The 144,179-nt window shown below is 37.2% G+C and overlaps 6 protein-coding genes across 7 annotated transcripts; 1 reads left to right on the forward strand and 5 right to left on the reverse strand.

Moving 5' to 3' along the window:
* Nucleotides 1–4,862: 4,862 nt before the first annotated feature.
* fev (FEV transcription factor, ETS family member) lies at nt 4,863–7,082 on the reverse strand. Its single transcript, XM_081367721.1, has 3 exons — nt 6,983–7,082; nt 6,756–6,827; nt 4,863–6,179 (listed from the first exon to the last, which is right to left on the reverse strand). The coding sequence occupies exons 1-3, from the start codon at nt 6,990–6,992 to the stop codon at nt 5,632–5,634; spliced, it is 630 nt and encodes a 209-aa protein (XP_081223847.1). The 5' UTR covers nt 6,993–7,082; the 3' UTR covers nt 4,863–5,631.
* A 3,935-nt stretch (nt 7,083–11,017) lies between these two features.
* On the reverse strand, nt 11,018–13,688 carry cryba2b (crystallin, beta A2b; the record flags this gene model as incomplete). The annotated part of the gene is made up of 4 exons (XM_081368127.1): nt 11,018–11,165; nt 11,890–12,032; nt 12,191–12,332; nt 13,528–13,688. The coding sequence occupies 4 exons, from the start codon at nt 13,686–13,688 to the stop codon at nt 11,018–11,020; spliced, it is 594 nt and encodes a 197-aa protein (XP_081224253.1).
* Nucleotides 13,689–20,791: 7,103 nt separating this feature from the next.
* umps (uridine monophosphate synthetase) lies at nt 20,792–26,935 on the reverse strand. The gene is made up of 6 exons (XM_081369344.1): nt 26,578–26,935; nt 26,228–26,381; nt 24,330–25,001; nt 23,245–23,420; nt 21,581–21,695; nt 20,792–21,397 (listed from the first exon to the last, which is right to left on the reverse strand). Exons 1-6 carry the CDS (start codon nt 26,743–26,745, stop codon nt 21,222–21,224), a joined length of 1,461 nt encoding a protein of 486 aa, XP_081225470.1. The 5' UTR covers nt 26,746–26,935; the 3' UTR covers nt 20,792–21,221.
* Nucleotides 26,936–27,365: 430 nt separating this feature from the next.
* LOC308692879 (alpha-aspartyl dipeptidase) lies at nt 27,366–31,969 on the forward strand. Its single transcript, XM_081369345.1, has 10 exons — nt 27,366–27,438; nt 27,572–27,651; nt 27,766–27,882; nt 28,202–28,290; nt 28,393–28,467; nt 30,640–30,719; nt 30,797–30,970; nt 31,084–31,143; nt 31,663–31,745; nt 31,849–31,969. The coding sequence occupies exons 3-10, from the start codon at nt 27,788–27,790 to the stop codon at nt 31,913–31,915; spliced, it is 723 nt and encodes a 240-aa protein (XP_081225471.1). The 5' UTR covers nt 27,366–27,438; nt 27,572–27,651; nt 27,766–27,787; the 3' UTR covers nt 31,916–31,969.
* A 261-nt stretch (nt 31,970–32,230) lies between these two features.
* Nucleotides 32,231–62,771, reverse strand: itgav (integrin, alpha V). Of its 2 annotated transcripts, none has more exons than XM_081369346.1 (30): nt 62,322–62,771; nt 61,819–61,955; nt 58,980–59,071; nt 57,284–57,398; nt 56,890–56,951; nt 56,446–56,491; nt 54,327–54,449; nt 54,056–54,100; nt 53,630–53,673; nt 53,477–53,533; nt 53,048–53,100; nt 51,229–51,434; nt 50,771–50,962; nt 50,576–50,621; nt 49,658–49,765; nt 48,024–48,079; nt 43,048–43,202; nt 42,227–42,364; nt 40,964–41,031; nt 40,716–40,863; nt 39,867–39,959; nt 39,657–39,736; nt 39,076–39,156; nt 38,727–38,832; nt 38,456–38,614; nt 37,861–37,986; nt 36,986–37,099; nt 36,744–36,851; nt 35,648–35,767; nt 32,231–33,751 (listed from the first exon to the last, which is right to left on the reverse strand). In XM_081369346.1, exons 1-30 carry the CDS (start codon nt 62,486–62,488, stop codon nt 33,653–33,655), a joined length of 3,144 nt encoding a protein of 1,047 aa, XP_081225472.1. In that variant the 5' UTR covers nt 62,489–62,771; the 3' UTR covers nt 32,231–33,652. The 2 variants fall into 2 exon arrangements, with proteins under 2 accessions (XP_081225472.1, XP_081225473.1); XM_081369347.1 differs by having other exon boundaries at nt 35,648–35,809; nt 36,707–36,851.
* Nucleotides 62,772–80,673: 17,902 nt separating this feature from the next.
* zc3h15 (zinc finger CCCH-type containing 15) lies at nt 80,674–93,560 on the reverse strand. Its single transcript, XM_081368577.1, has 10 exons — nt 93,273–93,560; nt 92,544–92,645; nt 92,338–92,446; nt 86,186–86,338; nt 85,783–85,874; nt 85,466–85,651; nt 85,191–85,337; nt 84,798–84,917; nt 84,468–84,600; nt 80,674–81,759 (listed from the first exon to the last, which is right to left on the reverse strand). The coding sequence occupies exons 1-10, from the start codon at nt 93,516–93,518 to the stop codon at nt 81,563–81,565; spliced, it is 1,485 nt and encodes a 494-aa protein (XP_081224703.1). The 5' UTR covers nt 93,519–93,560; the 3' UTR covers nt 80,674–81,562.
* Between the last annotated feature and the right edge of the window lie 50,619 nt (nt 93,561–144,179).

Genomic DNA, 144,179 nt, shown 5'->3' on the forward strand with positions numbered 1-144,179 from the left:
TATATTACGTCAGACTAAACTGGGAAGGGTTCAGCATAGGCTACATATTGTTGTCCTATTGTTAGTTTAACTGCTTCTATTGCTCTCGTCATTTGTAAGTCGCTTTGAATAAAAGCTTCTGCTAAATTATTAAATGTAAATGTAATAATAATAGGATAAAAAAAATCTTATCGTGGCCTCAAAGAACCATTGGTTTCCTCCAGATGCCTGCTTTAACTTAAGAGATCTTCCAGGAACCCCTTAAATGTTAAAAAGATCTTACAATAACCCTTTTATAGAATTCGAGTTCCTCTAATTTCCCCCAAAGCACTTCGAGGTCTCATGGTAATGAAAAGGTGACTCCAGAACCTCTGAACTGAATATAAGTGCTTAAAGGATCCCATAAGTTCCAGCAAGAACCGCAAAGATTGTCAATGCTCCACCAGTAACCCCACTATAGGAGAAAGAGCTTTGAGGCACTTAAATCAGATATTAAAAAATATCTATCTATCTATCTATCTATCTATCTATCTATCTATCTATCTATCTATCTATCTATCTATCTATCTATCTATCTATCTATCTATCTATCATCTGCTTGTCTTGACAAACTTTCATTTTCTGGTTTAAAATCACATCATTGCATTTGTATAAATTTCAGTTAGTTTTTAGCCTGGTTAAAACCAGACCCTTCTCAGCTGAAACTGAGTGTAGGGTCTGGCGAAGCTATGTAGACAAATCATTTCCAAAGGGGCGTCAGCAATCGACGTAGCTCAAATTCCTCTGGGTGCAATTGGATAGTCTTAAAACCAATCAGATCGATGAAGGAGATGAGTATGCTTCGAGTGTTGTTCTTTGCTCCGGTTTTAACGAAAACGGTAAGTTTAAATCGCTCAAAACAGACGCGATAACTGATTCGTTTATATACTGTCTATGATTCGAATGAGTGATGTTCCACGGCGGCATCCATCTTTGTAATGAAATCTCCTTCAGCGTCGCTGCGCTGTCGTCATCATGTAAATCCCTCCCCAAACGTTTCTGATTGGTGCCGCGATTTCGGCGGCACAGAAATGAGTTTGAATGGCCTCTTCTCCAGACTATCCTGGAGAGAGAATTAAAATTCGCCGGAAGTAGTCTGGATTTTCCGAGGCTTGTTAGTTTTAGTTCTACTTCTTTAAATTTTATTAAATGCTCATTAAAATTATGGAATTCTCCATTCAATTCTGAATGTTGGACAAGTGATACATACAATTATTAATCCAAAGCAATATCACTGGACACTAATATGTTCTGTCTGCTGTATGAATGTTTCTTATTAGTTGCACCTATGAAGACTCCTGAATGCTTATTAAATAAGCGTTTACCCCAAGAAACCCCAACCAAAGTACCAAACATAGAATGATTAGTTCTAATTTGTACTTGTTATGGTTCCTTAATCTGTCAGGAGGCTTTCTCCTGTAGTCACCGTCAATTTGACCGTATGACACTGTGCCCTGGCTATATATACTGTATAAGATATCTTACCTAAGGCTTTCCACCAGCTAATCCCAGATTAGTTGACATAGGTTATATCGGGTTGGAAATCAAAGTGTCAGTAGTAATACTCTGTTGACGTGTCAGTGAATAAACATCTTTCCCAAAAGCTCTCCATTTCAAACAGATGACTTAGTGAACTTAAAGTTATACTACTTTTTTTGTGAAGAATATATTTATTTTGCTTTAAGGAATAGTTCACCAATTTTTTTTTTTTTTTTTTTAAGTGATCATTTACTCACCCTCAGTTCCAAATATGATTCTCTTTTAGAAAACAAAAGGAAAAATTCTAAAGAATGTTCAAGCTGCTCTTCATCATACAATAAAAGAACGTAACCAGTGACTGTTAAGCTCCAAATAAAATAAAGAAACAGTCCATATGATTCATACAGGATTGGGATGACATGAAGGTGAATAAATCATAACAGAAATACATAGTAAAACCTATAACAGATGATTATTTTGACATGAATAATATAGAATGTTGCAAAAAAATGTTTTACTTGTATAATGAGTAACGTGTTCACTTTGTTTCAGTCTCTCCGTGGGAGAGCGAGATGGAGGATGTTGACTATATATAGAGTCAGAGTGGGTGTTCCGTGACTGACTTGAATGGATGATACATTCAGAGCCACCCACTGGCTGGGTGTTAGTCACTAGATCACACAGACAGATTCAAAGCAGTACTGCTCATTAAGCTTTCTCTAGGGGCCACAAGCCAACTCTCCTCTCCTGTCACAGAGGCTTGTGTTTACCAGAAAGACTGCCTCGCAATGATTTCAGCAGCCATTTAGAGGGCTATTAACAAACTTGACTTAGATTGATCGCTTTTCACATTCCTTCAATTATAGCATTTATCCTTGACCCACCCAATGTGACAACAGTGATTTTTTTTTTAGATTGGTACCATGCTTGTAAACACAGGTTAGGCTATAAGAAACTAAAGCATTGGGGATGTTTAAGTGCCTTAAAACATTAACACAAAGTGTGCGATTTCATTGATTTCATACTTGTTTAGGACAAAAGAGATTGGAAATGTTCTCCTCCCATCTGTGTGTTATGCAAAAGCTGCTGCACTGGACTAAGCACACATCATGTCCAGATTAACTCTTGTACATTCACTCAGTCACATCCTGCAGCTGAAAAGAGCTTATTATAAGAGTGATTCAGCTCAGAGTACTGAGGAAGACCTACGCAAATATAGATTAGACACTCTTTGTTGTTATTGGCTTACATTTTTACTTTCACTACTTCTCTTGAATAATTAAAAAAACAAGATTACTATTGTTAAGTAATAAGAATTGTGCATATAGTTACTACTTTAATAGAATTATATCTATAGGGTTACATATAAGCTGATCAATGGTTTTAAAAATCATAGGTCACAAAAAGTTAAAACCATAAGAACATGTGCTATGGTACCTTCATATTATTGACAAATGCACCGATGCATATTGATTATTTTAGAGAACAAAATCATTATGTAGCCTAATTTTAATAAAGGGGAGGCTACGGTTGGTTGTCAAAAAGTGCTTCAAGTGTTTCATAATTGTTGTACTGTTTAAATTAAAGCTTATACGGTAATAGGTTCTATTGTGACAACTTACCCCATAAATCCATTTTATGTGCTGTTAAATAAGCTGTATTCTTATCTGGGCAATAACAACAAGGTCTGTGTCTACACGAAAACTAAAAAAATAAGCAGAGCAAGAGAAATATTGGAGCAAAAAGTGTAACTTCCATCTCCCCTCCAGTGAGAGACTCCTTAAGCTACACTCACATACAGATATAGCTTTGCTTGTCCTTGCACAAACCCTTTCTCTAAGCTGGAATCTTGGCCAGACTAGAGTCTATTTAAAATAAGTCCAGTGTGTCAGTGCAAACAAATCTTGCCATAAATGGCGGACCCCAGAGCTGCTATTGACATGCAGATCACACTGATGGGACTTATGGGTCTCCTCCTTGCTTTTATTTTGTGCTTATTTTCTATGCAAAGCACTTTGAATTGCCATAGTGTGATATTTTAATTCCTTTCTATGTAAAGCATTTTGAATAACTGTTTTAATTTCCCTTGCTTTTATTTTGTGATTATTTTTATTCCTTTCTGTGTAAAGCACTTTGAATTGCCATAGTGTAAATAAACTCGCCTTGCCTCACAATACACAGCAATGCTGGAGAAATTCCTCATCATGACATCAAATAAGCAACTATAGCCTGTTAGCCTATACAAGAAAGCCATTTGTCACAAATTAGCCAACTGAACTGCATTGCCATGCGGATATATCTTAGTTAGTCACGATACATTACAGGAAAAGGTTGGGATTTCTTTCTTATTTCCCCCAGTTTGCCTCTTTTGGTATTTTTGGACATGTGAAGCTGAAAGAATGTCCTTGGGCGCAGTTGTGGTGGAATATAGCTACATGGCGCTCTCTTGTGTCCTGATTGCGTATTGTAGAACGAAGCGTTCTGCAAAATGTAGGCTATAGGGGGCCACCAGGAATGTGGTTAGGAACTAGAGGCTTTACGCACTCGACCGTTTTATAACACTGTGACAATATTTTCCATTCTCTAAACTTTTGTTAACGTTTATTATGCTGTTTTCTTAGTGCGTACCGATGGCTGGCAGCCATAGCCAATTTTTAAGCTTTTGCTTGTGGGGACATTTAGTCAGATAAATAGCGTACGGCTAATTTATTATTATTACATTTTTTAAATGACTGAGTTTTAATAATTTAGTAGGTAAACTAATCATATACACAAAATAGAACTTTGTATTTAAAAAATAAAACACAATTAAAATGATAAAATAGCAGAGTGATAACGCATTTCCCCCTTGGTTCACCCCCAAAAAACGAAAATTCTGTCATTATTTACTCACCCTCAAGTTGTTCCAAACGTATGAATTTCTTTCTTCTGCTGAACACAAAGGAATATATTCTGAAGAATGTCGGTAACCAAGTTGTGAGGCACCATTATGGAAAAGAAAAATGACTATGGACAATGGTGCACCACAATTTGGTTACTAAATTCTTCAAAATAACTTCTTATGTCCAAGTCAAGTCAAGTCAAGTCACCCTTCATTTGTATAGCGCTTTTTACAATTGTGTCAAAGCAGCTTTACAGCGATAATTGTTCCACATAACAAAGAAATCCATACAGGAACAACTCGTGGGTGAGTAAATGACAGAATTAAAATTTTGGGGCTTTATAGCAAAGATTTCTACCCTCATACAAAATCAATTTAATGAAATGTAGCATTTTTCAGAATTAAATCAAATAACTCCTAAATACCGCCCAAAATGTCTTTAGCCAGGTTAGAAACACACACAAAGAATAGCCCTATAACAGATCAGATTTTGTAACAATTTTAATGTTTTATCACACGCAAAATACATTATAACCAAATTATCAACAGAGCAAAAAAGAAGGGAAGTACACAGACTGGTGATCAGTCCTCTCGTGTTTAAGTGGACCATATAGGCTACGAAAAAAATAATCATAGTCATTCTTTACGATTTATAAGGACATATACCAACGCTTTTGAAAATGTATGGCTGATTTTCAGACCCACACCGTCCACCCTATGCCCAATGTCTTAACCAACAACCACAGTCACTATCGTAAATAAATAACGAAATATCAAAGCGCTTTATATGGGCTAAGTGAGAACTATATGCTCGATTGCACAGGTGTATAGCGAACACGTTTTTGCTTCATTTGTTCTCGTAGCCTACCATGTAGTAGGACATTACGTTAATTTCGTCTTCTCTTTTGTTGACCTCAGAGGTTTGGGAGGTAAGGCAAAACCGAGTTTAACTGATCAACAGCTGATATTAATGATGAATTAGCCATGTTATTTGTTATCCATAAGATGGCGCTAAATTGTTTTCTTATCTTAAAGTGGTCAACATTAACAGTCCTCCAAATGTTAAGCCGAAATGATCATTTTCAATCGAGTAAAGAATTTAAGGCCTATTCAATGCCTATTGTAAATTATTAGGCTACGGTCTTATGTGGAGTGATTGCGCTAATTGGCTACTGAAATCAGTTTGCGCTTTTGAATAGGCTATAGCCTATCGGCGCGCACTCCTGAGGCAAAAAATAAAAACAAATAAAAAATCAGTTATAGTGAGTATTGATATTATTCAGGTTGTTTAACGTATTGATATTGTTTACGCAACTTAAATGTGACGCAGACACGGCACCGAAGGGTCCTGGCGGTTGCAGGTTGTGGCTGTGGTAGAGGGTGGGAGGAGATCCGGGCCAGTAGGAGAACCCCGACGGACCAACACCTGGAGCAACCAGATTGAGTTTGGAAATGCCTGAAAACTGGATGGGAGCGAAGTTGCTCTGGAACTTATAAATAGCTTGTTCAGTTGAAGAGGGCTGGCACACTTGCGCCAGGCCGTTAAAGTCAAATTTGTACGCGTAGCGCTTTCCGTGCACCTTGGTCATGATGTTTTTGTCGTAGTAATAGCGCAGAGCGCGGCTCAATTTGTCATAGTTCATGTTCGGTTTACTCTTGCGTTCCCCCCACCGTCGGGCCACCTCGTCCGGGTCTATAAGTTTAAACTCTCCATTGGTCCCCTCCCAGGCGATGCATGTCATATTGGCGCTGTCAGACAGCAGCTCCAGGAGAAACTGCCATAGCTGGATTTGTCCACTTCCTATAAAATGGAAGGAAAGTAGGCTTACATGTAGCCTATGTAGGGCAAACAAGGAGACCGACTTTTTTTTTTTTTAATCAATATTCTGTGAAGACAGAATAGAGAACAGAGAAATAGAAATAGAAAATAAAAGTTCTTTGAAGTTAAAATCACTATTCTTTAACAGTTTTACTGTATAGAGTTCTTGAGTTGGTTTTATGGTCGTTTGGAGATAACATTTTTTTTTTTTTTTTTTTTTATTATTATAGATTATTGATTTCTTGGTTCTTTTTTGGCATGATTTTATGAAGAACCTTTAAACATCCATGGAATCCTTCTATTGGAGGTTCTTTGTAGAATAAAACGGTTCTTTAGAATATTTAAATGTTATTCAGAAAAACTGAAATGTTCTCTGAAAGGTTCTCTTGGCAGCACAAAATTGTTCTTGACAGCCCATATATTATCTTATATAGCCTTCTAATGGGGTACTTTATTTTTATTTAATGATTTATTTTTTAGGTGTAATCAATCTCAATAAAAGTGTGTATACAATTTTGCGTAATGCACACAATAGTCCATTTTCATCGCAGCACTCACCTTTCTGCACGCCTGTGTTGATGGGGGTCCAAGAAGAGCTTTTGCTTTCCTTCAGAAGATTTTCTGTGGGGTCTGGAAGAAAACGTTTAAAAAATACGTCTGACAATTAGAATTTATATTCTATAGGCTATGTACTTTGAAAAGGAGTAAAAAGCAAAATATGCATGTAACATATTTCCCCTTGTTTGTGTATAGGCCTATTTGTAATAATTTTAGAGGAAACACACGTAATGTCATCCATCTATAAATAAGAATTCGCAATAAAAGAGGTTAAATAGTATGAGTATCGTCGTGTTGCTCGATGTATTTTTCCCAGACTTCAGCGCTGAGGTCAGGAAACGCGTCCAGGAAAAAGGATATCCGATTTCCGACAAAAGAGGACATGCGTTCCAAATGGAGAAGTCAGAGACACCGGCGGTGGTGCGCAGCGCGCACCCGCAGACCCCTAGCATCGCCCTATTCTTTTCACTCATTTCAGCAGTTTTTCTCATTTTACGCACAAAAAGACTATGTACCTGAGAGATACATGTTAAACATAAGGCTTCCTCCGCAGTTCTGTCGCATTGTGGTGGTGGTGGTGGACGTGAAAGGGTAGGCTTTCATTGGCGCAAAGATTTTTATTAAACTTTATCTCAAAACTGTGATCTGGAATAAATGTGAGACAGATTGAAGTTTCCAGGCAACTGTCACAAGCCCCATCTCTGAGACAATATTCAGACAGCAATTTCCTTCGGTGCATTGGTTTAATTAAAAGAGCAATTTACCTCTGCCATCCCTCCCCGTCTCCACAATAAAAAGGAACCGATAGAAATTCGGCCTTATCAATCCACCATCAAGGTTTAATAAAGTTTCTGCGTTAAGATCAGAGTTTCTATGGAGAATTGAAGTGTTTGACATGGAAACCGGTTCAGATCCTCTTTCTTTTCCGCCTTTTTACCTCTTTGCAAACAGAAAGGCCTGTTCCATGTTGGTTGAGAATATTTACCTTTTAACCATGCCTCAGCGCATAATGGTAAACAAGAACATTTTATCCCAAACGTATGTTGCTTTAATGCGCAATAGATGGTATTGTAAACCCCGTGCCCTGCCTTATGATCGGTTCACTTATACTTTTACATAGCGCATTGGTTGTCATTAAACAAAACATTTTTTTAAACTGAGTCAAGAACCCAACATAGAACCCAAAATAACCTTTTTTTTTCTTTCTTCTCTTTATAAATAACTCCAGTACATATAGGGTAAACGTTTTATTTTGACACCTTTTTTATTAGTCCTTGAATTTCATGTATCTTTTTACAAAACCAAATCTTGAAAGAAAATACTATGATAAATGTGGACGACAACAAAGCAGTTTAGATTCACCATATATTAATCCCATACGACACTCGTGGACCAATGAAGTGACAAAAAAAACAGACAAAGGTAAATGCTTTATTACTTTATTTTGTGCCGAGCAAACATATTAATGCATCTGTACAGGGGTGTGTGTTTTTGATTCAAATCTGAAAGAGGTAATACATATTTGTGTATAACAAATAAACATTTAATATTTGGATAGAAGTCAATAGTGCTGGTGTGTGATTACACTAGTCAACTTATTCTGTATATTTAACCTTTATTAATTGCACAAAAATAAAGAACCCCCAGCAGCTTCAACTGTGAGAGTAGCATCATTAACACAAACACAAATGAAACAGACGAGTTATCTTGTCGTTGTTTTTGTCGTGTTGTCTCTGGCGTCCCAGACTTGCTTTAGCTGCCTGAGCCATTAAAGAGATCGCAGGCAACTTAAACAAGCCTCGGATGCAAGGCAATACTTGAGTTTGTCCATGCACTCGACATATTTCATGCTGACCTTCTGAAGAATAAATTCAAAACACCTAAATGCAATAGTTAAAGATAAATGCGATATGCTAATCAAAGAAGAGATCTGGAATATAAAAATGCAAAGAGAAAGGGTTAAATCTGGAATAAGTCTTTGTGTTTCTAATGATAGCTGTAATTGGCCTGCACGATTATACACTACATGTAACTAAATCCACAGATTCTCTTGTTTAATTTTAGCTAGATCTAGATCCATACATGTAAAAAAAAAAAAAAAAATGTTTATCATTTTTAGTTAAAATGATTCAAATGAAATGGGGCGGTGATTGGGGGATAAAAGTCAATTTAACAGTAAATTCGATTACCACCATAAAATCAAATGTCCACGTTTCATTTGGCGTTAATTTACAACTCTTCCCGGTAGGGGGAAGGCTACGTTGTAAAAGATCCACTCTTTGTTTTTGACAATAATTTCAGGTCAGGGATCGGTAATAGCAGGCAAACTTGGAATAGTCAATTATAGCAAAGTTTGAGAAAGTACACAGCACGAACATTATTTTACAAAGAACAGAATGTTATACGCGGGTCTCACCTTCTGTTGTTGTTACATACCTTGTAGTTTGGTTGATTCGGTCCTATTAGCCTAAATACGAATTTTACTTGTGTAAATATTTTAGACTACTTAAAATTGTTCAACTAATGTTATCATTTAAGGTAGGCTATACGTTAAGTTTAATTAATAAAACATTTTTACAATGCAGTTTTATAAGGTTGAATTAGTGATTCATATCTGCCATTTCCTTCTAAATACTAACTTATAGTGCTGGTCTCTGTCCTGATTTGCTCCCTTAATAAGTTGACTTACCCCGTCCGGTTATGTCTGTCCCAGATCCAGCTGCTTTCAGCACTCTTGTCTGTCTTATGACCACTGCACTAAGAACCAGTACTACACTTTTAATCAGCTCGTAGGGAAATGTGTATTTGATAAAGGTGTATACAGTTGAACATTTTATTAGGAGATCCTGGACTGGGTGTGGGAGCAAGTTTTCAAACAGCAACTACTCATCTGATTCTGGAAGTGGGTGTGTGCGAAGCCAAATACTGCTAGAGTCCTGAACGGTTACGGTTACACACAGCAAACATAAGAGACGGAATCACACCCGGATCCCAGTGTTACAAACGATTTGATTGGACGAAAAAGAAACCCTATACTTCCTTTACCCCTTCATCAATAAAAGGATCCGTCCATTGCATTATAGACCTCGGCTGTTTTCATAAACGATGAAACGTTATAGGCCTATTCAAACAAGAATATGTACGACAATTATTTGATCCACAAAGGTCAGGACCTCGGACAGCTCCAGACAAAACCCAACTGGTGACAACACGTGAGAACTTGCACCCCTAGTCCATGGGGAATAAAAAAAAAGAGGCGAATTTTGCAAGTATAGCCTATAAACTGAAAAATATATATATATATATATATATATATATATTTTTACTAATACTAATGGGCTATATATAGATGATTTAAATAAATATGTAAAATAAAATAGTTGTTAAAATAGAACGATGTTTTTATTACATTTTTATACACATTAAAGATTAAACATTTATTAACAGCACTTTTTATATTTCTACACTAAAAAAATATTATCATGATTTATCACAACTTTTTTTCATTTGTCAACTCAACTTTGATAATTAATGTGGTTTAGATCATATTTTTGGTTTCTGTTGAGTAAACCAATCTCCTTCATTATATTAACTTAAATTTTTAATTTCAGTGAACTCAAAATTTTAAGGCAACCAGGTAACTTCTTTTTTTTTTAAGTTAAACCAACAATATTTTTTTTTACAGTGTAATTTATAGGAAATTGAATAGGCCTATATACATATATGAATATGTTTATTTTATTTTGTATAAATGTATATGTAAATGTAGCTAAAATCCCCCCAAAACAGGCTCAAAAAAAGAAAAGATAACATGACACTAACATGAATGTACTCATGCTCTTGTTTATTAGAAATATCACAGTCTCACATCCCCCAGATGGTGTAGGACTTGGTGGTGTTCATCTGGTGTAAAACATCCTAATTGTTAAATGTAACGAAGTGGCCTATTCCTCCATTGAAAGTGTGGTCTATCTCAGAAAAAAATCTAGCCAAAATTTCTGCATGATTACATTTCTTTTAAAAAGTGGGAGGCCTGCTCTAATTACATATAGCTTTAAAAAGCATCCGACCTGCTTGTTTTTTACATCAAGAATTACCACTTAGCAGATCCATGATTTGAGCAGAGAAGTTGTTTTATTTAAAAAAAAAAAAAAAAAAAAAAACAAGGCAAAAAGCACTCTTTTACCATAGTTTAAATAATGTCTTTATTGCCTATAGTAATGACATGGCATGACATGATGTGTACATAATGGTGTGGGGTCTTATTGCTGAATTCTGCGCATAGACTGGATCTGATTGGTGTGTGCCTGGGTGCCGAACTCGTTGTAGCATCTGTATTCTCCTTGGCGTCTGTCTCTCTCAAAGATGTACTGATATCCACGGTAACCAGGAAACTGATAGCCTACCCAGCTGCCAGAGAAAAGGGCAAATCTCATTTATTGCACCGCACACTAATAAGACTGTGTGCAGGGAGGTGCTACATTACGTAAGTGATGCACTATTTGTAACAAAGAATAGGAGATCCACAAAGGACACACTCTGTAAGAAATGTGTTTGGAAGACATTTACTGATATATATATATATATATATATATACACTGTTAAAAAGTTGAAGTACAATCAACTTGGATGTTTAAGCCATTTCAACAAAAATTATATTAAACTGACTTTAAATAATGAGTTGAATCTTGTATAACTTATAAAAAAGTTGAAAATTGCTTGTTAAAGCAATGTAAAAACACATGTCAACTTATTTATCATATATATATATATATATATATATACACAGTATGTATGTACATATCTTGTTACAAACATTTAAAAACTAAATTATTAAATATAGTTATATTAATAGGGTTGTTTCGGGTGGGGATCATTTTATGGACTTTTAATTCATTCATTTTGTTTTAATTCATTATTACATTTTTATGAATACTTCATGATTAGAAATAAAATAGAAAAAACCTGTTAAACATGAAAGTATTTGCAATCATGTTGTACATTTCTTCTTATATACTGTATAACCTTTTTGGCTTAAGTGGTTGTTTACAACTGAGTCAAGAACTCATTAAGGTTCTATATAGAATTTGTTTTTGTTTTTTTCCTAAGAGTTATGTTGTTAAGAGTGACTTACGCTCCTGAGTTGACTTTGATTGAGGGAACTTCCTTGCTGCACCAACCCATGGCTTGAAGGGAGGGATAGTCCTCACACATCTCAAATTTACGTCCCATGAATTCTTCACACTCATAGAGGGTAATCTTACTGTCACTGTGGTTCTGTCGGGGGAAAAGGGTGAGTATGGGAAATGAGATTAAGCCAGGATGATTAGGAGGACATTTTGTTAATGTGCCGTTCTGACAAAGAGATTGCTGAGATGATGAAAGAAGCCATATGAGAAAGTCTTTGTAGATTTGGCATAATGGGATCAACTTACAGCACATTTAATAGGTCTGAAAGAGAGCATGTGCTCTGTTCTGTAACTGCTGTTGCCACTCCAGGCCTGGTAACAGGGATAGTCTCCTTTCTCTAAGATAAACTGCTGGCCCTGGAACTCAGGATACTCGTACCCCACCCAGCTGGGAGACAGAATGTCATAGTCAACACAAACCGTGAAGCAACATCATTTTACATGGCAATGATCGCCGCTGATCAGGACACAAAGGCAAAGGCAAACACGATGGTGAGGGCTGAATGGGCGGCTCTGTGTTCTTTTATCAGCTCATCTGTCATCATCACAGACAGCCACAACACAGCCGGCAGCTGCCAGCCGCACACACCATCTCTGCTATCTCTCTATCGTTGTTCCAGTTCGTATAAATATACATATAAATATATTATAAAAAAAACATTCAGACTATAGTTACAGATGGAAATGCTGTTTATGACAATTAAATTGCTGGTGTTGTGGGACATTGTGCAGATGGCATAATGTTTGGCTATCAAGTATGTTGCTAAATGTATGTTATGACATACATATATAAATATATATACATATAATATATATATATATATATATATATATATATATATATATATATATATATATATATATATACATAAACATAGAAAAAGCTTGCAGAAAAAAAATGGTTGATTTATATTTTGTTGGTTCTCTCTTGTTTTTGCTTGTGTTCATGATTTATTTGTATGACAGCTTGGCTAAAAATAATGTTGCACAATTTTACACAAATAAAATTTGTTATCACAAATAAAACAATTCACTCTAAGCACAATTATACAATATGCTTACAAAATCTTTAACAAATATTTAACAATAGTTGAATAAAGGGTAAAGATGTCCATTTTCCTATCGGCTGGACATCACTTTTGGCCACGACTGTATGAATATATATATATATATATATATATATATATATATATATATGCTGATTTGGTCCTCAAGAAACATTTCTTATTATTATCAATGTTGAAAACTGTTGTGCTGTTAAATATTTTTGTGTTTTCAGGATATCAGAATATAGAATAGAAACAGCATTTATTTGGTATATAAATATTTTGTAACATTCTAAATGTCTTTACTACCACTTTTGATCATTTTAATGCATCCTTGCTGAACAAAAGAAAAAAAATCTTTTGAACAGTTGTGTATATGTATATTATATATCTGAGCACATATTACTTCTAATTTTACAAATATCTCATTATATTAATCAGTCAAAATATATCTCCAATATTAAACGTGGCAGTCATATATCCTCCCTGCTTCACCCTTTGCACAATGAACTCTAAACATCCAGAGGTTACACTTACGGGCCGTTCTCCACCTTAATGGAGCGAATCTTTCTGAAGTCTCTGTCCAGAATGTTCTGGCACTCAAACGAGAATTCACAGCTCTTTCCCTGGAAGAACTCCTCCTCGAACACAGTCATCCTAAACTTCCCCCTCTGCTCCAACTGCTCCTGCGGATTCATTGCTGCTGTCGATCACCGCGCTCTCTATACCGGGAAAACAAGGAGAGGAGAGGGTCATAACCGAGACCACAGCGTGAATTCATGCACCATTGTGAAACATTCCTGGGTAGATTAAGTGAAAACTGATTCCTGGATAAAGTTTCGACAGTATTTGTTTCCTGCTAGCAGGATCTTTTTTTTTTTTTTTTGCTCAATAAGATCACTTTCTCTCTGTCTGTGCTCTTTATCATTGTACAGGAATCCGATGTTTCACTTTGAAGGGCTGAGACAGTGGCATACTCACGTACTGAGGTGGGACAGATCCAGTATAATCAATGTGGTGGCCAAGCCCTTGTCCAGTGTTTTTATAGCACAGGGCCCCTCATTTAGTGCAGAATGCGCATCAGGCCTGCACACTCAGCAGCAGCCAACAGAAAAACCGCATTAGCCTTCACTATTGTGGAGCCCTGTGCGGCCTATTGTGGAGGTCTTAGGCCCACTGACTCATCAAAACGCCACTCTCTGCCCCCACGCTGGACCCTTGGCTATTCACAATGGCAATGCTTTGACACGAGACTTTGATTGGATAGGGCAGATAATAGCAGAATTGTTGGAGATTAGGCTGAGCCGTCCGTGGTCACTCTCTTGTGCCTGCTTGTGGATGCTCTCCCTGGGCAGAACTGGCTGTTGTTGACCTATAGTAATGATGCTGAACATTAATCATATCAGAATACATAATACACACAGAACACAAACCTTCTCTTTTTGTTTCTGAGATCATTTGAACAATATGCATGTAATGGGGGAAAATCACTACATTTGAGAGAGTATAATTCCCATTGCCAAATTCACAATAGATAATAATATACATCTTTTTTTTAATCTATAATGATTGCAGCTTTTCAGATAAATAGGGCATACAGATGTTTTAGTACAATACATAACAACTTTAATAATACATCATAAAAGTAACTTTTGAAATGTGATGAGCATAGTCAGATTTATCATATCAATGTAATTTAGAACATGATCATATCAATAGAAAATAGACATTACTTTTATACTTAAACTGATTGTTCATTGGTCAGCCCTTTTGATGACATCTTGTGGTGTGATGCTTTATTGCATGACCAGTAGCTCTGGATTCAAGTACATTTTTATGACCTTTATCACTACAGCATTAGGTTTTATTATTCATGGACAAGACATAGACAATTATGTTGGAATCCAAACCCTATAAAATATTCTAATAAGCCAAGGCATGAATAATATGTGTCGGTGCATGCATATGTGATTGTTCTCACCTGTTAGGTGTTGTTTGTGTGCAGAACAGGTGCTGTAGAGATGCAGGGCGCACTGCTGTTGTCCTGTTATCCTGATTTGGAAGATCTGAGCTCACACTGGTTTTCTCAGGATAGCCAGTTACATCCCACACGCCCTGATACAAAAAAAAAGAGGAATAATATAATTCTATCTCTAGAACCAGAATGTAGTGGTGCTTGCAGTGGCAAAACTTGCCACTCGGTTGCTAGGGTGTTTCTAGTGGGTTGCTATGGTGTTGCTATGCGGTTGCTTGGGTGATGTTAGGCGGTTGCTAGGGTATTCTGGGTGGTTGCTAGGGTGTTGCTAGGCAGTTGCTAGGGTATTCTGGGTGGTTTCTATGATGTTGCTAAGGTGTTCTGGGTGATTGCTATGGTGTTGCTAGGCGGTTACTTGGGTATTCTTGGTGGTTGCTAGGGCGTTGCTAGGTGGTTGCTAGGGTGTTCTGGGTGGTTGCTATGGTGTTGCTAGGCAGTTGCTAGGGTATTCTGGGTGGTTGCTAAGGTGTTGCCGGCAGTTGCTAGGGTGTTCTGGGTGGTTAATATGGTGTTGCCTGGCGGTTGCTAGGGCGTTGCTAGGTGGTTGCTAGGGCGTTGCTAGGCAGCTGCACTAAACCATTCTGGGTGGTTGCTATGGCTATACATCCATACTGTAATTATGACATTAATTCAGGCAACATATATATGGCAACACACTGTATGTATATATATATATATATATATATATATATATATATATTTATATATATATATATACATATTATCTGAATTTGTGATCATTTATCTGTGCTACTAGTATATGCATGTATATATATATATATATATATATATATATATATATACACACATATAGATACATAGATATATATACATTTTTAATATCCCTTTGATCAATTTAATGCATTCTTTAATGCATCATCTCTCCCCCTCTCTTTATATATAAGAGAGAGAGAGAGAGAGAGAGAGAGAGAGAGAGAGAGAGAGAGAGAGAGAGAGAGAGAGAGAGAGAGAGAGAGAGAGAGAGAGAGAGAGAGAGAGAGAGATGATGCATTACAATGATGAAAAGAAAGATATCATTGTTTCCACAAAAACATTAAGCAGCACAGCTGTTCAACATTGATGATAATAAGAAGTTTCTTGAGCACCAAATCAGCATATAACATAATATGTTAGAATGATTTCTGAAGTAAATCATGTGACACTGAAGACTTGAGTAATGATGCTGAAAATTCATCTTTACCACATGAATAAATTACAACCCTATATTAAAAAAGAATATGCATAATTTAATCATCTTTTATAATATTACTGTTTTTACTGTACTTTTGATACTATGTTTAAAATAAAATAAAAAAATAGGCTAAATGCAGCTTTAATGAGCATAAGAGATGAGGAAATGATGACATCATCAGATGATGATGCACTGTAAGTGTGTGTGTTCAAGGTAAAGATCCCACATGCAAAACCCAGTGTAACTGTCAGAGTGATTTGACATGCAAATCAATCCGTTGCAAATCAGAAAGTGTGATGCTTCCTTGTCACTCCAGGAGTACGGTGTCATTGCTCAGAAAAGCAGGATTTGACATATCATATTACATTTCATTAGACCACAAATCGAACTGTAATACGGCCACATTTTATTACGATGCGCAGATAAACTTCATGAAATACATTTTTTAAATGTTCATTATTGTTGTGTGTTGTGCACGGCACCATCAAACCATAGGTGTGCGTATTGTTTTTCCTGATTGTCATTCATTTACTTTACCAGTTTACAAACAGGTGTGAAGGTGCAGTGAAACTGGTCGGTGCTATTTGAATAGTTAGTGCTGGATGATGTTTTCTTTAGGGTGCCATGGAAACTAATCCTTCTAAGGGCAAACGTGGACAGGTCCAGACAGCTAAGTGCAGGTGACATCTGCTCTGATAATGTCCTTTATGTGTTTGAGCACACAAGGACGGGTGCTTCTGCAGAACATGGCCATGATAGACAGAGACAGACGTTTCCATCTAATCTACTGCCAAGGGCAAGAAAAAAAAAAAAAAACCAAAAAAAAAAACATCATTTGCATTTTCAACAGTAACCCTTTTAACTGCCACATAGCCAACAGGCAACTCCTGTCCAGCAGGTAGGCTATCTGTTTGCCAAGTACTTTATGGAATAATGCAATAGCCTATATGCTTAATTCAGAAACAATTGTATTGTCTGTTGCAACGTAAGCAGAGCGGTAAATGTATCAAATAATAATAAAAATACAAATCGAGAAAGCACTTTTTTGTTTTTTATTATTATTATTTCTGTTTTATTAAGATAATGTAACAATTCAGAATAACGTTGCACACCTCCATTGTGAAAAGGAAGACAATAACATATTTAGTTAAGATATTTTCACGTTGCTTCTTCAACAAATAGGCTTCTCTCAAAGATCTGACAAGAAAATAGTTCTGGAAATGTTTTCATTTAATTCATAAACTAGCCCAGCAAGCAATAGCCGTCATTTCACCGTAGGTTAACTAAAGACCCGATATAATCCAGCTATGAGTAACCCACTTCTAACCAAAATAACCCTGAATTTGGTTACATGTCGTTTTTACCAAAATAACTTGCGAGATGTTTGATATTCCATCATGTAAGCAAAGTAAACAAGGTGTTTGGTTTCATTTCTTCACTCATTTCATTTCTTTGTTATCTATTTGATGACTAGTTTATTCTTGGGCTATGGTTTAGAAGTTTTATTTAGTCCAAATTTAGCCTTGTTTTAGCCTAGACGTCTGAGCTGTGTTTGGATGGCTATTAGACGTCTTTTAAACGTAAAATTGCTTGCTGGGAGCCTGAATGATGGCCTCGCAGTATTACAAGAGGTAGAAATAGCTAAAATTTGGGATGTCACGTCAGTGAAAATTTAATAGACGTCTAAACCATAGCCCGAGAATAGACTAAGCCTATTTTTAACAAGCAGAGTTTTCCTTTTGTCTAAATACCAAATCAATAACATGAAAATAAGACATTATATCGACATAGCTATTTAGGCTATGATTCATTATAGTTACTCAGCAAATTGTACGCGTTTTATTCATTGTTTTAACACGGTTAGGTTTCGTTGAACAGACTGTGACAGCAGTGAAGATGGCAGTGTCTGCGTGGATCCCGCTGCTCTGCTCTGGTGTTTTACTGACGCGTGTCTGCATCTGCGTAACGCGAGCCGAACGAACAAAACCATTTCATCTGCAGGTATTGTGCGTGTGGCTCAACGTGATACAAGTACAGAAAGCATATACAACATCCATTCTGACGTCCATTAATTCATTCGGTTTCTGATGATGACTTCTCCTCTTTCCTGAAAATCAGTAGCCTAAAGAAGAACAATAGATCGTGTGAACAATTATTTTCTCAGGTAACTTTCATTAACAATATAAACATTATATATAATGTTCTTGAACATGAAAATATGAATATAGGCTACAGTTCATGACATTTTAAAGTAGTCTACTTCAATGTGCATTAACTAAAATGTTACAAAAAACTTACCGTGTCATTCGGCGTATCAGAAGCGTTATAATAGCGACTGTTAATGCACACAGATCTGCTGAGGCCTTTAGGTTTATATAGTGTGCACGCGAGTAAATGCATTGATCTGCTCTCTGTCTTGAGCGCGCGGAACTCTGTCCTGGACACCTGTCACACGGCACTTTCCTCTCATCCAATATTGACACAGGGAGTCAAATGGGAGGTCCACAGTAGATTACTTCTCTCTATTATGTCAATCATGTCGCTCTATGCAAACCCACTTCACGTTTCGTCGAGATACAACGCTTTGAGACATCTGGAGCGGATGGGCGCGTGAGGTCAGGCGAGGACGTACAAAGATGACCTCTTAAACTTAAAAAAAAAAAAAAAAAAAAAACAACATCTTACGAGCAAAATATGCTATTGAATATTGTTCAGTTCATGTTATTTTTTTGTACATGTTTCCGCTCTTTACGGTAAGCCTTACGGCAAGGCAAGGCAAAAAAAAAAAAAAGAAAAAAAAAGAGCCTTCTAAATAAACTGATGCAATTATTTGTCAAATGAATGGCAAATGAATTTTATAAATACATACAATATTCTACTTAATTTTATTATTATTATAGAAATAAGATAAAAGCTTTTGCAAATTTTAGAATGGGTAGCATGTCTCACTGCTGTTAATGTCATTAAACCCTAACTACACAATTATCAATGAAAATAGGGCAACATTTCTTTTTTTTACAGTCTGTGGGCAATAGCCTACGGCTAATCTAAATAAAAATGAAAGGCCATATTTTCAGTGATGCGGGCGATTCATTGTCATCCAATTATAATATTATTGTCCAATAATTTTTCTTATTTAGGCTATCAAAACACTTGACTGGTATAAAACAGCTGGTGTGCTTCCGCCCCCTACTGGATTTGACGAGAGATGACAAGATTAGAGATCCTTTCAAAATGGGTAATTTTTAGCTTTACACCCCTTCTGAAAATGCTTAAATCATCTTACTGTGTATGCATTAAGCGTAAAAGCTCACTGAGATGATACCGAGAGACCAAATGTTATAAATTCCTCAAGCTATTCTTCTGCCACGATTATTTTATTTGCAAAATATCTCACCATTGAATGCGTCCAGATCACACTCGATCGCCATTCCATGTTTGGTCTCATGTTTTTACCACAATCGCAAGTACATTTTCTGTCATATCTGCAGGAATGTAATATGAAGATTGTACAAAGTAGCATTTATTTTTAACAACATTATGGAAGTAAATAGCAGGCGCAATAAACACGGTACAACCATAGATAATGTATAATTATTACATGGCTTGGTTGAATTCCAATGTAGAATGCGGTGTGTTATTTCTTGATAACCGCTGCTAAGTATAAACACACCGTTGCCATGGAAAACAGAGCGTTGCTATGGACGCGGAACGGACTATTTTCTTTAGCGGAATCAATACAATCGTTTTTAGATCAATAAACTTCTTTTTAAATCAATATTTTGTGACAAATTATTGATTTATTTGGTAGGTAGCTTTGTAGTAAGCGGGATAATGTAGAGCGAGGCGGCTATTATAGCGAAAACAACCTCTTCAGGCTGACTCAAGATCCCTCCGCTTCGCGTCGTATGATCATGACTAAACATCATAGACAGTATGCTAAACATGCATCATCGTTTTCAAATACGTCCGTGTTCAAATGTATGCACTTAGTAGAGCGTCTTTAGAAAAGCTCAGTTTTAGCAAGACAAAATCACGTTTCAGTGAAAGGACTAAACTTGGAGAAAACACTGCACACGTCCGTTTCCACTCGATTTTTGTTAACAAATAATATGTGTGAATATATTGCTATAAATTTAATTTGTTATATATTTGAATCACTTTAGACCATTTCATCAAAGCCAGCACGTGATGTTTCTGGTCCTCTAATTAAAATCACCTTGTTGTTGTAAAGTTATTTTGCTGTTCAAAAATGTATTTTCCTCGTGCAATGCAACACCGGTCACTTTCAGTAGACGGTCACTGTTTATTCTTTACACTAAACTGCTGCTGTTAGTTGATACATGTTTCTGCAGATTTTACTGTCTATTTCCTGGCGAATCTTTATCCCTGCAGCTTTTCCATGCGGGGAATGGTTTGATGTTGATGGAGATTGTGAACCAGGTGCTGTGATTGTGAAACATTAGATCAGGTGATGTGTGTCTGTGGTCTTCAGTGTTGTGTCTGTGATATTGTGTCTTTGACAGTGGTGGAAATGCCTTGCGTGTTTAAGGCAGAAGAGAAAGGCAAGTTGTCACACTTTTAACTTGTCATTATTCGGGGTTTATTTTTTTAGTAAGTGAGGATGCAGTGAGAGTAAAAACATTTGAAATATTACAAAATATTTCTATCTCAAAGAAATGCTTTCCATTCATCCAAGAATCCAGAAAAAATAAAAATCACTTTTTTTTTCTTTTTACAAAACTATTCAGCAGCAAAACCGATTTCAACATGGATAAGAAATGTTTCCTGAGCAATAAATCAGCATTTTAGAATAATTTCGGAAAGATCATGTGACAATGAAGACTGGAGTAATGATGCTGAAAATTCAGCTTTGCATCATTTTATTACCAAGTAAACAAAAACAAGGAGGGAGTAATCTGAATCATGTTAGTATTAAAGTGGAGGGAATGATTGAGCTATAAAGACCAGACATGATTTAACAGGCCCCAATTTTTTCTTTCATTAGCTGGCCTGTGAGAGTCTTTTCAGATATGCCTCCCAGCCTGCCGTTCTGTATTCTTCTGCTGCTCGGAGCCGATCTGGGCTGGCAAGAATACCTCGTCCCACAATGATGATATCAGAGCCTTTAGTGCAGATCACATCTTCTGGACTTGAATACTGCTGTCCAAGTCCATCCCCTGAAGAACAAAAGATGACTACATTAAAAACAACACAGGTATCTGATCGCTAAAAACGGGCAAATATTACTAGACAATATTTCTGAGCGTCTTAAAAAAAAAAAATCACCTTTCTCTATCCAAACACTTGGAGATACAGGAAAGCTAGTGTCAAAACAATGTGTATTCAGTAGTAAAATGTACCTCCTGTCTGCATTTGCACTCCTGGAGTCATGTGAACCAGACCAGGCTTGTCACTGATCTTCGATCCACTTATAAATCCAAACACAAAATCAGAATGGTCTTCAGCCATCTTGACCTAAAAGACATTTCAATCAACTCAAATAAGTGGCTTAAATAATAAGTGAGAAAGAAGGTCTTTAAAGTCACCATGTAATCAAAATTGACAATTTTTTTAATATATTTTTGAAATTATATTTAAAAATTACATGTGCCCTTGTAATCCTTAAAGGGGTCATATAATGGTACATGCACTTTTACAAGTTGATTGCACTGAAATGTCTGTTGGCAGTGCCTGTACACAACCATCCTATCATGATAAAAATCCATCCAGTGGTTTTGTTTTAATCTCCTTATATGTTTGACCATCTCTGAAATCAAGCCGTTCGATATTGTGACGTCATAAGATCGTACGCCCCTCCCGCTATTGTGATTGACAGCCGTGTTTCAACACAAGACCCGCCCTGAGCAAGCTGTGACAGCCGTCGTCATAGTAGTCCGCCATTGTTGATATGCTGGAGTAGAATGGCGTCTAAGCGATTGTGGTGTTCTGTTCTTAGATGTAATAAGGAACACAGCAGTCATTTGGATGTTCCTAAATCCGAGCCGTTGAAGAAGCAGTGGCTGAGTTTTGTTTTTGAAGCGATATGCCCAAAGGATTGACGCGGGGATTCCCTCACGGGGATTCCCCACGATCGTCTGTGCTTTCATGTTTGCACGAATCATTTCACACCAGACAGCTTCACAAACGAGAAAAAACGGATCGGTACCAACGTGTTCCTGCTGAACCTCCAGAAGATGTGAGTGTAATGTTTTATTAACCTTTATATTAGTATTTATATTAATCTTTGCGAAATTTGCAAACCTTGCTGCAGGCTTCACGATGAATGCGTCTAAGGTTTACACTCAGGGTACATTACGGCATGTTTTCTATGTACGACGTTCTCAATATAATTCATAATCCCACGTTTATAACGAATAACACGTGGTTATTGTGTTAGATACGGTCAGAGAATGTCTAATACGGTGTACCCACAGAACAGAGGGGCGGGGTGAGCAAAGCTCATTATCATTTAAAGACACATGCACTGAAACGGCGTGCTGAAAACAGAGCTGTTTTTGACCAGGTAAAATTAGTGTTTTCTTACAATACTAATGAGAATTTTTAATTAAAGTATATTACAAACTTTTAATTTAGACCCTAAAGAATCATATTAGCTTGTACAAAAATGGCATTATATGACCCCTTTAATTCCCCTCCCCTCTTACAGCAACATCTCCTCTCTGATGACATGTTTACTGGCGAGAGGGTGGGGCAACCTGTCACTCACATGACATCACAGCAATAGCGAACCACAATGATCCAATCTATTCCCAATGGACAAAATCAAGTCCCGCCCTATATTATTTTCTTGTTCGAGAACCCATTTCACTTAGATATACGTCACAATAGGGAAGAAAAGAACATACATTTCATGTCGACTTTAAAGGACTAAGCTAGGACAAAAATTAAGGACACCACCTTGATCCTACAATACTGAAACATTTAAAGGAGAAAAAAAAGAATATTATTGCTGGAAGAGAGGAAGTGTTCGCATCTAGTTCTTCACAGAGAGTAGAAGACGTACCACTGCTCGAGTGTAATCCCCTGTTGCAAGGGAACCCTGGGAGCTCATCTGAGCAATGAGCAAACAGCCGTGACCCAGAGGCTTGCCGACGGCACCGAGACCCTGCAGCACACCCGGACCCGGCAATGCGTGGGCATTAATGATGTGCGCCCATGAGGAGATCCGATAGAGACCACCTTTAAAAACAACAATATTTTATGTAAACAACATTTGTGCAGAAACTGAAATAATACTTAGAGGAATTGTTCACTCAAAAAATACATTTCTGCCATTTACTCACCCTGATGTCATTCCACAACTGTATGACTATTTTTCCTGTGAAACACAATAAAAGGAATCTGAATCTTTGTTTTATGCTTTTTTTGGACTTGGATTTTGGAAAATGTCCTTGCATGGTGAACTTCTGCATGAAGATTGCTCCACAGAAGAAATAAAGTCATACAGGTTTGGAATGACATGAAGGAGAGCAAATGATGGCAGATCTTTGATTTTTGGGTGAACAATCCCTTTAAAAAAAAAAAAAACACTTAAAACCAAGATATTTAGTATTTTAATTCACCCCCTCAACCACAGTTCCCACAGTCTTGGGAAAACTCGGATATGAGCCTAATTTAAATGAAGGGAACAGAATATCAATGTTCTCTAAATGCAGGCTAAATGTCTAGGGAGAAACACAATGAGTTGCATTATAAAGTTTGGAAATATTCAACAGATATCCATTACTTTAATTCATTTTAATTTAATTTTACTAGAATATGAAAATAACTTTAACTTCTGATCACACTGCAAAAATCAAGATGCATTTACTGGAGATACAAAATGACAAAATATGAAGTCTTGTTTTCTGTGAAACTGACCAAAATGATTAAAACAAGAAGACTTTCTGCTCTGATTTAAGACCTTTTTATGGCCTTAATTTTTGGGCGAATTAAGACTTTTATAGACCCCCATAATCCTTGTTTCTTAAACCTTGTCCAGTAAATCACAAACACTTTGGTCTATGAATATCTAGCGCAGACTATACAAGTTAAATTTAAGACTAGTCAATTCCAAGAGCTCCACATCCATGTGAAACAAAAACCTACCATCATACTGATGCTTGACTGTGTTCCCAATGTCTGCAAACTTGCGATCCTCAAAAATCAGGAAGTTGTGCTTTATAGCCAACTCTTTCAGATTGCTGGCGACGTCTGCGGTGAAGTCCTGCAGGATGTCCACATGAGTCTTCAACACGCAAATCAGCGGCCCCAACGTCACAGCGATCTCCAGCAGCTCCTCAGAACGAGTCACGTCTGCAGACACGCACAGGTTGCTCTTCTTGTCCTCCATGATCTTCAGCAGGCGGGAAGCGAGAGGGTGAGTGTCTGGCAACCCGGCACGAGCCCCGTAGCCGAGATCATCACAGCCCTTTTTAGGAGCGGAGCAGCCATTCTTCTTAGCTGATACGTAGGTGTTATTTTCTCGAACAAATCTCTCAGCGTTTTGAGAAGTGGCCGTGTCTATTCGGCCAGATTTAAGTAACACATCCAGAAGTCTGGAGACAGAAATGACTGAATGTAGAGTGATGCCACTGTCAGCTAGCCTGGCACTGCCTCCCTGCTCTCTGTCCATTAACACCACTGCATCTGTGATCTTCAGGCCTTCGTTCTCTAGTACCTCAGCGGTTTCTAGAACACTGCTGCCACTGGTCACTACGTCCTCTACTATTAGGCATCTGTCACCAGGGTGGATGGTTCCCTCGATGAGACGCTTCGTTCCTGGGGAATTTCAAAACACAAGTATATTCAGATTAGTGTTATTTCAGTATCATTAAGATAAATAAAACTACTATTCAACAGAGCTTTATTGTCAGACCGGTATTATACAAGTATACACAGAGGGGGTGAAATGCCATTTCATGGTGCAACATTCAAATCGACAACTAACATAGAGAGACAGTGTAAAAGTCAAGATAACAAGAAAAAAAAAAAAATGGTAAAACACAACAAACATACAGAAGCAAAAAGGACAACAGAAGTGTGTTGACTGCAGTACGTGTAAAATGTGCCAGAGGACGTAAACATATTGTCTTCATGCAAACTCATGCAAAACATCATACATTAAATAATGAGCAGTAACAGTTTAATGTGTCGATGCATATCCAAAATATATTACTATTATATTATTTATTTCATATTAGTTTTTTATTTATTTTAGTACCTCAATTTAAACTAAATGGAAATGAGAAATGCGGCCTTTGCAACCAGCTGAAATAAAATCGTTTTTAATGTTTTATTTCCGTTTAATATATAAATGCATATAGATGATAAATAGAATAACTGTTTATTTCAAGTAACGAAAATGCTTCATGATTTTAGTTTTAGTAAACTATAACAATACAAATTCACACTGTAAATCGCACCATGAAATATATAAATAAACTATTTGTAAATCTGGAACTATACGGTTATCCGGAGGTAGGGTTAGGGTTAGGTTAACCGTATAGTACATTTACGTGTGGTCACGTGTGGTCCGGATAACCGTATAGTACCGTAAATCTAAATGATTAATATAGCAACTCAAGAACTATTTGGACACTAAAGGCACAAATAAACCATATGACATTCCATGTTGTCAACTAGAAAATTAATTTTGCATTCATTTTACATTTACGCATTTGACACAAGGATTAATTCAAAGCGACTTGCATTGTATTTAAGATATATATATATATATATATATATATATATATATATATATATATATATATATATACCAGTTCTTGTTTTGAACATCAAATCTACTGCTTTATACTTAAAACCTAACAAACTTTTTTTGAGGATTGTTTTATGATTTAGTTTTTTGATGAATGCTGCTTGGTTTGATATTTTGCTACCCAACACAATTTTAAAGTTTCTTCAATGCCCTAATATTTTTTGGTTTAGGGAAATTTAAACAGTAAACAGATTACAGATGGAGTGGAGTTAAATTTGCACTATTATACCATAGTCCTTCGCCTCCTTTCGTCGAATAAGCATGGGGTATTGCTTGGTAGAGCAGATGATTGTGGCCAGAGGAAGAGCTGTGTAAGGGACACCACACACACTCTCAAACTGAACCCCTGCATCCTCAGCACGCTTGTGAAGAAGGCTTGCCACCTATTCACAAACAAAATATGATTTTATGTCAACGAATGACATCCAATTAAAGAAGGATCTGAAGGACTTGTTTTCCAAAACATTCTTGGTAGGAAAATGCTCAGGATATAATGTACGATTACACACTTTTGGAATAACAGTAACTTATATTATCATATCATTACTCAAAGTGAGCACGTGTTTAACATAACGTTACCTGGTTCATCAACGCTGGATGGGACACTATTACTCTAAGATCAAAATAGATCGGCGAAGTAAGTCCACTTTTAAGCTTAAAAGTTCCGATCTTGACGGCTTGGATGTCGTGTAGTTTCAGGATTAAACTATTTATACTTGTGTCATCCATTTCAGTTTGATCAGTCATGTTCGGCTAAACAGTGTAGACTAGAGTGTGATTCTTTCGCGCGAGACTCATGCCGCTTTCAGTGACGCAAGCCACACACACACACACACACACACACACACACACACACACACACACACACACACACACACACACACACACACACACACACACACACACACACACACACGTGATACACCAAATTGCGCATGTCTGAGATTACTCGTCGACAAAATAAAAGCATTTAAAGATGTTTGTTTCTTTTAATACATTTGGCTCTATGGACTTTTAGGGAGAAAAAAAAACTTTTAAAAACACATTTTTAAAATAGTTTATTTATTTAGACTAATTGCTAATGCTTACTGCATAGCTAGAGTTTTAATTTTTAATTACTTAAAGGGTTTATGTATTATTTACTTTAATTTATTCAGACCAATCGTATTCGAGAAGTAAAAAATATAAATCATTATAATAATAAATTATTACGTTTTCATCTGTAAAATCAATAAAGTTATCTTAATGAGTTAATGTAACAGGTACACGTTACATTAACATGTGCAATAATTTTAACAAGATGATTAATAAATAGATATATAATAAATCAATATTCTAATAAAAACCCTGTTCATTGGCGCGCTCTTAGGGCAGCTTTAGGGCTTTTATTTTGAAAACAATGCCTGCGAGTAACTACAAAAAATAAATACACATAAAAAGGTTAAAAGACAAAAACATAGGTTAATGTGTTTTAAAGGATTCGTAATTGTGATAAGTACAATTTCTTTAGTTTCTGACCTGCCTCTGCTGTTTCATGAAAGTCACGTTTTGCTTTAATGTCACATGATTCCAGAGATGTTTCTTATCATGGCTTGTTCCTGTGAATGTTTATCATCTGTGGAATAATCAGAGTGATATACTGTCTGTCCAAAGGTAATGTATTTAAGATTACGACCACACTCATCTGAGAATATGTGGTGTAAGCAGAAAAAGGCGCTGGTCATATGCTGAGCTGTCTGTCCTCTGAGCAACTTCTACATTTCTTAGGCAGCAACAGTTGAGGAAGATCATGAAGAGAAGACTTCTACTCGTATCTAACTCCACACTTCATGGAGGAGGATATCTTCAACACTGTGAGCAGCAGATCCAAGACTTTTTTGGAAAGTAAGTTGCCTGCAGCTTAACTAGGAATGTTGGAATAAAAACTTCGGAATGCTACAGTTATAAGAATATTGTTGCAACACAGTCATACAGTGCTTTATATTAATATTCTGATATCGTTTCCTGTTTTTATATCTGCATGCAGGCTTGTTACTGGATAAATGCAAAGTGCAAGTCCATTCTTTGAACATAAACACCAGTTATGACATTTTTAAATGTGTTTGTATTGAGCAAAACATGACAGTTTGTGTTTTTGGAATCAAATGAATCTGACCTACATTGAACCCATTTATAAAAAATGAATAACTTCTTTGTTTAACAGAGGAGTAAAGAGGATCCTGTTTGTCCCATATGCACTGCATGATCGAGATGCCTATGCCAAGACTGCCAGAGACAAGTTCAAGACAATGGGTTTGAGTCTTTATTGATTTGAACACACACGTTGATCTCACAAGACAGTCCCTGCCACATTGCCCTTCATCTCGGCTGTACTCTTCTTTTCTCTGTCTCCAGGCTATGAGCTGGACAGTGTCCATGAGACACCAGACCCTGTGGATGCTGTTAGGAAAGCTGAAGGAATATTCATTGGTATGAAGGTTTATATATATATATATATATATATATATATATATATATATATATATATATATATATATATATATATATATATATATTTAGATAGCCAACACTTGAGAGTTTACAGTTCAAGACTCAGAATTAATATTGAGATATATAAGCTCAAACATAAAAACTAAAAAAATATTAGGAATATATTTATTAAATGTATACAAATATTATATGAATGTAGTATAACAACTTATAACCACAACTAACTTGTAGAGCCACAAGTGTGGTCATGTTTCATTTCAAATCTGAGGATGATATCTCTAAAATGATCCATACTGTGTAGACTTAAGTAAGAGTATGTCAGGGGAGTTTTTTTTTTTTCTTTTTGAAAAAGCTGATAAGATTCTTATCAAATATTTTATTGCCCTGTAAACACCCATTTGCAGTCTTTGACTAATGTCTGGCGAGGTGGCCCATTCATGCTTATTGTAGTCAATCGACGAACCTTTCACACCTCTGCTGCGATGAGACTTAATATTCATTATTCTTTTATCCTTATTCTTTTGTTTGAATTCAGCCATAGCCTTTATTCTGGCATTATGGCTTGGCCATCTACACCTCTGTCATCCCACCACTATACATGAGTAATCCACCTATTATCTTAAGTCTTGTTAGAAGAAAAAAAAAAACTATTCTTGTGACTTTATGTGAATTCTTAAAAATAACGACCGTTACAGATTTTTTATTTTGCACTCCTGGCATAAATTAAGAAATTAATGTCACTGCAAACTAGTTTTATCATAAACAGTGGTCAAATATTGAAGCTGGAGTCTTAAATCTTTCTAATGATGCTCAGTTTGTCCAGATCAAGTAAGAGTGTGATGTTTTAAAGGGATACTTCAGGATTTAGCATTAAGCTTTGTATTAGTAGAAAACCTGCAGTATTTTCGAATTACCACGCTTTCCACCCTCATATCCCCCAGAGACGAGAGATTTAGGTATTTTTTGTCTGGAAAAAATCCTCAGATGACGCAAAAATCGTCATTTTGTTTTTCTGGCCAGAGGCTAAAGACTACAGCCAGTAGAAGGAGCTGTTCCGCATATTTTTAACCCACCCATAGGAGGTGGGATCTCACTCACAGAATGTACACACAGTGTCAGCTTTGGAAGCTAAGCTAGCAGGCTCTTGTTCTGTGGAGAAAACTGAGTAGTAGGAGAAAGCTGAGTAGTAGGGGTTACCATCCTCCTTTTCCCGGACTTGTCCGGCGGGCGAGATCGTTCAAAATGTCCGGGATTCAGCTTTTGCTTTCTGCGGTCACCATTCATTGTTTACATGCACACCTTTTGTTTCAATCTAACTGAATTCATTCCGATTGGTGAATCTGAATGTAGTGTTTACATGAATGCTAAACAAGTGATCGGTTGATGTGCGTTTTACCATTGCTAAGAAAATTCCCGCTCCTCCGTGAGAGATGCGAGACCCGGCGCGTCTCAGTAATGACGCCACCGGCCTCGCGCCGTTCTCCCGCGGCCGTCAGCCTCGTCCTGCTCGCCACAGTAAACATAATGAATGGCGACTGTAGAACGCAAAAGCCGAATCCCGGACATTTTGGGCGATCTCGAAATCACGGGCAAACTCTTCACGGAGACTCACTAAGTTAGTAGCCTAACCTTGTTGTTTTCAACTGCGCTCTCTAACCGGTAGGCGTGGCCTCGTAGGGCAGTTCAGCAAGTGCATTCTGGGAGTTGTTGTCTTTCATCCACATAAGCCAAAAATACATTTTCTGGCTTTTCTCAGGCTAGAAAGCTCCGAATTCAAAACTTTCTTCACATTTCTTCTACATAAATTACCTATTTTAAATACACATTCATCTTTCCAGAGGTGAAGTATCCCTTTAACCAGTAATGAATGTTGAACAACAATAATCTGGGGCCGTCTACGATCTTTGCCGCGGAAGGGGTTAAATGACTTCACATGAACAAGTCACAAATTTGCTTACATTTAATCAGTGACCCAGAAATCAACATTTGTTAGTATACATTTGTCAAAATCCTAAAGCTTTAAATTTGCAGATTTTCAATGTAGTCTCTACTATGCTGTTTGTACTAATTTCTGTGAATGCTTCGCAATTCTTTACTTATAATGTATTCAGAAAGACATCTCAATCTGATGTCTATTTTTGTGCCCATTAGGTGGCGGCAACACGTTCCGCCTGCTGAAAGCTCTCTATGACAACAATGTGGTCACTGAGATTAGGAAGAGAGTTTTACAGGTGAATTAGTGTTTTGTTTAACCAAAATCTGAAATATACTGCAATTGCCTGTAACAGGTGTGGATTTTATCTCATAGGATGGAATACCTTACATGGGATCAAGTGCAGGCACCAACGTCTCCACCATCAGCATCAACACCACCAATGACATGCCCATCGTCTATCCACCCACTTTTGCTGCCATTGGTTTAGTGCCCTTCAACATTAACCCTCACTTTCTGGATCCTGATCCCAACAGCAGACACATGGGTGTACGTACTGGTGCTGTAGAGACTTGATAAGCAATTATCTTTTTTTTTTCTCTTATAAAAATCCAAAAAAATATGCATTGCTGTATGCGTAGATTTGATTGTGCATTTTACAGGAAACACGTGAACAGAGAATCACCCAGTACCATGAGGAGTCGGACACACCATGTGTGCTGGTATGCCAAGTTAACATGCATTACTCACTACTGTTGTTGAAAAGTTTGGGATCAGTTATATATATATATGCGCTCACCAAGGCTACATTAATTTAATATTATGAAATATTTAAAAAAAAACTATTTTCTATGTCAATATATTTAAAAATGTAAATTATACCTGTAATGTAAAGCTGAATTTTCAGCATCATTACTCCAGTCTTCAGTGTCACATGATCCTTCAGAAATCATTCTATAATGCTGATTTGCTGCTCAAGAAACATTATTATTATCAATGTTCAAAACAGTTTTGCTGTTGATATTTTTGTGGAACCCGTAATACTTTTTTTTTTTTTTTCAGGATTCAGCAATGAATATAAAGTTCAAAACACCCTTTTTTAAATTAGAAATCTTTCACTTTTGATCAATTTAATAAAATAATACAAATACGAATTTCATTCATTCATATATATCAAATCTTACTGTTGTTATTGTCATTAATCTTTTATAAGTCTAACACACCTATGCTGTTGATGGCAGGGTCTTCGGGAAGGCTCAATGCTTTTAGTGGAAGGAAACAAAGCCACCTTACTTGGAAGCACAAACGCACGACTATTCCAAAGGTAATGCAGAGACTCCTGCTCATGCAAATGGAATGTATAACAGAAATAATAATAATAATGCCAAATAGGCACAGCAAGTGAAATGATTGTTTTTCTTTCTCAGAGGGAAGCGAACCACGGAGTATGAACCGGGAAGTGATCTCAGCTTCTTACTGACAGATGTACAATGAGTTGCGACATCGTGCACAATGCAAACATTTTACAATAAATACTGTTAAAAATGGTTTCTTCATCTTTCAACTTATTTACAGCGGTTTATTTTGCTTTGAGGTACACAAGCTATTGAAGCACTGTAGATTCTAAAGATGATTATTCTTGAATTTAAAATCTGCAATTGGTTATTCATCAACCAGATAAGTGTTACCGGTTACAGAAATCCTGTTACGATAACATGACTTGAATGTAGTACCTATTTTTTAGTGTCTAAAGTTCAAGGACAAAGTATGGACACCTCCTATATTCATAAATAAGGCAAAAACAAAAAATCCATCTACATCAGTATATGTGTTTATTTGAATTACAGAAGCATTAACAACAAATTGCTGAACAAAATCAAGGGGAAAAAGAAAAAGGAAAGTAAAAATAAAGTCAAGAGTCAGTAATCTGTTTTTAAACATGGTGGATTCTCAAAAATACATGTTTGTTGCTATGATGATTATGTCCTATTATTATGGTTTTTTTTTTACAAACTTTACAAAACAAAAGAGAATATACTCTGGATCATTTTAAAATGCATAATTTTGATTGAATTACACAAATTTTTCATTTAGACAACATACTTATGGCAACCCAATATGGGTAAATTCATATGGGCAGCAGCATTACTATAATACAGCAACATAAGAAATCCATGGGGTGTTTTCAGTGTAATGGGTTGTGTTTTTCAGACCAAAACTATGAACCGCAACCTTTAAACCGCAAAATCAAATTAACATCAAATAACTGTTTTTAATATATCAATATTTTTTCCCAAAAGGCCAATATTGCTCTTAAGGATTCCAGTCTCATTTTTCCAAATTGTACAATTAAGCCCCCCCTCCCCCCTCCTCCTCACACTAAATGCATTTTTTCCTATTCTAATCAACATGTACCTTTAAAAAACAGACAAATGTTTAATCTATAAAAATACTCCTGCATCTTAAAACTAAAGGTAAATTAATACATTATAAAGGTGCTCTGTTCATAAGTGGTAGTTTTCAAAATACAAAAATGCTACCGTTTATTGCTCTATTGTGCAAAGACTTTGATTATTTTCTCTTTTTATAATACAAATTCGACCAAATGCAGAAACATAACCCTGCTCTAAAATGATGTGTTTACAGTAGACAATCATAAGAATATTTTCTCAAAATAATACACCTTACACCCAAATAAGGAACCAGAGTCCAAATCCCAACAGCTGAAAAAAAAACCCCATATAAGCAGAAACTGATCACCACTAAATAAAGTAACATTAAAGTTTCTCCAACAGAAGCAATCTAATGATGTACCAAACTACGTCATGTCTTTCCTCAAAATAAACAATGTAAAAATCATGATCACATTTTGTATTATTCAAGGTTCATCACCTTTATTATTGTTACTTGTAAACCATTTGAAATGTGTTACGATTTAAATGGTTGATCTCTATACCCAACTGAAAATCTAATCTTGCTTTAAGACTCAGTGCAGTTAAAGAAGGATAGGAGCACAGGGGAAAAGGATTGGGACGGGGCTTTAGTCTTGTAACCAGAACATCATGGTTGAGTACCATTCAAATGACAACAGTCATCTCACTGATCTGGGCTGTCTGGAAGAACACTCTGATGCTGCTGGTAAAGATGAGAGAGTTGTGAAGGATGTGTTGCTGTGAATTAGGCACACTCCTGTGGATGTGGCACTGTGAGAGACCGGTAAAGGTAAAGATCTCAGGCTTCTGTGTTTCTGTCTCCGTTCTCCTGAGGCTGAAGCTGCTCTTTCTCGATACTATCGTCCTGTGGCGGCCGCACGCGTTTAAAGAAGCCCAGCTGAGGGGGGGAGAAATCAAGATGAGACATCTAATCAATCAATCAATCAATCAATCAATCAATCAATCAATCAATCAATCAATCAATCAATCAATCAATCAATCAATCAATCAATCAAAACAATGTTATATAGATGGATGGATGGATAATATAATGCAATACATATTAACTTATTTTAGAAATATTAAGTTATGTAGCCCATAGTGAATGAGAGCTTAACTTAGGCTACTTGCAATTCTGTGACCTATCACTCACTAGCTGAATAAATGTATATATATATATATATATATTCTTTTTTTTTTCCTATTCAAATATTTAATGACATTTTATTGATTATTTATTGATTAATGACATTTTATTTATTCGACTTAAAACCACTACTACTTCTGACATTTATATTTGTTTGTCATCCCTATAGAGACTGTTGTGATGAGATAACAGCCAATCAATTAAAGCTCCAATATGTAGGAATTTTGTAATAACATTTCCGCAAATAACTTGCACAGTGTGATATATTTCCTCCAGTTGTGTACTTACAATATTTCAAAAGTCTCCAAAGATTTTTTATTTCAGAGAAATTCCGATTTTTAATAACTGGCCGTCCCGGAAAAGAAATGTCGCCTCTCAGTGACGCAATGTCCGCTCTATCTTTGTTTTCCGGTGTGGACCATGCGATCGGATATTCACACCGGATTTTATTTTTTTTTTTTTACAACAACTTTATTGAGTTTTTTTCTTATCACAATAAACAATAACGACGTCTGACAAAGAAGAAAAATAAATAAAATAAAAAATATGACCCACCACACGGTCAAATGCGGAAGTGGTGGTTATAGCGTTATAGCCATAGACTGTATGGTTATAGCTGTTATGGATCACGATTACTCTTTGGCGAGTATTGAAGTGCCAACAAAACGAAAGCGTCCATATTCTGATACACGCAGACTGTGTGACAAACGAAGGAATAAAACCTGGATAAATATCGGCCAGGCGTTTTCGAGATGGAGAGAGCTGCGCGACAATCTTGGACTTGACAGAGACTCTGCTCTCGCGAGTGTATTGTAGACAGGTAAGACATGCAATTGTCAATAATAGCACTTATAAACAAAGTTATATTGCTCTTTGTACTTCGGTATGGCTTTTGATCACGTGTGGTGACCGAGATTATGGCAGTACAATACAATCGGATATGTGTTGTTAAAAAAATATATTTAGTCATTACTTGCAAATGTTCGTTCAAATTTACTTTCAGAACGATTGGTTTGAACACGTTAAACAACACGGCATTAACCATAAACACGTAAAACTGCACAACATTAACGTTACCCCAAAAAATTATTTGACAAATAGCTGTAAGTTGTAACGGGATAATATAGCATAACATTTCACGTTCCTTGCAGTTAATTAATTATGATGACATAAAATAATACGATCAGACATACAGGTAATACAAAAACGAATAATTACCTCATCCGTGATCATGATTCATTAATTCCATTTTAGATACATCGTTAGATGGTGAAAACGCATTAAAAACGACATCTCCCATCGTCACCTCCTTCATAGCGTCATCAAGCTTCGCCTTTGTTATTGTTGAAACTGTGCCCTCTTGTGGTCAAATACCAAAGTTACATACTGGAGCTTTAATTAGTTTAATGCCCGGTTTCACAGACAAGGCTTAAGCCTAGTCCCAGACTAAAATGCATGTTTGAGCTGTTTTAAATGAAAGCAACTTGCACTGATATTACTTAAAAATATATCAGTGCCATTGTTTTGTCTCAAGATGCACACCAGTAATGTTTTTTCACATTTATAAAAGCTGCTTGAATGTCCTGATTTAACTAAGGCCTACAGGCTTAATCTAAGCCCTGTTAACTAAAGTTTACAGTTGTTTACCTTATACATGATAAAGATGAGCAGAGCCAGTAGCAGCAGTCCAGCCAGGACAGCCAGAGCCACCACCCATCCTGGGACAGGCGGAGAGTTCTCTGAATTCCAGATCACCTTCAGAGAAGCCTGCAGGAGAGAGACACAGGGTCAGTGCAGTCAGTAAAGGCCCTTTCACACTGGACGCGATTTTGACGCACGAATAATTCGCGCGATGGGTTTATTTTTTGATCAGCTGTTTGTGTAATGAGCGCTTCCACACCGAACGCGAATGTGCTGAGGCGAAAAAACGACTTTTATTTTTTTCGCTTCGATGTCGATTTTTTTTTTACTTTTGCGGCGACAGAATAGGCTTCAGCCAATTCACATACTACAAGGACAACGATTTGAAAGACAATGTGTGGCGTAGCATTGCCAACCAACCGGTTATCACGACTGTGAGTGTGTTGTGTGATAGTCCTGTGCTGTGTAGGCTAGCAGGCCAAACTACATTTGGGATAGAAAGCTAACACTATTATCGTCAAAGATAGAGACAGAGACCGTGTTTACCTTGAACACGTAACAAAATGCAGTGAGACTATTTAGGGCTGCTTTTAGTAGGCTATACTATACATTCTTTGTGTGATATTTCTAGTCGAATGATTTTTAACTTACTTCGTGTGTTACATGTAATGTGTAGTTACATTACAAAACGCACTGTTGAAGACGCAAAAAAAAACTGCACATAAGCATACTCCCCTTCAGACTTTCTGTTCTTTAAGATTGGGTGCACCCAAAACCTTCTTTTCTGTCTTTTAAATAAAATGAAAAGCTCGTCTTCACTGGATGCTATGACTATGACTGGATGATGATGATGATGATGATGATGATGTGTCCATGTTTTCTCAGCTGTCGGCGCGATTCGCGCGAAAGTTTTGGAATGTTGAAGCTCTCTGAACGTCACAGACGTCGCAAATTCGCGTCGCGGCTGATGTGAATGGTTTTGATGCGAACTATTCGCACACGAACTATTCGCTTTTTCGTTTCGCTTTTTCGTTACGCATCCGGTGTGAAAGGGCCTTAACAAACACCATACATTCAGTGCACAAATGTGATAGGAACTTACCGATGTTGTGCTGGTTGGTAACTCAGAATTTATATTTTTATATGGCATCTCTATGACACTGAAGGAGGCTGAGGATCGAACATTGTACGATTTGTTTTGACTTTCAGCCTGAAAGGAAAGAAAACCACCACTGTGTTTTAATGTATTAGCATTTGTGCAGTGAAAACAGAATGTATTATATCTTAAAGACTTTGCAGTGGGGGAACGAATAGGAATTTTTTAGTCAAATGACATCTTTTTACCTTGAGAAACGTGCTCACGGTGAGTCTGGAGTAAATAAATAGAATAGCACTCTGGCCTTTCTCCAGGCGGCCAACCCAACACTTAATCTCCTGACACTCTGCTTTCCCACAATCCTATTGGGTACACACGTACAATTGGACTTGAATCCATGCATAATGATGAGATGGACAGTTCAATGGCATGTCTGACAGTGCCAGTGGTACACATGTATAGTGGGGTGAAATGGTTCCCATTAACAAAATTGGTTTGATGGTATAACAACCATGATAATAGTTGAAAAATAATTTATAACACATAATTACATTTAAAACACTACCATTCAAAAGTTTGGGTCGGTAAGATTTAAAAAATGTAAAAAAAAAAAAAAAACTCACCTTGTCTGCATTTGAGTAAAAAAAAAAAAAAAACTATTGTGAACTATTATTACAATTTTAAATCTAAAAAAATATTTTTCTTTGAATATATTTTAAAATGTAATTCATTCCTGTGATGGCAAGAGGATGAAATTTCATCAACATTACTCTAATCTTCCGAGTCACATGATCCTTCAGAAATCATTATATATGATGATTTGCTGATCAAGAAACATTTCTTATTATTATAAATGTTGAAAACAGTTGTGCTGCTGCTTAATATTTTTGTGGATATTGTGATAATCCTTTAAGGATACTTTGATGAATAGAAAGTTCAAAAGAACAGTATTTATTTGAAATAGAAATACTTTGTAACATTATTAATGCCTTTGCTGTCATTTAAACGCATCCTTGCTGAGAAAAAAAATTACTGACCGCACAATAGTATGATATAGTAATGCAGTGTAAAACTGCAGCAAACACTTCACAGACAGTGGCAACTGTTAACGGTGTGACAATACCAGAATCTCCAGGTTTTCTTCCTCTTTTTTGTCCTCCAGGTCTCTGCGGTGGACGTTGTGTCTGTTCCCCCCCTCTGCCCTGTCTCCACTGGCAGAGGTCTCATTTTTGTCAGTTAATCTGGGATTCTAGGTAAAAGCAAAAGCATGATTTTATCCCTGGAATATTATACAAGATCCTAAGTACAATCCAATTGTGAACAAGCAAAGTTGTGTCTCTGCACACTATTAAAATACTGTGTAATTAAAGGGATGGTTCACTCAAAAATGAAAATTCTGTCATCAATTACTCACCGTCAAGTTGTTCCAAACCTGTATGAATTTCTTTCTTCTGCTGAACAAAAAAGAAAAATATTCTGAAGATTGTTGGTAACCCAAACAGTTGATGGGACCCATTGACTTCCATAGTAAAAATCAACTGTTTGGCTACCGACATTCTTCAAAATATCTTCTTTTGTGTTCAGCAGAGAAACTTGGATGAGTACATGACAGAATTTTCATTTTTGGGTGAACTATCCCTTTTAAATTTTAGATCCTGTTAATTAATCACAGTATTACACATAGAAAATGACTCATTAATGGATTGTGGGATACGTACAGTGACATTAAGAGGGTTGAGTTCAATGTTTGAGCTGCAATTCATGTTTCCATCTACTTCAAACTTGGTGATGTACAGCAGAGAGCCGTTTTTGTATCTGTAGGGCCAATGCACTTCCAAAATGGCCTTACTGAATGTACTGGGTCCTCTGTTCCTTAGCTGGGACGATCAGTGATTACAGATGATAGGAACAAAATCGTAAACAACAACGTAAACACAGAAGCTTAAAAGATGTATGTCTTTGAAAATGATAGTCACAGCATTTTTTTACCTCATAGATGTGCTGTACAAGAGGTCCAATGTCATCCTCCAGAACAGGACTGTCTTTTGGCTGCCAGTTAGCGATGGGTAAAAACACCTGCTCAGGTGCAGACACCCTGCACAAGATAGAGTCGATAAATACACAATGAGAAAGTCTATTAAGTCAGTTTTTTTCCATATACCACGTCATTCTAAATAACAAGTTCGCCTTTTTAAACTTTGATCTAAATTTAATAACTTAATGCAACTGCAAAGTAAATGTGTGCTGAATGGCATTTGTGTTGATTTTAAAATTGAAAAAAAAAAAAAAAAACAGTTCACACATAAATGTAACAGAGTTAAGGTACAAAGCATCATACCCTCTTAATTCCACTCTGGCCAACACCGCAAGCTTTGTGACAACAGAGACCAGATTGCTGGTTTTGTTGAACTGATTTGAGCTGAAAACAAAGGCGAATTATTTACTTTCACAATCGAGCAGAAGGTGGTGCTGTTGTTTCAAATACTGACAGACATTTCATTAATTCAGAGACAAAAATCCATGAAATAATACCATGGACTAGTCTTTAAGCTATAAATATACAGTATATATCATTAAGGTTCAGATGGATGTGAGGGTGTGAAGAAAGAGTGAGAGACAGGAAGCAAAGCAGGATGTTCTCAAAGAGAGACAAAGACAGCTGTTCCCTGTAATTAACATGTTAAAAGTCACTGGCAGTCAGCAGGGAACTGTAGGATTAGAAGAGGGAACTGCTTGAAGTTTTATTGATTTAAATAAAAAAGACAGGAAGTGGAAATACTTGTATGTTTAGAAAACCTTTGCTTCACATTTGTTTCTAATGGCCCTTGTTGGGTTTCAGACGACTTTTAATTAGTATTGCACAAAGCAAAGATTCTCAATCAACTGTATTATTGTAATAGCAAGCATTAATTAAAATACCTCTTTATCTGCAAATCAAACTTGACTTCTGTGTCCTGTTCGGAGAGCTGGTGCACGCTGAAGCGCAAGCCTGCTGCTATCTAAACAACACAATTTTACAGAAATACTTCAAATGAAACAGCTAATTTATGTTACAGTATGCAACAAAATAAATAACGTTTGGTACAGATAAATATGCAGATAATTTAGCTCGGAAAGTCTGTTGGTCACCTTAGTTCCTCCTTTCATTGGGTTCCCAAGATCACACACCACCACTCTGGTCTGATTCTCTTTCTTGAATGCACAGGACAGTCTAGACAATGTCTGAGATACATAAATAACAGATGAAACCTAAAATCTTTGACGACTTCACTATATATATATATATATATATATACACATACAACTTTTATGATGATCAATGCTGAAAACATTTGTGGAAATGTTTTTGTGGAAACTGTGATACACTTTTTTTTTCAGGATTGTTCTATGAATAGAAAGTTCTAAAGAATACCATTTATTTGAAACAAACAACTTTTGTCTTTACTGTCACTTTTGATCAATTTAATGCACCCTTACTGAATAAAATGATTAATCTTACTGACCCCAAACTATTTTCTGCATTGACATTCAAAGAAATGCTTTTGAAGTTAAAATGACACTAAATGGTCTTAATGGGGAAAAGCTTTCTGTATTTTGGTTAAAGCACTCATAGATCTTCCTTTAACTCTTTCCCCATCAGCATTTTTGAAAATTTTCACAAAAATGTCATGGCCCCCAGAATATTTAGTTGTATGAATATCTAAACATGCAATACATCAAAAGAAAGAACAGAGCCTCTGGTTTCAATAAAAAAAAAGTAAAAAGTAAAAAATAAATTTAAAAAAAGATTTATTTTTTCAATGACTACAATATTATCGCTTGTTTCTGCTCCTTTTTGTCTGTGTCTTGACCAGGAGATTCTCTACTCTTTCAGAAGATGCGTAATAGCGCCCCCCTACCGTATAACAGTGAAAACACAGAAAGCTGGAAAATTCCGTCAATGGCAGGGAAAGAGTTAAGTGATCTGACTCTGCTCACCTCAACGTTACGCACGACCCCAATGAAATCTGCTTGAGATGGTAGGGTGACGATAAGGTCGGCCTCATAAGCCCCCTCTCCTCCATTCTCTGCTATGACGTCTAGGGTCAGGGGGTTATCGTCACCTATGTAGATCTCTTTCTGGTCACTGGAGCACAAAACAATCAGACACGCACAGAGTTAATCTCCAGCTCTACGCCGCCAGACAACACAGTGGAATTTAAGGCTCAGATGAACCAATGACTCACCTCACAACAGACAGTTTTAAGTCTGGCTTGCAAATATTGTCTTCGCCACAATCCAGGAGTATGTGGGCCTGGAAAATCACAAGGGATTATGAAATATTTAAGACCGTTTCTATTTTTATCCAAAGCTATTTAATGGTGATTGTTTGAAGAGTCAGCATGCAAGTCTTTGGTTAGAGGCAGATTTAATCTTTTGAGTGGCTGCTGCACAAAATATAGTCTAGTTTTTACCCAATGAATTCCATGGTTTTCCAGTCGTTAATGATAAATGGATTAAAAAAAAATTACGCAAATCAATTCACTAGGGTTCTTTGGACTTGGGTCATTTAGATCAATTTGCAAATTGCTTCTATCAATTCCTTGAAAAGAAGTGATTCAATGCATACAAAACTAAAAAAGAAAAAAAGAAAAAGATTTTCATGATTTTTTCCAAACCTAGAAAACACCATTTTAAAATTCCCTGTTTGCCCATGCCTGTGGGAACACTACGCTAGTATAAAATAAATATAAAAACGTTGTTAAAAGCCTGAAAGACATTAATCATTAATTCAATCATGGCAGCCATATACAGTATAAGAACCTCACTCATCTTTTCTACTGTCATCCTTTCCAACAGACACTGAGATCATTCTGGAGTATATGAAACATGCATCTCCCCCACCACCCCACCCATTGAGCAAACATCATTCAAAAAAGTCAGTAAGATAAAAAAAAGAGAGAAATTTATACTTTTATTCAGCAAGGATGCATTACATTGATCAAAAGTAATATATTTAAATATATAAAATAATTTATAATGTTACAATAAGATTTCTATTTCAAATAGACACGGTTCGTTTGAACATTCCAGTCACCAGAGAATCCTAAAAATAAAAAAAAATCTAGTTTCCACAAAAATATTAACGATTTTCAACATTGATAATAATAATTAGAAATGTTTCTTGAGCACCAAATTAGAACACAATAACAATGATTTCTGAATGATCATGTGACACTGAAGACTGGAGTAATGATGCTGAAAATTCAGCTTTGCCATCACAGGGATAATATATTTAAATAAAAAGCCGTTATTTTAAATTGTAATAATATTTCTCAGTATTACTGTAATTCTAGTATTTTTGATCAAATAAATGCAGCCTTGGTGAGCATAAGAGAGTTCTTTCAAAACCTAAAAAAAAAAAAAATCTTACTGACTATAAACTTTTGAAAGATAGTGTATATGCAGTGCCCCTGTAACCAGAGGTCTAGTATGGGAAACTGTTGTACCTGCTTGGTGATATCTGTAGGTGTTGATTGGTCAAGGATAGGCAACAGGCCGGTCTTATCTGCTGCAGTTTTGTAATCCAAGTTGTACTCAATAAAAACAGAGATGGGTGTGATCTTATCCCTGAATTCTGAGTCATCCTGTTGAGAGAGAGAGAGAGAGAGAGAGAGAGAGAGAGAGAGAGAGAGAGAGAGAGAGAGAGAGAGAGAGAGAGAGAGAGAGAGAGAGAGAGAGAGAGAGAGAGAGAGAGAGAGAGAGAGAGAGAGAGAGAGAGAGAGAGAGAGAGAGAGAGAGAGAGAGAGAGAGAGAGAGAGAGAGAGAGAGAGAAAGAAATGGGGCCTCTATATCAATGAGCTCAAGGCTGGGGAATTTCAGTCCAGCTTACAAGCTCTACAACATGCTCTTTTATGTCCAGAAAAGAGAGCTTTGGCTTTCCAGGTCAAATCCTTCTTTAGCTCTGTAACACACTGTTCCTTTTTGAAAACAAAATAACGGCATATTCCAGTGCCAAACATCTGGGCTATCTGCCACCACAGCTTTAAATGCAGCGCAAACACATATTCGATGACATAAAGGCCTCAGCACTTCTTCAGCTGGCCAAGAAAAACAAAACTACACTAAACTTTTCACAGCCCAGTACCAGCAAAAGTGAGGAAAGTGTCACACAGGAAATCTCTGTGTTCCTGTATCTCAACTGGTAGAACATGACGTTAGCAACACCATGGGTTTGATTTCCTGTAAAACATACTGTATACCTCGCCTGCACTGCAAGATGCTTTGGATAAAAACATGTCAAATGCATAAATGTGAATGATTCACTCACTATTAAATAAGCCTGAAGTTCCTCACAGGCCGGCCCCTGGTTGTTGGAGACGGTCATGTTCTTTGAATATTGAGACATCTTGTTGTGGAGGAACAGCACCCGTTTGGTGGCTCCCTTGTGTTTGAGGCGGTCCAGGGTCAGATCCACTTGGAAATCTGTGAATGAATGGGTTTTCCAGGTCAGTCAGTACCCTTTTTCATTTCAATCCAAATGGGAGTTAGAGAAACACAAATACTAATAAAAAAAGCAATAAATTCAGAAGGAATGCAGGAGTTAAGGCTCAATCACACCAAGGATGATAACTATTACGATAAAGACAAAGTAACAATTTCATTGTAATTACTTTCAGAATGATTTTTTCCAGCTGATGAACAATAAAACCAATGACAGCCAATCAGAATCCATCCAGCTTTACAGAGCTCAAGTATATAAAGTACCAGACAACAGAACAGCAGCGCACTCATAATAAACAATGTTATCGTCCGCTGGTGTTGACGCTAATATACTTAAGTCAAGTCAAGTCAAGTTTATTTATATAGCACTTTCCACAATACAGTTTGTATCAAAGCAGCTTCACAGTATTAAATTAAAATAATACAACAAGGTTTGTTTCAAATGGAATTTATTGATTGATAAAATTAAAATTAACTATCCCCAAAATATCCCCAACTGAGCAAGCCAAAGGCAACAGTGGCAAGGAACCGAAAAACTCCATCAGGTGACCTAATGGAGAAAAAAAAACCTTGGGAGAACCCAGGCTCAGTCGGGGGCCAGTTCTCCTCTGGCGTTTATAAACTAGAGACCGGATTTAACTGTAAGATTAAAAGTATTATATGAATGCCTGGCTGAAGAGATGCGTCTTTAATCTAGTTTTAAACTGAGAGAGCGAGTCTGAGCAACGAACAGTATCCGGAAGACTATTCCAGAGTTTTGGAACTAAATGTGAAAATGCTCTCCCTCCTTTGGTGGATCTGGATATCCTAGGTATGACCAAAAGCCTCAAATTTATTGATCTTAAAGAGCGCGATGGATTATAGGGAAGATCGATAGAAGATCCGTTAAATAGACTGGAGCTAAGCCTTTTAGGGCTTTATAGGTCAGTAGCAATACCTTGTAATTAATACGGAACTTTATAGGTAACCAATGTAGTGATGATAAAATTGGTGTTATATGATCATATTTTCTTGATCTAGTAGCACTTACAGTTATAGTTATCTTTATAGTTATAGTTCTTGGTGTGAACATGGCTTTATTTACATTCTTCACATAACAGAGCTTCTCTTTTAAAACAAAGAGGCAATTTAAAGGTATCCAACCTTTAAAACCTGAAACCTTTAAAACGCTGTGATACCCTTGAATCTCTGAAAGCATTCAGCTGTTTTAAACTCCGGTTCGGTTTGCCTGAAATAACCTGGGGTTAACGGTCTTGCTCAAAAGACACAAGAGTTATGGCTCTTGGATCAACCCTTATGGAGTTTAATTAGGGACTTTTGAGATACAAGCACATTTACATAAACATGTCTGAACTTAAAAGCAACATGTGAGCATTTGGCTTTGAAAAAAAAAGCTTTGAAGAGAGTCATCCAAAAATGAAAAACATCTTTTTCTGAAGATATTTTAAAGAACCTTGGAAACCAAACAATATTGGACCCTACTGATTGCATTGTATGAAAAACCCTGAGACATTGTTCCACAAAATAAAGTAATACCGTTTTGGAACATCATGAGGATGAGTAAATGATGACAATTTTCATTTGGGTGAACCATACCCCTTTAATGACGTAAGACAGATAACCCACACTAGCATGTCAACAATGCTTATTCAGCATTCAGAAACTTTGTCTGCCTAGTCATGGTGAGGTCATCAAAATAGGACAGAACTAGTGACTATCTATTACTATACAGTATTGCACAACACAGCTATTCCACATCCTGTGTATAAGCATGTAAAATCACTGATACTCATTTCAAATACAGGAGTTTACATACTGTAGGTGGTTTTTGCGACTTTGCCTTTATGACATGAAATATTATTACAACTTAAAATAATTGTTTTTGGGCTGTCACTAATGATTATTTTGGTAATCGAGTAATCTGTCAATTATTTTGACGAATAATCAATTAATTGGATATGTTTTTGAGCTGGCACCGACGATTATTTGGTACTCGAGTAATCGGTCAACTATTTTGACGAATAATCGAGTAATCGGATATGTTTTTTGGGCGGGCACCAATGATTATTTTGGTAATCGAGTAATTGGGTGATTATTTTAATGAATAATTGAGTAATCGGATATGTTTTTGTGGTAATAAAAATTAAAATAATTGTTTTTGGGCTGGCACCAATGATTATTTCGGTAAATGAGTAATCGGTCGATTATTTTGACGATTAATCAGATCCTTTTTTGTGGCAATAAAAATAGACCTAGACTTAAAATATGTATAATAACAATAACGCAATAATAATAATACGTTCAAATAAAAAAAATCTAAAGCAAGTAACCATATGGTTTTATTGAACAACACTGTTAAAATACATCTTGTAATATACATACATAAAAAACATAAAAAAAATCAACTTATGTATGTTACGTATTAACAAATGCCTGCAGAGGGCACCAAATGATCTGGTGATTGTAGTTACACTTTACAGCATGATAAAATTCTTGTTTAATATTGGCCAAACAACATTTCATCAAGAACATGTGGACATCAAAACTCAGAGCAAGGGTTTAAACTTTCATCTTGAAACTACGATGCACAACAATTAGCATATTTGGAAACATATTGATGTATTTGTCTGTGTTGGGATAGGCTTATAAATGATTTGTGTTACAAATCTAGTAAAATGGCACACACTGCGTTCCCAGATGAATGTTATAAGCAACCCAAACTCACAGCATATGCAGAGATGGAGTTTGTTACCGTATGCTGAGATGCGCTCCACGCAAGTACTTGATCACAGGAACGTTACGTTGCTATATCATGTTTTTAAAATGGATTTAATATATAATGCAGCCATTTAAAAATCTACGGGGCTCCATTCCAAAGTGCTACTTTTCTATTGTTTTTCTATGTAAAAATGCGCTAGACTGATGTGTAGGCTATAACCGTTGCGCTCGCATCTTGCGTGTTTTTTTCAGCGTCTCACGCATGACACGGCATTCTCAAAACGTGGTGCTCAAGTTAAAATAAGGTCAACTTTTTTTTTTTAAAACACGTCTCGTTTTTTCCACATTCCACTGACCGCGTCTTGCGTTTTTCAAAGCAAAAACGTGCTCTGTGTGAACGAGCCCAAATAATGTGGTTCATGGATTCTTGTTCGTGGAATACGTCACTTCCTAAGTACTGAGTACTCGAATTTAATTGAGGAATCATGACAACCATATTTGAATATATTTTAAAATGCAATATGTTCCTGTGATGTAGTGCTGGGCGGTTTACCGGTTCATACCGAATACCGGTGTTTATTTTTGTTACGATATGAATTTTTAATATACCGCAATACCGGTGTATGTCGCTTTAATCGGAACGCGGCGCTGCGCGACACAGTCTCACCCCTCATTTACAACACACGTCTGCGGCGCATTACAGCTGCGACAAGGTTTTATTCCGTCCTCCACGCGGTGCGTCAAAATAGACTAGGCGCCTATATTTAGCGAAGCGGCGCGGAGAGCCGGAAGCTTCGATCTGAAACACAAGCATTGACTAGAATGGGCACGAGACGTGTGGGGGTGAGAGTGTCTTTTTTCTCGCGGCGCGCGTGTTTTTATACTGTATTAACGTATCTGAAGTGAACTGACGGTCTTTAGAAAAGTTTCTTTGTTATTACGATTGAATCTTTCTTTATCTTTCCTGATAAAGCAGTGTTTATGAGCGTTGCTGCTTTGTGTACAGCCGTTAGTTACCGGGGAAACCACTGTTTCTGCCGCTCCTAAAGCGCGTCCTGCTGGCACCTCTTTGTAAACAGCCTTGCAAACCTGTATTATTAATATTAGTGTGGATTTTTTCTATAATATTCACTCATGACAATAAAATAGGGCATTATAAGTAAATCTACTGCAGTATTTCCTCTCTCACTCAGTAGAAAATGTGGTTAACACCCATCATGCTTGAAAAAAAAAAAAACCGGTAAAAACCGTGAAACCGGTATAATTTAGAAAAAAATCGTGATGTTGATTTTTGGTCAAACCGCCCAGCACTACTGTGATGGCAAAGCTGAATTTTCAGCATCCATTACACCATTTCTTATAATTATCAATGTTGAAAACAGTTGTGCTGCTTAAAATTGTTGTGCAAAGTTATTTATTGTTTGATGAATAGAAAGTTCTAAAAGAACAGCATTTAGTTGAAATATAAATATTTAGAAGTTTTTTGCACATTATAAATGTCTTTACTGTCTCTTTTGATCAATTTAATGTGTCCTTGCTGAATAATAAAAAAAAAAAACCTGACCTCAAACTTTTGAACAGTAGTGCATTTACCTCAAATCAAAACAACTGACACACAGTTTGTGATTTTCAACTGTAAGCAGCAGATCCATTTATAGCAAGCCTAGCACCGTACACATCCGCACCTAAACTTGCATAACGGCAGCCATTAGCTCAACCAGAGCATAGGAGAACTTCAAAGCACACAGAGAAATAATGAATTGGAATCATGGTCTGTGGTCTCTGAACAGTGGGCTGCAGGTCTGGTAGCCATTACACCCCAGACTGTGAGATCCATGTGAAGGCTTTGTGAGCACCGGACGCTGGGCTTTTAATGGCTCTGTACCGTATGTCCGGCTCCAAACACTCTGATGCCTGACACTTCGAGCTCTAGTTTCCCCCCGCAGCGATGCTCATAACACACACCGCAACAGCAGGACTCTGTTTACAGCTGCCATGTGCTTATGCTACTTGCAATAATAGGTTCCATTGCCCTGAATATTATATGTTTCTATAATTTGCATTTATGAAAATATAAGTACTTACGAAGGGAAGACTCCGCCCCTTTTCCATTTGCCTTCAGACAGTATTTCACAGTGAAGCTAAGGGAAAGATTTAGAGTAGAATTGTGTTAATGCACATTGTTTTCATGATATTCTCAATGCATAATAGTCAAGGCATATAACTTGAAGATTTGAATAACTATACATTTCTATTTAAGTAATCATTTCTTTAAACAGCTGCATCTAAACAAGAACATTCTAGCTACGTGTTTAAAAAAAAAACAGGAAAAAGGTTGAGTTTAGTGATATATCCCTCAGACGGTCCACGGTCATTTCTGACCGAAACATTTTCTGTTTTGAATTTCTAAAAATCACAGCTTCATCGGAATGTTATGAAACTTGGTGACTTTTATGGCATTAGGTATGTGAATAAAAAAAAAATTGAGGTCATGATCCGAGCATGCTAAGTGGTCGTAAAAAAAATAGTGACGATTTTGGTCTTCGGTCAGAAATGACCGACCCATAGGAAATGAATGGGAAATTGACAAAAAAAAAAAATTCTCCGAATTTTTGTGTGTACAATCTACAAATCGGCCTCAATCCTAAAAAAAAGTATACCGCTGTAAAGGGGTGACACTCTACAACATCAAGAGTACAAAAAAGACACACCCACCCACACACACACACATACACACACACTTTTATACACATAAACACCAATAAATTTTGATTACAAAAATTTTTTAAAAATCACAGCTTCATTGGAATGTTACGAAACTGTGACATGTATGGTGGGTGACATGTATGGCATTAGGTATGTGCACACACAAAAAAATTGAGGTCATGATTCAAGCATGCTAAGTGGTCGTAAAAAAAATAGTCACACTTGTGGTCTTCGGTCAAAAATGACCCCCATAAAAAATGAATGGGAAATTGAAAAAAAAAAAAAAAAAATAAAAAAAAATAATAATATTATTTTACAAAAAGTGTTATAATTGAATGAATTGCATTTTTTGTTACAAATTCTGTACAAAAAAAAAAAAAAAGTAAATGTGTCCATAAACAGCTGGGGAATTCACATGCCTCTCCATAGAGAACTGTATAGATGCCATCTAGTGGTTACACCATGCTTTTACGCTTTCTCTCCATACTCTCGCCAGATGGTGCTAATCTGCTTCAAACATTTTTTTTGAAGGCCTAGACTCTATATTAAACTAAAATACTGCATAAATAAAAAATAAAAAAATACATATATTTATATAATTTTTTTTATTAATATCAATGGAAAAAATAGACCATAAATATTGCATAAATATTAATAAATTCAATAAAATGATCTCAAAATACAAAATTAAAAAGAATAAATATTATAGAACAAAAATAAATTGCATTGGTTTTACTGGGATGGAGGAAGTTTCATTTTTAGGCCTCCGGTCACTTCTGACCGGGAAGGCCCAGGATGTGACTCCGAAACGAAGACCGTCTGAGGGATATTAGGGATATTTAAAATATTTTGACTATGATTTTGCAGGTGATGTGATACGATTTGAATACGAAGATGATTTTAATGCACTTTTATTTGGGCATTATGTTTACATCATTCACAAAACATTTCGCATCTAAATGGCTACGATGGCTGTTTGGTTGAAATTGTTTGATGAAAAATTCTCGACCCACCAGGAAACTGTGGTGGTTGTTCCAGGCAGGGTGCAGCTTTTGTCTTCAGGGTTCAGGATCTGTGGGCTGATATCCAGAGTGGTGTTCACACTGATGACGGGACGAGCCCTGACAACACAAAACAAGCAGGTATCATCAGTCTGCCATTTTAGACTGGCTCCTTATAGTGTAAGATGGCAGACAATCCCAGACAAATCATGAAAACATTGCAGTTTAGTTTTAAAGGATAATTTTAGTTTAGCTTTACATGACTCCCTGAGAATTAAACAGACTATTTTTGTTGCTGTATCTTTAAGAGTTCTATATGTTAAAGTCCTCTGTTATGATTGGCTATCCACCCTGCATATAAATTACTGCCTAATTCACAAACCCATTCATGATGGCAGATTACGCTTCAAATACTAAAGCAGCATTTGTATTAAAATGTGGGTGGTAATATTACTATGTTTGTTCATGTTTGTGACATCAATACTGTAATTCTGAATCACCCATTTTTGGAGCTTAGTATGCATTAATGGCCTGGGTGGATTGGGAAGGGAGTTTTATAATTGTAAATATCAGAGTATGATTCTGCTACCCCTTTGACCGCTGTTTATCATTATTCAGAGTTTATTTTTGCAACAGTGATGCCTTATACAGGCTTATTATGTATATGCATATACAGTATATATGGCTTATTATGTGTAGTACGGAGCCAATCAATGTCTGGTGGTCTCCCATGTACAAATATAGATAATGGGAAATGTTCCACTGTTATTTTCTTTTAATTCAGGCCGTAATTGCCTTCACTACTTGCACATAAACCAAATTAAATGCTGCTGAATTAAATGAGACCACCTGCAATAGCTTATCCGTCCTGATCATAAAATTCTATCAAACGCACGTGTGATTTCAAAGTGCAGAATAAGCATACTGTACCTGTACAGAACAGCTTTGTCAGCTCCAAACACCCCCACAATCAGGTCTACAAAAGGACAGAGAGTGGGAGAAAGAGAATGAGAAGAGTAAACGAGAGGAAGTAACTTTGAATTTAGGTGACAGGATCGTATCAGTTGTGAAACACTACAGAAGATGAGTGAATGTGTAAAACAGCAATGAGTGTTGAAATCTAACCAGGGTATCCGTTCTGATCAACATCTGTGCCTCCGTGCATGGCGTAACCAAAGCTAGAAGGCATGGAAGCAGACGCCCATGTTCCTTCTAGAACCTGAGAGGCCACAGGATTCGGCCCTGTGGGACGCCCGTTATGGATGTACACCAGGCCGCGGTGGAATTGCCCACCATATGGGGCAGCAATAGCCACATCTGAGAAAATACAGAAGGATTAAATATAAAACCGGTCTGGTTATTGAGTAAATGCCATGGGCAGGATTGGTTTTATATATGCTAGTACAGCCATTGCTCAAAAATCTAATGAGTCATGCTTACTGTTGCACAATGAGGCAAGGAAGACAATGTCAACATCTTATGACCATGACCACAAATGACTATGTATGTTCTGTCTTGTCTGATGTTGCACACAACATAGCACACAAATACAAAGAATAAAATGAGAAGAGTCAAAAAAGTACCATTATATCCATCCATATTGAGGTCTCCCACACTGCAGATTGAGCTTCCATATCGAGCATAGATCTCAGAGCCAGTGAGTTTGATGACACTGTTGAAGGTGAAGCCACCTTTTCCTAGGTAGACATAGACCTCACCAACCTCCCTCTGTTTCCCATCTAAGCCACGGTCCATGAACAGAGGAGCCCCCACCAACAAATCCATCTTCCTGCAGGGGAACATAAAAGGGTTTATCCTAATGGAAAAGATCACAGCTAGTTCACCAGCAGGGAAATTCATGTTGAAAATAATCGCTGAATATGTCACAGAAGTGATCGTAATAAGCGCACAGTACTGAAACAGATAAGCTGATCAAAATCAATCTTTTTGCTCACTATAAAAACAGGGCCTTTCTGAACACAAAAAATGGTCAAGTTCAGTCACAGAGCAACTTATCAGGAAGCTTTATCTTCACTGTTGCACAACGTTCCGATTTTAGTTAGGCCTAATTTTTTGGGAGATATTGCCAGAGAATGACATGTAACAAATTCAATTCACTCATGAATCTCTGTTCATTCAATGCCACTCCAAATCTCGTTCAGACTCAAAACACTGGCATAATTCAGAAAAGCATACTACTGCCATTTCTACTTTTTTCTAAAAAGATATAGCAGAAATAGTAAGAATATTTGCCTACACTAAAGTCAGTCTTTGGAGACAGGGGAAAAAAGCCACCAAAAGCAGTTGTATGCTTCATTTGGGAAGACACTTAAAGAATAAAATTATATGAGTGCTAGAAAGTGAACAAGAATGGTATGTTCACTTGAATGATTCATTCAAAAACACAGTTTCTTTCATGAACCACTAACAGAGCAGATCCAAATAGTGACATCCTCCAAGTAAGAACGACTCAAACTGAATAAGGTAGCATAATGCATTAAGCATATTATTTTTGATGTTATATTATATTTTTTAATAAAAAAAAAAATCTAAACTTACGTTTAAGTCAATTATACTAAAACTAACTAAAATTAGTGCTGTCAATTGATTAAATTACTTTAAAGATTTAATTATAATTAAAAAAAAACAATTCATAAAAGATTCCTGAAATATGACTATTTAATTTCATGTCAAAATGCATTTAGTTTCTAAAGAAAAAGAAAACTAAATAGGAAGAAAATTAAAATTTTCAAACAAAGTCTTACTAAACTAAATAAAAAACTAAAATGTACAGAAAAACTAAAGCTATAGAACACTTAAACTAAAACAATCACAGTTTTCACACTATCTAAACAAAATCAATAGCTCAAAACTATAATAACCCTGTGTTGTGGGTTTCCCCCACAATATATATATCCTATAACTTAATGCATCAAGATTTAGGGGAAGATATTATTATCTTTACCCTTGAAGGGACAATAATGGGCTGGTGTGTTTTGGTCTAATGTCTTTTAGACCTCACAGACTTTCATTGAATGGACACAAACAGTTGAAACATATCTTTTTTTTTGTTATACAGGTTTGGAACAACATGAGGACATTTTACATTTTTGAACGAACTGTCCCTTTAATGTCTGTGAGCCTGATTTCTCTAAGGCCAGGTTAAGAGTGCTTTTGACTCACACAAACTGAATTCAGCAGTCAGTTTTGAACACATTTTCATGGCCAAGACATACCAGTTGAAAAACACTTATTTAAAGCATCCATTAGTCCATGAATGGACTTTGTTGAAGGAATAGATTGTCAAAGAGCTTAAAAGAAGCTTGTGTAGAAATCTTCAACCTCCCTTCAGTGAGGAAAACATTAAACAGCAGTTTTCAAACAGTTTATAGCATCACTTACCTGTCATTATTGATGTCAACGGCTACTACAGAATAACCGAAGTAAGCAGCCATCTAATGTGGACAGAAAAAAAAAGAAATAATTATTCTTAATTATTATTATGGCTGGTTTTGGTGGTGCCGCCTACAGTATATAGATTAATTTTTTGAGCTTGGACTCATAAATCTCTGTTAAACCATGTGTTGACTTTTGCTTTATTAACTGTTGATGTATCACAACTGCAGCTTCTCTCGCTCTTGAGTGCTGGCGACACTGCTGTCAATAGCTTCCAGATGTGGGAGTGGATTTAGGACATGAACTCTCCGCTCGTAAACAAATGTTGAACATAACTGTGCCATGACCACAAGATTGGGCATGTCATGTGACCTGCGGGCTGCTCACAGGCAAGACTGCTCGTATAAGAGGTGTCAACATTTTTGTAACACTCACCTGTGTGCCCGTGAAATTATACATAGACTCCATGTTCTTCCCATTGAAAATGTTGACCTAACAAGACAAAACCAGACAAAGCTGCTTCAAGCAGGGTTGCATCACTTTATAGTTTTTTGTCAGATTCCTGACAAAAAATAGTATTAAACTCACATAACCGAGAGCCTTCTCCCCTCTAGGAACTCCTGTGACATAATCTAGGGAGGAAGGAAGAATTAAAAATGAGTTGGACACAACAATGCTTTCATTCAGCAATGAAGCTTCTTGATCCATTTACATAGAAAAATCTGATTTAAGCCATTCCCATAATGCACTACTTCAGTTTGCAATGCAATGGGGCTGGTATTTAGAGCAGGTCAGAACAGCTCAATCAAGACAGACAACTCATGGCTGTGGGCTGCTTAAAACTGCACTACCATTCAAATGTTTGCCATCAATAAGATATTGTTCATGTTTTTGAAAAATCTCTTATGCTCACTAAGGCTCAAATTTGCTAAAAAAAATAAAAATAAAATAAAAATAAAATAAAATACAGTAATATTGTCATTTCAAAAAATGAAACATATTGAAATGTCTTACCATCTTCACCATCCTCATTAAAATCACCAACAGCCACAGAGTAACCTAAGACAGAATTAAACGATGACATAAAAATCTACACTGCATTTCTGCTTGTTTGCTTTGTACATTCTGATCACTGCAACTCAAAGCACACAAACATTCATTACATGTGCAACCCAAAATTATATTGAGCTCCTGATTTACAGGTAACAGTGCAAATATAAATCACCACGAGAAAATAATTACAACTTCGAAAAGACAATAAAACAAAAGATGCAAAAAGGCTTACCCAAATAACTGTCATCATACTGAGCCCCGGCTGACTTGGTTGATAACTGGTTACTGTAAGGAGTAAAAAACTCCTTATTGTATCTACTGATGACCTCAGTGACGTCATCTGAGATCAGCTGACCTGGAAAAAGAAGGGGGAAAAAACAGTTAGGAGAACACAAGAAGCAAAAGTTTTTTTTTTTTATCCCAATAGGAAAAGTGTGCAAGCAACAGATGTCTTGAACCTGCATGTGATGTTAAGCAAAACAGAAAGAAGCAGTGCTAATATATGCATACATGTAAACGTTAAAAGCAAAAACAGTCGACAAAAAGTAAAATCATGTAATATTATTTTTAATATGGTTGTATGTGCATTTTGTTGGTCTTTTTATGGTCTGTAATCTTTACAGACTTTCAGTGTTAGGGAATAACTAACTACAAGTCATGATGTTACTTTCAGGTTGTGTTGTACACACACTAGCTCGGTTCTCTTGTTCTAGTTCGGTTCTCTAAATAATACATTTAGTCCTGGTTCGCTTACCATCTGTCATTTTTACGTATGAACCTAAAGATAAAAAAAAAAAAAAGAATTTTGCGATGGAACGTACCAAATATCCAAAACAAGGCTGTGCACTGGGCTAAATGCCCTCGTTGTATGTGCGTACGTACATGTGATGGCATTTTGACCAGCTGAGAACTTGTGAAGAGCTTATAAGATGTGTAAAGGAGTCACATAAACGAAGATCTGCTGCAAGAAGAGGGTGTTTCTGATGCCTGTACCGAACTGTAATGGACAACGAAACTCCTATGACGAGAAAAACCATGCCTTTGGATTCTGTCCTTTTTAGGGTCACATTTGGTGACATCACGTCCAGTTTTTGGTTCGTTTAGATGTCTTCAAATGTGATGGTCCTGGTCCGTGTTGCATTAATATTTCTGTCGAACCACACCAGAGTTCGATTGGCAGAGTTCTCACTTTCGAATGAAACGCACTAACAGAGCAAGAGCCAAGTGTGAACACACCATCAGTAGTGGAATAGGAGCTCAGTTTGTTCAAACAATGTAGCCTAGCTTTTTTAAGCAACTGTCTATCTTTTTAACAAGACCAGATTTAACAGAACAGCATGTCAATCCCAAAAAATTCATCACATTATACTGCTCACACAGCCTTACAACTGAACGAGCTGATGCAATAAAGAGTGACGCAAACACACTTTCCTCAAATGGCCTCTCAAGTTCATTACAGTGAATCAGTTCCTTCAATCCATTCATTTAAATGTACCACTAGAAATCTATGAAATATACATATACATTTGAGTAAGCACTTCCCAAAAGTCCCTCACATAAGTTACTCTTTTCTTAGCAAAATAATTTAGTTTCTGCTTAAAACTACTTTTTAAATCTCCACAACTCACAAGTTATTTAATTAAAAAGTTATAATTATCACTTTTCTAACACTTAAGACTTACTTCAAGTCTAACCAAGGTTAGCTTAAGTTACTATCAATCACACCATCAGATTCACATTTGTGAAAGCATTTTACTCTCAGCAGGGAGTATAATTATCATACCATTACAAAAGAGACACTCAGCAGAAAAACTAAACACCGTAACAAAAAAAACACAAAACACCTTTAAAATGAACTTTTAAAAACGATCACCACAGGTCATGAAATTCATGGAAGATGTGTTTAAAGGCTTTTCTGGGCAGGGTTCCTAAAATAACCCCACCCTATGAGGTCATAACAGATCTGCGACTCAGTAAACAAGCATTTCAACATCACACAGCACAACACAAAACATTTCAATGAAACCACAGCCTCATCTCCCTGCAGTAGACAGCATATGATTCTGCATTATTTATTGACTTCAAAACAGCTCCCTCTCTTCCGAGCAGCATTTCTCTCACAGGCGGGGACCCGACACACATTTGTAAATTTTAACAAGTATTGTTGAGGTTGCGCAAACATTCCCTGGCCTATTTTGTGTCAATGCTATATCTGAACTTGCCCTTGGAAGCAAGACACAGCAGACATTCTCTGAGTCACCAAAAAGTCCTGACAGAGCACATTGTTGTTTCCCCTTTCAGTGCCTTTCAGTGTCAAATTCACAGAAGGATAATACAATAAAACGGTTTACCTTGCCAATAAAAGCTTCCTGGTCCTCCAATAACAACACGGTTCTTCTGATGGAGAAAAAAAAAGTGTTTTGGTACATTCGGCACAAGTTTGGCCAATAATGGGAAATACAATAAACAAACAGCAGGGTAAAAGCGGCATATCAAAATTTACAAAATTTAAGTGGCAAGAAAAGCACCAGCACACTTTTTGAATAAAACATTTCAGAAAAATAAATGTGTTAGGTCAAAAATGATAAAATCAGATATAGTGGGGTTTGATATTAATTGTTTATTTGTTTATATTTATATATTCCACATAATTCCATTGAAATTTGCTCCCTTATATATTTGTACATTTATTTTTTACATTTTCTATAATATATTTTATATATATATATATATATAATGTAAAAAACATGAACAAATATATATGGGAGCAAATTTCTGAGGAAAAAAAAAAATACCTTCACAAAATCAGCACTGAAACCTGCTTGACAAAATCCTTGTCCCTCAGGTGAGTTTGATTCTGATGAAGAAAGAAATACTCAAAGTCATTAAGGTTTTCACAACTAGATATAGTTTTGAGGAAGTATCAACATGAAGGAAAGGTGAGAAAGAGGAAGACAAACTTCAGACAGCGGAACTGTCATGACCATATGACGACTGGCACATCAACTTTGAATAGCGTGTTAACTCAGACATGTCTTGAAACCATATATGTGTAGGAAATAATACACAACACAAGTATGATATCCCATAAATCTAAGTCAAGACATTTCTGAGGGAGGATATTAGATATGACCCAATAAGGGCATGAGCAGTCTGAGGTGAGGTAAAGAGCTGTGTTCAAGTACATACTAGAGCGACAGGGCGAATATTCCACAATGCTATTGCCCTTCTTCAGGTAACATGTCCCGACAGGCTCTCTTTCTGAGAATCCATACGTGCTCCACTGGTAGAGAGGAGCACATGCCTGAGGAGAGAGAAAATCAGTACATGAGTAGGAATTATGTTCTTCGAAACCATATGCTGAGAAATATCTGCTCACATATTACAGCAAGACTTAATTTAAACATTTATTTTTAGTGCCATATCAGCATTGAAAGTCAAGATCAAAGTACTATTAAATAAAAGAAGCGGCTTCTTACAACAATACAATAAAGAATATTTAATCTGACTTGTTTGAAACTAGGATTTTCTTTAATATAGAATCATGTTTATAATATACAACAGGGCTTAACAATAAGGACATCCCAGGGTCAACGTAAACAGGGTTCCTTCCTACAAATTTTCAATTTCAAAATTACATACTTTTTTAGACTCAAATTTCCAAATCTCTGTAGATTTTCAGACCATACTTAACATAAATGGTTCACACAGCATTTAATTTGGTATATACATAGTACGATCATCTGTAAAGATTTTCTCAGGCTTTTTTTTATTGGTTTGATATGTGACAAGTGATGATATGAGCTTACATGACGAAATGCATATATTCACCTGACACATCGCTTTGATACTGTAATCGTGGTTTGATACTGCACGATCAAAAAACTGTATCGTACAGTCTGATTTAGATGATCATTTGCTCTTTTATCTGCTCCTGTCTGAGTGGCACACGCACGTTCATGTGAAGTTCAAAACAGTTTTGCGTAATGGAAATGTGCGCCTTGAAAAAAAAAGGTGTGATATTTTGCTGCTAATATAAATATGACAGACGAGTTTGTGTTACAATTGTGCAAATGACTTGAGATTCCTCCTGATTCCTGATTGATTCTCCTGAGATTATGGAAGCATAAGTAAAAGTAGATTAAAATTTAACAAATAATTAAATATTAGCATTGCTCTTTATAAATTTACAGCTATCATAAAGTTACATAACAGCTTTCATTCATATATATATATATATATATGTATATATATATATATATATATATATATATATATATATGACACAGAGACATATATAAAGTATGTATAAATTCAATAATATATATACACACACATATATTATGTAAACACAAACTTTTATGTTAGACGCGATTAGTCGCAATCAATCGATTTGACAGCACTAAGATATATATATATATACATATACATATATAAGATAAAAAACTACATATATATATGTATGTGTATATATATATATATACACACATATATATATATACATATATATATATATATATATATATACACATATATACACATACACACATATATATATATATATATACACATATATACACATACACACATATACATACATATATATATATATATATATATATATATATATATATATATACACACATATACATATATATATATATATATATATATATATATACACACATATACATATATATATATATATATATATATATATATATATATATATATATATATATACACACATATACATATATATATATATATATATATATATATATATATATATATATATATATATATATATATATATATATATATATATATATATAGTTTTTTATCTTATTTCAGAACAAATTTCTACACGTGCACCCTGACTCACCAGAATATGGTCCCCAGAGGAACGCACAGTGGCCCCAAACCATTGATTCGACTTGAACTCCATTTGCTTTCCATCAGGATTCTTCCTGTCATCTGTGACAGGAACGACAGAGGAAGGGGCAATGGGGGAGGAAGAGATATGAAGGAGGGAGGAAAAATGAGTTAGTCAGTTAATTAGATTCATCAGACTGTCATCATGTCCTTTGTAGTAGACTACACTGCTCTTCCAATCTCTACAATCTCATCCACTGGCGTGTTCATCTAATTCCAGCTGATTTCAAAAGGACTGATACGACAGAAGCATTTGAGTTCATAGATCAAAAAGTTGAGCTGATATGCAATGTCGCACTCTCTCATCCTCTTCATTACCAAACCATCTGAAGTTCAATCCAAGGTCATGAACATGGACAGCTGAATCTATTCATGACATAATCAAATTAGCAAAACAACTTCATAAACACACACAAGGCAAGGAATATTTGTAGAACATGGTGAATAAAAAAAGCTTCAGCAGAAAGGTCAGTGATTTACTGGTGTTCTTCGGTCACTTCTGACTGAAAATCTTTCTGTTTGGAATTTTTACACAGCTTCATCAGAATGGTACAGAACTTCTCTAAAAAAAAAACTCTACCTTGTGGTCTTCGGTCAAAAGTGACCTACCATATAGAAAATGAATGGGAAATCGACAAAAGCACAAAAAAAACAGAGAATTGTACAATCTACAAATCGGCCACAATGCAGAAAAAAGTGCTCAGCAATGAAGGGGTGAAACTCTAAAACATCAAGAGGGCAAAACACTCACACACACTTATATACACACACACACATCAATGAATTGGTGTGACTGTAATAGAACAAATATGTAAAATAAAATCAATAATTCAACCGCAATGCAGAAAAAAGTGGACAGCAAGCAAGGGGTTACACTCTAGAACAGTGGTTCTCAACCTTTTTTTGGGCCGGCGCCCCCTCTCTATTATCCAGGTTGAATCTAAACCTACCCCTAAACCTACTCATCACAGAAAACTTTCTGCATTTTTACATTTTCATAAAAACATAACTTAGTATGATTTATAAGCTGTTATCTTCATGGGGACCAAAAATGTCCTCACAAGGACAAGGATTTCAGATATTGCCATCTTTGTGGGGACATTTTGTCCCCATAATGTAGGGTTTAGCAGGCCACACACACACACATATATATATATAGCCAAGAAAGATATCCCTTCCCTGCGGCCTTGGTTCATGTCAGCCACAGTCTCAGCCTCAGGAAGCCACAGCTGCTCATCAGTCTGTGCTACTGAGCTGGGAATTTCCCAGTGTTTCTCATGGTCAACACAGTCATACAGCTGGTCAACAACACCCAGGCTTTACTAGAATTAAGCACTTAATTATTGCCAAACAGCACAAACGGGGAGTTGACAGTACAAAGGCCCAATGGAAACAGTTGTGTAACCATACAATTCAGCATTAATTTTTTTACATCCACACAGTGTTTTCCATCTCATTCTTCTGACATTTCTCTCCAATCTAGATTGTGCCTGCTCCTCAAACAGCCAGCTCGCCATTCACAGAAAAAACATGTCAGGACACAGTTATGCTTTGGCAGTTATTTAACAGAAGAATGTTGAAGCTTCTTGCATGCAGTACTAGTTATTGAGTAACAAATATAAACACTACGCTAGTGCAGTAAGTGCACAAAGGAGGTCTTGGAGGTCAATGGAAAATATGGTGGCCCCAAAAATATGCAGACACTTACAGTATACTTACAGCTTGGTAGCAACAAAGGCCCTATAAGACTGTTATTCTATAGTCTTTGGCAGTAACCACAGTCCATTTAACGGTAAGCTATGTCTTAGTTTGGCATTTACTAAAACTTAAATATATATTTGTAAAATATTTTTACAAAAAAAAAATCCCCAAATCTATTTGGTTTGGTATTTAAATAGTACAAATACATACTAAATCTACATTGGCATTACAAAAAATCTAATTCCATTTGGCTTGGTATTTAATACAAATAAATAAATACATAAATAAAAAATATATTATAAATATACATAAAATATATCACTAAATATTATTAGGCTATATACTCCAAACTTGTCTGCTTACTCTGCCATAGATGTTTAAAGCTACTCTATACATGGTTCTTTTCCCAAGAACTTCTTTAAGGGTGAAAATAACACATAGAGGAGTAGTTCAGTTGTTGGTGAGAACTCTAAACACACTGAGATAATCCAAGTGAAGATCTTTTTGTTTGTCTGGTAGTTCCTCTTGAAGCAATCTAGCTTGGCTGGCAGGGTAAATCAGGCAAGACTAGTCTATAACCACCACTGAATACCAATGAGATCTGGCACAAGAAACGGTGCCTATACTCAAGTACACATATACGCCTGAACAAAGTACGGTTAGTGTGAAGATTGTTTGTGTACATCTGCAATCTAGTTAGTAGGCCAGCACATGAATAGTAAATAAACTCCATTGTCTGTTGCAGGACACTGCAAAGCATGTGAATTCAAAACACTTTGTAATAACAATCGCACAATCCTAGACGAGCCTTGAAACGACCCCAGGCTCTATCTCCTGTTATCCCCCCCCCCCCCCCCCCACCCCCCACCCCCCACCTATTGAAAATATTTAGAGCAAAGCTGATATATGACCCAATAAATCATTAAAGAGCCACAGGCTACTCAGAAGTTCCTATAATAACTCTGACAAACCCTACTTCTTTCACTAGCATGCAATGTGAATCAATACACAACAAAAAGTTTTAAATACCAGCATGGAGGAGCAAAGATTAAACTATGATGGCTGGAAACACAGTGTATGCGTCTTACCAGTGCTGTCAAATTCAATCTGTGTGCATGTGCCACTTTTTTGCCAAGGACAGCTGAAGACAGCGCCCCTCTCAGTGACTACCGATGGGGTTTGATCAGATGTGTTTGCCCTGGGTGCACCAACCAGTATGCTTAATCTGGAATCAGAGGGAAAATGTGTTTTTAATGATTTGTTATGTTAAATACACTAAAACACAGTTTTAAAATGTACATATTTTTTTTTTCTATTTAGCCTATATATAATAAATATGATTAATTATTATTAGCACACATACACACACATTATATATAGACTACACAATAGTTTACAATACAAATTAGCATTGTTATGTGTTAATACATGTTTCTTTCAGAATATCCATGCATCCTTGAGATTCATATCTTCCTCACAAAAATAAATATATAAAAAAACAATACAGTAGGCACATATGATATCCAAACAAGTTTGTCTGTAGATCGCCAGCTCACTGGGTTTACACACAACTTCATCTAACGTTACTCACTGTTTGTTATCAGGATTGAAGAAAGCCACAGAAAATCCAAAGTAACTTCCTGGTGGTCCAGAGAAAACTGAGGGTTTGCTAATGTCCAGATTAAAGGAAAGTGCTCGTTTGCAGTAAAAAAGAGCCACTAGAGCCCAAAGCCCCCAGCAGATGAGATGTTTGCCCATGTTTTGTGTCTCTGTGGAGTATGAGAGTAGATGGAGATCTCGCTGTATGTGGGTGGGTGTCTTGATCAGCAGTTATGATCGCCACTGATTCCGCACTCCATAACAACACGCAACACTCAAACTAACAAGTCACGGAAATGTCCGTTACATTATTGCAGGCGGGCCGCTAGGAATAAAGCTCATTCGTTTCCAGCCTGTCCAGTAAAATGGAAGCAAAAGTGTAAAGTAGGACACAGGGACAATGATGTATTCCAGCTCGGATGGAGCCGTGGGATGTCCCACTGAACAGGAAGTGAAAATTAACCAACCTACTAAAACGTCACGGTGACGTCACGAGAAACTTCCGCGCAGCGGGCATCGTCTGCATGACTTAAATGGGCATGAACTGGTAAACATTCAAAATGCCATAAAATCTTTGTGATTCCAGGGAAGAGTAATTCATTGTTTTAATAAAGGCGTGTGCTTTATTAGGAACTAGTTAAACAGCGCCACCATGTATTAAGAACGCACGGCACAAATGTATAACATTATCTGTATTCAATACAGTCAACATAAACAAATATATGTGTATATTAATTTAGAGATACATTTTACGTAATGTAATAACTAAAATGAACCTATCATTGCACTAGTATACGCAAAAATATATAACATGCGAACAAAAGCTGTCAGTTTTTTTATCTGTAAGCTGTAACACTTTATCCACAAGGTCCAGATCTGTGACAATTACAAATGACTATTCAGAGCATGGGGATATTTTATTCATATATGGACTTGTCAGTGATTCATGACTTTAAATGCAGTGAAGTAGGTCTCCAAGAATGCAGTCTGTAAATCCCCCTGGGATCCCTCATAGATTCTGTATGAACATTGGGTGATTTTTATGTCTGCCTGGCTTGTCTTATAAGTAAAGACATAGGCCTACTATTTTAAACCCTTAACATACTGTAAACTTAATGTATATGGAACAACTGTTCTTTTATGCAGTGTCAGAGTAAAAGGCTTGAAATGATTGTGTTTCCTGAGGAAATAAAAGGCACCATTTGCAAATTGGAACACAAACAACATTCTCACTCTCTGGGGAACAAAGTGACTTTTGTTTTAGAGCTGATGGGTCATGCGTGTGGTCAAAGGGGCTTTTGGGACCATGTGATGCATGGCAGAGTGACAGAATAATTATGTTTGCCTGGTGAGCATCCAACAGACATTTTAAATAACTTAAATAAAACATTAAATACTAACCCTTTAAAAACATTATTCACCTTTTGAATGATTTTTGTCATTTTCCAATTCCAAAGGTACTCTGGCGTTTTGGTGCTTAAAAGAACAGGAACGAGGGGCAGAAGCAAATGTTTAAATGTTTAACAAAATGCCATGTAGGGCAAATGTATTGTAGCTTTAAAAGCCTTCAAATTATTTTCAACAGGAAACAATCATGGTCTTATTTAGAAGAAAGCTGTGCATTTTCAGAATCACACTATACCATTTAAATGTTGGGTATGATTCTTGAAATGTTTTTGAAAAAAAAAAAAGTCTGTGCTCACCAAGGCATAATTTATTTGATCAAAAATGCAGAAAAAAATACTAATTTTGTGAAATATTGTTACAATTAAAAAAAAATCTATGTGAATGTAAAATGTAATTTATTGGCTGAATTATCAGCATCATTACTCCAGTCTTCAGTGTCACATGATCTTTCAGAAATTTTTCTATATGCTGATTTGGTTCTCAAACAACATTTCTTATTATTATCAATGTTAAATACAGTTGTGCTGCTTTTTTTTTTTTTTGGATGAATAGAAAGTTAAAAAAAAATCTTGTAACATAGTAAATGTTTTACTGTCACTTTGTTTTGATCAATTTAATGAGACCATGCCAAAAAAATACTTCACCGTGGACTAGGGCTGGGCGATATGGCCAAAAAAAAAATATCACGATAATTTTTTTTATATCAGTCGATATCGATAATTATCACGATAAAAGTCAATCTTTATTTCTTCACTAAAGGCATATTTTTGCCCCTAAGTAAAAGTTGTAGAAACCAGAGCGTTAACTGTGGTTTTAAACTACTCTTTATTGTCAGAACATGTCATGACAAACACTTGCCAAACAGGTGAACATTTCACAAATCTGAGGTTGAACATTCAAACATTTGTCATTTTTCCTTAACAAAATAAATATATTTATTGGACAATTTCTTAGTTTCTGCATGTGCTATTTTTTTAGTTTTTTTTTGTTGGTAAAATGTAATATTCTGACTGTTTGAGTTTTATTAAACTTAACTAATTGGTCATCCAGTATCATGCATTTAGATCATGACAACCACAGATGAAACCAGGCATACCCTGTAGCACCTCACTATCATGGCAAAATGTAACTTTATGGTTTCTATGGTATTTGTATGAAAAACAGTAGCCTAAATACATTATTAAATACTGTAATTATATTCCATTAGTCCTTTAATACATTGTCTACATTAATAATATAATACAATTCAATATGTATCCCAGATTTCATGGTGCAGTTGATATTACTAGGCTAACGTTACAGTAAATCCATGGTAAATGACGGAATTTGTAGACTTGACGCTTCTCACAGGATTTCGGGACCGAGACCGATCAGAGTAAACGCATCTGCTCTAGTGAGCTTGCGCTCGCGCTGCCGTTTGGACTTTGAGCCGAGCGGATTAATGGTCCATGTGGCGCGCGGTTCAAATGAGTTTCGTTACGCTTTTGGCGCATAAACATTATCGAACATTTATCGAACTCTTGATATCGTTTTATCGAGAAGAATTATATCGCGATAATTATCGTTATCGTTTTATCGCCCAGCCCTACCGTGGACCTTAGGATGATGCCCATGCCTGCCACCGTCCCAGAGCCCTAGCCAGCGCCCACCGGGGACCACGAGCTAGAGCTCCCTCCATCCCCGGAGCTAAAGCCAGAGCTTACCATCAGGTCCCCCCAGGAGTCAGAGCAGTCCACCTCAGAGACAGAATTGGAGCACTAGCTCACTGACATTGGGACTATGGAGCCTGTCCCAAAACAAGGCCCCACCCCCAAACTCTCTTCCCCTCAACCTGTCCATGGTAAATCCTGCCGCCCCGTTGTTTCAGTTCTCCGCTGGCTCCACCTGTCCCTGACTCGCCTGCGCCCGAGCTCCTCGGCTCCGCCTTGGCTGCGGAGTCCCTCCAGCTTTCAGACTCCACCACAGGCTTCTCCACCACCAGCTCGGCCTTGTGAGACTGAACCCATGGCTTCTCTTCGGGCCTCCAAACCCATGACTCCACCTCGGCCTGTCAGCCCCGTCGGCTCTGCCTTGGCCTTACCGTGGTCTTTCATCCCTCAGGCTCCCTCGATCCTCCGGCTCCCCCATAGTCCATCGTCATCCGGGTTCCACCGCAGACTTCCGGCCTTTTGGCTCCACCTTTCCTTTGGCTCCTCCTATGTCCTCGCTCCCTCTGGTGTCACACGAACCCCCTTCTCCATCTTGGTCCCGCAAGCCAGTGGCTCCACCTTGGCCTCACAGTCTTTCGGTGTCACCCTGGACCATTGTCCTCTCGGCTCCGCCTGGGTCTCCACCTTTCCTGGCTCTGCCTCTGTCTGTCGGTCCCAAGATGCCACCTGGACGTCCAACCAATGCTCTACCCTGGCTCCTCCCTCCGTCGGCTCCAACGTGGTGTCGTCACTGGCCGGCTCCTACAGTTCCCTGCCCATTGCCAGCTCTGCGTCCACCTCCAAAACGCCCTCCCTCCTCTGTTGGACTATTTTCTATGGTGCTAGGTAGTGTCTTCCAGGAGGGGGGTGTAATGTTTGGGTTATGTTTAGTTTCATTGTCTTTTCATTCATGTGTTTATGTTTCTTGTGTTTCCTTTCAATTTACTCTTGATTATCCCCTTTTTGTTGCCTTAGTTAATGATTAGTTAATGTACACCCGTGTCATGTTCAGGTCCTGTATTTGTCCCCAATCTCCCCATATAAAATACTACCCGTTTGGTTCAGTTCATTGTCGGTTCTTGTCTGTGGGGTGTATTTATTCTCCTGCATTCCTGAGTTTTGTAATCTCTAAACGATCTTCTGTTCCTATATACCGGTATATATATTAAAGACTAGTATTCTAGTGTTTTCCTGTTTGTGCATGTTGCTTACCATTCAGTGTAGTGTAGTGTTCTTCAGTATTTTCTCAGTGCAGGACTGTCACAGGCTTGAGAAATCCCATCCATCTAATCCAAGTTCACAGGGTTGTTTATCATACAAGACACACAAATGTTTTAATTTAAAACTCTACTTTCTAAAAACAACTATTAGAAAGAAGGATGCAGGATTTAAAATGTGTTGATTTGTAGAAACGGGACTGCTGTATTCCTTTACTAAAAGAGCTTTCTGAATATACTTTTCTGAAGAAACAGATTTTGTCAAAACTGCTTATCTTAGAACTGAAATGAATGCCGAGCATATCTTTTTTTTTTTTTTTTAGTAAGCGCAAGAGTCTAAGATTTTATACTCTCATAAAAGATTTTTGAAAGAAACTACTCTAAGTCAGGCATCAGGGTTTATCAGGGATTAATATGGGTTTATTATGTAATAATTACTGTACATGATCATTACACAGCTACTCACCAAAGAGCAACATGGAAATTAAATATTGAGAGTTGAAATTAGTTTATAATCTTACCTGTGTATTATTTTAAAGCTTCCGCAAAGAAAAAATATACTACAACAAACACAATGGAAGGCACTATAGACAAATCAGAATCAAGTATTCCTGTACATGAAGAGTGTTATGGTCACCCTTGACTTGGAGATAATTTCAGTAAGAGACACTTGTTGTTGTTGATGTGTGTGATGTTCTTCCATGCAAACAAGTACTACAAGGTCTTAGGTGATGGGGAATGTATAGCCCACCCTCAGGTCAATGCCCTTATAAAAACCATGGAGTCATTCACTGCAATAAATCCTGTCTGTCTATATTTGAAATGATTTTGTTATAGCTATCAGGACAGGGCTTTGTATGTGGTTTATCAACTGGCACAATTTTTGAGATTCTTTTGTTGAACCCTAATAGCACTGTAAGTGATTTATACATACACTGCAATACACTATTTATTTGTGTGAACAAGGCTGGGGAAATCATGCTTTCTCAGGCAGATCATAGGAAATGCCAGTCCTCTGACCATGTTGGCCATCTCTCAACAGCCCAAGCAAGCCAAGCAATTAGTGGAGTAGTGTGCTATGTTAATGATCTGTTGCTAAACATATGGACTAATTCGGTTGATGCTTGGAACATTATATAGGCCTAAATATGATTTCAGATTAAACAGACGATTGCTTTTGGTGACAAGCTCACTGAATTAAAAAGGGGACATTTACACATACAAGATTCTTCTTGAGTTTTATTATTATTATTATTATGTGTTTATTATGTTTTATTTAAATTAGATTTCTTGAGAATTTCACACAATTACGCAATTTACAATTTATTTCAGTGTGTTAGCTTTACTTACCATTTGTTCACACTTCACTATTTTGGAAAAAGAGACTAGAGTGTCCAATTGACACTCCTCGTCGTCTTCACTAACAAGCTCAGGCCTGAACTCAAACACTTCCCTTCCACTGACCTCCAGGAGTGGACATGAAACCATGAGATGAGTGTCCTTCCATACAACAGACGACAGCTTCAGAACAGCATTAATGAGTCTCGAAAAACCACGACACAGTAAAACAGCAGCAAACGCAAGATCTGAGAGCTTTACTGCCACCCTCTGGTCAAACCACAGCATCACCGTCAAAATACAAATTTAATTCAGAGCTAAATGGCCTTTTTAATGCACATAAGCTACATTTTAAGAACAAGTTCTTTTATTTAAGGAGACAATGTTGATGTCACAATTTTTTAAATCAGGCAAACTAAGGAGGAATAGCAATGACATGATTTGTACTCGCGTCTTACCTCTGTATATCAAATCCTCCAGCGAGATCTCCTTGTCTTTAGAACGAAACCCACTGGAAGAGAGTGGTTTTACCATATTTGAGTCATTCTACGAAACGGGTGCCATTTGTGTCCGCAACATTTGATGAGATGCATAAGGCACAAAAATGTCCCAAAATGTGTTTCCAAAGCTTAAAGTTATTAATTCAAGTGTTCTTGTTAACATGATATATGATCAAATACTATTCTTAAAGATTTACATACTATTTTTAATATTTTTTCTTTAGTACATAGCCAATTTCACATGTCCGTGTTGACCAACATGACATTTGTATCTAAAATATCACCAAATTAGTTGTTGTTTTTTATAAAACATTTATTATTTTCAGGATTATATGTGTGTCCCTGTTTACATAAGATATATTTATTCAAAATAAACCTTATTTTTTTTGTAAATATTTTATGATATGTGTGCGTCCCTCAGTTTGACTTACCACCCCGTCACACTAACTTGTTTTATCTATAAATCATGGACTGTTGATTTAAATGACATCACAAAGTGGAAGTGACATCATTTGAACCCTGTAGTCACCAAGAACAAAAGCAGGCAAGTACTGACATTCTTTTACATTAGTTATTTGTTCCTTTTTCATATTAGGCAGGTTCCGTCAAGCTCAAATCAACCACCCCGTCACGCAAAATAAAGAGAGAAAACTGATTTTTATATATTTTTTTACATTATTAATGCAAAAAAAAATTGTATTTCAGATTGAATGCATGTATGCTAGGTGAGGAACTTGACCACATGGAAGATATGTGGCCATTTTGGGATGAAATTTACCACCCCGTCACATACCACCCCGTAACATGTGACGTGACATGGTGGTAAGGGATGTGACGGGGTGGTTCTGTTTCCCATTTGAATGTGAGGATGTGTGAAATCAAGAATTCTAAGATAGGATAATCAAAATGTTGTTTTACTGTTAACTTAATCCTGTTTTTTTTCCATTCACTCACTCACTATATCACTCACACACCTATTACTCACCATCTCTTTCAGTCACTCACTCACTATCGCTTTCACTCACTCACTCACTCACTCACTCACTCACTCACTCACTCACTCACTCACTCACTCACTCACTTACTATATCACTTTTACTCACTCACTATATCACTTTCACTCACTCACTCACTCACTCACTCACTCACTCACTCACTATATCACTTTCACTCACTCACCATGTCACTCACTCACTATATCACTTTCACTTACTCACCATGTCACTCACTCACTATATCACTTTCACTCACTCACTATATCGCTCTCACTCACTCACTCACTCACTCACTCACCATGTCACTCACTCACTATATCGCTCTCACTCACTCACTCACCATGTCACTCATTCACTATATCACTTTCACTCACTCACCATGTCACTCACTCACTATATCACTTTCACTCACTCACTCACTCACCATGTCACTCACTCACTATATCACTTTCACTCACTCACCATGTCACTCACTCACTATATCGCTCTCACTCACTCACTCACCATGTCAATCACTCACTATATCGCTCTCACTCACTCACTCACTCACTCACTCACCATGTCACTCACTCACTATATCGCTCTCACTCACTCACCATGTCACTCACTCACTATATCACTTTCACTCACTCACTCACCATGTCACTCACTCACTATATCACTTTCACTCACTCACCATGTCACTCACTCACTATATCGCTCTCACTCACTCACTCACCATGTCACTCACTCACTATATCGCTCTCACTCACTCACTCACTCACCATGTCACTCACTCACTTATATCGCTCTCACTCACTCACCATGTCACTCACTCACTATATCGCTTTCACTCACTCACTCACCATGTCACTCACTCACTATATCACTTTCACTCACTCACTCAACATGTCACTCATTCACTATATCACTTTCACTCACTCACTATATCACTTTCACTCACTCACTCACTCACTCACCATGTCACTCACTCACTATATCACTTTCACTCACTCACTCACTCTCTCACTATATCGCTTACACTCACTCACTCACTCACTATAACACTTTCACTCACTCACTCACTCACTCACTCACTCACTCACTCACTCACCATGTCACTCACTCACTATATCGCTCTCACTCACTCACTCACTCACTCACTATATCGCTCTCACTCACTCACCATGTCACTCACTCACTCACTCACTCACTCACTCACCATGTCACTCACTCACTATATCGCTCTCACTCACTCACCATGTCACTCACTCACTCATTATATCGCTTTCACTCACTCACTCACTCACTCACTCACTCACCATGTCACTCACTCAATCGCTTTCACTCACTCACCATGTCACTCACTCACTATATCGCTTTCACTCACTCACTCACTCACTCACTCACTATATCGGTTTCACTCACTCACTCACCATGTCACTCACTCAATCGCTTTCACTCACTCACCATGTCACTCACTCACTATATCGCTTTCACTCACTCACTCAACATGTCACTCACTCACTCACTCACTCACTCACCATGTCACTCACTCACTCACCATGTCACTCACTCACTATATCGCTTTCACTCACTCACTCACCATGTCACTCACTCACTCATCATGTCACTCACTCACTATATCACTTTTACTCACTCACTATATCACTTTCACTCACTCACTCACTCACTCACTATATCACTTTCACTCACTCACCATGTCACTCACTCACTATATCACTTTCACTTACTCACCATGTCACTCACTCACTATATCACTTTCACTCACTCACCATGTCACTCACTCACTATATCGCTCTCACTCACTCACTCACTCACTCACTCACCATGTCACTCACTCACTATATCGCTCTCACTCACTCACTCACCATGTCACTCATTCACTATATCACTTTCACTCACTCACCATGTCACTCACTCACTATATCACTTTCACTCACTCACTCACTCACCATGTCACTCACTCACTATATCACTTTCACTCACTCACCATGTCACTCACTCACTATATCGCTCTCACTCACTCACTCACCATGTCAATCACTCACTATATCGCTCTCACTCACTCACTCACTCACTCACTCACTCACCATGTCACTCACTCACTATATCGCTCTCACTCACTCACCATGTCACTCACTCACTATATCACTTTCACTCACTCACTCACCATGTCACTCACTCACTATATCACTTTCACTCACTCACCATGTCACTCACTCACTATATCGCTCTCACTCACTCCCTCACCATGTCACTCACTCACTATATCGCTCTCACTCACTCACCATGTCACTCACTCACTATATCGCTTTCACTCACTCACTCACCATGTCACTCACTCACTATATCACTTTCACTCACTCACTCAACATGTCACTCATTCACTATATCACTTTCACTCACTCACTATATCACTTTCACTCACTCACTCACTCACTCACCATGTCACTCACTCACTATATCACTTTCACTCACTCACTCACTCTCTCACTATATCGCTTACACTCACTCACTCACTCACTATAACACTTTCACTCACTCACTCACTCACTCACTCACTCACTCACTCACTCACTATATCGCTCTCACTCACTCACTCACTCACTCACTATATCGCTCTCACTCACTCACCATGTCACTCACTCACTCACTCACTCACTCACCATGTCACTCACTCACTATATCGCTCTCACTCACTCACCATGTCACTCACTCACTCATTATATCGCTTTCACTCACTCACTCACTCACTCACTCACTCACTCACTCACTCACTCACTCACTCACTCACTCACCATGTCACTCACTCAATCGCTTTCACTCACTCACCATGTCACTCACTCACTATATCGCTTTCACTCACTCACTCACTCACTCACTATATCGGTTTCACTCACTCACTCACCATGTCACTCACTCAATCGCTTTCACTCACTCACCATGTCACTCACTCACTATATCGCTTTCACTCACTCACTCAACATGTCACTCACTCACTCACTCACTCACCATGTCACTCACTCACTCACCATGTCACTCACTCACTATATCGCTTTCACTCACTCACTCACCATGTCACTCACTCACTCATCATGTCACTCACTCACTATATCACTTTCACTCACTCACTCACTCACTATATTTCAAGTGTCTGTACTTTATCAGAGTGTTTTTCTTTTGGGAAACTTTTACTTCACAACATTCCAAAGCATAATGTTGTACTTTTTACTGCACTACATTTTATATTGAATTTCATTTAATACTTAATTACATTGGAGTAATAGTAATTCAAAGTTTTAATCAAGTACAACAATTTAAGTTAACATTTTTTTTTAAATTTGACCATAGACTTTTATTTATGAAATGTAGTGCAGTAAAAAGTACAACATTATGCTTTGGAATGTTTTGAAGTAAAAGTTTTCCAAAGAAAAACACTGATAAAGTAAAAATACTTCACTACTGTACACTTTACAAAATAAAAAGTAATTTTTCAACTACATGTCAACTAACTCTCAGATGAGTATTAGTAGACTGTAGTATAGTGTTAGTAGACTGTTAGATTAGGGTACGGGCAGGGCCGGTTCTAGACATTAGGAGGCCCTAGGCAAAATTCATGTTGGAGGCCCCCCACCCCCAATAAAAAAACACTTGAAACAAATATGATTCCTAACCTTTTTATACAACATTTAATTTTAAAAGCAGTATATTTTTACTTACACAGTACTACATAAGTTTGGACACATTACTATTTTTAATGTTTTTGAAAGAAGTCTCTTATGCTCATCACGCCTGGATTTATTTGATCAAAAATACAGAAAAAATAATATAGTGAAATATTATTAAAATTTAAAATAATGGTTTTCTATTTTACTATACGTTATATTTCTGTGATGCAAAGCTGAATTTAGTGTCACGTGATCCTTCAGAAAACTTTATAATATTCTGATTTATTATCAAATGTTAGAAATGGTGCTTAATATTTATTTTATAACCTGTGATACTTTTTTTCAGGATTTTTGATTATTAAAAAGTTGTTTTAAAAAAGTCTTCACTATCACTTTTTATATATTTAACACATCCTTGCTGAATATTCCTGTTTCTTTTTTTTCTGTATTTTTAATCAAATAAATGCAGGCTTGTAGAGCATAATAATCAAAAACATTAAAAATAGTAATGGGTCCAGACTTTTACCGGTACTGTATGTACATATTAATCAAACTTTATCTAAGGTAATCTCTTTTTTGTTTAATGAAGATGTTATTGTTGTTGTTGTTGTTATTTTGCTGTTTTATTCAATTTATTCACAGTTCCAGAATCACACTTCAGTAGATGAGCATATGTGCTTTATATTGCATTGCTACCTTAAATATGTTATACACAAATCAAGTGGAAGAGAAAAACACGATCGCTACTGAGCAGAAAAAAAATATATAAACTGATATTATTGGCGTAATGTCAGGAATCTAATCAGCAGCAGAATTTAGAAGATAGACCCATAGATATGAGATCCTTTATTTGAAACATTTAAAAATATTGTAGTGTGTTGGCTTTTTAACTTAGAATACAGACGTCTTGTCTTTTAATTTTGTAGCTTTTTTACTAGTCAGCTATGTTATTCATTGTACGCGCAAATTCAAAGCGTCGCGTCTGGGCACGTTAATGACGCTCGCGCTCTTTTAAACTCGTAATAAAGCGGTGAATGATTTTTCCAGAAATGACGCTGATCTACAGTACAAGTTTATATTTAGAATACATTGCAATCACTCCAAAATAGATGACGACAACTCACACACCTGCATTTTGAGCAGTGCTTCTTTGTGTGCTTATTAGGCTTTTGCCTCGCAGCACCTGATGGATGCGTTCGTTACACATACCTGTACTTTCAGAAGCCGGCACCCGCTTTGTAACGGACACATTCATTGGTTTAACTGCAGTAATGTAACAGTCTATGGTTAAGATAAACATCGTCACTATTTTTAGTTAACTAATAAATATTGAAATAAATTGTAGATAGGACTTTTTTTTTTTTTTTTTTGGTCCCTCTGTCTGGGCCCCATCCCGCCAATCGGGCCCTAGGCACGTGCCTAGTTTGCCTTTGCGTTAATCCGGCTCTGGGTACGGGTTAGTAAAAGTGACAAGTAGTTGTAAAAGTAAAAGACCAATAAAGTGTTAGCAGATATTAAGCAGACAGTCTACTAATACTAATATGATGCTCTTTTCAGTTTTTCAGAGCATGACCAAAGTTTTCCATTAAATCTCTAATTATTATGTTATATAATCATAATGTTTCCCCTCCCCCAGTTTTATAAAGTTTAAAACCAACAGATCATATAGAGAAACACTTTGTCCATACCACCCTGTCACAGTGAACCACTCCGTCACATCAGTTACCACCCCGTCACGGGGTCATTTTTGTTAAAATTTTAGGGAAAGGAAATACAATTTTGCATAAATTAATTGTTGTGTGGACTAATCAAATAAATGTAACTTTATTTGTATTTTTTAAGTGAATTTGTTTTTTCAGTACAAACAATGAGGCCATTGAAATGTCGAATTCATATTTCAAGATAAAAAAACTAAGAAAAAAAAATAATGGATTAAATTACAGACTTTCAATTCATGGTTTACAAAAAAGGGACACTTTACTATTAGGAAAACATTAGATTTTAAAAATATATTTCTTGTTTTACTACTCTGATGGGATACATATTGTCCGTGACGGGGTGGTACAAGAACGACTCCCATGCCTGAATAAAAAGGATAATATTATTCAGGATTTTGTGCCTGAGGTGGGAAAATATAATTTTTTGGAGGATTAACATATCTTTAAAGGTGTAAGTTTTTCAAAAATAAGTTTGTTCTTAATGAAAATTTGGAAAATGGCAAAGTGGAAATGGCACCCGTTTCGTAGAATGACTCATTTGCTGTTTTCAACAGAGTCACGGAAACAGTTGCACGCCTTAAAATGAATAAAGATTATTTTGCGAATGTCAAAAGGCATTAATGATTGAATATTTAAATCTTGACAGAATCTACACTTTGTCTTTGCTTGCTTCTGTTGAGCCTCTCCATGTTTCTTCCTCACAACCTCCAAAAGTCTTTTCATGCATATTTTCACATGACGTCTTGCAATTACACAATCAAGATATGTCTACAGGTTACAAACAGAATGAATTGTAGCTAGAATATGAGCAACCAACCTCAAGCAAGTGAACCTATATAAACCAATATATTAGCAATGCTGATGGGAAATGCTTGTCTACAAATCCATTTGAAAAAGAAATACTGAAAAACAACAACAACAAAAAAAAGGCTTGAGCGGTCATTTCATGTCAAAGCAACCACATTTTGGAAACTTCCCCGGCTCAAATTTTTTGAATTTGTAAATATTTTTTCTGAAGACAAGCAAACAAAAATGATGATGAAAGCCAAAATATTAGTATATTTGGAGCCAAATTACAGTGGGGTAAAAATGACTTTAGACAGATGGCAGCATAATTATTTTAATTTTACACAAGAGATTGGTAGGTCTATAAGTTAAACCTGTTGACTTTAGCAATCTTTGTTGCATTAGGCTATATGCCAACAGTTAAAGATCAAAAATGGGAAAAAAGCGCATGTCCACTGATGTTTTTTTTTTTTTTTTTAAGTTTGCATGACTGTAACTCAAGAAGTATTAAAGATATGTTAATATCCCTTTAGATTTAGGTTTTAACAAACTTTTCTTTTGGCATCTTCATTTTAAAGGCCCTATATGGTTCGATTCCAGAGATGTGAAGATCTTAATGAGTGTAAATTGTACACATTTTCAGTGGCCAAAAATCAAATGTGGGTCACTTTGCATACAGCTGATACTGTTTTATTTTAAAGTGGAATTTCTGAATAACAAATAATGTTGAAACTATATGCATCTATTTTTTTCTCCATGTTCAATTTGTTGAATTTTACCCATTTTCAATGGTTGCAATTATTTTCAATATGCAATTATTGTCATAGAGGGAAACAAGTTGCCTTTCTAGTTTCAGTATTATTTGTTCTCCAGACATTCTTCTTCAAACACAGTAAGTATCAGCTGTTTGCACCCACATTTGGTTTTTGACCATTGAAAATGGGTAAAATACAACAATTTGAACATGGAGCCGCATTGGGATGCCCATATACAGTGGGGAGAACAAGTATTTGATACACTGCCGGTTTTGCAGGTTTTCCCACTTACAAAGCATGTAGAGGTCTGTCATTTTTATCATAGGTACTCTTCAACTGTGAGTGAAGGAATCTAAAACAAAAATCCAGAAAATCACATTGTATGATTTTTAAATAATTAATTTGCATTTTATTGCATGACATAAGTATTTGATCACCTACCAACCAGTAAGAATTCCGGCTCTCACAGACCTGTTAGTTTTTCTTTAAGAAGCCCTCCTGTTCTCCACTCATTACCTGTATTAACTTCACCTGTTTGAACCCGTTACCTGTATAAAAGACACCTGTCCACACACTCAATCAAACAGACTCCAACCCCTCCACAATGGCCAAGACCAGAGAGCTGTGTAAGGACATCAGGGATAAAATTGTAGGCCTGCACAAGGCTGGGATGGGCTACAGGACAATAGGCAAGCAGCTTGGTGAGAAGGCAACAACTGTTGGCGCAATTATTAGAAAATGGAAGAAGTTCAAGATGACGGTCAATCTCCCTCGGTCTGGGGCACCATGCAAGATCTCACCTCGTGGGGCATCAATGATCATGAGGAAGGTGAGGGATCAGCCCAGAACTACACGGCAGGACCTGGTCAATGACCCGAAGAGAGCTGGGACCACAGTCTCAAAGAAAACTATTAGTAACACACTATGTCGTCATGGATTAAAATCCTGCAGCAAGGTCCCCCTGCTCAAGCCAGCGCATATCCAGGCCCATCTGAAGTTTGCCAATGACCATCTGGATGATCCAGAGGAGGAATGGGAGAAGGTCATGTGGTCTGATGAGACAAAAATAGAGCTTTTTGGTCTAAACTCCACTCGCCATGTTTGGAGGAAGGAGGATGAGTACAACCCCAAGAACACCATCCCAACCGTGAAGCATGGAGGTGGAAACATCATTCTTTGGGGATGCTTTTCTGCAAAGGGGACAGGACGACTGCACCGTATTGAGGGGAGGATGGATGGGGCCATGTATCGCGAGATCTTGGCCAACAACCTCCTTCCCTCAGTAAGAGCATTGAAGATGGGTCGTGGCTGGGTCTTCCAGCATGACAACGACCCGAAACACACAGCCAGGGCAACTAAGGAGTGGCTCCGTAAGAAGCATCTCAAGGTCCTGGAGTGGCCTAGCCAGTCTCCAGACCTGAACCCAATAGAAAATCTTTGGAGGGAGCTGAAAGTCCGTATTGCCCAGCGACAGTCCCGAAACCTGAATGATCTGGAGAAGGTCTGTATGGAGGAGTGGGCCAAAATCCCTGCTGCAGTGTGTGCAAACCTGGTCAAGAACTACAGGAAACATATGATCTCTGTAATTGCAAACAAAGGTTTCTGTACCAAATATTACGTTATGCTTTTCTGATGTATCAAATACTTATGTCATGCAATAAAATGCTAATTAATTACTTAAAAATCATACAATGTGATTTTCTGGATTTTTGTTTTAGATTCCGTCACTCACAGTTGATGAGAACCTAAAAAAAAAATTACAGACTTCTACATGCTTTAAGTGGGAAAACCTGCAAAATTGGCAGTGTATCAAATACTTGTTCTCCCCACTGTATATGCGATCGAAACATATAGTCTTAAAAATGAAGACTACAAAAGAATAATGTATTAAGAATGAGAATCTATATGGATATTAATATATTTTTTCTTTGAGAGTTACAGGCACACAAACTTTGGAAAAGGAATATTTATGCCACTCAGACCCTGACACTCATTTATGCTGTTCTATGCAATTGTCCTGATAGAAAAAAACGAGACACAATTCTAGTTTCAACATTATTTTTTGTTCAGATATTCCTCTTTAAAAGACAAAATTATCAGCTGTATGCAAAGTGACCCAGATTTGGTTTTTGACCACTGAAAATGTGTACAATTTACCAATTTTCTCATGGAGCCACATTAAGATCTCCATATCTCTGAGATCAAACCAAATAGGGCCTTTAAAATTAAGATAAAAAAAATTGTAGAATCTAAAAGGATATCAAGATAATACTTCTTAAATTACAGTCATACAAACTTTTTGAACATTCACTGTTGGCATATCATGCAAAAAAGATAGCTAAAGTCAACAGATTTAACTAATAATTAATAATCTCTGTAAAAAATAAAATAACAGTCCCATCTTTCTAGCGTCATTTTAACCACCTGTAATTTGGCTCTAAATCCAAAGGTGAAAATTGTCATTCACCAGATTTTTTTTATTTTTATTATAAAAATATTTTTTTTTAGCCGGGAACATCTGATTGAGTTAACACGAAATTACCCTATAGTCAGTCTCTGGAAGCAAGAAAAGCCACCAAAGCAGTTTAAAGAAAGAGACTTAAGTGAACAAAAGATATGAGTCAGTGGATGAATGATTTGTTCAATTAAAAAATTGTTGTAAAAAATTTAAATAATCCTCAACATTCTATGTTAGTCCAGTAGCTTGAGTTGATTTTTGAAATCAACACAACTGTTTCTGAAGCCTTGAAGCCTGAACGCACTTGCTGCAAGCTCTTCACAACTCTACTATTTGGTAAGTCTTAGTGATTTTTCCAGTCTTTGTAGTTCCTCTAGATTCATTATCATGGAGAAGCATCGGTCAAGAAGAACCAGGGCTCTTCCCTCACACCTAAGGGGATTGGTGGAGGACGTCTCTTCCAGTCCGGACGCCTGTGAGCTTCCACAGCTGGCGGCTGTAATGTTGGTCAGGTTAGGTCACACTTACAGCTGTATCTCTGCCAAAGCTCAAAGACCCACAGGTTTGGAAGAACGCTACTTGAAGAACGCTGCTGTCCTTCCTGACATCCATCCAGCAGTCTCAGTCTCTTCAGTGGACGTGCGTCAGCAGGATGAGCCTATCTCCATCCACGGCTACAGCGTAGAGGCCTACCAGGACATCTACCGCTCTGTGGTGGAGCACATGATGAAGACACGCAGTGGTCGGCGGCGTCCCTACAGTCTTAAACTAGGACTGAAGATCAAGCAGCGACTGTGGGAGGCACTCAACCGCCCTTCACTGGAGGAGATGGAGCATCCTGATGGACGTGTCCTGATCAGGTACAGACCTGGTATTAACATGCCTAAGACTTTTGCACAGTACTGTATGTACTTTTCTGCAAAACTTTGTTCTGCAAAATAATTAATAAAATAAATTAAAAAATAAAATGTCATATTTTACGTAATGTACTAATCATTATCCGGTATAGCACAATACCGTCCATATCTAGACCAGAGAATCTGCAACTGAATCTGTCACTTTGCCTTAAACCCACTCAGTTTGCCCAAAAGTGAAATTTAATAATTCACCCTCATGTCATTCCAAACCAGTAAGTCTTTCGTTCATCTTCAAAACACAAATGAAGACTTTTGATGAAATCTGAGAGCTTTCTGTCCCTCTATTGAAACTGACACTTTGACTCATCAAAAAGTTGCTTTCAAAAAGATTGTAAAACTAATCCATATTAATTGAGCGGTTTAATCCAAATTTTTCAGAAGAGACTCGATCGCTTTATATGATAAACAGATTTAATTTAAGCTTTTATTCACATAGATCACACCGATCAGCGAACAAAGCTCAACTAATTGTGCTTGACGCACGAGAACGAACCTCATTGGTTCTTGCTGAAGCTCAAACGTGCAGCGTAAGAGAATGAACCTCATTGGTTCTTACATGTAAAGCGAACATTCTTGAGCTTCTGTTTACCATATTTGATTATGATTTTTGATGAATTTTTATATGTGAATAAAAACCTAAATTCAATCTGACATATCAAAGCAATTGTGTCTCTTTAGAAAATCAGACTAAACTGCTCAATTCATATGGATTAGTTTTACAATCTCTTTATTTACTTTTTGATGAGTCAAAGTGTCCGTTGCGTAGCTGTCAATGGAGAGACAGAAAGGTCTCAGATTTCATCAAAAAGATCTTCATTCATGTTCCGAAGATGAACGAAAGTCTTCCGGGTTTGGAAAGACACAAGGGTGAGTGATTAATGACAATTTTCATTTGGGGATGAACGATCCCTTTAATTAAGAGCTACAATAAGGCATCTTTACTCAAACTCTGTATCTGATATCCTTTTATTTACAATTTCTTGTGTTGTGTTGGTGGGAGGGCAGTTTAAAACAATTGAATACAAAAGGACAGACACATTACTAGTTCATCTCACAAGCTCATCTCTGTTACTTTCCCACTTCCTGAAAACAATTTAAACATCAAATTTGACTAGTAATGATGTCGTTGTCCACATCTCCTTCTGTAAGGCCAAATGCCACATTTGCATCTGCGATTTCACATTCAACATCTGATCAACTGATTATTGAACACTTGAATGTCAGCACACTTATTCAGCATTTACATTCTGATCCTGATACAGGCATGCAGTTGGTTACATGTTAAAAACTGTAATGATATCGATCAACTAATCCTTTGTCTTCATTAAAGCAACATTTAATCAGCAGAAGAGGAAACCAGATTCCAATAGTGCTTGAACGTCTTAAAGAGGATTTATGCTGGATCATTTCATACGCATGACCTTACAAAGATGATCATTAAATCAAATCTTTCAAAAGAGAAGGCAGAAATATCAAATCAATAGCCTCATAAATATTTGGAGTATGTTCCCACTGTAGAACTAGACCCTCACCTACACTGTGCTTTTGGGATAGACTGCATTAAAAAAAAAAAAAAAATTGGCCAAAAAGTTAAATCTTAGAGAGAACAAGAACACCTACTCCAGTCTCTCCTGTAGCGTCCCGGGACATCTCGAGTGATGAGGGTGCATATTGCAGGCAGAGCGGTTTCTGACATGGCAATACTGGTGGTAGTTATTAGTGAAAATATTGTCATTCACTTCAAGCCATGTGTAGTTCATGAATAATGCAACAGTCCCAGTCTTCATTCATCCAGGTCCAGTGTGTTGAGCTCCTCCTCCAGTTCGTCTAGGTCCTCCCCAGTGAAGAGGTTTTCATCTACTGGCACAGCCTCTGCCTCCTCCTCCTCCTCCTCATTGGTTTCGCCGTCCTCCAGCGACTGGTCCTGGCTGTGTTCTCCGTTCTCCATGGCTCCTCCCGAGGCTTCGCTCAATTTATTGTCTTTAGAGACAAAACAGAGGTCAGTGACATCAGAAATCACCATGTGGACATGGAGAAAAGAATCAGAATGACATTTATGGATAATAACCAGAGCTGATTGTGAGTTATTAGACTCGTTTAGGATGAAGAGGTCAGATGCTCTAAAGGTGATGATACACAGGGCAACTTTTTGAGCAATGTTGCTGGGCAATGTTGCCATCAACGGGCAACCAGATGAGAGACAGGGCCCATGACCGATCTAAATTATCCAGATAGAAATGTATTGCCCATTTTCAATGGGAAAGTGCCCAAGCAACAATCGCTCGGCAAGATTGCCCAGCAACATTGTTCAAAAAGTTGCCCTGTGTATCATCACCATAAGGCTACGTTCAAACTTCAAGCTTTAGATCTGACTTTTTTGTTTAGCTTTTCACAATTTTCATTTAAATGTGGCAAATATCAGATTCTACTGTAAAAGGATCACAGTCCTGAATTGACCCGAATGTGCAAAAGAACAATAAGACGGCGTGCAGCACGGGGTCATACGGATGTAAACATGGAGGACACTGAAATCAGCATTTAAAGCTTTCATTTATAAGCTGATGTGCCACGGAAGCCTGCGAATTCGCACGCAGGCAATAAGGAGGAAGAAGTCTAGGGTGATGAGAAAGAGAGCTAAGTTTTCCTAGTTCATTCGAGTTTCCCTCACTGTCCCTCTACTGACTACTGTCAGTGCTTTGTCGATCTAGTGACGTAAAAGATACATGAATATGACAATTCAGACTGAGGTCGCATTGCAAAACATCCGACATAAATGGTAAAAATCAGAATCCAAAAGATCAGATTCTATGTGGTTTGTGCTGTCCACACAAGATATGTACATCAGATACAAGACACATGATTAAAAAAATAAATAAATAAAATTTGGACCACTTTTGCCTGCAGTCTGAACATAGCCTAAGGTGGTGCAGATTAAAGCACTATAAAATTTAGATCACTATTGACCAGTGGTTTTCAAATTTATTAGGTGGTTTTATAAAAAGATCAAATAAAAGCTGTAAAAATGTATGTTGACAACAAAACACTAATATTGAATAAATTAACTCATTGCTTTTTACTTTTAAGGTGATTACTCACTGAAAACAACTTGGTAAAGACGGAATGGTGAAATGTATTAAATATTAGGGATGCACCAATGTACCAGGCCATAATCGGTATCAGCCAATAAAAACAATTATTTTTTACTATTGGCCGATTTTTTTTTTAAACAGCCAATGATCAGGACTGATTATACCATTAATCAAAAGGGTGCACAAAAATGTGTCGTCACTGCAGCTCATACTGTGTGTGTGAATTTAGGGCTGAATTTAGGACTCAAGAGCTGAAAAAAATAATAGCAACATTAAAGCAGGCTCTATTTGAACCCAATGAATCAACCATAGTTCAAGCCAGGGTTGCGCCATTTCCCTACACCAAACATTATTTGTTGCACGTCTCCCATACAATAATCGCAAAGACCTTTGAGCTTTGTTACTTCTAATAAAAAACATGTGACGCCAGAGAACGCTGTAGCAAATCTTTTCTTCAAATTTAATATAAATTGTAGCATGAAAAAAACATGCATGAACATCAAAAGGTATGTTGAAAGACACAACTTACTGAAAAGTATCATGTAATCACTCAATTAGTGCTTTAACCGCATAAAGACGTCAATAAACAGCTTGTGAACAATATCATTAACGTTGCATTTCCTTTAGGAAAGTAAGTCAGTGTTGACAGTTTCTTAGTTATCTATAAAAAAACACTAGGTAGCTTATTTACATTTCAATTTGCCATTGAAACAAGCGTTTATGAAAACTACCTTATGTGCAAACTTAAGTTGTATTCAAACATTTAAGTTTTTATGAGTACTTATTATATCTGAAAATAAATAGTGATTGAATATAATAGCTCTGTTGTTAATTTTAACCTCCAATATTATCTTAATGTACCAAATGAGAGCGTTCCCTCATTAGCTTACAGCATTAATCGAGTCTTTGTACAATGTAATTGATACTTTACGTCTGATGGGTAGAGGAATGGGTTATGTTGGGGTTTTGACTGTATATACTGTACTGTTCAGGTTTTCTTGTCTTTTCTTGCATATAAAATTCTTAATAAACGAATCAAAACCACTGGTATCAGCAGCAGCTATCATTCTGAATAATTGGCTATCAGTATTGGTGGAGAAATTTAGTATTGGTGTATCTCTACTCAATGTTTTTTCCATGTCTCTCTTTTTCATATATTGTTATTCTATACTTCAGTGCTTATTGAAATAAAATTATACAGACACTAACCTCACAAGTAAGCATTAGAAATGAAACTGGTCATATGAAGGTGTTTAAATGTGAATTGAGCTGGATGATGACACTAATATTGTTTTCTTTAGAGCTGCTTTACAGCTGAATTGACTTCGGTCATAAATTGATGAATTTTGAAACATCAACACTGCTACTGAACTGAATTGAATCAACATTGAACTGACTTGAGTTGAATAACACTATTGTCTTCTGTAGAGCTTTAGTTGAATGACACCATTGTCTTCTGTAGGGCTTTACAATAGAATTTGTCTCATGTTTAATGAAGTTTGCATCATTGGTCGTTATTTTCCTGTTTTTTTTTTTTTTCTACAGCTATAGAAATAAAGGTGATTTGACTAGAAAATAAAATATTCAGAAGCATCTCACCATCTGTATCATTTGTAGGAAGAGCTTTGGCAGAAAACCTGTCAGCTGATGCCATCGTTATACCCGCGTTATCCACCTCTTTAGGGATAAATCTAGCAATGTCAAGGTCCTGAACTTCGTCTGAGTCCTCCACCTGGACAAACATTCATGTTAATAATGCTAAAAGACTCAAGAAGGAGAGAGTGAATCTAAATAAATCAGAGTATTACATGCATGTGCAACAGACAATAAAATTTAACATCATATGACTGATTTGATAAAGTCCATTATTTGTATGTAAAATGTCTATACAGCTAAAGTCTATGAGCTAAAGGGGTGGTGTTGCATCACCTCGTAAGAAACTTCAGAGTAACCATCATCATCATCTTTATTGTATTTTGTATCATCCGCCTCCTCATCGTCATCGTCAACAAGCTCAGGCCTGAACTCAAACACTTCCCTTCCACTGACCTGCAGGACATGAATAACCATGAGATGAGTGTCATTTCACACAACAGACGACAGCTTCAGAACAGCATGAAAGAGTCTTGAAGACCCAGGACACAGTAAAACAGCAGCAAACACAAGATCTGAGAGCTTTACTGCCACCCTTCAAAAATTTCAAAACAGCTTTTAATGCACGCTGAAGAATAAGTCCCTTTTTTCAGTTGACTATGTTGAGGTCAGTGTTTTAACTGATCAGGCAAACTAAGGAGGAATATTAGTGACAAGATTTTTACTCACTCCAAACGCTCTGCCAGCTTTGAAGTCGGCTTTCTTTTTCTCCATGTCCTGCTCTGCTTTAGCCATTTTCTCCTGCCTTTTCCTTTTCTTCCAGGCTAAGAATGTTTCGAGAGTAATTCGAGTGACGTTTGCTCCCAAGGCACATCGCTACAATCATAAAAGCAGATCATTACAACATACATTTTTTTTGATAAATCCCTAACAAATCCAGGGACACTGTTACTTCACAATCATGTTCTGCAATGCTCTTAATAATCTCTTCGCTTTCTTCTCACCTCAGTCTCTATCAAATCCTCCAACGAGATCTCCTCCTCAGCCTTCTCCTCTTTCTTCTTGTCTTTCTTCAGAACGAAGCCAACAGGAAGAGCGTGGCGGTACATACAGCTGTCAGCTCCACCGGGACAAACCCAAAACCAGCCGTATTTGTTGTTTTCAATAGCATCAAGGAAATACTTGCACACCTAAAAAATGAATATTATTTGTTAATTTCCCTTTCTTGATTACAATTGAAAAAAAAAAAAACAGTCAAATCACATCAATGGTAATATCAAGATGATTTGAGTGTACAACTACACTTCCTGCCAGAACTTACAATTTGTGTCTTCGCTTTCTTCTTTTCAGCCTCTCCATGCTTCTTGTTCACAACCTCTTCAAGTTTCTTTTCATCCCAATTATCCATGGTGTCTGCATTCATGAATTAACAAAAGAATTATTAACATGAAGGCAACCAATCGTTCAAAACCTTTTTGAGATTACCTGCATCAAAACAATAACAGATCCCTTGGAAAAAAAGCAATAGTTCCACTTATGTCAATTCCAAAATCCCAAAGAAAACTTGTTAAAGTTGAAAGTCCTTGTCAAATGATTTCTAATAATTCAACGGCCCGGAGTCAATTATTCCGCTTATACTATGGTTATCACACCTCGAAACATTGTTCAGATGATGTATTTCAAGACATTTGTCAAGGACAATATGAAAGTCCTATTGGACTCACCTTTCTCCAGATCTTCATCTCTGCCATCCACATACAAGCTTCTTTTCTCACATTTCCTCTCCAATGTGAGGTCATGAGAGAATTTACACTTATCACCTTTGGTACACTGGCCTTGCTTAAAGAAAGCACATAACACGGACTTGGGATCCACACCTGAAATTAAGTAGAATAACAGAAATAATTAAGATGATCAGAGATAGAACAGAGAATAAAACAAAAGAACTAAATATACAGATGGGCAATGATCAAAGCAGGACATGCATACATACACAGATTGTGTTGGGGAAAATTAATTTACAATAGAGTTACTCCCTAAAAAAGTAACTAGCTGCGTTACTTAGTTACTTTTTATGGAAAATAATGTGTAACTACACCGCTTTCTCAACTGGGCTGGGCTTGCTTGTTCGTAAAAAAAAAAAAAAGAAGAAAAAAAAAAAGAAAAAAAAAATATATATATATATTTTTTTGCAAATGTAAAGGCCCTTTTAGATTAAAAGTGAAATGAAAAAGCCTCAGGCTAAAATAAAGTTATGCCTGTACAGTACTGGCCACAGATCAAACCCTTTCAGCTGTGCTGCCACTAAAGAAAGATCAAAACTCTTGAGAAATAAAAACCTAAAAATGAAACACAAATGTGATGTTTAACTGAAGTAATAATTGGGTCATCAAATGTCAGCAGCAAAGACATTTATTAAAGTGACATTAAATCTACAAAGTATATTTGTATTATTTAGAATTTAATTGCAGAATCACGTAGTATTCAGCGTTTGCATTTCACAGTTTTTATTTATTTTGAGGAATACTGAATCTGTTTTTGTGCAAGAGAGATGAATAAATTCATGCTTACTTTTAATCTAGAACTACAGTAACCATCATGTTTACACAGCGCACACAACGCCTCTGCACCTTACTCCTAATTTCTCTTAACATGGGGACAGAAGAGGTGTCAGTCAATAAATGGGAAAACAAAGTAACTTGTGTTACTTATTTGAAAAAAGTAATAATGCATTACTTTACTAGATACTTGAAAAAGTCGTGTGTGCGTGTGTGTATTATATATATATATATATATATATATATATATATATATATATATATATATATATATATATATATATATATATATATACACAGTTCATGTAAGGAATAACTGACAACATAAGGAATAACTGACAACATAATGCACTCCAGAAGTGGTAATGCAGACACGACGCAAAGCGGCATTATTTTTCCAAAGATTCAACAGCCCGGAGTCAATTATACCGCTTATACTATGGTTACCACACCTCGAAACATTGTTCAGATGATATATTTCAAGATACTTGTCAAGTTTTTGTCATTAAAAGACTCTTTTGTATGGGACTAATTTCTTACACATCTAGCCTAATACCAAACATCATTGCTACGTCATTTTAGAGTTCGTAACGGAGGTTCGAGCCACTGATAGCAGACTAATGCAGTTATTAGAGAGACAAAGAGAGAGACAGAGGTTGCAATAATGAGACAGAAAAGCATGCGCGTCAATATAATTTAATTTATTTATTAATTCCTTATTTTTAATTAATTTGTTAAATCTCTTTTTCTATTATTGACAGTAGGCTAGCCTAATAAATGAAACAGCCCTTTTAACAAGTAGGCCTATCAATAGGCTATTTATTTGTTATATTATCTGCAATAAGCTAATAACGAAAAGCCGTGCAGCAGGACTATCAATTTAAGTATATTCAGTCTCATTTTCTTTTGATTATAGATAGAACAATATACTTTATTTGTTATTGTTTCCATTGATTGTGAAGTTAGACATTGACAATGGCAGATCAAGCACATGGGGCTGCATGTTAGCAGAGGGTTTTTTTCTTGGTGAGCCTTGGCTTGATTTTCATTTGTACTTTTGTTTCCTGAGAGGATCAAGCTCCATTTCTTTCTTTTTTTAGCCGAAGGTGCCCAGTAGCTTCTCAGGCTTGTTTCACACTTGTGCCCTGTGACAGACATGATCTGCCTGCTCTCCAGCCCTGCCTCTGACAGCATTTGAACTGCAGTGCTTCTTAATGAATGGTTGGTGTATCTTTGAGATAACCCGACTGCCCCGCTGATGCGCAGAAGCATGTTTCCAAGATAGTTCACACCCACCGGTTCATGGGAATACCAGCAATCTCTCCTGTCAAGCTCCTCCTGTGGGGCTTTCAGTGGATAAAGATAGAAGGATGTGGCATCAGGTGGGCATTTGGCGAAGTATTTAAGGGGGTCCCCTGGATTGGCAAACATGAATCCTCGGTAGCAGTCTTTGTCGGGATTGGTGGGCTTTTTGTGTTTTTTTGTTTCTGCATTATAAGACAAGCAAATATATTCATCATCATTTGTCTTTTTTTAATGACGAATGAATCCTTTCTTAACTCTCGATTTCCTTCACACCCCCTCCTTGCCAGGTTCAGGTGACTGTCAAACCAGACCTTGCGAACCAGCCCGGCTGCTGTGTCTGGTGACAGATATGGAGAGTTACGAATGCGCTCTATTTCAGCGGTAAAAATGGGAGGATGAGTCTTCACCAGCCTTGCAAAACTTTTTGAGGACGGCCCTGAATACGTTGTTGGATGATTTGAATTCTGACTGCCCAATGATGTTGTATTTGGATATATAGCAGTTCAGTCCAGCTCGAAGGGAGAGAAAACTTGACACTCTGAATACTCCGCGCCTGATGCGTTTCGGACAGTGGCATAGAGAACCCACAGCTGGGTGTTTAAAGTGTCTGCCCTGTCTCTCTGTACTTTGTCCACAGACATATTTTTGGCCTTAAGCCAGTTGTTAAGCCAGCCTATTTATTTTGGTGTTTTCTTAATTTCTAGCTGTTTTATTTCTAGCTGTTCTTCGCTGGTTGTTTTATGTATTATCAAAATTGTCCGTACTATTTTTTTCTTGTTATGAATTGTCTCCTATTTTCCGTTATTACAGTTAACTATGCGAAGTGATATGGAATGGTAATGCGGTCAAGACCTGCCTGGAAATACTTTAGCCGTGCGTTTCCCTGAAAATAATTGCACACCTTAGAATGCTCGTCAACCAACTAGATTCAAGCATTCAACAGCCCCATAGTATAAAATACATATCTATGAACTGAAGCAACGAAGAGTGAGCCAAACTTCCTCCAGAATGATGCAAGAGACTAATACTGTCATGCTGAAAATGATTCTTTCAACTTATTGCTGCTAAAAGTGTCTCTAGAAGCAATTGATTCATAGGGTGTACTTAGTTTGTCACCCATGGCTTTTCCATTTTGGCCCAGTTTTTGTTAAGGCGAGACACGGCAGGCAAAAACATCGCTTTTTCATGCAGTGGTCAGTTTTGAGATTTTGGGCTAGTTTACTCCTTCAATATGTGTTCTTTCTAGCTGCTATAAAGAAAACGTTGAAAATATACATTAAGATGTTTATTTTATTACATTTTGTTTACTTGCGGCAGTAAGTTTCTCCCGAATTTACCAAGAAGTTAGCATTCCAGCGCGACACGCCGAGATCCGTCTGTTTACTGAAGTCTGTCATGACCGGTATCGTTGTAAAGCTCTGAGTCTCCTGCACAACGCTGTGTAACCCAAATATGGGCATTTCTTTTCTATCAGTAACCAATCGTGAATGTCCAAAGGGGGATTTAAAGCTAACGACGAAATCCCATTTAGAGCTATTTAAATCTTTAACTGCCGTTTTCTCAAAATGAGTTTTTTGTCATTCTCCAGTACAAACATCTCAGTATATGTAGCACTAGTGCTGGGCGGTTTACCGGTTCATACCGAATACCGGTGTTTATTTTTGTTACGATATGAATTTTTAATATACCGCAATACCGGTGTATGTCTCTTTAATCGGAACGCGGCGCTGCGCGACACAGTCTCACCCCTCATTTACAACACACGTCTGCGGCGCATTACAGCTGCGACAAGGTTTTATTCCGTCCTCCACGCGGTGCGTCAAAATAGACTTGGCGTCTATATTTAGCGAAGCGGCGCGGAGAGCCGCTTCTGGGAAGCTTCGATCTGAAACACAAGCATTGACTAGAATGGGCACGAGACGTGTGGGGGTGAGAGTGTCTTTTTTTCTCGCGGCGTGCGTGTTTTTATACTGTATTAACGTATCTGAAGTGAACTAACGGTCTTTAGAAAAGTTTCTTTGGTATTGCGATTGAATCTTTCTTTATCTTTCCTGATAAAGCAGTGTTTATGAGCGTTGCTGCTTTGTGTACAGCCGTTACCGGGGAAACCACTGTTTCTGCCGCTCCTAAAGCGCGTCCTGCTGGCACCTCTTTGTAAACAGCCTTGCAAACCCCTATTATTAATATTAGTGTGGATTTTTTCTATAATATTCACTTATGACAATAAAATAGGGCATTATAAGTAAATATACTCCAGTATTTCCTCTCTCACTCAGTAGAAAATGTGGTTAACACCCATCATGCTTAAAAAAAAAAAAAACGGTAAAAACCGTGAAACCGGTATAATTTAGAAAAAAACCGTGATGTTGATTTTTGGTCAAACCGCCCAGCACTATGTAGCACCCATGTACACAAAACTTTCCAGTTATACACTTAGCAGTATTCTGAAGATATTTTCAGAGGGATTTGTTAATAAATCACTCCTGGCCTGATTTATGTGACATTTAAATAAAAAAAATATGGCAAAAATCGATTTTTTAAGGCTATGGACAGTATATTTTGATTTCCTAGGTAATGAAAGCATATATCCTGTAATCCCTCTGATTTTTTATTTTTTTTTCCATCTTGTGTGTAAACAAAATGAAAAAATAATTTTGCACCTGGCTTTATCATATATTCAGATCTATCTACCAGAAATATATGCAAAAACGTGCATATTTAATGAGATAATGCCTAATTTGCATAATTAAACATACAAATTTCTAAAACTTGTAATACATTTTTTTTTATATACCTGTGTAAGTCATCAACTGAGGAAGTTTCATGGTGATATCTATTATTTTAAAATTTTACCCTATTCACCTGTAGAGTATCGCCTTAAATAATGACATGGTGTAATACGTCATGTGTTGTTGTTCATCTGAGGTTGTATTTATCTAAATTTAAAGGGGTGGTATAATGCCTTTTTCACAAGGTGTAAAATAAGTCGTTAATGTCCCCGGAGTGTGTATGTGAAGTTTTAGCTCAAAATTCCCTACAGATATTTTTATATAGCATGTTAAAGTTGTCATTTTTGAGGATGAGCATTTTGTGTCTGTCCCTTTAATTGCAAATGAGCTGCTGCTACCGACATAGTGGGCGGAGCTTCAAGAGCTCTTGTTCTTTTACCTCACACAGAAATGCACTAAAAATTTCAAAAACTTTTAGCCTTTTATGTTCAAACTGAAGTCAGAAAGATGGAGAGACTCAAGAAGAAGTGACAACATGTAGACAACATTTCTGAATGGTTAGTTGATGAATGTATGTAGCTTATGTGTAGTTATCTTCTAGTCATTGATTAGCATATTCTGTCATGATAATCTATAAATCGTGTTCCGGGGGCGGAGTTTGTCAATTTTAGGGTTGGTGATGTCACTAACCCGGGAGGAAGCTCGTCTAGTCCCTACCTGCCATTTGTTGTAGTCCTTAAAAAACTATTTATTTAAAAGCAAATATCTCCCTTTGCTTTGAACGTTGAGCATTGTAACTTTGCAGATCTTGTTTATGCTCAAACAGCAAAATTACACTAACTAAAATTAAAAAAGTGAAATCATAATCAACCACCCCTTAAAGCCTTGTTAACGACCATATGATTTTTCTAATGTTCTTATAAGTAAAACCATAAAATTCTAAAGGGTGTCCTTTCTTTTTCACATGACTGCATAGGCTATGAGTTTACATAATAAAATATATAGCTTTTACTGCATGTCAGCTTATTATTTTGCTCAAGAACATGATCAATTTTAAGTCTACATGTCATACTAACAAGAAACCATGTTTCTAGTCACAGATCGAGAACTGTAGTTCCAAACACACATATTTATGATGCTGTCTGCAATTGCTAAACTACGTTGATTACGACCACAGATGACTTGAGATGATTTTGGGAAACACACCCCTGATTAGAATTAAGCTGCAAGATTCAAAGAAAGGTTTAAAATAAGGTTGTGTCCCTCATTCAAATGACCAGTTACCTTTGCTGACTTTCTGAGCTGCCACCACTGGCTTAAAGAGCTCGTTCAACTCAGACAACTCCTTTTTCTTGTCTTCCTTCTTTTTGTTCTTTTCAGACTCAGCAGCGACCTACAAATAAAATACAATACACCAAAGACGTTCAGGACACTGGCTTGGAAATGCAGACTTAACATAAGCACACTAAAATCAGCGTTATGATCATTACCTGCCGGGCATTTTGCTGTCCACACTTGACCTGCTGTGTCACAGCTTTAATGAACTTCTGTTGTTTAGCACCCTTTTTGTTTTTCAGTCCAAAGGTTTTATCCTGTCAGAAACGATTCAAATTCAGTGACAATTGCATAGTTATATTAGAATCAGCCCATACTAAATCAAACAAGTTACATAATCAGATGATAAACACGTAAGCAAAACAGCCATATTGTTTCAAGCAAGTCATTTCTTTAACAAAGAGCATGTATAATTGTTAATAAACACAAAGCATAAACGAGCGATTAACTTCTAAGACTGAGTAATATAATAATTTTCAGATCACTAAGGCGGTGTCTGAAAACCTAATGAGCACCCTAACTGTTAATCATTTTGTGTACATTCAAATCAAACGTACAAACGACCCATATTGATTTGTAGTGCTATATAAATGAACAGCTCACTAGGTTGAGACAGCCTGAATGTGGCTTAACTTACTAGCAGTAACGTTAGACTGACTCTGTTCACAGTCATTTCCTCTTTACTCACCGTTAAATTGACAATAACTGTTTGACAGCCTAGTGTAACCCTATTAAACATATAAATATAACTGTTTATCCCGTTATTCCATTCACTATAGAATTAAAATGTCATTAAAAGCTGCTGGAAATCGCTAGAAAGTGAATCAGAGCACAAGGCCCAGAGTTCAGCATGCTGTATGAATGCTAAACGCCGCAAATTTCACCTCAATGATCTTCTCTTTTTTCTTCTCTTGGGTTTTCTTATTGCCTGCTGTAGCTTGAGCTGGCTTTTTCGGAGGCATGTCGCTTAATGAAAACCGGTGTAAAATTGAAGAAACCCAGAAGCCGTATGTGGACTGCCGTATGCTCACAGGTAACGTTACGTGTAGGCTAACCACACTAGCAGCCGCAATGAATTCTGGGAGGTGCGGGCGCGCATGCTGTGAGCGCACGTGGCATAACAGAGCCATCTAGCGGTCGCTGCTGAAACTTCTGTCCATGTTTTGTGGATCATTACTGGCACTCGACTACTTGAAATCTTGTCAAAAGACAGTTCCTCATTCTATGTGTCATCTCATTTATACTGAAATGATGCTGCTTCACGTGCTATCAGAATTATCATAAATACTAGTTTCCTAGTTAAAAACAGGACATTGAGCGGCCTCTCAAGTCTAAATTTAAATGCAATGAGCTCGTAGTCAGTCCTTCAGAAGTGGGAAGTAGGAAATTTCCGATAGCACGTGAAGGCAGCATAAGGATCTGATAGGCCTTCAAGAGATATGTTTTTTACAATTTATTTATTATTTGGTAAGGACAGTTTCATTGTTTATAGAAAAAGCTGGTTAAGCCTTTCTAACACACACACACACACACACACACACACACACACACACACACACACACACACACACGTTCCTTAACATTTCAACCTTTAACCTTTCAACAAAAAAGTCAGTATAAATACCTACCATGCAGTCTCATAGAATTGACATGGCAGATTGTAGCAAAAATGAAATGACAGTTCTCTAACAACATTGTTAGCTGAATACATTAGTAACAATTGACACTAAACACGATATAGATGTAATGAAGACCACGTTCCAGGGAAATATTTTCACAATCCCCTTTGATGACTTTACGTCCTTCATTATGTGTGTATTCTGAGTGGCAGTTTCTCTTTGCAGATGATGAGGTTCTGATATGTGACAGCATCTGAAATACACAACTGACTTTAGAGTTTACAGTGTCTCTCTTATAGGCATAAAGTCATAATTTAAAAATATCATAAATTCCATATCTCTGTTATACTTAACATTACTTTGTGGAGAAGAGAAGATGAGTATCCTTAACTGAACAGAGCTGCTCACACTTACATATTCTGTTAAACTAAAAAGAGAAAAAGACATGATTGTTAGGAAATGATTGTTGCAATTTTTAAGTTATAATTTATAGACATTTTAAGAATTAAATAATTTACCTGTTGAGAGTATGTTGACAGTCGGTGTAGTAACTGGTTGTATAGCTAAGATCCAGAAAATCAATAATGAGGAGGCTTTGACAGTTACAGATTTGAAAAACAAAAAGGCGGGAATAAACCTCCAACACAAAGAACAATTTCAGCATAAAGGGTTCTTCAGGACGATACGGTGCTAAGTTGAACTGTTACTACATGTAGGCTATAAGAACCTTAAAAGCATATTTTTTTAGAGTGCATATATATTCAAGGACAGATATCCAATTTAAACAGGTTCAGTGCATATCAACATTTATGTGAATACATTTAGGCCTAATCACTGACCAGAGCGTGATACTCGTATGCAACGTATGATTAAAAGTAATGTTATTTATAGGATGGAGAGAGGTTTCTGTGAGATTAACTAGATGATAAGCACACCTATAAATGAAGAGGAAGGCGCCTCGAGCGATATCATTAGGAGTTGATTTGATTTATCAACATCACACCAAATGTGTTCCCCTTGTCGGTGTGATGAATAGTGTCTAATCACAAATGGACACCCTGCTGTAAGTAGCCATCATTAACTCTGGCAGTTTTTACAAGAAATGCTCTTTCTCGTCCTGCTGCATATCAGATACTGTCCACAGCAAATAGAGAGGCAGTTCTTCTGTTAGTTAACTTTGCCTCGGGTGCTTAAGAAGAATTTGTGGCTTATAGTCTCAAAAAATACCTCAGATACTCACACAGACTCTATAACACTGAGCATTTTTATTTTAGATTTGTTGATTCTGTTTATCTCGGCATATTTCGTATAGTGTGCAGTCCAACAGTTTAATCAAAGCAGAAGTCTTGTGCTGAGCAGCTCATACTGTATAGACTGTCACACCTTTTGCATTACATTACTATTCTGCCGATTCAGCAGATGGATGGTATGTTGCAACACTCTATACTCTGAGAGAAATCCAACAGGGAGAGGTGAGATAAACACACACACTTGAGTAACAATGAAAATCACAGCTACAGTCTACAGAAATAAATCTGCTCATTCATTATATTAAGTGGTGCTAAAATGTGCTGTGAAAAATTTGTGTTGATGTTATCTGGGATGTTTCTTTTTTAGCTTTAAAAATACATTTTATTTCTAATTTAAGCCTATAGTAGGCTACAAACTTAAGCCTAATTTTTATGTTAGTACTCTGGCACACAATTTTAATTTTACACATCAGGCAGCATTCTGCTGTTATGAGGATGTCATCTTACTTTTTTTAGGCCTATGTTATTTCAGGGCGAACTATATAATTTGTAATGTATTTCATTAATTATTAACTACTTTTTGAGTGGCAATTTATTTAGAAATATTCCGGATGTTTCTTCATATTTTAATTTTCCAATTTACATGCCACCATTTTATATTTTATAATATATTGCATAAAATATGAACTCTTTTTGAAGTGGAAATGTATGTTTCTCCATATTTCCACTTTGAAATTTCCATGCCACCATTATAATTATGGAAAATTATATACAAGAAAAATATCATATGAATTACATTATACAATTGAATTATCTCACAAGAAAAATTCCATATGTTTCTTTATAATTTAATTGTTCAATTTCCATGCCACCGTTATATTTTGAAATTGTGCAAAATATTAACTCTTTTAGCACTTTCTATCCTGCAACTTATTTATAATCTCTTTTATAACAAAAGCCAGCTTATTGATAACATCATCTTCAGGAAGTGACAAGTGTTGTAAAAAAATAACACAAGCATCAATGGGTATTAGCAATGTACTAGACTTCTGTGATGTTGTGTGGTGTTAGTTAACTTTACAACGAAGGGCCATTTAATCTTGTTTGATAAAATCACATTTTCAGAAGATAGTTAAAACATTAAAAAAGCCTCCACAATTGTGTAAATCATCATGGTAATTAAATTTAAGTGTCTGAGTTTGACATATTTGACAGTTCTGGTATATTCTATTATAGAAATATTTCTTTAATAGAAATAGAATAGAAATATTTATTCTTAGTGGATTTTGAACAGTTTAGGTAGGCTACTAAATAACATTAATGTCCACTAGGGGGCGGTCAGGCTCTTTTATAAGTAATTCATCATTTTAGAACCAATGTATTAACATTTTATTAGCAAAAAATGCAATTAATTTATTTTTTCAAACCAACAGACTTGTCTCTGTACACTCCAGTTATTTTATTAACTTCATTATATTTTCTGTATTGATGTCCAACAGTGCTAACATCAACTTTACACACTAAATAGCCGCACACTAACTTTAACTGTCATTGCATTCTAAAATATAAAGAGGGACTATTGGCCAAAAACATGGCATTGCTAAATCAGCCAAAACATGTTGGGGTTTCATGTTTAATGGGGACTTTCCATAGACATAATAATTTTTATACTGTATTATATCCCCTAACCCTAAACCTTCACCAAATCACCAAACACTTTCTGCATTTTTACATTTTTAAAAAACATAATTCTGTATGATTTATAAGCTGTTTTCCTCATGGGAAAAACCACGAGATCAAAATGTCCCCACAAGGAAGAGGATTTCACACACACAGCTGATAATAGAATAAGGTGAAAGAGGTGTCCCAATGAATTGTTTCACAATAAGACCCAAACATGTAGTAAATAAGCAAATCAGAGTCTATTTTGATTTCACGTTGCCCTTAACCCTCTATTGCACGCATTATTAATTAGACATTGTAAAAAATGTTTTGCATGTTTTTATTACTTAACATGAGCTAAATAACAGATATATATAAAAAAAATCTAAAAAAAAGTTTAAAGGGGGGTCGTTGGTAAATTGTTGCCATATGGCAACAATATGCAATCGTGGAAAGTACCATAAAATAAAAAAAAAATTAAAAAAACTAATTTTATTTAAAACAAGACTCAACAAATCCATCTCATACTTAGTGAAATGTTTAAACAAACATTTATACAGTAAAAACATTATATAATTTCAACAGTTATCTGAAATGTCTGGTAATAATAACCAGGAACCTGGAACCTGTCTCACTGAAATACACTATTCATTCGTTTCATTTCATTTAGTCATTTTTTTTGCTGTTTCATTTCATTTAATTCTCTTCATGACTTGTGAAAGTCAGTGAAGCAGAGGAAAACTAAACACTTGGAGCACTTGCTTCTTACAATGCCCTTGCATCCTGGCATTTTGCATCTGCCCTTCTCAGATGCATGCAAGGGCCAGTGGTCTGTGCGGTCTCTGCGGACAGGATCTGGCGGGACAAAGCTTTGGGGCCCTCTTTTATTTTTCCCCACCACAACAGCTTGAGAAGGTCTAATGTTTTTACCTTTAAAATATAAGCAAAAGTTGTAAACAAAGTCTCAGAGTAGTTTCATGTTATGTAAGTCAATGGGACTCCATTAGGTTGAATGCACCAGGACGTTTCCATAGTTGCATATAGTTGCCATATGGCAACAAATGTATTTTAGCATATTACAAAAAACTTATAAAATCAAAACTGAATTTAATGTTAAAAAATTAAAGTTTACTTACCCCAGATACTGATTTAATTTTTTTATTTGATGAAATTTTTTTCCAAAATTCTGAATAAAAGGCTATCTTCAGGAGCCCCAGACAGTGATGTTTGCATGTCAATGTCCATGAGCAAAAAGGACTGGCAAACAGGATATCCTGGTCATGTGACCTCATAAATTGTATTTTCTTAAAAGTTAAAGCCCCCTTTTCACAACTAACTGTAAAAACATAGATTTTATATCACAGCTTTAAAAAAAAATTAAGATAAAGTAATTGTTGCCATATGGCAACGCTATGCAATAGAGGGTTAATAGTAAAATTTTGTCGATGTGTTATACATAACGTAAAACAAAAACTTGTAGAACTGCTTCTAGCCTTTTGCTACTTTGATAGTTATTGAAGAATTCCAAGAATTTAATGGCCAAGTGTCAAATGCTATATAGTACCCATCAAGACCATTTATATAAATGTCAAATAAATCACAAAGTGAACCAACTTAAAATCAAATAAATAAACAAACTCAACTTAATTTGATTTCCGCACATTAGCATAAAGCTATAAACTGAATGAAATGGTTTGGCAATTCATTGGGTGGGGGTAATAAATACTAGAGAAAATCACTCATGCTGCTTTTATGGCACAGTAAATTATCCAAAGCTTTCTGCAATGTCCTCCTGGCTCAGCACACTGCGCAATAACCCACAAAACCCTCTGCAATATTTATCAGCATACACTGCCGATGTGGCCAAGTAAAGTGCAGAGTATAGCAGACCACAAAAGAATGCCATTCCTTGCATGATTTAAGTTAAATGCTCATTTAGCGTTTGTTTTTCAAAGTTGCAAGGAAAGTAAAATTACCAAGGGACTAAGAATTATATTTCATGAAATTAATTTAAGCTATTCATCAATGATTTGAGCCATTCAACATTCAAATAGTTTTAAGTCACCTGTTGAATCCATTGCAAAATATAGTTGAAGAGACACTGGAATGTTACACTGATGCGTTCTCACCAATAATATTCTTACTGTAATGTAATATGTTATAATGTTTTTATTGTAATCAATTATTAAGTTTAATAATAATTGTGACTCACATTGCATTTCAAGATACACATTAACAGTTCTTGCTTTCCCTGGGAATTGAACCCAAGAAGACCTTGGTGTTGCAAACACCAATGCTCTACAGTTTGAGCTACAGGAAAGCCAAAAGAAGGTTTAATAAGATTATTAGCTTGAGGTATATTCTTATTCTATTGAGAAATATGAAATCAAATAAGATACTGTGATATCCTCCTGGGACCCAAGAATAGACTTTTGTCCACTGTAGTGGACATTATATTTTAGTGAATTTCTCTGACGTCATACATGTCACATGTCACAACCTGGGTGTCCTGTAAATAGCACATTCAGGACTTTTCAGAGATACCAAATGTTTGGAGGTTTCACCATGAAAACAACTTCTCCTTGGTCTTTAAAAATGTCTGACATTAATTTAGTGATCAAATGTAGCATTCTTATGGAAATATGATAATATATTGTAATTATAATTTAAATTGGACTACTTTTCAAATTGTATTTCATAAAACAACATCTCAGGATAATGTTAAGGGGTTTCAAATAAAAAAAAATATTTTCTGTTACAGAACAGGGCATTGATTTCATACATGTCCACTGTAGAGGACACCAGGACTTAAATCATGTTTATCAGGCATTTTGTGAGACACAACAAGTGAATATGGAAATAAATTATACATCAATATTCCTATGAAATATTAGATATTATTATTAAAATGTTGCCAATTATTACTCCAATTATTACACTTCTTTTTTCATTAAATGTTGCTCCAAGAACACATTAATGTGCAAATTAGATGCAGTTTATATATACATTGCATTGAATGGGAATATTAATTTATGGACATTTTACCCACATATTGCATAATGTAAAATGGTGTATCAATTCATTCCGTTATTTCTTTCATAACATAGTTGAGAATAATCTTCATACAAATTTTGGTTAAAAAAATCCTGAAACCCCCAAATTTATTGGTGATTGAAAAAAAAATCCCATTGTTTTTGCCTATACATATAATTTCATGTCATTTTATTTTTTAAACAACGTAGTCCTGGCGTCCTCTACAGAGGACATAGCATAACTTATGAATAAAATATTATTTTGCAAAAATGTTTTTTTTACCATTTGTTTATTGCGATCTAAACAGTGTGATGACATGGAAAAAAACTAAATTCAAAAACCTTTTTTTTCTGGGTCCCAGGAGGATAAATATTTCATGAAATTAATTTAAGCTATTCATCAATGATTTGAGCCATTCAACATTCAAATAGTTTTAAGTCACCTGTTGAATCCATTGCAAAATATAGTTGAAGAGACACTGGAATGTTACACTGATGCGTTCTCACCAATAATATTCTTACTGTAATGTAATATGTTATAATTATTATATTCTTAATTCTATTGAGGAATATGAAATCAAATAAGATACTGTGATATGAAAAATTAAAGTCCGGATGTGAGCCTTTAGGGTTTCTCTGGACATAAAGACAAATCAATACTTCCGTCTATCAGCACACACACACACACACACACACACACACACACACACACACACACACACACACACACACACACACACACACACACACACACACACACACACACACACACACACGCATCAAACATGTTTGGCTATATACTCAATGTACATGCTCTTTACAACATTATTTATTTTATGTTTTATTTTATTATCTATTATATATATGCTTTGTGAAATTATAGTTTGGAAGTGTGTTCCAAACCACCAAAACTCAGATCTATAAAGCAATGTCTTCTGCTTTCTTCACTCCTGAAACTGAACCTAATTTACAACCGTCCATCCAAGTTCTTATTGAACACCCTCTTAATATCTTTCCTTGTCACTGCACCCAGAAACATTAAAGGAGTGCCAAACAGATGTTATCATTATACTGTCAGCTTGTCATGAAATGGTGGCCATGACTCATCTTTTTTGCACTTTGATGTACTATGCTGGCATTTAAATGTTTTCTTAATGGAGGGTCTAGAGCACAAAAAAGCTCCTCTTATGAGTCACCAGCCTCTTACTGACGGACAGGTACAAGAAAAGAGTTTTAAAACAGAACAGTGTAACATGAGTGGTCATTGCAAATAAATTTGCTTTGTTGTGATTATTTGTGGATAACTGATAAGGAAAATAGTCTGTATTTGTTTATTGTAAAAGCCTATTTCTAGATTAAAATTCAATATATGATTGCAAACGTTTTTTATTATTATCACTGAGGAACACATGTAAAGGTTGCTTTGATACAATCAATCATTTACAAATATATAGCTAAAGGGGAAATAGTGAACTGGCACTATAAACAAATACTTTTAAAGTACAAAATTCATATTTACATGGTGTTTAAACATAAATGTGTGTCGGCAGAGTGTGTAGGCTACACGACCACCCCATAATGGTAAAAATCCACCCACTCCTCTTTTTCAATCCCCATAAATCATAAGCAGCATCTCACAACAAGAGCAGTGAGTGATTTTCTGTTTTTATTTTGTTGTTTGATTCATATTAGCATATATAGAGGTTATATTATGCTCCTTTCACTTTAATACACCGATCTAATATACACGCGATTTCTTTACCTGCAGTTTACGTTCACAGATATAACTGACTGTGAATTAAACAGTTTAACCACAATAAGACGTGAAAGAGAACTTAAAGCTGTAGTCTACGATGTTGAAAATCGGTCGTGAAAGCCTGAGATGGTTGGGAATTTTTAAAAAACTCATCCCACCCCTCCACACACCCCCCTCCCCTCTGTGCTATACCTGATCCCTCCCACCGGGAAACGACCTGAACAACGTCACTCAGTCTGTCAAGCTGTGATCACCGGTAGTAAACATCGGAACAGAGATTTACCATGTGCGATGTCAAAATAGCTCAGAGGTACACGTTTGATTTCACGCTCACGCAAAATTAGCAACACATGCAATGTTCTAAACCCCCACCACCCGAAACACAAACAATAATAAATAAATAAAATAAATAATACTGTATTACAGCTGCCGTCTTAGGAGAGTACGTTTGGCATACGTTTCCCCTCCTGAGACTCGTTAACCCTGTTCAAAATCGCAGGAGGGGGCGGGGTGGGGTGCGGTGGGGTGGAGACGCGAGCGCCACGTGGAGTTTCAAGCAGAGCGGGGGATTGGATGAGAGCAGTTGACCAATGTAAGCTGTCCGGCCGGACAGCTTACATTGGTCAATTTCTCTGCGGGTGTACACCCAATAGAGTGAATGGATTTTTTTCATTCTTTTTTCTCTTCATATTGTTAGGATTGTACTGTAGAACCATAACCAGCATCTAAACGAGGTTATTAATAATGAACAATCTTTGAAATCGTAGACCATAGCTTTAAGCCGAATGCACACTGTGCGATTTATAATACACTCTCAGAAAAAAAGGTACAAAAGCTGTCACTGGGACAGTACCCTTCAAAAGGGTACTAATATGTACCATTTAGGTACTAATATGTACACTTTTGGTACAAAGGTGTACCTTTTGAAAAGGTACCGCCACAGTGACAGCTTTTGTACCTTTTTTTTTCTGAGAGTTACGATTGTTGCTTGTCAGACTGTGAACATGATCATCGCTGTAAGCCATGTCACACTGTAAGATCTCAGTTGTCATTAATGTCAGACTGTACGGCATTCAAGACGTGTTAAAATGCAATGAAACTTGTCCGGAGTTTTACATCATCAATCAATGACACGTTCGGTGGCAGTGAGCTGCATTACACGTGGGATTGAAATGGTGGCTACAAAGAAATATCTAATGTTAATTTTGGTTATGGCTTGTCTTGAACAATGAAGATGGTCGTCATAGGAGAAGTCACACGGCAGGACTGTGAATCAAATCTTCTGACACTGCCAGAATTTCGTCTGAGGTCAAATTTAATCACAACGGTCATTAATCGTCTGTCGGTGAACATGTCAAACTAACGATCAAAGATTTCAGATTTTAGCCAAGGATCCGCGGAATCTTCTAGGATGTGCTAAATTTGTCTCAGGCGGCCAAATCGTGGCCAAAATTGCATGGTGAGCACCCGGCTTTAGTTTAACACTCACGGGACGCGCCGTCTGACAGACAGCTTTCTGTGTGCTTTCTTCAGGTGTGTGCGCTCAGAAAGCAATATGTCAAAAGTTTAGACTGATATGGCTTTGAAACGCACGCAGATAAACTTTCATGACGATGAAGAATTGCAGTGTCACGTGAGCGTGACCGAGATAGCCATGATGATCAAAACCAAACGTTTTGTTCGTTTTTGGCAGAGTATCTGAGGCACGAGCTGCAAAGGCGCTATTCTGGATAGGGGGTTGGAAAGCAGCAGTTCATTTGCATTTAAAGATACATGCACGAAAACAACACGTTTTTCCCTTCCACTCAAAAATGTGCATTTACAACATGCCATAATAAATGATCTGTGCGGTATTTTGAGCTGAAACTTCACAGTCGCATTCTGGGGACAACTGAGACTTATTACATCTTGTAAAAAGAGGCATAATGGGTCTCCTTTAATATAGGAAGATATTTGAAGTAACATTTAAATCATGAACCATTTTCTGTTTATTAAGGTATTTCATAACTGTCAGCGTTACTGAAGAACAGGCAACAGGAAGAATGTTCTCGGGTATTTATTGAAGAGATTCAAAGAAACGGCACAGGTTAATATCACAGCGTGGACTTGAATGACTTAACTTGAATATAACAGTTCTTTGTCTTTGCAGTCTGAAGATGATGATGATGAGGATGGTGATGATGATGATGATGATGACAATGACAAACAAAACGGCAGGGAGTCAGGTAAGTCTTACACATTAGTAGGAGATGAGACCAGATAACTACATGTGGGTGAGTATGGGTATATGCAAGTCCCAGGTGATTAGTGACAAAACATGTCATATTGCACTGTATATTATACACTCTCAGAAAATAAAGTACATAATTGTACCTTTAGGTGGCTTGTCACTGGGGCTGTACCCTCAAGGGTACAATACTGTACCTTAACCTTTAAAAGAAACGGTACATATATGTACCTTTTAATGCGTTTTGACCCTCAAAAAGGTACATATATGTATGTTTTTAGGGTTCAGGAAGCAGAGCGGGAGTGGAATCTGATGGGGATACTGGGAACAGAAGATAAGAATCACCAGGAAGGCACTATTTATTTCTCCAAGACACAGGGTTGATGAGTAGAATATGAGAGCACTTTAAATGACATGATGTTACACACTCCGGTACAGTTAGGTGGCGGTATGCACCTAAAAGTTATTTTGCAATACGCCTTTAATCAAGAGAAGAATAAGAAGAAGAAGATTTGTGACAGGTGCAGGGAATAAGGACTCGGTTGACTTTGGAGTTTCAGGGTCTGGCGCTGATGGAACGGCTGAATCTGTGACAATAACTCATTGTTTTATTAGATCTCCTGCATTACTCGGCTTTAAGTAGAGGCAGAGTGTACATTATCTTAGTACAGGCATATTTCACAAATGAATCTCCATTGTGACTGGATCAGTAAATGTTAGATCAAATGACCTGATAGTTTGCTGCTATTTAGAAGACAAAAAAAATTGAAAAAGCTTTTTACTACGTGCAGCTTGAACCACAAACATAGTAAAACTGTATAAAGGACCACAGACTGAGAGCACAAAAAGACTTTTCCAAGAATGAGGGAACAGTAAGTATCCACTTATTCTCAGCGTCCACTCCATAACAGCATGCTCATAGTCGCCGACACCCCTCCGTCTTTGAGAGATCTTTTTTTGGCTAAGACAGTAATTAGGGATCCCTGCTGTGTATCTCGGTGGCCTTGCAGCTCTGTCGCTGCTCAACCGAGTGCGGACGTGAGAAAGCGTGGGAGGAAAGACGTAGCGCGGCCCCTCATATCTGAATCACTCATGAGTCGTGTCTAATTTTCTCTCTGCCCAGAGATGCTGAGTCAAGACCCCTCAGCCATCAGACAAGTGTGTACAACAGTGTACAGTTTGTCAAAATTAGTTTTTTGTTAAAGCAAGAAAAAAATGGATGGATGGATGGATGGATGGATACAAAAAAAGGTTTCATAAACTATCTTAAATATAAATACCAGGCAACATACATTTCTTCGATCAAGTCCGACCAGGATGCGTATGTGTTTTTTTTTTTTTTTTTCATTGGCAACAACCTGGTTCGGAGGGCAACAAAATTGCTTTCGTCCCTTTTTCGTAATGAACAGAATTGCACTTGAACACAGTCCCTCACTCTTAAATAGTGCTGTTTACTCAAACGGAAGATGATCGGAGCTCAGAGGCCAATGATTGGAGTGTCCATGCACCCCTGTGATCCCGACACTATTACTCTATCTTTGAGTGTAATGGGATATTTAATAACGGCGATCCCCCCACAGGCCGCCAATCACCCTCATCATTTGATTTTAAAATGTTTGCAATAACCTGGGGCCCGCAGGTGTAAACATGTTTGCAGGTGAGTGTGGATGCGCAGCTTCTGTGTCATTATCTTAATGGAATTCCTCAGAGGAGCAAAGAGAGAAGCCAACAAAAATAAATAGCCCAGAGCCATATATACGATAGGAGGAGGGATATGAAAGGATATAATCCAAATACCTGTAAGACCCAATAAGGGTTTGATGATGGGAGTACGGGCGGCAGACAGCACCGCTTAAAGTTTACCTACAGCCACCACGGTTGTTTTGTTGTGAAGATTGCTGGACCGGAACAGTGTGTTGATGTCGGAGAAGCAGAAGATGAGAAAGACAGCCGTTCTGCTTTATCAGACAGGAATCCGTTATTACCCTCACAAACACTTAATGGAGTTTACAAGTCGGAGTCCCCTGGGTATGACAGATGTGCAGAACGCACCAGCCGCTCCTGTTGCCTGAATCTCTAACCAAATCCTGTAATAGTAATATTTAGCAGCCACATGGCGCTCAGCTTGAACATGCTTTGATAGAAAGACCATCAGTCACATTGATACAGAAAGACCGTCTCTCCCGGAATGTGTCCCAACATGTTATTACAGCCATTACTAGGTTTATGTGTGTGCATTTATGTGAGTGTTAAGCTAATGGAGTGACAGGCCTTTTAATCAGCCCACAGAGAGCGTGTTCTCATTACCGGCTCCCTTGATAGCGGCGCTTACGCTTCTGCTGGGACACTGATATCCTTCTGCAGTGGTCCTGAATGGAATCTCTTCTTCCTCGCCTACCACACTTAACGGAACTAACATGCCGATCACAAGTCCGGCTCCTTCTAGGGATTAGCATACACCAGAGGAGAGGCACACACACACACATACATACAAAGAGCCATTAGTGTATTACGTCTGGCTCGTTCGTGCATAACAGTTGCCAATTACTTTCAGTGGGAACTGAATCCTCTTTAGGTGTCTGTGCGACTACATTAGACAATCAGAGAGAAATGGATGGAATGGGATTCTAATGTAGCAGCAGGAAGCAGGTGAAATAATATTGCAATGGCTGAAATAACCACATGGGCTCATGCTGAACAAACCTTAATATATTTACGTGTATGGAAACGGATAGTTAGAGATCATTTATATATTCATTTATATATATGGGTACAAGATCAGTCATCTGCAGCATCTTTGATTTATGGTTAAAAAACAATTGTGCATCAAAAAAAAAAACTAAACTAAAATTTCTTAGAATAGCTCATTGCCATCATGTTAATATGAAACTAGGGTGATAGAAACATTTAGCCTATATATGCAAAGTAAGTTCCAATAAAATAGTTTCCACAATTTCTTTACCTTTTAAAGCCAGTTAGTAACTTTCACACAATATGTACAAGGATACCATAAATATATCCCTAACTATCCTCAAAATAAAAACTAGATTCAGACAACTACAGCTGAAATATTATGTTTGTACTGAAGCATTAATATATTGGAGTTATGATCAATGAAGTGACTGTGTAAAATGTGTTATTTCAGCTGCAAAGCGGTTGCCATATCGCTGCATATTTATACAAGAATATGATAATATTTATATGGCCCTACATGGTGGTGCACCTCTTGACGTGATGCCACTGGGCAAATGCCCAAATGGCCCTGTGCCACAGATGCTGTTGATAGGTACTTTTATTATTTGGCTCAACACAAATTAAGATATTTTGAAAAAATGTATAGAATGAAAGTTTCAAAATGTTTATTTTGTGTTCCACAGAAGAAAGCTAGTTTGGAACAACATGAGGGAGAGTAAATGACTGCAGAATTTTCATTTTGGGGTGAACTATCCCTATTATCAGCATCTTAACTATGTTTTGTATTGAACGAACATTGAAAACATGGACATTCCTTTCTGCTTCCTTAACATTTCTTAAATATTAAAAGCAGTTGGTGATAATCACTAATATCCTCTATGTTCATATTGTCATTTACTTGGGTCACACTGCAAAAACCACAAAACAGATCCCCCAAAATGCATTCATACCATTCGTGCACTTGTATGATTGCATGACAAATACACGTAAAGGTCAAATAGAATACATTACAGATATAGATTTTATATTTACATTTACATTTATGCATTCGGCAGACGCTTTTATCCAAAGCGACTTATATTGCATTTCAAGGTACACATTTACATTCTTATCAAATCTTATCAGATAGATAGATAGTACCTGTGTTCATACATCTGTGGGTTTTTATGAATGAGTGTGTGTGGCAGCTCTTTGTCTGTGATGAACTGATGGAGCCCTGCCAAGGCAAGATAGTCACCCATACCCCCACACGGATGCCACCTCGTCGCCCATCACCCGGATCACGCGCTGTCAGTATAGCGGTGGGTTTGAGAGGCCAGGAGAGGAGGAGTGCTGCCACAGTGTCTCTCTTTCTGCTTGCTGAGCATATTCAGCTAGACAGGCGTCCCTGGAGTGGGCCAAGAAGCAGATGGCTGGGGACTCGATCTCCCATCAGCGTGAAAACAGGAGCGCCACGGCCCATCCTCCAGAGCTTCATCAGCCGCCCTGTCTCTCTCACACACACACACACCTCTCTTCCTCCACCCCTTTTAATTTGTTGTTTTAAAGATCTGCCTGAGGATATTCGGTGGCTCATTGATGTTCCTTCTCCCTGCGGCGATACAGGAGAGCTGTTAACAGGTGTTTCAGAGACACCCCTCTGTTACAGCTCAACTTACTTGATCAAATGCGGAAAACGATGATTTCCACAGCGTCTTATCTCACACCCATGCCTTTCAACATGTGTTGTAGCACCACTGTGAAAGAACAAAGGTAAAATGACAGGAAACAAAAGACACTGCTTTTGAAGAGCTTGAGTTTTCATGGATTATTCTTCTCTGTCAGCACGTACAAAGTGTTAAAATGTTGCTTGGGAAACCATATGGATCAAATACAAATCGCGTCACTGGAGTTTATATGGATTAATATGATTGTGACAACCATGCCCCTCAACCACAATAAACCTGACACAATAGGAAAATAGCACAGTATGTTTCTGATTAATGGAAATATGGTTTCATAATTCACCTGACATGCCTGATGGAAGATATGTTGGTTTTTATTTATTTATTTATTTATTTGCACAAAATGTTAGCTGCAGGCCATAGCTTAGAAATGATCTCAGCAAAATCATAAAACAGGACGGCAAACAGAATGAAATAGATGGAGCCATGGTAACAGTTTGGGCCAAAGTAATAGTTACTAAAATTATTGTTACAACTGTGAAATTATAATAAATTAAAAAAAGGAGCTCAGAATATTTATTTTATTTATTTATTTTCTATTTAAATTAATTACTTTTTTAAGTAACAGTGGAATCATTCAAGTCATTCAGTCAATAATGTCATAATGAGAAAAAAAGTCATTAGAAAGATTAAAATATTTTTCATCTTGGAAAAAAATATTTTAACAAAACAGCAGTTTCACTGCTAATAAATATTTGGAAATCCGGCCGTGTGGTGAGAACAACATAAAAAAAAAAAAACTTCCAATTGGGAATAGATATTGAGTCCCCAAAAATGTAAACAAACACACAGCGGGCCCTACACCCGGTGCAATGCGGTGCCAGGCGCGACGCAAGTGTTTTTTTGCTAGTTTCAGCCCGACGCAGTTATCATTTTCACGTCCTGCGCCACATTGTTTAAACAGCAAATGCATTTGCGCCCATTTTTGGCCCATGGGCGGGCTGGTCTGAAAACGAGGTGTGTTCTGGTGCATTGTTGGCGCGTTGCTATTTTGAGGCAACTGAAATAGACTGCGCCATTGACCAACTGAAACCTGGTCTAAAGTCAATGGCGCAGTATTTGTTTTTGTTATTTAAAGGGCGCATTGGTAATATGCGCCTATAGGTGTGTCCACAACGCACGTACACTCTGCTTATTACACACAAAGGGATGCCCAGCAGCACACAAACTAGCCAAATATTAAAAATAAAAGGATTACAATGTAAAAGATTATTAATGTATACATAACGATATGGTTGAATCCGGCTTGTCCCGTAGATGGTCTGCTCGCACGCTTTAACCTCGCGCACGAGCAGATCCGTTTTCCTCGCTAGAGGAGCGTTCAGTTTTTCCGCTTGCAAATTCCACCATGTAAATAGCAATCCACCATGGCGCGAGCGCAACTGGCTTTTAAAGGGAATGGGAGATTTGGTTTATTGCATGTTACGCCCAAAACACACCCATTACTCATTAAGAGAAGGGACAACCCTTTTCGACAATACGCTGGATGCGTAGACCATTTCCCCGTCATTAAACTAGCAAAAGTGGATTCAGACAAGCCCTAAGTGCACTTGAGACGTGCGCTTTAGACCATGCGCTTAGATCGTTAAAATAGGGCCCACACACTCACACACACACACCTGATAGTAAGCAACTTACTGGCAGAGATAAATATTGTTTGTTTGTGTAGATTTGATTTATGTGAAGGTTGTGTTGTTAAGAACTTGCCAGTGGACTGACATGTACTCTCTTCATACTCTCACTATATCAGTGTGCCAAACTGATTCATAATACATTTGTTTTGTTCCAGATGCAAAAATAGGCCTTCTGTTCATTATATTTGAAGAAAAAAAATGTGCCAAGCAATATTTAATTCAGTGCAGCTTCAAAAAACAACCTCATCTTTGTTACAATAATTTGACTTCCAAAATAACCACAAAAATGAGCATGTTACACTGCATACCAACCACTGAGGAGCGGAGGATGTTTTCGCACCAAAATCATAATTTTGTCACAAAAGTCATGTTTCCTCCATTATTCATGCACACACTCATTCGAATGGCTGGCCAGCAGCGTCATATACTGACAAGAAGATTCAACCATGCAGCCATCAGCCTTTATCGTCCATCCACGCTGGAACATTCTGTCAGTCATAGCATATATGCATACATATGCCCTGATAGCACATGATGCTATTTATTTGTGCGATTTCCACAAGTCATTCCCAGAACTCTTCTAAACAAGACTGGCTTGTCCTAGTTCAGTCAAACATCATCTTTCAGTGGGGAATACATTTAAATATCAAAAAAGAGACCGTGAGACATGCTCCTCTTCTGCTAGAGGATTAAGCTTCAGAATTCTTCTTTGACTTGGCACCCGAAGTTTTCATCATTTAACATCAGGGATACAGAAATGCTGAAGAGGCACATGCAGCCTGGCTGAGCAAATTAACCTTTAGCTGCTGGTGTGAGATTTGGGGAGGATGTGCAATTACATCACTGGAGCGGCTTTGACAGAATGTTAACAGACTTTTCTTTTATATTAATTCTTAAATCCTGGACTATTTTCAGTTAGGAAAAGAAAAGCCTGCAAAGGGGTGACCAGTGGCGTAGCGGACGGGCATGCAGGGCATATTTGCGAGGGAGTTCCGTGATAACTACATTCCACAACACACCCCAATCCACCGGAACGCGGTTTCTACCGAGGGGCAGGGGAGCAACTACCCAGTGTCAGAGGGGTATGCAGCAACAATTTTGGCAAACAAAACAACAAACAACAAAATAAATGGCAACAAACAAACAAACATACAAACAAAAAAATAAATAACTGTGCCTGGTAGCCTAATGAGTGAGGAACGAGTGATAGCTAACAGATGAAATAAGTACAAAATTGTCATTTATTAATAAAATTGAACTATACTTCACAGTGATGAATCCACTGCTGAGTGGACCTCTGTCCCTCTAGGGGGGTTGGGGGGCATGCCCCCCCGTAAGAACATTTTGTGTTTTTTAATGTTGAATTCATCAATCTGGTGCACTTTGAGAGTTCAAAATTAAAAGCTCCAACCTATATTCAGTGTGCAAATTAAACAAAGAAAAATTCAAACCTTTTTTAGTAACAGTGTCTGTCTACATTACACTACTACATAATAGTTATAATATTAATCCCATGATACAGTAGTAATAGCCATATATTGTAAAACAAATGCACTGAAAAATTTCATAGGCTAATTAGTTTTGTACTAATTTCTATACTTCACATTAAAGATGTGATTGGGTCAGCCCAGTGTCAATCAAGAAAAGAACCAATGGGCCGCTGATCTACGTGTTTAATGAAAAATGTCAAAAAAAAAACAAAAAAAAACCCTAACGCTGACTTTTTTTTTATTACAACGGCACTAACTCAGCGCCGCCAATTAAGCAAAACAAAACAAAACAAAACGAATGGGCCGCCGATGTACGAGTTTTATGGGCCGTTAAGACAAAGACAAAAAAATAATAATAATAGCCTATTCATAGATGCCACCCTTCGTCACTACAAATAGAACGCCGCCATATTTGTGACCGACTCGCCCGGTATGGCCGCCCAAACTGCCCATTTGAATGAGAGAGAAAGACAGAGATACCTGGAGAAAATTTCTATTTTAGGCTCTGATCCTTATTTTTTACCCCCAGTTTTCTTTAGTCCATTATTATCTGCCCCAGGCTTGTCCCATTTGGTCTTTCATGATATAGAAATACTTAAGTCATAGAGCTTCATAGCGCGCGTTCATGAGAGTCGAGGCGATGTCATGAATGAATCTATGAATCTGCAGCTGTTCGGCTGGCATGAATGAATCTATCTAAGCCGTCCATCAGCACAGCCAGAGACATCAGCCGAATATCATAAAAGACTGCCATATCTGTCCGAAAGAACAGATGTTCAATTACAGAGAGAAGGTTTAATACACACAAATATCGAAATGAAAGAATCTTTCGAGTCGAATCTTTTTGAATGATTCGGCTGCGATTAAAAGCTATCAAGAGGTAAGCTCAGTGATTATAATATAAGGACTTAAATTGCAGTTTGTTTGTCACATAAAGCTATCATATGAATAAATAACGATATATAACAGACGAGTCGTATTAGATCACTTTTATATACTTTTGTGATGTTTTTTTTCTTTTATTATTATTATTTTTTGCGTGACAGCCCCCAGTAGGCTAATGTTACTCATTCACTTCCATTACATCGACAAGAAGAGTCTCCATTAGGCTACATATTCAAACATTTCCCTTTGTCTTCCACGGAAAGTAAACTTAAGGATTTGCACATGAAGGTGAGTAAATGACGGCAGAATTATCATTTTTGGAAGAACTAGTCCTTTAATATGCATTTCAAGGCTGAGATTATGCATCGTCTGCAGAGCTAACGTTAACGTTACTTACACAAAATAACATATAAAGCGCATGTGGCGAAGACAATATGAACTTCAGAAAAATATTTATTAGATTTAGGTAGGTATTAACTAACAGACAGACAGACAGTTATATCCAAAACAACCCCAAATCTTACTAACTAACCATGATAAAGTGCATTTAAACAGATCCAACAATAAAATGAAGACAAAACATTATCTGTCGATATCTGTCTATAATGTTGGCCACTGCAGTATAGGATGGAAATATAATTAACCACAAACCAACATGAGACTTCAAGTCTTTTAAAGGGGTGGTTCGGGATTTTTGACATCGGACCTCATTTTTAAGTCAGCCTGGTTGTTATTCATCAGTGGAGACATTTTTTTAAAAAAATTATCCAGTCCTTGTATTTGGATAGTTAGCCGATGCTAGGCTAGCGCGAGTCAAGGGTAGATGTTAGCCAGACATTAAAAACCGTTTTACCCACTCCACAGTGCACCAAACGCAAATCAATTATAACACTAGACTATCGATGCAAATGTCCGTTGAGAGAATAATGTTAGAAATCAAACTTACCTTTCATCACATTGCATTAGTTATAATTTGTTCCCTGTAATCATAAGCCTTGTCTACAGCAGCAGCGGAGTGATATTGATTACCTAGGCAACCGAGTGAGCCGGTACACACATGTACTACACACACTGTAGGGCGCTTCTTTTCTGTGTTTACTTTTTGCCGCATTACTAACTGGAGCAAAGTAAAATTCCGCAGCTGCTGAGAAACTAGTTCCTTTGGGATCATTGAGATGAAAGGTAAGTTTGATTTCTAACATTATTCTCTCAACGGACATTTGCATCGATAGTCTAGTCTAGTGTCATAATTGATTTGCGTTTGGTGCACTGTGGAGTGGGTAAAACGGTTTTGAATGGCTGCTAACATCTACCCTTGACTCGCGCTAGCCTAGCATCGGCTAACTATCCAAATATAAGGACTGGATAATTTTTTTTTTAAAAATGTCTCCACTGATGAATAACAACCAGGCTGACTAAAAAATGAGGTCCGATGTCAAAAATCCCGAACCACCCCTTTAAATAAATGATTCTCTCTTCTCTCTTCTTTTGATATAGAATAAAATACCAGTTCAGGGTTCCTCTTTCGGCTGTTGTTGTAGCCAACTGCACAACATATTGCATTACTGAGACCGCCGTGGTCGCAAAGATGGCGGCGCAAAGCTACAGTGACGTCATGTGAATCGAATGAATTAGATGTATCGGCCCAGAAAGCACGTCTGCCCACCGGGAATCTCCTAGCCTACATGCGTGGACGTCACACTTTAAATCCTACCTGTTGCCTTTGACCATCCACTTATTTAGCTGCTGGCGCATCAATTGACATGCCATCTCCTTTTCCCTCTTTCTTTTTCTCTTTTTAGTCCCGACAGCTTTTTTGCTTTATCCATCTTTTTCGACTCGCTCAGCGCTCACGGATGGAATCTTATGAAAAACCTACTCTAGCCTGATAGTCCTCTAAAAAGTTATATAACATTGAGAAAATTAGGAAATTATTTAGAAACGCACAACAGCAGCTACGTAGATAAAATAAATAAATAAATAAATAATTACTATCGCTTTGGCGCCCCACTGGTGCTGCGCCGCATATAGCGCATACCCATTTTTTGCGCCACTGCCGAGGGGGTTACTGAGAATGATGTGTTCTTAGGCCTGTCACGATCATGAATTTCTTACTTGGCTTCTGATACTGACTCCATTTCTAGTTCTTCTGAACCAGAAATGAGCAAACTGTTCTCGTTCAACCCAGTGGTAGAGCTATAGCTGGAGAGGCGAGGGAGACCCCCTTCCTCTGCTAGCTTCATCTGAGATCCTCAGCGGACACAGGGCTGGAACTGTGGGGCTCATAGGCTTGTCTCCCATCATTCGTATAGAGCCAAGCAGGAGCGGAGCGGATTTCCCACAGAGAATGCATCACAGTGAGCTCCTCCAGCCTGAACGTGCGTGCTCAACTCCTAAACACATAACACACAACTAGTTTCCATAGCTGGGAGTAATAAAACGTAGACATGGGGGAACCAGCCTGATCTCATTAAATGCGTCTCCATAGCACGCATTGTATTTACTGTGCAATTTATATGCGAAATTGACTTTTTGCGTGCATATGATACACACTTTATGGCGTATAATATGCACGTACCCCACACCAGTAATCCTACCCAAGCGTATAATAAAGTGCATATCATATGAACGTAACAGCTCCTTTTCGTGTATTAATTGCACGAAAAATGCAATGCGTGCGGTAACACTTACAATAACAGGGCATAAATTATCATGTACTACTAACACCTGAATTAAATTATGGCTAATAAATTGTTTAAATGTGTTTCAAAGTCAAAAGATTTCATATTTATTCTTACAGAGCCTGATTGATTTACCCCTAAACGTAAATTAATGCATTAACTATCAAATATGTACTAACATGTTTAAAACTGCTGTTATTCAAATGGGACTCATTATGACCTCTGCCCTGTCATAGTTAAGGATCACTCTTCATTGGTTCATGATTAGTTCATATCTTCACTAATCATGAGTTCATGTTGAAGTAACTATTAATTCAGGTATTAGTACATGATTTTTCATGCCCTTTTATTGTAAAGTCTTACCATGTGTGCTATAGAGACGCATTTCATGAGATCGCGTTGGGGGAACACATCTCTTAAATTGTTCTCTGCCATTTTTTCACACTACACAAAGACAAACTTTTTCTTGCCTCAGTGAACTAACTCCAAACAAAAACTCAAGACACAATCACACTGCTTTGTCACACACAAGCGGCTTCCTGAAGACAAAGAAGCTGATGACGTGTTTACCACCCTATTTATACGGCACTGGATAGAGATGGAGCAGTGACCCCAATATATATTGTTTAAAACTGAGTGTATAATAACATATTAATGCATTAACATACTTTCGATATTTCCACTGCAAAGCCATTAAACTAATGACTGTTGATGTATGGTCATATACTTATACTTTACAATCAAAGCTTAAGTTGTTGAATATTTTAATATGTCCAAAGTTCAACAACAAAAAACAAAAAACAAATATCTGATCAGATTACATGAATATTGTTCCAGGATTAACAAGGCTGTTGATCCAGAAGAGTGTGTATGCAGCTGTAAAGCAGCAAAGATTGGGCAAATCCGATGCAAAATCTGCATGCTACTTCCAAACATAGATGCTGTAATATTATTAGCTCAGCAAATTTACTATTTGCAATTAATGAGTGACCAACATGACCTTTCATGATTAATGATGTAAATCATTATAGCTCTGCTCAAAAGAATCAATGAATAGGCATTCGAACAAGCGCTGTATTTAAATCTGTCACAATAAGGCTTTATAGACTAATCCTGATCCTTTTATCACATGAACCATGTGATCCCAATTAGAATTAGCTAATTATCAAGATTGAAAAGTATAGTGTTTTGTTGAGAGAAAATCTCCAAAGAGCCTGCAAAATATTCTCTATAAGCTGCACATTTATATTAATTAATGACCAGGTCAGGAAGCCAAATAGAGACGAAGAAATAAAGATTTATATAGATTTATGTAAGTGAATGCATCCTAACAGTTTTTTTAATCTCAATGAGTTTTTAACCCAAATGAATGAACGAACAAAACGAACAAATGAACTAATGAATAGCCAGATATCGACAGAGATTTAGTCAGCTGAAAGACAAAGTTTTGACAAAATGGTTAACTATTAAACATAAAAATGTAAAGTCATTTTAAAGGGACAGTTCACTCAAAAATGAAAATTCTGTCATCATTATTCACCCTCATGTCATTCCAGAGACTTTCTTTCTTCTGCAGAATATACAGCAATATAAGTTAGTTCTACAACAAGATACAACCAAAGTCAAAGGTAACTGAAACCGTTTAGTTACCAACATTCTTCAAAATTTCTTCTTTTGTGTTCCACCGAGGGAGTAAAGTCAAACAAGTTTGAAACAACATGAGTATGAGGATATGATAACAGAATTTTAATTTAAGGCTGAACTATCCCTTTAATACCATAAACTAAAAAGAATGTGCATTATAGAATAAATGTGACCCTGGACCACAAAACCAGTCATATGGGTCAATTTTTTTAAACTGAGATATATACACCATCTGAAAGCTGAATAAATAGGCTTTCCATTGATATGGTTTGTTAGGATATAGGACAATATTTGGCTGAGATACAACTATTTGAAAATCTGCAATCTGAGGGTGAAAAAATATCGAAACATTGAGAAAATCGCCTTAATAGTTGTCTATTTATGTTCGCGATTGTGCTGCATTTACTCACAAAAATAAATGTTTTATATATTTATGGTAGGAAATTGACAAAATATCTTCATGGGACATGGTCTTTACTTAATGTCCTAATGATTTTTGGCATAAAAGAAAAATCGATCATTTTGACCCATACAATGTATTGTTGGCTATTGCCACAAATATACCCGTGCGACTCATGACTGGTTTTGTGATCCAGGGTCACATATATGTGACAAATGGTTTTGCTGCACAGACATTTGTGCAAGTCTATCGTGACCATAACATATGCATTCTGAAAGAACATAGGCTACTTGTCAATAAATATCCTAACCTTTTATACTGCCCCATGTTCGTTGTTCATAAGAATCTGATATTCTGTAAGAGTGATACATAGCATAGCATGCATGGCCTGAAATTTGGGTTACAGATGACAGTGATCAAGCATAGGAATAGTTTGACAGCATGGGGACTGGGGCAGCGGAAACCAGCAGGAGAATCTTGTTTTCTCCTAATTAAAGTTTGTTCCTTTCTGTGCTGTAATCAGACCCTTTAATCTCCGTTTGAATCGCCTCTGACAGTGGCTGGCGGGCAAACGTCAGCTGCGTTGGTTTAAGGCCTCTGATTTATCAAACAGACCTCTAGTGGCACTTCCGCAATTTCCCCCGAGGCAATCCTTCAGAGAAGTTGTCAGCTGCAATATTGCGGCTTGCTCCATGACATCTTACCGGTTTCAGCTTTCTTTGGATTTTTCAAACACTGCTGTAAATATGGAACGTTTTATCCACGTTCACGTTGTCTCTGGCTACAGCTATCACATGCCTTCCCAACCGCAACACAGTGTGTGAGTTTGGAGCGCAGCCATCGGATTCTCTCAGGCAGAAGTCGTAAACTCTACAAATGCCAGAGGTTTATTAACGTTTACGCACTATTTGTTGCAGCTATTTTTGTGCTTCTTGCAAGTAGCCTATAGCAACAACAGAAAATAAAGAAATTATTGAATTCGAGAGAACTGATCAGCAGCCATCAGTGTTTGATGCAGTTTTTTTTGTGTGTGTGTGTGCTAGCTTTCATAGGAGTGAATTTCATTTCATTACGCATGAATTGAGATTCAAATGAAAAGGGAATTACAGCCTGAGGAAGTGGCACTGTCTCATAAGCTTCAAACACAATCTTTGATATACAATGAGTCTAAGGTGCTGTTTACACCTGGCCACTTTATGCGTTTTCTCAGATCGGATAGCTATCTGATTTATCAAAATGATTCCATTTACACCTGGTCACATAAATGTGTTTTTGCAAAACGGATTTAAATCCGCTCTTCAATTCCCGCGCTATATGCAGATTTAATGGAGTGCACACGTCACCGAAAGCAACAGATACGAGCTACATTTTATTGATCATCAGCTAAAATTTCAAAATCAAAGACCGCAATAAGAGAGAGCGGCAACAGTATGGAGGCAAAATAGTCTCATATATAATTCACACAAAAAACATGATTCATACATGCATAGACAATTTTACATGCATGAAACCTAATTCACGCACACACAAAAAAATTCACGTGCGTGAAAAAAAAATATATTCACAAAAAGCAATTCACATGCGCAAAATAAAATTATATATTCGTAGAATACATTTCACAAATGCAAAACACAATTCGTAGATATACAACTGTGCACAAAAACCTTTGAATGTTTAAAATGTACGAGTTTATCCTTGAATGTGAATGTGCAAATCGTCATTCACGTGTGAATCGCCTTGGATGTGTGTGTGTGTTTTTGAGACTTTCCTGGCAGCCTCTCCTCCTACACAGAGCAATCGTATTCTTAGCCAAACAGATTTAAACTTTTCAATCGACCAAACAGTATCGGTGAGGAAGGGCCTACCTGCATGTTACGTCATCAGCTTTCGAGTTCATGGCCAAGCAGGTATGTGCAGTTGATCGTTCATTTCTGTGTTAACTGAAGTTGAAGCAATAGTTTATGAACTATTAACTGATGTAAGCAAGTGCTATGGTAATCAGATGTCCCAGATCGTGTCAAAAATGAAGAAGAATGACACTTGTTTTGTTGTATTTTAGCTGCAGGTACAGACAGCTCTCACAGCTACAACAAACACGCTAATGATTGCAAAACAATCATCTGTGGCCAATACCCACCCTAGCTCTCTTAGCACTGGCCTGATCGGGATTGTTCTTTAAATAGTAAATATACCTATTTTAATGAGCACCCAGTGTTTATTTGCCATTTGTGCAATTTGTGTATTTTGTTATATTATTAGACACTTGTTGTTTCCCTGCATTTTTCAGGATTACTCACCTTTGGCATGAAATCTGGATAGCAGTCATAAACATCTTAATTGACGTTGTTTCTTTATTCTCTATTATATTTAATTTTTTGTATTAATGTCTTGGTAACAGTTTACAATAACGATTCATTATAATAACATTTCACGAGTTCACACTTACAAATAAGTCGGATGGATTAAATTGGTAAACGTATATGGCGTGCTGTCCGGGGAGAGGACTCTGATCTTGGTAATTGGCCCGAACACAGAGTATTTCTTATTTTGTTAATGTTAATTTTAACATTTACTAATATTTCATTAAAATCTTGTTAACATTAGTTAATACACTGAACTAACAATGAACAGCTGTATTTTTAACTAACGTTAACAAAGATTAACAAACACAGCAACAAATGTATTGCTCATGGTTATTTAATACATGAACTGTTAACTAATGAACCTTATTGTAAAGTGTTACCAATATATTCAACATTCATTTCCTTACGTTTTGTGCTGTATTATCATCTCAAGGATTTTAGTGTCACAGGACAATGTTGTGAAGCATTAATTTGACTTTGCCAAGTAAAATAGGCATATCTGATTTTATGCTGATCAGACAAAGGTACTGATCATAGAGAGGCAATTAAGATGTTAACTTTTCACTCGATGTATTGCACTTATATTTATATACTTTAAAAGCAAAGAAGACTCTTGACTGGATCTCACAACTCTGGAAGAGATGTACATTTCTCTGTACTGAATGTTGTGCTTCATACTTAAGATTGTCAGTTCATGATCTTCATGTGTAACAGGAACATTATTCATGATCAAGTCATTTTATAAATATTTTATTCCCAAAGGATTTGGAAACTTTTAAATTAATAAAATGTGTACATCAAATGTAACTATGTCTTTGAATATTTTAATTCTGACAAGAACATTTAATAATGCATGAATAGCAGGGCTTTAATCCTAAAGCGTGTACATATAGCCAGGTCAGCAAGAGACAAATTAATACAGTAACAATGCATCACTTTCAACCTCTTGTTGAAACAACTGTCAAAATGGATGGCTTGCAACATGACTGTCTTGAAAGAATTACAGTAGGAATGGTAAGATCACAGGCTGTCTGCAACATCATACATCAATCTGTCTCGGAAATACACTGCCGATTTTGCAGGTTTTCCCACTTACAAATGTAGAAGTCTGTAATTTTTATCATCTTCAACTGTGAGTGACGGAATCTACAAAAATCCAGAAAATCACATTGTATGATTTTTAAGTAATTCATTTTCATTTTATTGCATGCCATAAGTATTTGATACATCAGAAAAGCATAACTTAATATTTGGTACAGAAACCTTTGTTTGCAATCACAGAGATCATATGTTTCCTGTAGTTCTTGGTTTGCACACACTGCAGCAGGGATTTTGGCCCACTCCTCCATACAGACCTTTTCCAGATCATTCAGGTTTCGGGGCTGTCACTGGGCAATACGGACTTTCAGCTCCCTCCAAAGATTTTCTATTGGGTTCAGGTCTGGAGACTGGCTAGGCCACTCCAGGACCTTGAGATGCTTCTTACGGAGCCACTCCTTAGTTGCCCTGGCTGTGTGTTTCGGGTCGTTGTCATGCTGGAAGACCCAGCCACGACCCATCTTCAATGCTCTTACTGAGGGAAGGAGGTTGTTGGCCAAGATCTCGCGACACATGGCCCCATCCATCCTCCCCTCAATACGGTGCAGTCGTCCTGTCCCCTTTGCAGAAAAGCATCCCCAAAGAATGATGTTTCCACCTCCATGCTTCACGGTTGGGATGGTGTTCTTGGGGTTGTACTCATCCTTTTTCTTCCTCCAAACACGGCGAGTGGAGTTTAGACCAAAAAGCTCTATTTTTGTCAAATCAGACCACATGACCTTCTCCCATTCCTCCTCTGGATCATCCAGATGGTCATTTGCAAACTTCAGATGGGCCTGGACATGCGCTGGCTTGAGCAGGGGGACCATGCGTGCGCTGCAGGATTTTAATCCATGACGGCGTAGTGTGTTACTAATGGTTTTCTTTGAGACTGTGGTCCCAGCTCTCTTCAGGTCATTGACCAGGTCCTGCCGTGTAGTTCTGGGCTGATCCCTCACCTTCCTCATGATCATTGATGCCCCAAGAGGTGAGATCTTGCATGGTGCCCCAGACCGAGGGAGATTGACCATCATCTTGAACTTCTTCCATTTTCTAATAATTGCGCCAACAGTTGCTGCCTTCTCACCAAGCTGCTTGCCTATTGTCCTGTAGCCCATCCCAGCCTTGTGCAGGTCTACAATTTTATCCCTGATGTCCTTACACAGCTCTCTGGTCTTGGCCATTGTGGAGGGGTTGGAGTCTGTTTGATTGAGTGTGTGGACAGGTGTCTTTTATACAGGTAACGAGTTCAAACAGGTGCAGTTAATACAGGTAATGAGTGGAGAACAGGAGGGCTTCTTAAAGAAAAACTAACAGGTCTGTGAGAGCCGGAATTCTTACTGGTTGGTAGGTGATCAAATACTTATGTCATGCAATAAAATGCAAATTAATTATTTAAAAATCATACAATGTGATTTTTTTGGATTTTTGTTTTAGATTCCTTCACTCACAGTTGAAGAGTACCTATGATAAAAATGACAGACCTCTACATGCTTTGTAAGTAGGAAAACCTGCCAAATCAGCAGTGTATCAAATACTTGTTCTCCCCACTGTATATGCACGTCATTACATACATTATCATCAGTTGAATGTGTGGTGGACAGGACATAAAATATATTACGAACAGTGTTGGGGTAGTTACTCAAAATGTAATTAGTTACTAGTTACTAGTTACTTCTGTAAATTGTATTGAGATTACTTTACTAGTTACTGCATTTGAAAAGTAACTTCACTACTTATTACTTTACTTTCCCATTTCTTAATTTACCCTGTAGATACAGACAAACATCATAGCCCTATCATCACTTAGCCTGTCCGCACAGTGTTTATAAATGTAGCCTATACAAAATGGCATGTAAAACCATATGAAAGAACAATATCCATGTCTGCACAAAGAAATATGCCTCACTATAAAATCCACAAACAACTGGATAAAGGACAAATGTCCGCGGTGGTAGACACATAATCAGGGCTGGACTGGGACAAAAAAATCAGCCCTGGCATTTTGACCATAATAATAATAGCACACTAATAGACATATATTGTAAAACAAATGCACTGAAAAATAAAGGAAACTTTCACAATTAGTTTTGTACTAATTTCTATAGGCTACTTGAAAGAGATATAAGCACATGATCTTTTATTTTGACGGAAACTGCATCGAGCTTTTATTTTGGCGGAAAACATGGTTTACAAACGCGTCCAAAAGGCACGTCAGCCCACTGGGAATCTCCCGGTAGTCCCGATGGCAATGTACTTGCTGTCTGGGCATAGAGTGCATTTCACACGAATATTTTTGTTCTTTCGAGCAATAAACTGAAAGTAATGTGAATATCGCCACTGGCCGAAACCCCCTGTCTCCGTCTCCATTTCCCGCTCCCCTTCGCACCAGCAGCTACGTCACTCAAATCGATCTCTATGACAACGGTGCAAGCACACACACACACACACAGGCATGCATGCACCACTTAAACAGATAAGAGCTTTACACACAGGCAAACACGGCTTGGGTAACGCAGGAAAGCGCGTTCCTATAGTCTAGTAAAGTAGTGTAGTTACCGATATTTTTAGTGTAATGCGTTACTTTATTTCGTTACCCAAAAAAGTAATATCGTTACTGTAATCCGTTACTTTGAAACTCGTTACCCCCAACACTGATTACGAATATATAATTTTATTTTGCGCATGTGAATTGCTTTTTGTGAATATATATTTTTTTCACGCACATAATTTTTTTTTGTGTGTGTACATGAATTAGGTTTCATGCATGTGAAATTGTCTACGCATGTATGAATCATGTTTTTTGCATGAATTAGCCTATATTTGAGACTATTTTGCCTCCATACAACAGCCCTGGTATGATCATTTTGTTTCTTTAATTTTAATGATGATGATTGTGTGTTAAGCGTCTGCGACTTACTTTCACTTTGATTTGCGAAAGTTTGGCTTAATGAATAGATGCTCAGCTTTTCATCTGCGGTGATGCGTGTTGCAGTCGCGTCGTCATATCTGGCTATAACATTACATATAGCCTATAACACGCTCTCACACGTTAATTTTTTTTTAGCATTTTTGGGAGGAGTAAAATTTACATATGTGGTTTGAACAACCATATGCATTTACACTTGTCCAGTTTCATCTGGAATGCGGCCCAGACCACCTCCTGAAGTGGTTTGAGCGATCGGATTCAAATCAGTCTCGAATGCGTTTCGGAGGGCATTTACACCTGGTCTTTTCACAATCGGATAGCTATCCGATCACAGAAAACGCACGAAGTGGTCAGGTGTAAACAGCCCCTAAATGTCCACATGGAGGGAACAACGGAAAACCAAATAGTGCAGAGAAGAAATAAAAGACTACTAATATTGAGTTGAAACACGCCTACTTCACACACTGACAGTGAAGGAATAGACACTACTGTTCAAAATATTGGGGTCTGTAAGATTTGTTTTCTTATTCGGCAAGAATGCATTAAATCAGTGAAAAAGTGATGGTAGACTTCTGCATTGTAGCCAAAAAATCGAATTCAAATAAATTAATTTATTCATCAAAAAATGTTTCATGGTTTTCACAAAAATATTAAGCAGCACAACTGTTTTCCACGTTGATAATAATAATAAAAGTTTCTTGAGCATCAAATTATCATATTAGAATGATTTCTGAAGGATCGTGTGACACTGAAGACTGGAGTAATGATGCTAGTGTATTTATATTTAGGGGTTCACTCAAAAATGAACTCACAAATGTTTTTATCTTTATGATGCTGCAAACCTGCATGACTTTCTTTCTTTCTTTCTTTCTTGAAACACTAAAGTGGAAGTTTGAGCTGCTCTTTTCAGTACAATGAAAGTGGATGGGGAGGAAAATATTTTATTTTCACAAAAATTCTTGCTTGAGGTGGGGTTATTTCAAAAGGCATGAGGGCAAAATTATGGCAGATTTTTTTTATTTTTGGGGGAACCATTCCCTGAAGTAAAATATTACAGACCAATGCTGCACACTCTCAAGAAAAAAAAAGGTACAAAAGCTGTCCCTGCGACAGGGACAATGTTCCTGGGAACCATTTTCAAAGGGTACCGCCCCCAGTGACAACTTTTGTACCTTTTTTTCGGAGAGTGTGCGATAATAAGAATACCGTATATAAAAATACAGATCTGTCAATTGCAGAGCTTGAGAATGATGTTAAATGATTTATAAGCAGTGGAAATCTTGCCGCTAAAGGTGCTTCTGAGGTAAAAAAAAATATATATATATAAATTTTCTGCTGACAGAAACCAAGTGAACACTTTTAGCTGCGCTGGAGCTTAGAAGCGTGATTCAATGAGCCACTCAAGTCCAGCAGGAAGGATTATTTATGTATGCCATATTTTTGTTGATTTGGGACATTTTGGGCTAAAGAAAAGAGTTATGCATAATACAAAAACAAGCTAGATGTCACAGGAGAGGCTAGAACTGTCTAATTAAACAGGCTGTGTGATTTTAAATGCTAAACATTCTGGGAAAAGCAAGAGAGATCAAACTGACTCTTTGTGAGTGAAATTGCATCAATTGTCAGACGCAGGGTCTTGGACATATTTAATGCGAGCAGATCAATGAAAAGCTCTGTAACGCCATGGCGCGCAATGCCTAGTGGAGCTCCTTTACGACGAGCTCATAAATTAACAAGCTCAAAGTCCTGACAGTTTCGGAGACACCTCCAATTTCATAACACTCTTCAGAACCTCTAAACGCAAACTACAGACACTGCTGAGCCCTGTAGGATTCAGATCTCTGTAGCCCACACAGCTGTCAGCAACAGTGCTTCTTTACAGGAAAATTAGACCTCTTATGATTAATTTAATGCATAATGTCATGAAAAAACCTGGCATAGGCCTTGACAAAAACTAAAACTGGATTGCTCATCTAAAGAAAGTTTCAAAAATGGCTCTACTGCTGCCTACGTTTCAAAATGCTTTCAAATTTTATAGACTCAATTTGTGGATTGAATAAATGGGGTCTGATAGTTAATATTTGATTATTCCTGTCAGTGACTAACACAATTTATGTCTCCATGAACAAGAGAACAGGGAAAGAATTATAAAATCCTGGCATGGCATTTCCTAAATAAAAAAGCTTTCACCCATGTGAGAGCCACAGAGTATAAGCCAAAAATCAACCTTTTTGTGTTTAAAAAATAGCCCCGATATAATAGCCCCTGATGGATAAATATGCTTTACATTGTTAAACTCTCATATACATTGAAAATATACATTTCAGAAAACTTATGGTTAAACTGTGCTGATTTATTCATTTGTATGTAAATAATCTGCAGAATAGAATTTGATTGCCAGTAGTAGCTTTTGGGTGTAATGGAGTTGGACAAATCCCATCATTAGAAACTGTACAGATGTCAATTTAGACTTCAAATGCAACCATTAGGATATATATATATATATATATATATATATATATATATATATATATATATATTTTTTTTTTTATATATATATATATATATATATATATATATATTTTTTTTTTTTTTTTTTTTTGAAAATTGAGCTAGACAGCATGTTTCTGCTTATTTATTTTTTTCAATTTTATGTGAAGGAAACTCTCAGTGTTAGAAAAGAACAGCTTTCGGTAATGGCCCTTCCATCACACTCACTTCCTCTACGCAGATCTCTGTCAAACATTGTGTTTGATGATAAAGTGCGTTCATGCGCATCTCACAAATATTGGATCTGGAGAAATGACTACAAATTTTTTATGAAACTATCTGCCATGTTCAAACCACTCAGATAGACCTCTCCGCTCCCCGGGCTTTCAGCCTCTTTCCTGTGTTGTCCATCCATTGGGCTTTGATATCTCTAATTTGCTTTAACTGTGGGGCTGAGACGACGTCATTCAATCAAACGGAATCTCGCTGGACACCACGAAAACTCGGACGGAATTGCCAAGAAAAGCATAGCAGAGTTGTCTTCAATTTATGAGACATGAATGTGTTCTGAATCTATAACACCAGGAAAGAGGAAAGTCATAAGATCTAAAATACAATACATTCCTCAGTAGGGTTTCCAAAGAAGATAACACCCATATTAAATCTCCAATCTCCCTCCAAGGCCCTGTTAACGACAGAGGCAGTTTATTGATGAAGAACTGATGCCGCAAATGCGGGCCTGTCTGCCTATGATAATTTAACTGGTCTCGTTTTTATCACCCACCTCCTAGCAATTACCGTGACCTCTTTTAAGAGCTCTCTGTGCTGTGGGCTAATTGCTTGCAGAGGACAGAGGAAACACATTCAAATGAACCAGATCTTCTCTATCCACATCAATTTAACTAAGGCCCTGTTTATACCTGGTATTGAGATCTGTCTTGAGTGATTTGATCACAAGTGGTCAGTCGAGACACATCACTGTTTACACCTGGTATTAAAATGACTACTTGTGACTTGTGTTATAGGGAAGTATGTTGCTGCAACTGCAAGTGAAGGAAAATCTCAACAATAGTTAAAAAAGGAAAAGAAAGTTAAAACCCAACGACATTCAAATGTGGTTCGCGTGATCGGATCACAAACGTTTTAGAGCTCATTAGCTCTGTCCACTTATGATTGGATAATCTAAAACAAATCTTAAAATCAGGTGTAAATGGGGTCATAGTGGTTAATTAAAACAGGTTGTCATGTTCTAGCAAACTTTTTGATGACAAAATAGAATTTGTTTTTAGGGAAACCCTACCTTAAAGGGGGGGTGAAATGCTATTTCATGCATACTGAGTTTTTTACACTGGTAAAGAGTTGGATTCCCATGCTAAACATGGACAAAGTTTCAAAAATTAAATTGTACGTTTGAAGGAGTATTTCTGTTCCAAAAATGCTCCTTCCGGTTTGTCACAAGTTTCGGAAAGTTTTTTTCGAGTATGGGTCTGTGTGACGTCAGATGTAACGGAATTTCCTTATACGGGTCCTAAGGGCACTTCTCCGGAAGGACGCGGGCGCGCGCGCACTCGTAAACCAAAGCAAGAGAGTGAAAGCAGTTCGCCATCAAAGCGCCCTGCCCGGCTTTTGGGAAGTCAGTGTCACCAAAGAAGTGTGTTTTTGGTTGCCAGGGCAAGACAACCCTGCACAGATTCCCAAAGAACCCAGCGTTAAGGGACCCGTGGATGGAGTTTGTTTTTTCAGAGACTGTTTGTTTTTGTGCAAGACTGTTTGTTCCCTGCATTTCGACGATGCTTGTTTTATAAACAAAGCCCAGATCGACAGATTTGCAGATCGTCTAATGCTTAAAGATCGAGCAGTCACAATAATAAAGGTTCGCGGTCGCAGGCGGTGAGTAAAACTGCTTCAAATGTCTCTGACTGTGTGTTGTTAGCTCGGCGCGTTAGCACAGCTTTAGCTCCGCCCACACGGCCCGCCTTCAGCCGCTCGTTTTTTTCCGGAAAGACTCGGTACAGCCTATCTTTCTTTTATAAATATAATAAAACTAAAGACTTTTTTGAGATATGAAGGATGCAATACTACTCTATAGGTACTCGATTAACAGGAGATTGAGTGAAAATGAGCATTTCACCCCCCCTTTAATATATAAATATTAAATACTTTCATGTACAAAAACCATTATACACTATCATTGAAAGTTTGGGGTAGATAAGACTGTTTAAAATGCTCACCAAGACTACATTTATTTGTTCAAAATACAGTAAACACAAATATTGTGAAATATATATATAAAAAAAATCTGTTTTCTATTCAAGTATATTTAAAAATGTATTTCTGTGATGGCTGAATTTTCAGCATCATTACACCAGTCTTCAGTGTCACATGATTCATCAGAAATCATTTTAATATGAGGATTTTGCTGCTCAAGAAACATATTATCAATGTTGAAAACAATGCTGGCATCACACTTGGCTGTATACAAACGCACAAAGATGAAGGAATCAGGTTCAAACAGTCCAAACAGAGGCAGGAAGGCAAACAACCACACAACGACGAGACCAGACATATGTGAACTGAAAACACAGGAACTTAAATACAAAGACAAATGAGGTGATTAATGACGACACAGCTGAACGTGATGCCAAATCATGAGTAACCAAGGTAACAAACTAATGGCGGGAAATAGGCAAACAAAGTCCAAACAACATAGAACCGTGAACCGTCTACTAATAAATCTTACTGACTCAATTTTGTTTTCTTCTAGAGAATATTTATTTTTTATTAAGTTGACCATATTATTTGTTGTAAACTAGTAAACTAGCTTACTAGTGTAAGCAAAAACAAAGAAATAACTATTCATTTCATGATTTCATGAAAACAGAATGAAATAGTAATATTATTGCATGTGAATGTTGAAAAAACAAAACTCATTAATTAACTTTAACACCCCTAGAAAAAATATAAATAAACTCTGCAAGCCCCTTTGTCCCTGGACTCCAGTTTGAAAACCCTTGTTCCAACACACACCAAGACGTAAAATTGCAAATTTAAAACTGCAATTTTCTCTATTATCTTCCTCAATGTCTGTTTTTCCATCAGTGTATCAGCATGAGACATGCAGTCATGTAACTATAATTACATATTGTGTGCCAATGAAGGGCTTTGGCAATTAAAAGGCGTAAATGAAAAGAACAAATGCATGTTACGTGTCAAACAGATGCATTTTACTGCAGCGTATTTGTGGAATACTGTGATACAAGGGTTAAATGTTTTGCTCAAATAGAGGGTGACTGTAGCAAGTGGAACCCATGTAACAATTATTAATTCTCTGCTGGTCAAGGGCTTACAGCGTCAAAATCTGCTGAGAGAGACATTCTAGGATGCGGCGCTTGGTTTTCAATTATGTAGTGCTGTGTTACGCACATCATGAGTGACAGCATGGGAGAGCAAAATTGAAATGAAACTCAACTTGCAAGTTACTAGGACGGGAAACTCAAAGCTAAATTTCATTAATTAGATTTCTAATGGCCCACAGTGGGACTTGTCCTTGATTCATTCGGTTCTAACACATTTCTGGCACATTTTTGCAAGGCAATACATGTCCAAAAGTGCTTGACATTCACGTGATCAAAATAAACATACTGCCACTTAACCTCAGCCCAGAATGGAAGCTCATTATTCTCAAGCACATAAGAAAGTCGATAAGTCTGCCACACACAGCGGGGGAAATCATATTTCCTCCTTTATCCATACCTAAAGTGCTTGAGCCGAATGACTCCAAAAAAACAAAAACTGATGAAAAACCGGGTGAATGGATCATGGGAAAGGACTGACAGGTCAATGCCATTGTAGATGCTTATTCAGGCAAAACACTTCTTTATAAAGCTTGCTTATTTTCTTAATGTTTTCTTTTTGCATCCCTGACCATCCTGACCTGCATGATAATTAAAGAGGAAATAAATGCACACTGCTTATCTGGTGCGCACAAAAGCAAGTTCAAGGCATCCCACAAATCATGTTTCAGAAGAGAAATCATGTTATGCATCAAAGGAGGACTTGTTTTTACTGGAAGAAGGAGGAATTGCTTGTGAACTGCCCACTGTTTCTCCCTCATAGATGACTCATAACATGAGAGCACCAGAAATACTATTATTATCAATGTGATAGCTAAAACAGACCCGGTCTAAGATGCCATAATTTGGTTTTGTGCCATAAACAGAGAAACCTTTTTACTCCAATCTGCATCCAGGCATGTTGCAAAAATTCAAGGACCTGTCAACAGAGGGCACTATAATCTATGGTAAAAGGCCACTGTCTCCAGCACAGCTATGGCCCCCTCTGAGTTACACATCCTGTCCTCCCAACTCTTTCATCTCTTTGAGAATTGGAATATGGCATACAGGGATTGCATAAGCAATTAAGCCTCAGATGTGAAAATTGAGCTGCCGATAAAAATCGATAGAGAGCAAAATGAGTTGAAAAAGAGCTGACTCCCATTAGATTCCTCCACGCCCTGAAAAAAATATGACCCAAATAAAGATGCATGTGCCTCTAAAAACAAGACAAATCCGTCTATTTTTAGAAACGTGGTGAAAATGTATTGCTTGTCTTACAGATAATAGAATTTGCTTGCATTGCTCATAACAACCCTGTTTTGAATGGCTGTTGTTGACTTATTTCAAGACTGGGAATGATATATCCCATGTGATGGAAACAAAGGTTGTGGTAACCACAATTTTTCTGTTATTTACCAAATCTTGACAGATATTTCCAAATGCTGTCTGTCATTTTGACATAAAAAAAGAAAGAAAACCATTTAAATGTAGTCCATCAAGAAACACACAAGATCCAATGAAGATCCAGCTATATATCCAAACAAATAAATCTACAAATGATTTGAAAAGGCAGAATGCCAGATTTTCAGAGAATTTTCAGGGAATAACGCCTGCGTTCCTCTAAACTATCGTATGGCTTCAAAAGATTTGGCATATTGTGAACGGTTTACAATTTTGTGAACGATTTTTAAGCAGCCTTTCTTTGTCAAAGAAAAAGATAGAGGGTTGCTAAATATTTCTTTTGTAATCCAAGTATGATATGTAATGAAAAAGTAAATGCGTATTAAATTGATTAAAAGAGATGGTCAAGACTTTTACATTGGTACAAAACAAAAATGTTGTCAAATCTACATACACATGGAATGGCATATATCTATAACTATCAAGCAAATCAAAATGACAGATAGATAATGATTGTTTGCATCACACCCTCTGGACAGGAAGGCTTGAGGGAGAATGTACTGTCTGTTTATCCTCCATTAGAGGCCGAGATTTATAATGTGTGTGCGGGCAGAGATTTGAGAGACTGGGGAGAAATGGTTGTTGTTGACCAGTAATCTCTCAGCGCCTGATCAATTTAGGAAACCTCGGCTGATGTCCCCTGACAGCTGTGGCACCAAAGCGGCTTGGAAACTCTCTGAACGCAAAGCCTGTTTCAGTGGAGCTGCATATCAGACACTGCAGATGGAGGAAAATCCTTATCTTCAGAGACGGCTCAGGTTTGCACCTTCAACAACACAGCAAGCTTCTCACAGTGAGTGACTGCTGTTAGAACTACCCATTGACTCAAAGTCTTACTATACTGCAAAGGACTCAAATCATCAAACAACATATGACCCACATTAAACAAGAAAATCGATCCTGAATACATGCGCTGAGCCCAGCCATGTTCAAAATGACTATGATTTGAATTCAAACCCCCTCACTGGTGTTAACAAACAATCTTTGTTGGATACGAATAAAGGGAGATGCATTGGTAAATGGTAATTGTTCTACAACGTCCTTGAAACAAATGTGCCTTGACCTTTTTTATCCAAGTCCTCCTGGGCTCTAAGACAGTTTTTTGACATCAGCACCGGATGCCTGTCACCAGCTACCATCACAAACATGGTCATGAAGACAAACAAATAAGAATTAGCATGTGTTAAAGGGAAAGTTGTCCCAAAAATGACAATTCTGTCCTAATTTACCAACCCTCAAGTAACTTATAAACTCGTAAAGGACAAAAAAAGAAAAAGAAAAAAGAAAAGAAAACTATAGTTCATATGACTCATTGCACGTTTGAAGGCATACAATGTGTGCTTTATGTGACGAACACACTGACATTATTCATTGAAAATCAATGCAATCTTGCTTGTCATTTGTGGTCACCATTGACTTTCAGGACACAGAAAAGAGATGGGAAATTCAATAATAAAAAAATAAAAAAAAATTTGTATTTGCACTGAAGACCACCGGATGCCGGTCACCAGCTACCATCACAAACATGGTCATGAAGACAAACAAATAAGAATTAGCATGTGTTAAAGGGAAAGTTGTCCCAAAAATGACAATTCTGTCCTAATTTACCAACCCTCAAGTAACTTACAAACTCGTAAAGGACAGCAACAACAACAACAACAACAACAAAAAAAAACTATAGTTCATATGACTCATTGCACTTTTGAAGGCATACAATGTGTGCTTTATGTGACGAACACAATGACATTATTCATTGAAAATCAATGCAATCTTGCATGGCATCCGTGGTCACCATTGACTTTCAGGACACAGAAAAGAGATGGGAAATTCTTCAATAAAAAATTCCTTTTATATTTGCACTGAAGAAAGTCATGAGGGTTTGGAATATAATAATGACAGAAAAAAACTAATTTTGGTGGAACTATCCCTTTAAAGGACAGAGCAGGCATATGTTTTTTGTTGTAGGATGAAATGTGGGGAGGCTAATGTGTGGTAAACATTTCAACAGCAATAGTAACCTTAATGTCTCCAGCAGTCGCTCTACTGCTTGCACAGAGTGGGCGGGGTGTGAACAGCACGTGTCATTTCCTGTGAGACCCATCCTTCTACACAGTGGACGCTTGTAATCCCTGTGTCGAGTCCAGACGGTCATACCACGGCACAACACTGCTAGCACAGAATGAGCCAAAACACATAAGCACGCTCCCCACACTTCCTGCCATTTGGCCGTGTATGTTACATAATTCCATATTAAGGGTGCAAGTGTAGATGCATTGCAGTTTATAAAATTGATTAGTCTGTATGAAAGGCATAAGCCACAAGCTGAGAAGCGTTGAAAGGCAGGACATAAAGTCAAAAGTCTATTTTCAATAAATATAAAATGTATTACTTAAAAGTTAAATCCTTCATGTCATGCACAAGCAGTCCATTTTCCATCGTTCCGAAGGATTTTGGTTAAATGGCTGAAATAAGGTCTGTGGTGAACAAGCTCAAGACACTTTCACGTTTTATTCCGCGACATAAAATACATCTACCCCGCTAGCGATTTTTTTGAAGCTGTTACATGTCTTGAAAAAGGCGGTTGCTAACAAGTGGCTCACTACAGAGGTTGTCAAGGAGATTAAACATCACACCGAAAATGAAAAAAATCAGTAAATTCAGTCCGCTTTTACAGCCCCGTTTTGCTTATAACTGTGCTCTTATAAACTATTCTAATTCAAAAGTTCTGGGAAATTGTTTTTAGATAAAAACTGAATGAGTTTTCGGAAGCTTAGTGATGGTAACGTTGAAGTCGTGGGACCGTGGTTGATCGTTTTTAGCTTTTTACTTCTTGCGACTGCATTTAGGCTTCAAATTTCATAAAAGTTGTGTTCATCTGTGATAATTTTCTTGCTGGACAAAACGTGCAAGTATCATAAACTTTTGTTGATCACAGAGCTTGTTTTCACAGATAATCCAAAAGGGCGGTGCGTTGGATTGTTGGCTCCGCCCCCTTGCTTACAGATCACGTTGTGCAGGATAGAAGAGAGATGCAGAGCGACTGAGAAATCTGATCTGACGTGAGAGTGTTAAAATGGAAAAATATGATTCTTAAACTAGAATTGGAGTGAAACTTCAAGATATTGGATGTGATTGGTGTGATTGTGTCAGTCGAGCACTACAGAGTTGATACATTTTGACTTGTGTGGCGGTTATGTCAAACCGCATGGTGTATTGAGTGTTCACTCTCCTTCTCATGATGCCATTTTGGTTGCGCGTGCCTGTGGAAAAAGAAAGAGAGACACGTGAATGGACAGGCCAGGTTTTTTTTTTTTTTTTTTTGTGAACAATTTTCCATGTTAGATTTTCCTAATTGATGGCGAGCCTCCCACTTCGACCCTGAAAGGATCACAAACCTTTTCCATTCTATTATTTCTCTTCAGAAAAGTAAGAGAACACATTCCCAGAGACAGGTTATACAGTATATATATTTTTTTATGGGACTGAAACATCTCGGGAGCAGAAAATTGGAGCAATTGGAAAAGTTAAGACTGATCAATCTTCCAATTGACACAGAGTTGAAGTTGAAGAACTGATTTCAGTGTGGGTTATATGTAATATCATTTTTCATTTGTGTTCACTTGAATACATTGATTGTGATTACTGTTCAATGAATAGTAATTTAGAGGGTGCAACCAGGGTGTGTGTGTGTCATATATATATATATATATATATATATATATATATATATATATATATATATATATATATATATATATGAGACTGTGTGTGTTTGTGTGGATGGAATCCAGCGAGAGATGTGAGACTCTGCTGAATATACATTTTACAAAGTGATCGTAAACATATAGTGGAATAAAACATACATTAAAGAAATAAAATATAATACACTGTTCTCATTTCTGATCAATTCACATTAAAGCAGAGAAACTATAAACTTAAGTAACCATCATTTTACATATTTTTGTATAATTGAAATACAGGAAGTGAAAAATGCCGACCTAAAATGGCGCAGTTACACAGCTCAGCACTGCGAGCATATAGCACGTGGGTTAATGCTAACACTCAATTTAGCTAATATATTTTTACACAGAATATGACAAATCCGAACAAAACACATACCTGGGACAAACACAACCAAAAGCTGGTTAGCGTACAGTGCATCACGTTGCTTAGATGTGTTTAATGAAAAACAGAGATTGGTTGTTCACAAGCAGGTTAACAACACACACACACACACACACACACACACACACACACACACACACACACACACACATACACTCTCTCCATTTTATCATCGCAAAATAACACATATTTATTTGACAGACAAATGAAGTGAGCTTTTGTGTAAAATAAAAGTCCAACCTTGCACTTGAAAACAATCTAAACTCCATTTTTTATGACACAGAGCTTATTGATGCAACTTACCAACAAAGAGAGATGAGACTCTGCTGGTGGTGACGTAGCTCCGCCCACAATATCACGCACGCAAATGCGATGAGGCAACAGCCAATTACTTGCTGCATCTTCCTGTTGCTCAGTATCACCGTCGCCTCCCCATATGTACTGTACAGTCTTCTGATTTTATTTGTCTGATCCATTAGTTAGTGAGTTAATACCCGCCACATCAGCATGAGTTTGAAAATCACATTTCATTGGTTCAGACTCATGTCATCGAGAGTCTGCTATGACTATTCACAAAGTCGGAATGCTGCGCTTTAAAACGATGCCAAACTTGTGCTGAGGGGATACACCAGTTGTCGAGAAGCGAGCAGAGAAAAACTGAATTTTTCATGGATAAAGGAAAGGTACTCCTCTCAGAAAACATACAATAAAGATACTATTTGGAGCATTGAGATTGCTAGGCGAGGGCTTAATGAAAACCTGAAAACCTCAAATCTGACAAAATTGACCCCAAAATTGACATTTTTTCACTTGTTTTGCCTTTAGCTCGTAATTAGCCCTTGTGCATTACTCATTTTGCCAGCACGGGTCACATACTGTACGTTGTTTTTTATATGGCCTATGTCATGTCTTTTTACTAATTTACTAATCAAAGCAAAACCTGTATTTTTTATAGCATGTATTTTTGAAGATTTGGAGATTTAGGGGGGTGAGTGTAACGTAGTCAAGTCAAGTCAAGTCAACTTTATTTATATAGCGCTTTTCACAATACAGATTGTATCAAAGCAGCTTCACAGTATTAAATAAAATAGTACATCAGTGTTTGTTTCTGGTGTAAAACATCCAGTAAGAGCTGTGCATGTAAATCTCACAGCCACATTTAAAGCCCATCATATTTTAGGACTATCTATTTTATTAAGACAACGTTAACATTCGATTTAAATATGTGTGAGCAAGTGTGTGTGTGTGTGTTTGTGAGTGTGTTACGATAAGTTAAACAGTTTTGCATCTATGTGTCTGTGCTATAATTTCTAATGACATGCATGGTGCCGCACATCCCAGTGGCTTCATGGGACAGCAAATGGCAGCCACATTAATCTGCAGCATGACGAAGCGGTTCTGCCACACTGGCTAATGTGGCTGCGCTTTCCTGTGAAGTGCTGATGACGGGGCAGCTCCCGTTCCTATGTCCCCGGCCAAAATTCTGCCGGTCAGTCATGCCTCTTCTCTCTTGCTCTTTCTGCTGCTCTTGCATAAATAAAGCATACAGTGAAGGTTTTCAAAGCTTCCACTTCTGCTAGTGAATGCATGATTTTGAAGCTTTTTTTTTTTTTTTTGCTACTGGCCTGAGAGAGAAGTTCAGGTCAGTCTTTCAATACTACAACCCACAGATGCAGATGCAGCATGCAGTGCTCGTGACGAGGGTTGCATGAATTTAAGTGATATGGTCAGAGATATGATATAACATTGCAGTATATTTAAAGTGTGGAGGTGTTACAGCGGTCCACAAGCCAAAACCAAACACAACTCACAAACATCTCTCTAATATCTCAGCCTTTTCACCTAAAGAGCAAAGAAATGGCAAGCAAATAGAGAAGACGTTATCTACTATAGACATTCAGGATAGATTTCAACAATTTCTTACACTGTTTTCAGATTTGAATTTGGCTGCTTAAATGTGATTTCTGTGAGATCATAGTCTGGCTACCAGACCAAGCTAAATCTTTTAAGATTGAACATTGGTCTGGGCTGGGGAGTCTGCTATGTATTTTCTACTGCACAAGAGGCGTGATCAACGGGCATAGTTCAAATGACTCTGAACGCAATTGGATAGTACACTCTCAGAAAAAAGGTGCAAGAGCTGTCACTGGGACAGTACCCTTCAAAAGGGTTCTAATATGTATACGTTTGGTACCAATATGTACCTTTGAGGGACTTAAATGCACTCTTTAGGTACAAAGGTGTATCTTTTGAAAAGGTACCGCCACAGTGACAGCTTTTGTAAAAAAAATTCTGAGAGTGTACTTCAACCAATCAGACCAACGATCCGGGTGACGTACTTTGCAGAGCGACGCGAAAACTCCAGGCAGGAAATGTGTAACCAAACATGTTGATCAGCGGTTTGCAGAAGCAGCAATGGAATCGAGCGATTTTTGCAGGTTGTGCAAAAAAAACAAAAAAAAACATGAAAGTTAGTGGTATTTACACCCACTCGAGCGATTTGTTTGCTAAAAAGAAGCCATTGAGCATCGTCAAGAGGTTAAAGGGAATTGGACAGAGCCATAATGGCTCTGGAACTGGATTGTATTAAACCCGCCAATAGCACGCCAGGTGGATAAGCCAGTTTGTGATTGGTTCCCGCAAATTTTTACAGGAAGAAGGATAGATACAGTATATGTACAGGTTTCCAGCCTGAGCTGTAGGGCAAAATCAAATCGCCGGCAGATCAGGCTGGGTTTACCCAATCTAGTGAGATCACACATTTCTCCTGTAATTCTGTATTCAAATATACAAAATGATGAAGAGAAAAGGGCGATTTTCACATCATTTACATTTAGTGGTTCTCAAGTAGGGGACTGGGGCCCAATAGAGGGCCTCAATAAACTTCCAATGGAGCCTTAAGATTAATTAAAATTACATAAAATAAGACAAAACAAGCATTAAAATCAAGCTAAAACTACTAAAAATCAAGCTATTTTTTAGTATTTGGTTATTATAACGAATAACATTTTTAGCTTGGCATAACAAGTTGATCATTTATAACTCCAGAGCTATGAATGATCAACCTCCCAGCAATAAAATTCTCCTGTGCTCAGAGAGCTTTACCGTTAATGGTATTTTTAATCTCCTTTTTTCCAAATCTGGGACAGTGAGCTTTTCACCATCTGGGACAAAAGAATCGCCATTGTGACTGAATGACCGGTTTATGATTATCACACTGAAGTAATTAACAGAACTCCATGTGGATTATTAAGTGGTACTTAGTGGAGGTTAATTAATTGCACTGTTCTAATTACAATGTAAATTAAAACTGCAAAAAACAATGAGCATTTCCCTGAGAGTGCAATCAGTCAAAAACCATACACAGCAAGATAAAAGTATTTATAAATAATGGGTACATACAGTGTACCTAGAGAACCTTATTCATATCAAATTATTCACTGTCGCCCTAGTGAGATCCAAAATAAATGTTACTAATTTGTGCTTGTGCCATCTAACAAATTGTGTGTGCACTTTGTGAATGAATTGCAAGTTATTTGGTAGTTTAGTATAACTGTTCATATACAGTAGCTCAATTAGCATATCGGTTAGACACACCCATATTTAAAGCAGGCTTTTAGTTTTATAAATCTGGATGACAATGTTTGTTATAGGATTTTGTGTTCTAGAAACTTTTATATATATATATATATATATATATATATATATATATATATATATATATATATATATAAAACACTTGCTTACAGAAAGAGAAATATGAGAAATAATTGTATTTATTTATTCTCCACTTGCAATGAATCAGATTAATACCTACCTTTTGGTTGTATTAATTTGCACATGCCATTTATGGAATGACTTTCAGGGTTGATAAATCGATTTGCGGCTACAATTTAATCTTGCATGGACACCGCCCTTTATTTAGCAATTCTTATTGAGGCACACAGTAAATTACATATTCATTAAGAGAAGCCAACAGAAACTGACAGACATGCTACTTTGCTCATCTTAATTATCTTGCAATCTTAATTATCTCAAGTCGCATTTACTACTGGGAAGCTCGGGGATAATTTTGATACCCATGTTCCCGAGTTGGGCGTACCATAAACTTTAAACATGCTGGAGTGGACAACGATTGCTTTATTGGTATTCTTTATTATTTTTTACCACAACAGCTATCGCCTTTATTAAAGTAGTGCATATTTAGCCTTTATATATGAATTATTATTTAAAGCATATTGAGGGCCCTATTTTAACGATCTGAAACGCAAGTGTCAAAGCGCAAAGCGCAAGTAACTTTGTGGGCGGGTCTTGGCGCTGTTGCTATTTTCCCGGCGGGATAAATGACTCTTGCGCCAGGCGCAAATCTAAAAGGGGTTGGTCTGAAGCAGCTTCATTATTCATAGGTGTGGTTTGGGCGTAACGTGAAATAAACCAATCAGAGCAGCATCTCACATTCCCTTTAAGAGCAGGCGCGTTTGTTCTAAAGCGGATTCCTATTATAACGGCGGATTTGCCAGGCGCGCGCCATGAGCGGTTCACAGCCAAGGAGAGCAACGCTCTCGTCAGGGACATTGGGGATGGAGAAACCCACCCAAATTAACTAGATGTACTAGATGTAAGCTAGATGTATGCTTTTATAATAAATTGTCTATCTATCTATCTATCTATCTATCTATCTATCTATCTATCTATCTATCTATCTATCTATCTATCTATCGTAATAATGTATGATTTGCAAAAATGAAAACTGCTGCTTCTGTGTAGATGAGAGAATCAAAGTGTATGCGCGTTGTGCACACGCTACATTGATTATGGCCAAGCATGCGCCCTTAAAATAGCATATGAATAACATGCGCAACGCGCCACTGACTTTAAACTATTTTTTCCTGGTTAGTGGCCCAATTGTTTTCTAAACCTGCAAAATAGCATGAAGGAACGTTTGCGCAGGAATACGCCTCCTTTTTTGCGCTGAACCGCCCAGGGAGCGCAAGTTCATTCCCTAGTTTAGCGACGTGCTTCTGTGGAGGGAAAAGCGCGCTTTGCGCGGGTGCAAAATAGGAATGATACATGCGTCGGTGTACAAAGTCAATTGCGCTGGGTGCAAGATAGGGCCCTGAATGTTTTATACACGAAATAGCGTGTATGTGACCGAAATTCCAGAATTGGCTGCAAGCTGACTGTCTAGATAGCGTGGTGAATGTCTGTATTGTTGTTAACAAATGCGGGGACGATAAATATCATTTTGGTTTTAATGAGATTTTTCCAATAAATAAGCAAGAATAAACCTGGTGTCCTCCATGATCCTGTTCTTTAAAACAACAAAGCACTTGAAAGTGACAAGCTCGTCATCAGAACTTGAGGAGTAGGAAACTTCTGATAGCTCTTGAAGGCAGCAAAAGATCCAGAGCCATGTCTCCACCAAAACACAAGAACACATCCAGAGCAGAGTCTGCAAAGCATCACAAGAGTTGGTGTTAAATCACCTCATGTCTCAAAGCACATAACATTACACTAATAATAAATGTAATCAACTCAGAGAGCTCTGACTGCTGCAGATTATTTTCAGCGTTGATAGTGTTGCCATAGAAAAGCATAAATCCCGAGTCTGAGGATGTGAACAGCTCTGGATAGAATGTCACGGGGTCGCCATCTTGTAATTACAACATGGCGTGAACACAGTATAAGCTCATTGTTTTGGTTTAGGAGGAACTGTAAAAGGTTGCTGATTCTGGTTGAAATTGTTTTGGTCCTGTGACTTAAACAGAAGATATATGTACATTTTATTATACCAAGACATTGATTGTTATTAAGATTATTGGTTGCTATCGGGATGTGAAGATAGTTTCAAACAGTTTAACAAAAAGTGTTTATGAAAAAGTTAAACATTGCCTAACCTAAGGCCAAAATTGACCAAAAAAACAACAACAGCTTGGACATCTTTTGTACAGGTTACTGTCAATAGGCTGCCATAGTTTTTATACCGAAAATCAGAGCCATTATGTGAGCCACTTGAAATTGACATATTTAAGGATCTGTCTGAATGGTCAGACAGATACTCAAACCAAATAGAGATTTATATTTCACTCAGAGATTTTCAGGGTCTTAGTGGTCTTCATCTTGTTGCATCATGGGTATTTCTCACTTGCACTATCTATTGAGAACATTCCTCTCTATCTGTCCCCAGACCTCTGAGTTACAGTCTCCTTCTGTTTACGGCTCCCTCGCGGGCACCTTATGGACTTGCTGGGGCTTTAACCATTTACAACATAAAGGACACAGCTATGATGGAGTTCTAAACCTCATCATTCTCAGTCTTTTTAGATCCTGCACTTCAGATGGGTTCATCTATCATCTTGCCAGACTCAGTCTGTCCCTCCTTAAACACAGTTTCAGACAGCTGAAGAGCAGTATGGAAGAGGTTAATCAGAGCGGTGAAGCCAGTCGCCACCTGTGATTCCCATGCAGTACTTCGCTACGCCTGGAAATTTGGGGCTGTCATCAGTGCTATTCATGAAAGGTGGCTTGCCATGGAAAGAGCCTTTTATGAGGGTCTGATCAAGGCTTGGCAGAGGGAGTGGGTACATACTTAGCCCCCTTCTGCGTCTCTGTCTGTCTGTGTCTCTCTTTTTCTTCTATCTTGGTCTCTTTCAGGGACATTTGTAGCTCTAATGAAAGGGTGAGGTCACATAACAGTCAGGGCAGCATCCATGTGATGACTGTTCCACCCAATCAAAGATGCTAAAATATACTAATAATAGCTCACATTGCTCAAGCACATACTGTCTAGGACATGCATATTGTCAAACCTGCCGATACAGTTTAAATACACAACCGGTCAAAAGTTTGGGGCCAGTAAGATTTAATGTTCACCCAGGCAGCATTTATTTAATAAAAAATAAAGTAAAAACTGTAATGTTGTGAAATATTTGTACAATTTAATTCCTGTGATGGCAAAGCTGCATTTTTTGCATCTTTACTCCAGTCTTTAGTGTCACATGATCCTTCTGAAATCATTCTAATAGGCTGATTTGGTGCTCAAGAAACATTTCTTATCAGTATCAATGTTGAAAACAGTTGTGCTGCTTAAAGGGTTACTTCAGGATTTAGCATTAAGCTTTGTATTAGTAGAAAACCTGTAGTATTTTCGAATTACCATGCTTTCCACCCTCATATCCCCCTGAGAGGAGAGATTTATGTATTTTTTGTCTGGAAAAAATCCTCCGATGACGCAAAAATCGTCATTTTGCGTCATCGGAGGATTTTCTGGACAGAGGCTAAAGACTACAGCCAGTAGATGGCGTTGTTCCGCATGTTTTCAGCCCGCCCATAGAGGGTGGGATCTCACTCAGAATGTACACAGTGTCAGCCGTCTTTCTTTGGAAGCTAAGCTAGCATGCTCTTGTTCTGTGGAGAAAGCTGAATAATAGGAGAAAGCTGAGTAAGTAACCATCCTCCTTTTCCCGGACTTGTCCGGCGGGCGAGATCGTTCAAAATGTCCGGGATTCAGCTTTTGCTTTCTGCGGTCGCCATTCATTGTTTACATGCACACCTTTCAATCTAACTGAATTCATTTCGATTGGTGAATTTGAATGTAGTGTTTACATGAACGCTAAACAAGTGATCGGTTGATGTGCGTTTTACCATTGCTAAGAAAAATTCCCGCTCCTCCGTGAGAGATGCGAGACCCGGCGCGTCTCAGTAATGACGCCACCGGCCTCGCGCCGTTCTCCCGCGGCCGTCAGCCTCGTCCTGCTCGCCACAGTAAACATGATGAATGGCGACTGTAGAACGCAAAAGCCGAATCCCGGACATTTTGGACGATCTCTAAATCCCTCGCAAACTCATCACGTAGGCTAGCTTTGTTGTTTTCATCTGCGCACTCTTACCGGTAGGCGTGGCCTCCTAAGGCAGCGAAGCAAGTGCATTCTGGGAGTTATTGTCTTTCATCCACATAAGCCAAAAATACATGATCTGGCTTTTCTCAGTCTAGAAAGCTCCAAATTCAAAAAATTCTTCACATTTCTTCTACTTAAATGACCTATTTTAAATACACATTCATCTTCCCAGAGGTGAAGTATCCCTTTAAAGGAGAACTCCGGTCAATTTTAACATTGCATTTTTTTGTAAATTTGGAGTGCTGTCAATACAGAGAACAACGACAAAAATCGGTGTTGCCTACACCGTGTTATCCTCTTTTTAAAATTTGCACCCTGTTGACTTCAATGGGGCAAGTACTAAACCTGCTTTTACCCTCTTAACATCCTTGATGTGTCATTACAAGTGCACAGCTAATGTGAGTGATTCCTTCAGAGTGATCACGGGTGAATCTGACTGCAGTAGATGTGAAAGATATTAATAAAAGTGATGTTATTTCAGCCAGCGCACATACCTGTATTTACATCCTGTTTTCGGTCGAAGTCCATAGTAATCGATTGTCGAGTTCACACGCATAGGTTTAGTTACCTATGATCACGCGCGTGAACTCGATAATCGATTACTATGGACTTCGACCGAAAACAGGAAGAAAATACAGGTATGTGTGCTGGCTGAAATAACATATTTTTTATTCATATCTTTCACATCTACTGCAGTCAGATTCACCTGTGATCACTCTGAAGGAATCACTCACATTAGCTGTGCACTTGTAATGACACATCAAGGATGTTAAGAGGCTAAAAGCAGGTTTAAAACTTGCCCCATTGAAGTCAACAGGGTGCAAATCTTAAAAAGAGGATAACACGGTGTAGGCAACACCGATTTTTGTCGTTGTTCTCTGTACTGACAGCACTCCAAATTTACAAAAAAATTAGCTCAATGTTAAAATTGACCGGAGTTCTCCTTTAATATTTGTGAAACCGTAATACATTTTGTCAGCGTTCTTAGAACATTCAAAAGAACAGCATTTATTTGAAATAGAAATCGAAATGTATTTACTGTCACTGTGATCAGTTCAATGTGTCCTTGCGGAATAAAAGTACAGGTATTAATTTCTTTCCAAAAAGGCTGAACAAAACCTTAGCGTTTTGGACATCATGGCTCATCTAAGTTAATTACCCAGCATGCATTGTCTCTCAATGTATCACAGTGTGTTCCATTCAGGTTAGGGCACAATCCGGATGAGAATATGATAGACAGGCATCCATCATGATAAATCTGTTAAATATCCCATTAGCAATAAATGAGCTGGGCTTTATTAGACTCATAATGGTCATTTACCAACCTGCTCATTAGCATTCCTAATAAACAACGGCTTTCAAACACACCCTGTATTTAAATATGAAATTTCTCTGCATAATCTACGTGTGTTGAT

This window comes from Scardinius erythrophthalmus (assembly GCF_964197995.2).
Source record: "Scardinius erythrophthalmus genome assembly, chromosome: 6".
Lineage (NCBI taxonomy): Eukaryota > Metazoa > Chordata > Actinopteri > Cypriniformes > Leuciscidae > Scardinius > Scardinius erythrophthalmus.

Bases quoted from the DNA above. Each gene is read 5' to 3' on its own strand.
- fev (XM_081367721.1), bottom strand. The intron at 6,180-6,755 runs GTGAGTGCTGCG...TCCATTTTATAG, and splicing joins CAACACAGGCGTGCAGAAAG to GAAGTGGACAAATCCAGCTA.
- umps (XM_081369344.1), bottom strand. From the start codon at position 26,745: ATGACTGATCAAACTGAAATGGATGACACAAGTATAAATAGTTTAATC. The intron at 21,696-23,244 runs GTACGTCTTCTA...AATGTCTTTTAG, and splicing joins GGGATTACACTCGAGCAGTG to GTCAAGATGGCTGAAGACCA. The intron at 21,398-21,580 runs GTACATTTTACT...TTTGTTCTTCAG, and splicing joins AGTGCAAATGCAGACAGGAG to GGGATGGACTTGGACAGCAG.
- LOC308692879 (XM_081369345.1), top strand. From the start codon at position 27,788: ATGAAGAGAAGACTTCTACTCGTATCTAACTCCACACTTCATGGAGGA. The intron at 28,468-30,639 runs GTATGAAGGTTT...TGTGCCCATTAG, and splicing joins AGCTGAAGGAATATTCATTG to GTGGCGGCAACACGTTCCGC. The intron at 31,144-31,662 runs GTATGCCAAGTT...TGTTGATGGCAG, and splicing joins CGGACACACCATGTGTGCTG to GGTCTTCGGGAAGGCTCAAT.
- itgav (XM_081369346.1), bottom strand. From the start codon at position 62,488: ATGGGCAAACATCTCATCTGCTGGGGGCTTTGGGCTCTAGTGGCTCTT. The intron at 56,492-56,889 runs GTATTTTTTTTT...TTTCTCCATCAG, and splicing joins TCAGTGCTGATTTTGTGAAG to AAGAACCGTGTTGTTATTGG. The intron at 43,203-48,023 runs GTAAGTACTTAT...ATTCATTCACAG, and splicing joins AGGGGCGGAGTCTTCCCTTC to ATTTCCAAGTGGATCTGACC.
- zc3h15 (XM_081368577.1), bottom strand. From the start codon at position 93,518: ATGGCTCTGTTATGCCACGTGCGCTCACAGCATGCGCGCCCGCACCTC. The intron at 86,339-92,337 runs GTAACTGGTCAT...ACTTAATTTCAG, and splicing joins AGCTCAGAAAGTCAGCAAAG to GTGTGGATCCCAAGTCCGTG. The intron at 81,760-84,467 runs GTGAGATGCTTC...TTGTCTCTAAAG, and splicing joins TCCTACAAATGATACAGATG to ACAATAAATTGAGCGAAGCC.